General features: G+C 37.7%; 2 protein-coding genes across 3 annotated transcripts in view; one reads left to right on the top strand and one right to left on the bottom strand.

The window, feature by feature from the left end:
- Positions 1–560: 560 nt before the first annotated feature.
- Positions 561–103,514, bottom strand: TTYH1 (tweety family member 1). Of its 2 annotated transcripts, none has more exons than XM_072425608.1 (14): positions 103,194–103,514; positions 59,966–60,138; positions 37,962–38,073; positions 25,994–26,214; positions 23,870–23,965; positions 21,502–21,574; positions 16,750–16,825; positions 15,523–15,578; positions 13,666–13,758; positions 10,152–10,244; positions 9,052–9,194; positions 7,749–7,934; positions 5,608–5,686; positions 561–1,340 (listed from the first exon to the last, which is right to left on the bottom strand). In XM_072425608.1, exons 1-14 carry the CDS (start codon positions 103,317–103,319, stop codon positions 1,257–1,259), a joined length of 1,611 nt encoding a protein of 536 aa, XP_072281709.1. In that variant the 5' UTR covers positions 103,320–103,514; the 3' UTR covers positions 561–1,256. The 2 variants fall into 2 exon arrangements, with proteins under 2 accessions (XP_072281709.1, XP_072281710.1); XM_072425609.1 differs by having other exon boundaries at positions 7,886–7,934; positions 103,194–103,512.
- Positions 103,515–125,148: 21,634 nt separating this feature from the next.
- Positions 125,149–144,179, top strand: part of LOC140341043 (osteoclast-associated immunoglobulin-like receptor) — a 76,872-nt gene continuing 57,841 nt past the window's right edge. Inside the window, exon 1 of the mRNA XM_072426554.1 lies at positions 125,149–125,188. Within this exon, the coding sequence (XP_072282655.1) occupies positions 125,164–125,188 (25 nt within the window). The 5' untranslated portion in view covers positions 125,149–125,163. The remainder of the gene's footprint in view (positions 125,189–144,179) is intronic.

A 144,179-nucleotide genomic window follows, 5' to 3' on the forward strand; every position in this document is an offset into this window, starting at 1 on the left:
ACAGTTATTGTCCCACTTACATTTCTGACCTGGTAAAAAAGTACTCCCCCAGCCGCTCCCTCCGCTCCTCCAATGACCTCCTACTGACTCCCTCACTCATAACCACATCACACGCATGGATACAAGACTTCTCTAGAGCTGCCCCAACTCTCTGGAATGGTCTTCCTCATCCTATTCAATTTGCTCCTACTTTTTGCTCATTTAAAAGAGCACCCAAAACCTATTTTTTCAAACTTGCCTACCCATCTTCTTCTGCCTTTTGAAACCATCACTACTTCCCACCACTACATATCTCCCATCCTATTGTGTGTAAATTTCCCCACCTCCTAGATTGTAAGCTCATTGGGCCAGGGTCCTCTCCTCCTGTATCATTGTCTGTATTAGTCTGTCATTTGCAAGCCCTATTTAATGTAGAGCGCTGCGTAATATGTTGGCGCTATATAAATCCTGTTTAATAAAAATAATAATAAAAAAACTGTCTGGTTTACCTTCCCAAAGTTAGATGAGCCTACAACTAAAAAGAAAAAAAAACATTATATCTGAATCTCACCAGAAGTAAATTATTTTCAGATAGCGTTTTTTCCCTTTTATTTAAAGTCAATGTAAAATATGAGTTAGTGTTAAAACAATCTAATTAAAAACAAATCTATCTGTGAAGGAAAGAGGTTTGCAGCAGCAATGTCCTTTGTTTTCTAGAACACATACCGGTAGTACATCTTCTTCAGTCCATGTCACAAACACATAGAAGATACTCCTTGTGCCATTCAGTACCACTATCACTGGAATCTACATCCACTTGTCCAGTCAGCTGGGTGTTACATTAGCCATGTCCTAGTATTGTTTGCCATATTACCATCTCCAGACATCAGCAGTGAATATCTCCACAGCTAGATCTACTCCTTAAATCTTTCTAAAATGCCTTCTGTTAGACTCCCTGTGGTGCCCCCTTTTGGAAGTCAGTTGGAAGGTCCAAAGCACAATCTTAGGGTAATTATGGAACAAGCCTTATTGGGGGCAAAAAGAACAGGAAAAAATTACAAAAAAATTAGGAAAATGAAAGGCAGTGTACAGTCTGTAGTAAATTACCCTGTCAAACACAGGGGGTCAAGAGGTTTTAATAACAAGGGGAATCTCAATGGTTTGCTGCACCCAAATCTCCTTGCCAGAGAGGTTAAGATCAGAATGGCTCAGTCTTTTTTTCTTTGCTTGTGTTAGTCACCATCATAGGGTGGAGTAAGGAGAGCAGGAGGAGTCATCTAGGATACGAGGTCTGTTCGACAATGTGTATCAGTCTCTTCTTGGAATGCACTGATGAAGGATGTTCGCATGTTAGGAGAGTACTGGTGGACCCCATGCCAAGGAGTGCAGAAGAAAAAGGTAAAAATAGCAATAGATTAAAATTCAGTCCAATCGTAAATACCACATTAGCATATTTACATAAACCTTAAGAACACTGACAAAATGATTGAAAAGGTTTCTATCCTGCCAATAAAGTCTTTACGTTAGGCATGTGCTCTTATGCCTATAAGTGTTCCTTAGCAATATGTTTTCCTTGCCCTAAAGACTGAAGTCTATTCTATAAATGTGTGCTAACACATCTGACTTCTGAAAATGTGCTTCACAACTGCTCCATCCTACTTCTCCACCAGGGAGTGCTTCAGATCCAGAAATCAGGATCTTTAGTGTGCTATCTTTTATGAGTGTGTATTTTCCTAACTGCTTTACACAGGCGCAGAATTATTTGTTGGAATCTGCAGGATTTTGAGAGGCAGCACATGCTTAGGTGCCCACAGCTGGCACTTGAAAGATGTGAATCTCTTTTTTAGATGCACAAAGGATAGTGTAATTTACTTCATTATGCCTACTGGAAGGACTCAAACCAAATCAAGAGCTTTTCATGTACATCAGTCCAAACCAGCAGAGAATGTTTAAGGGGTCACTGTTCAAAGCAAAAAAGGGTACTCTTTGTATGGCATTATTAAGGATATCTCAGCCAGAATAAATAACATTCAGCCACTTGGCTATTTATTATAGCATTGATGATCTGGGAATCAGCCTTAAAGCGTACCTAGACTCAGAAATCTCACTTTAAATAAAAGGGTAGACAACCTTTTTGTGTAAAGTAAAAATTCTGTTTTTTTTTTTTTTTTTTTTACGTGCTACACCCTTTAAAAAAAAAAAGAGTGCAGAACTGCCCCAAATTGTTGATTGACTAGGCAATTGAGAATGAATAGGAGCGAAATGCCTCCCAGGATACCAACGTCATGCATCCCAGGAAGCTCTTGGGTGCTCCTTCTGCACATGCCCGAGCATCTTGGGCATGCGCAGAAGGAGCCTTTTAGTGAAAAAAGGAAAATCCCTGTGGGATTAAAAGTGTCTTTTTTTTTGTTTTATGCAGTTTTTAGTTTAGTTCTTCTTTAAGCCATGTACACGCCAGATGATTTCTTGAGGTGAATGGTAGTGCTTTTCTTGGACAAAAACCTGACACAGCGGTCCTCTAAGGTAGTTTATCAATCCACGAGGGCAGATTGATTAATGACAGGTTGGAAATGATCAGCACAGCTGTTCCTCCCTTCTCTATAGAACAGAACTGTACAGTGTCATTTGTTACTATAAACAATCACAAAATGTTTCCAGGGACAGTAATATGGTGTCTATCCAGGTTAATTTCCATGTCCGGCAGTGTTGACACAAATCTTAGAACTGGATATACAGACATACACATCAAAAAACAGCTCCTTTATGTGTAATAATTCTGTGTGTATATTACAATAAATATACTACTATAAAACTTATCATTATATACTGTAATTTTTTTTACTAATCTTTACCCATAAATTTATCTTTTTGACCCATAAATACAATTTTGTTGTGTTTACATACATAGGTTGAATAAAGTAAATTTCCAATGAGTTCAACTTGAAGAAATACTAAAAATCCTAACCCTGATGTTGATGTTGAAAGCAAACAACAAACAATATAAAACCCAATTTATCTTAATCTATCATATTTATCTCCCGTTTCCACTTACTATACATTTGAGCAGGGTTCATTTGCAAAAATGAAGGTTTGTTGAAACTAATAAAAATAATTCCAGGTGAGATCAAAGTCTCTAAATTATTTGCATTGCATTTTAGCAAAGCACAACAACTCATAGACTGTAAATGTATGTTTGAAGTTTGTACTTTTATTTTCTTAGTGCATGAAATGTAAACATCAACCAAGTAGGAAGTTGAAAATAAAACTGACGTGTCAGTAAATATAATTGTGTTTATGTCCCTGAGTGGATAAACTGTAAAGCTGGTCAAACAGCAAAATATTTATCCCTATGTAGGAAGAGACTTCTGTAAACCCTTTTTACAAAAAAAAAAAAAGTAGATAGAAAGCTCTGAAAATAATGCCATTCTATGAAAAAACTTGTGTATACCTGACTGGACTAAAATCCTCACAGGTTATATTAACTATAGTTCCATATATTAAAATTGCAATCAGGCAGAATTTTTATCACAGGCAATGTCCTCTCTACAATAAAACAATCTTGGTCTGCTAAATTACCCGAAAGTGTTTTGTTATATGTGTTGGAAAAGTGCAAAAAATATCTGTTGGTCTTGTCATCATGTAATTAACCTTTATATAATTCTTAGCTTGAAACCACAAATAGCACACCTTTAGGGTGCTGCCAAGGATTATTGGGATGTGGTAAACATATCAAATTGCCCAAAAGCATAGGTCTGATAACCAAGTGATCCTATGCAAATAGTCACCAAAGCACTAGCAAGAAACTCTCCCTCAAAATGTACTGGAGCAGTACTTTGCAGCTTTATTCTTCAGTGCAGGAAATCCTCTACTTCATCAAAGTCCTAGGTTTACCCTCAAACAAAGCATAGGATATCAGTGGAGGGCATCACCCACTGACCCTTTCCATTTTAGGACATGTCACAGCAGAGGACCTGGGCTGGCCAGGCTCAACTCTAACTCTGGCTCTGACTCAGAAGGAGAGGAAAGCAATCAAATGCTGAGCAAAGGGAGCAAAGGGAGGACCTGCAAAAAGCAAAAAAAAAAAAAAAAAACACCACTTTGACTGGCTAAACAAAGCACAGCCTACCAAAGCAGTAGCTACACATGGATGTGGTACAGTTCCGAATAATAGGGTCCCTATATAATGAATTATTTATCTTTATGTTGTGAAGAGTGGGTGAGTCTGATTACTATAGTCCACAGGAGAACTTTGGAGCGGAGAGCATTTCTGATAGATCAGAAGGTTCCTTTTCTGCACCTGCAGGGTCTTTAAATGGATGAAACATGTTGAAATGTATTGTTATGATGTACCGCTTTTTTATTTCACATTGATGTAGATTTGACCTCCTGAAAAAACCCATGCTTGGATGAATAAACATTAGACAACAAGAATTGCAGGAGTGTAGTTTTTTTTGCACCTTGGTGTGATTTCTCACAAGCAGGTGATAGAACAGAGTCACTGATGTCCTAAAGTTAAATTTGCTTGGTACTCCAGCTTGGCATGATATGTTGATTTGAGATGCTAAAGAGGTGGAAATTACTTGGGGGTAAAAAGGAAAGTTCAGCCTATATGCCTAGAAAGCTGATATCTGTACTTCTGCATAAAATATAATTATAGGTAATGTTTTATTGGTGTTTTGCCTTGTGATTGATGTGTAGGAGTTAAAATTTACACCAAAGTCCAATGATTTTATTTACCTAAAAGGTCAATAAATGCTCAAAAAGAATGGTGAGTGGTTAGCTGAATAATTAAGTTTTTTAAGTTAATTCCATGTACTACTTCCCTCTCTTCCTGGCAACGTCTATTCACAAGACCAAAGTCCATAGTAGTACACTATCCATGTTAACAACTCTTCCACACCTCTCTTGGATTTAGGAATACTTTATTTTATGATCACATGTCACATCTAACACTGCCATGTGGTACAGGGGAATATTATATCACCGTGTATGGTGTTGCCAAACATTGCCTTGGATTTAGCATAATTTTCCACACACAGTTATTTGCTGGGTCTTTAAACAGTGCTCTTTATTTGACCTTGTTGATGCATCCCATCTCACTAGCTCCCATCTGTCACATTCTTGGCTTTGTAACACTCAGCTCTGTTGTACTTATTCTCTGAGCCTTTGCTGCTTAACTGTATACGTAGCCTGTATCAAATATGTGTTTTCTAGCTGATCCCAAAACAAAGAACATAAAAAAATTTAAGGAAAACATAGGATGAAATTACTAAAAAATATTAAAATGATGTGCAGACAGAGATGGGTTGAGAGAAATCTGACTGCTCTTTGCAAGTCATAGGATACTGGTAACAGCAGCTATGCAATATACCCCTGCTTATGTTTGTATTATTTCTAAATACAAGACCAATGCAGCAAGAAGAAACATTTCCTTATGAATTAGTTGGTACACCCAACCTCAAGAGGGCCCAGTTGTGCAGCAATATGATCCATATTTATGAAAAAATGGCACTTTGTACATTTTTGAATATAATATATTAGCTAATTTTACAGATGAAGTGATCTTCAAGTTTTATTTTTATATATCAGTAGCCATGGCTGTTTAATGCAACCATGCCTTTTACTCACCGAAGGGGGTGGGGACTGCCTGTCAATCAATGGGACATTTTCATATCGAGGATTGCCACTGAACAAACCGCTTTGATTCCTAAAAGTAACATGAAAGGAGGAACACAAAAACTCACAACAAGAACAAGAAAAAGAGGTAATAAAGTCTGTACGTTTGTAAATATTAGAGCATCTTGTACCATAATTTTCTATAGCTGGGTTGTATAGCAGGAATTTTTTTCTAAATATTACCATTACATAAAAGTTTTACATTGTCGTTTTTAATGTGAACATTTTCTATTTATCAAGGTTAGAGTCATATCAGGGCAACAGTAGTATTTCATTACTTGTATAGGGGTCTGTCAGTAATAATGTGAAATTATTAAAAGTCTTGAAAATATATACACAGCTGGCCATGTTACCAATGCTAAGATAATGTGAACAAGGCTGTAGAACTGAGCATAGGAGAAAACCCAATGAACTGGTGGTCAATATGTATGTCATTATTTGATCTAAAATAGCTGCTGAATTAGCTTGCACGTTCAGAACTGCTAGAGAAACTGTATGTATGTATGTATGTATATATATATATATATATATATATATATATATATATATATATATATATATATATATATATATATAGTAAATTGTATTTTATTTGTATTTTACTGCTTTTCACACACTTGTTCAAAACTCCTTTTAAATCAATTAATGAAAAAAAAATTAATGTACACATAGGTATAGTTATGCAGTAAAAGATGTTTCAGATCTAAAATAATTTAAGATTATTTACAAAAATAAAACGATTTTAATCTGATCTTTAAAGTTCAGGGCTATGCATTTGGCTGTGAAATAGACCTAGGCCCAGCATAGCTGCTTCTGCTTTAAAACTTTCAATGCATTTAGATGTACTATTAATTTTACTCAAATTTTTTTACGTCCCAGAACCTTTATATAGCAGGAGCACATTGTAAAAACACAGAAAGTGATTATTTTTAATGAAAATTGTCGAACATTTATTATCATGCTATTAGGCATAGCAATACAACCATTAAACGGCCAAAACGGCTAAAATGTACCACCAGGGTCTGAAAGTGAAACTGAGAATTCCAATTATAAGCAGTAGACGTTTTTAAAAACTGGAATTTAGTTTCAAAGCATTATACTGGACTGAGGGAAAACACAGTTTAACTGGGAAAAGGAGATTAGCTGATCACCCAATATGTATTAAAGATTATTATCTGTAATGGATTTCATGAGTTTATTCAGTCACATAGGTACTAAAACCGTGGACCCTTAGACCCTAGAAATACATTTTATCTTTATCATTACTTATGAGTCAACTGTTTATTGTTTTTTTTTCTGGTAAATGTGTGTCAATAATTGATTCACCACCAGAGAATGGTGAATGTCAGATTTACTGCTTTACAAGTAGACCACAAAATTTTTATTCGGACAGCAATGACAAATAAACAGTAACAAATAAAAGGTGGTTTGAATCCAGAATTTCAATGAGAAAGTTGCTGTACTGTTGACAATGAACCGGCCGGTTAGTGCTGCAAAAAATTCAGAACTGAAATAACAATTATGAATTAAACTGACTTGAATTATGAATAAGATAACTTTTTTTGGAGATAATCAGTTCCCTTTTGAGCATATTTGAAATTAAATATATTTTTTTTTGTTTTGTATGTTTTTTATACTCTGTATACCATCAGCTTTTTTCAGTTTTTATGATATAAATATGAGAAGTGTTTAATTCATTTCGTGTGTAGGGTTTTTTTTTTTTACTTTAATATCAAGTATAGAGAGTTACAAAATTCGACCTATTTTACTATATTTATATATATATATATATATATATATATATATATATATACACATAAAACATAAAAAGGGAATTGATGCACATGCACAGGGCATTGTTGTGCCCTGATCATCTGTCTGCAATTATCCATGGATTATTGTTACTGGTGAAGTCCCAGAAATTTGAGCAACTGTGAGCTGGTGTATTTACTGATGTATTTGGTAGCAGTGGCAGTGCAAGTTTCAATGTTTCATTTATTTTATTTTTTGGAAATATTATCAATATTAATATTAAAATTGCAATACATAAAAAGCCCCCATGTGGCTGCCGGCCTGTGTGTGCGGCTACTCACATGTACTGTGAGACGGGGGCGTTGGAAATAGGCGGGGCCGAGACCCGCAGGCTGTTGTGGCTGCCGCAGCTACTGCTGTAACTATAGAAACTGGGCAGGTGAGGCCTGCCTGCCGTGCGGAGCATCTCTCTACGTGCCTGAGGGTTAAACGGGTCATCCTCATCCATGTCATCATAGTCCAGGTCCCTGCAACATAGTGCAAACAAACAATAGAATACTTTAATAGGGACTTCACTATATAAAACATCATAGTAAAGTCAATTCAAAAGTTCTTTTCAATAATATTGTTAAATCTAAAATTTAAAAACTAATTTTACAAAGTTTCACTGTTGAAGCCTTTTTACTTCAAATCACATGTTATTATCCGATTGTGATAAGAGCTGCAGCAAAAACTTTTGTTGAAAACAAAAAATGATATTTTGCCATTTTAGCAAAAGTAACCTTACATTTTGCCCCTTCCCCTCCTCCTAAGTCATTTTTAACTACTATTAGTAGTATTAATAATGTTACAGCAGTTTTGCAGGGGGTCTGAATATGTCTGTGCAGTTCAACAGGCACTATAGTAATACCCAATTCTCTCAGGAACAGACCTAGTAAGGTGGAACACTTATGCTGAGGATGGGACTGTTTACCAGCTCTATAATGACAAGGCACTGCAGAATTAGGGCTGGAACCAACATTTAAAAAAAAAAGTGGTTTAAAAACATTTATATCGATAAATCAAGTCATAAATCGGCACAGGCCAATGAACAGAATAAAAAATGTGAGACTTCAAGTGGACTTTACATAAACACATTTGTGTCTGATTTACACATTTCACTAAAACTGCACTTAAACTGATGAATCAGTTTTATCCCCATTTTAGTGAGAAAGTTATATTTCCAGCTTCTACCACATAACTCATAACCATAAATTAACATTCCCCATTAGACCATTATCTAATTTGAACCCAGTCCCTCAAAAAGGTAAATTTATTTTAAAAAATGTAAAGTTGTTCCTTCTCTGACCTTCATTTGTCTCTCATTATTACTCAACATATGCCTAAAAGTATATTTCCAATCAGCCCTTAATCTAATAATGCAGGTCTGCATTAATAAAGTAATCTGGAAGATGAGTGTATGCACTCTGAATTATTAGATAAAGGATTTCATGTACAGTGGAAATGGAATTCTCTATAAAGACAATAATAATATGGAATTTGACAATAAAAATCAGAAACACCAGCAAACATCAATGTGTAACATTTGCAGTAACCACACATGGGTCACATGAATTTCTGTGTATTTGTCTGGATGGTACTCACCTGTTCTGAAAGCGTTTCCATGCACGAGGCAGACTGCATACGGCAGCTGTGAAGGAGAGAGCCGACAGGAAAGAGAACAGAAGGAGAAACAAGATGCCTTCCATGCCATCATAGCAGAGCCCCTTTAAAGTATCCACATAGTCCTGTAACAAAAAAAAAACACTTTAGATATTAATTTATTAATGTCTAGGAAACTTATTCGCCAATGTGATGGGGATCACTTCAGTACAGTATCTAGAAAACCTATAAAACAACACTTACTATGACACTTAAAACAATTTAGGGGGAGAGATTAAACATTTAAATCCTATTTTATTGGACAATTCAGATTGTTAGGCATTTCCTATGTTAAGTATATTAAATACATTGCTAAATCTCTTCTAGTGTTTTGGATAATAGTATATTCTTAGATGTCTGTTTCATATTGGCAAGTGTCTTCATCAGAAGCTTTACCCTTACCTCTGGTGACAACTAATAAGTTAAAATTTTAGGTTTCCAATCACTGTCTCTGGGAAAATAATCACCAGGACAAATACAGGGTAAATGTTCCGAAAGAGAGACAGACAGCAATACAGACTTTTTCAAACCTGTTACTAGTATGTCCAAAACTAAGAATATTTTTATGTTGCTATAACGTACACATATGGCTTAATTTATGGACAATGAATACATTTCCTTATATTTTCCAATGTAGGCAAATGTTTATGTATATTTGTGTGCTGCAATTTACCTGCTGATAACTAATAAAAAAAAGTCCTGGAGAAACATGGTGTCTTATTAGCTACTCTGTGGCTTTCTTGCACTTCATTTAGCTGAACTGTTGTATTGAATTTAGATTACCTTCGATTTCCTCCCAAAACCCTGCAGGGTGTAGGGTTGTTTTGTATATGCCTTCAGAATTGTAAATATGTTCAACCACACGTAGAGGGCCACAATCCAATCATTCCCTTCAGACATTTAACATGGTCCTTGCTTTAAATAATCCATATAAAGTTAAGGAAATTCTCCTTACAACCTGATGGTGTTTTTTCCTTACCCAAAACTAGAAAAAAAACTTTGGCTGGATTTCCACTTCCAGCAACATCAAACATTTTACCCACCTTATAAAGGCCTCGGCAATTAAGCAAAGCCACCAGGTGATGAAAGTTCCCTTCTGTTGTGTTCAGCATAGACTGCACCACTAATAAGTTTTTCTGTTTAGGAAAAAAAGGATTTAAGAGAAGATCAGACTTATCTTAACATGTAAGAATAATGAAGATCCTTATGAATCGTTATGTGTTTTTTCCCCTTTTCCCCATTTTTTATCTCTCCACACCATTTGGACCCATATACATATAAATAAATAAAAAAAATTAATATATGTTACAATTACAATATCCTTTTTCCATTCAGGTTCATCTGTTTAAATTGACCTTTCTGACCCTTACAACCAGAAAGCACAAGAATACAGAGTGACACATAAGTTGCACTTTCATACTCCCATACTTATTCCTTTGCATACTTTTATAAAATACTAAAACCCTCATTTTTTATACATCTATATATTTCATACCATAACAGTTTCCCCTTTACTGTTATTGTTTCTATTTTTGTTTCTATATCACCTTTAATAATCCTGACTTTTGTCTAGATTTTTAACTATTGAGATATATATACAGGTAGTCCCCGAGTTAAGGACATTCGACATACAGATGCCTCCTAAATACGAACAGGGCTTCCCTGCACGCTGTGTGCAGAACAGAGGCTTGGAGGGGGTGGTTTGCATGGCTTGCAGAAGAAATCTTTTGTTTAACACAGCTGAGGTTGTGGATGATCCTAGGGGGGGGATCTCTTTCTGCAGCCTCTTAACTCTTTAATGACCAAGACAAACTCTGCAGTTGTTTCTTTTTGCATATTAAAGCACAGCTTGCTCCAGAAGGTAATGAATGTCTAGGTTATAGTCTAAACTATTAGGATTACCTTTGAAATGAAAATTCAAATGAAAAATTACACATTTTAAAAATAATACTTTAAAAGAAATACTGCCTACCTGTAGTTGTTCAGCTATGTGACCTCTCATGTGTTTAATTTTTCTGTTAACAGAGTGAAGTCTTACAAATGATTACCACCTACTTCCTATGCCTACAGATTATATCCCCCTACGTAGATATATTGTTTGTAAAGTTTGTGCAGGTACATTTGGTCCATAAAACAGGTATTCTGTTTTATCACTTTGCTGTATACATTGTTTTTATTAACACGATTGTTATTAGAATTTGCCTTTAGTTTGTGATTTGTTGGGCTATAATAACACTGATGCCAGAAAGCACAACACCTGAGAATGCTTATTCACAATCATATGTAGACTATTATTGAATTTTCCAATATTAGCTTTAAGTTAGATGAGCTCAGTGATTGTGGGAACTTTGATTTTGTCAAAAAATTACTAATTTCATCTTTTTTTGAAAAATTATGCCTTCTTGCAAGTTTTGCTTAAAATTAATGATAAAGTTGTAGTTGTTATAATACACAGATAACAAAAAGAGACTTTTTTTTAACAGTACACGGGCAAAAAATAGACATCAGGTATAATACATATTGTTCCTCACAGTATATAATGTCAGGTTTCTAGTTATGCAAAGTTAACTATTTTAATGTTGTGTACTTGTTTTTTATTTGACTATACTACCTGAATATCGTAGCTATCAATGGGTATACACAACTGTAAATTCACACACAGAATACTCAAACATATTTATATCGATATCTGTAAAGTACTAGAGATGAGCTTTGGCTTATCTATGATCTTGGTTTTTATTCAGTTTGTCCTGAAGCTTAAGCATATTTCTCCTTTTGCTCTTGCACTGGTTTGATAATATTCTTGTAGCTTTAACCCAAGGAAGCTCTTTACAGACGCCAATTGAGATTTTTAAATAATCATATAATAATATATTATACAACAACACCTCACCATGAAAAGATGTTACCAGAACTGCTATTTCTATTTAATAACTCAATCTCTTGGATCAAAAATAGGAGGTTTTCCCAAACTTGTTTAACACACACTTCCCTGATGCTTGCGCCTGAAGTGACTTTGGCTCAATAACTGGGACCTTCCAGTTAAAAAAAGGGCATTGAGAAGGCAATTCATACTGAGTCATTCCCTACAGAGAATCACAATTCCAGTCCCAAATCTCCTGTCTAAACAGAAGATTGTTTATCAAAGCTATCCCTTCCACTTATCACTTTCCTAACAGGAAGATTATGGCTTCCATTATTGTGGCTTTAGGTATGTAGTACTCTCCCTCTAATGTAGTTTTTATAATATTGGTCATTGGTAAATTAGTGTACAGAAGACAAACTGTTGCCTGCCCATTAACAATGACCATGGGGGTGTTAGTCTACATTCCACCACTCACGTATTGGCTGAGGCCTACCTAGTATTGTTGACACTTGTGTTGGTAAGGTAATTTTTACCCCACTAAAAGCTAAGAGATACATGCAAAACAGTTTACCTTAAGTTGCTATTCCATATTACAGTGGATACCAGACTTCATAAATGTTAATAATGACAGTTTTAGAGAAGAAAGAACATGCTACTGAAATCTCCCATGGAAGTCAACTAAAGCAAAATATCTAAGGTTTGTACTTCCATATCTGGTGCCCATTTAGTGGTTTAACACAAACATGACACTACCACGCTAAGTTCAGGCAGAGTGGTGTGAATAGTGGTGGTGTTGGAGGGAAGTATCTTCAAGCAATATTACAGCCCAGCTTAACATTCAGTAAAAAACTCCTTATTGTCCATATAGTTATCCTACCTGATTTTATCCTAAACTAATGTGTAAAAACACTATTTTCCCTGTTTTGCAGTACATTAGTTGTGATTGCATACATTATGCATGGTTAGACCTAATCCTAACCAAAAGGGGAGTTGTGTGAGTGAGAAAAAAGCATTTTGTTGCCTATTGTTCGGCAGACAGGGTCTTCCTGATTTGTTTATTGAGCAATCAGAAGCTAATCTCCTTCTCAAAATCACATGAAATGTATTTTTATAGCAGGTAACTAATTTCAGCACACACCCATTTGGTGCAGACTCCAAGAAAAATTGAAAACAAAGATGGTTTAGTCATTTTAAATACTTAAAAAATCTGTCCTTTTGGAATGAAGTGTTCATCTTGACTTGAACCAACTGTTAAAGTAATTATACCTTTAGGACAGCGATTAAGTAATGTTTATTATCTAAACCTCTTGGGCTTTGAGCACTAAAGTGTTTGAGGGAACTGTTATGTAAATGTAGGTATTGCTTTTTCATACTTAATACATTAAAAAACAAACAAAACTAAAAAAAAAGTTCAAGGATGAGATTTTTAGAAAGGGTGTGAGAAATCTGCAAATTCAATTACAAGATATCCTCACTGGAAATCCCAGTACCCCCACTACGGAAAGGGTGTTACATTAATACATTAATATTGTAAAACAAATAGTTAATAAAAAGGTATATGAAAGATTTATTGTTTTATAGCTTTGTGGAAGAGATGGGGTAACACACTACTGCATACAAACTTTGATCTCAAAGCCTTCAAGGAAAATAATTTACACACATAAGAAAATAAGTAAATTTCATTAACTTACTTCTGCTGCTGGAAATTGTGGTACCGCTTCTTTTTCCAAACCATGAAGCTGAGGATGAATGTTGGACAAAGATCTCTGTGACATGGTCAGTTTCTGTGTAAAAAAACAAAATACATCTGACTAAATATTTACTATACATACTTTCTGTAGCACTACTTGCACCAGTTCAATAAAGTAAAACTTGTTTTCAACTAAACTACAGATAGACATGAAAATTCACCAATGCATTCTTTACTAATTCACCATTTAATTCTGTTGATTAAAAAAAATGTAATGAAATCTAGAAACTACTAGCGTAGGCTTCTAAATTTGACTTGATATTATCCTCCCTGTAATCCCCTGTGCAGCAGATCTGGGCTGTGGAAGTGATCCAGCTGTATTTCTTAAATGCAGAAATGTCAGTTTATAAGCATTGATCTCCTTTATGGTGGGTTGTGTAAAAATTGTGATTTTCAAGTTATTTGCAGATAGAAAATAAATACTATACAAGTATTTCATTTTGAATTCTAGCCAATAATTTATCTTTATATTTTATTTTCCTGCACTGAGAATCTGAAACAATGAACTAACACTGAATCAGATATATACTAATAATGCTTACCTACACAAGTGTAAAATGTTACTGGTATTATTCCCGAATATTGCTTTGTACAACAGTACATCTAGCACATGTAGGGTGCTTCCCTTCACACCCCAAAATTAAAATGGCAATAGTATATAAACGTGTTTTAGCACACCAATACACACAACAATTTAATGTATCTATATGGAAAACCCAAATAAAATAGTCTCTAAGTGATACACTACAAAACTCAAGATATAAGGTTTGAGCGCATATATCAGTGTACATTGTACATTGTAATACAATATAGAGCATAAACACCCAAAGATATGAACAGTATTACCAAAATTATACAGACAAGTACTGGAATAAGATCCGAAAAGACTGAAGTTTCAGGGTGCTTAGTACTGGTTTATCAAGAAGGACAAGAGGGGTTAGCTGTCTTGTACTCAGACTGTCCCACTTCTTGATTGGCACTGTTCAAAACTAAAAGTGTTTGGAGAAATCCTGTCGGAATTGATTTCAGCATGGATTTCTCCTTTTCTGAGCTTGGATTGGAACTCAAAATTCTACTAATCCAAGTTCCAATCCAACATTGCTATAGCTGTTAAAGGTAAATATTATATTTTTGTTGCGTAATGTCATTTCGAGGTTTGATTAAACTCATTCTGGAAATGGACAGGTAGTACTTTGTATCCCAGTACTCATTCCCGAGAGTAAGGTTGCAGACATCTAGTGGCATGCTTATGAAAGGGGGGTTCCAGATTCCCATAACCCCCCCACCCACAGACCACAACACTGGGGTCACCTTGCATGGACAAGGTCCTCCCCTCTACCAATGGCCCTTCGCACAGGCTGGGGTCTCGTTTTTGTCAAATCTAAAGGGGTTACATAGATTGGGGAGGCACAAACGCTTGTTACCTTCATTTCCCATCTAAGGTCCCAAGCATAAAGGGTCTAATTTTAAATATTTTGGAGAACCCTATGCTGTTTTTTTAATTAAAAAACTGATAACCACTACATCCTTTACATGTCAATAACAGTCTAGTAAAATATGAATTATTATTTTTTTTTGTTTAGTTTTGTTTATATGAAAAAAAAATGGTGACAGAGCTGTGTCTTTGTTCTGTGATTAATGTACAAAGACTAGTTAAAACACCATGGTAACAATCCTCTTAAAAGCTTTTTTTCCCATTTTCTTCCTGCCTCATACTTTTGAGTGTAAATACAGTCATAAATAACTTATATTGATGTTTAAAAGTGTTTAGCAATAAATTAGAATAATTTAACAGTACCTGCCGGAAGGGGTTTGTTACATCCTGGCTACATGTAATGTAATACTCCAAAATATCTAGAACAAAAAAAAAAGAGTTTAAACAACGGGAACAATTATTGCATTTGTCAGAACTATTACAGAATAAAATGCACATATGTATATAATCAAACAAATAGAAAATATAGGGTATACAAAGCAAATTAGGGCAAAATACAAGAAGGGATACAAAGAAATATAAAAACAATAAATTAGAGACTAGCGTAGTTGTCTCTGGGACTGTGTCCCACTGAGCACTTTTCCTGCACCTGTTTCATGGACAACTGTAAATAATAAAACCCATAGAAGAACTTGTAAAATTTGATAGAATGCCCCCCAAAAAAAGTTTTTACTCCTACTTTATTGCCTAAATTTCAAGATTTGACTGGGTGATCTGCCCCCCGTCACTTTGTTTCCTTTTGGGGGACCACATTTTTTGACTGCAAAAAAAGACAGCAAAACATCTCCTCCACCATAGGAAAGTCCTATATGTTCAAGACTGAATTTTTTTTTTTACTAACAAAAGAAATGTAGCAATCTGTCAAAGATAACAAATACGAGTGTAAAGAAAATTACATACTCCCACTCTGCAATAACTGCTATTAGAAAGCAGTGACATCAGTAGCTCTGCCCCCAAGCTGCCAAACACAAGGCTATATATGAATGTAAGTAAAATGAGTGTGAGAGACCTACCAAAAACAATAACATATCAAGTAACATTTTAAAAGATGTAATATAGAATTGTGTTTTTACTTATTGAATGCAGTTTCCCTGGGAACTACAGTATATAATTCCACTAATGTGTCATTACTGCATATATAAACTGGGTCTGTTTTAGTCACATGAGCAGGAGTTCTATGTTTCTTTCCTCTAAATTAATTGCCATAATTTGTGCAAGGTGACTTACACAGACTACATTGAAGAACCTAGCAGCCTTTTCTAGGGTTTGACATATGGGAACACATTACACATGAGCAGCATAATTGCCCAGGGAACTGAGGCTGTACTGTACTGTAGTTAGGTGTATATCCCAACATTAGTGAATTCTCTGTCTCTACTTAGATCATCCAAAGATGTGTTGTAATCTATTTAATTATGCATATTTGTGTTTGAAAATGTAAATGAAACAGCTGCCAGAATTCAAAACAAAATTAATGTATAGATCTCCCCAATAAAGAGTATAACGTCTTTAATTTAAACAATTTCATACCTGGACTAATGTTTGTAATGACCTGAGTCTGATTCATCATATATGCATCCGGATCTGAACAGAAATCACCTAATCCCTGCAGAAGTTATAAAAAAAAACATAATAAAAAGGTAAATTTGTTAGTGGACTGCTATTACTATCCAGGAAATATTACAGTTTTTGGGACAGAAAGCCTACTTTATGTACTACTACCAGGTTCAAGGATCAGGTAGCTAGGATATAGATCAGGAAACAAAAGCGAACCCCAAGACTAAAATAAAAAACACTCAAGGGCTCTATTTAAAAAAAAAAAGGGAGTCTGAGATTCCCTCAGATATTACCCAGTGGGAATCAATTACTGCTTTTGAAAAACATGGACCAGGAGAATAGATTGAGTTCAGCTAATCTCACCTCATAGCTGAGCTCCTCCATTCCTTTTATTAGTTTAGTTGCCTTTCTCTGCACTCTCTCCAATTCCACAATGTCCAATCAATATGTACCTTTTTGATGACTTATCCATGTTGAAAGCATCAGAATATATTGTTTAAACAAGGCTATCTATCCATTGATTGTGTTTATTGGTATTAGGGTTTATGTGTAAATTTAAATGTCAATGAGATGTTTTAATGTTTTGTAAAAAAAATAATTAGCTTTTTTTCAATCATGATTTAGGTTCCTTGAAAATCCATTTTTATATTATATGTATGTCCTGATTTGCATCTCTTCTAAACAGGACTAACAAATATTTTACCCTTTACCAATTTATCTGGGGTGTGGTACCTTTGATTCAGTTTGATATATAAGTGGGTTAAGAAATCTTTTGTGACTATTACTTAAAATATTGTTTTCTAGCAGAAGCTCCTCTATATGGTTCTTTATCAAACTCTCTAGTATCGTTTCAACTACAGAGGGTAAACCTACTGATCTGTAGCTACTTGGTAATGACTTTTTAAAGGCATGTACTACATTGGCCTTAATAAATTAATAAATTGGTACCATGCCAGCTAATAAAGACTAAAAATTATAAACAATAGCTTAGAAATAACATGCTTGCAGAATTACAATAATGGTAAGGTGGTGATTGGTTCTGTCCCCACTGATACAAAATCTTTTTTTTTAAGAAATAGGCACATACACACATAAACATGTACCCAGATGTATGAATTTCCACAGTGCGTAGGTCTGGTCTAAAGCCTATTAATCAAATATTTTATTAATATTTTTATTACCTTTATCAGTAATATGTTGGTGCTTTAAAAAATAAAGGTTATTTATAATAATATTAATGTATTATTATAGCATGAAAAATTAGAAAGAGAGAAAACGGAACTGATTAGGCCATCTCTGTCTCCATCGCTATGAGATCTTTGCATGACGGTGAGCAGCTCATGCCATTGTTTTCCCAGTCGACTGAGCAGATGAACACTTTCACATTTCAGTTTACACTGAATGAACACACCTTCATTCTACTATTCCCAAATTAGTAATACACTTGAACTTCGGACCTATAGAGAGTTAAATGTGGCCTGGGGGGAGGAGGAAGAAGTGGTTGTGAATTGGGCAAGTAATTCAGGTTCAGTACAACTGCATTAATACATCACTTTGGAAACTAATTACAGCTGACAGATGCGACAGAGGGTGAGGGGTGGGGGAAATCACTGACCCAGCACATAAAAGAGACCAATTAAATGATCTCGCTTCATGAGACTTGATAGGCATACAGGCAGGACAGAGAATAGAACAGAGGCAGGAGGACCCTCCAGCAGAGAGCAAATAAAAGACACAGCGCAGTTGCTTACAAATGATTTATGAAAAATTAAGGATTATACCTATACTCCCATTTTGGGTAATACTAAATAGGGCTTTCTATAAGGTGAAACTTTCCAAAAGTCTATAAGTTTTTATTGCCAATGACACGAAAGTCTCAGACATGTGAGAAGTGTTCTGGTGTAAACCTTTTACGGGCCAGCACAAACGAGTAATCCTTACATTCCAGTTGCTACATTTAAAGAAAAAACAATATGCAAAAATTAAAACAAATGGTTTGGAACCTTGCAGATTCCCCCTTAATGTTTAAACAGTAAAGTATTGTGCTGATCTTCCAATCCCTTCAGAAGCTACTTCCTCCATCTTTCTAAATACAATTACTTTCAATTTTAACTATGTAAAGTGCTTTTTTATATATTATTATTAACATTAAAAACTGTTTTTTATTAGGTAATTATGAAATATTGAATATATATTATATTGAATATTAATCAAAGAAAAGAGAAGAACAAGAGAGGGGCTTTTTTGGCTACTTATATTTAAAACAAAAAAACTGTACACAATAACAGACTCTTGCGAAGATAGTTTACAACATAATCAATGTAATTTATTAGCAGCCCACTTCGCATTTACAGCATGCAATCTTGTGGGCTGACATATCTCAAACTAGACAGGCGTTTTTAGACAAGCGAATAGATCTGAACGTACATATAATGTCCAGGCCTTGAATTAGTGGAAACCTTAATGCTGTAGTCTTAGGGTCTCTTTGTCCCGACGCGTTTTGCCTACACAGCTTCCTCAGGGGAAAATGAGACATTTTCTTTTAAATGGTGAGGGAAAGTAGATCCGTAGAAGATATGTGCTTATCAGATAGTGCCTGGGTCAGGGCAGGAGCTTATATTATAAACCACACTGGTTGATAAGAATCGTGTCAGCTTAAGGGGAATGATTTAGGCTGGTAGCTATGCTTGTGTGAGAGGCGTTGGTAAGTATGAATACTGCTGAGATAATCTGCTTCTCATCTATTAGCCCTTATAATAATGTCCACTTGACTCATATATAACCTTCAATAGTATTTTGCGTCAAGCTATTGATGTTCAGGTAGTGCCGTGTTTCTTAACTGCGAGGTTGCTTTAAGAAGTGACATTCAGCGTTGACCATGTGGGACGCAACCAGGTTAAGATGTTGATGGTGGTGAAGAAGCTAAGGGAGGTGAGTTTAGTTCAGCTTTAAGTATTATTGTGGAATGGGGGTACAACCAATACTTTTCAATTAACAGCACTTGTTCAGAAAAACATTAAACATGTTAAAAAATGTTTCTGTTTGTTAAGAAACCTATTGTTTGTCAGTAATACATTGGACAATCCTAATTTACTGATAATGCCAGTAACTTGTTGAACAAACGTCCTTTGTTTAGTCACAGCATCAACCCCTGCCCCGTAGCCATGATTCAATGGTCTTTAATGCAGAACATGACAAATGGCAAGTCATGGCATTTCCTATTTTCAGCTGCTCTCCTGTTGCCTAAAATACCATAGTTCAGGGGTAGTTGTCCTTTTACTCTGCTGCCCCAGACAAGGTTTTCAATGTGCCTTACCATCCCAGTCACGAATTTAAATAATTTTTATAACTTTTCTGTTAAGGTCAATATGTACATGTCATGGAAATTGTTGATTTTTTTAACACATTAGAAGAAATAAACCTTCATTCAATCAGTGACTACAGATAAAATATGTTTGCACAAGTCACAAATACAATCTTAATTTTTTAATGACCTAGTCAACAAAAATCAGCTCTGAGAATTTTGTGTTTTGTGTTTCCTTCAGTAGCACGATGTTAGTGGGTTATTTTGCATGCATTGCTATATTCCTCTACGACATTTCAATGGAATTAAAATCAGGACTTTGACAAGGCTAGCATATAACCCCCAAATCTCTAATTTTAGGTAATTTCTTCATGGATTTTTTGAACATTATCACTTTAGTTTTCAGAAAGATGGCATCATATTTTAATCAAGTACAATTTTGTATGACACAAAATTTATAGCTGACGTAATTGAGTTTATTTACTAAGAGAGAATAGGCTGTTGGCTTAACAAGACCAATGACTAATAATTAATATTATAATATATTATGACCAATAATTAGCCTAATAAATAATGATTGTTCAGGTTTTGGATTCCACATGATTTGATGGTAAAGTCAGCAGAGCTTCTTTTAATTTGCCAAGCTAACTGAAATATCTACTGAAAGGGAATAATAAACTTTGCTATACCAACAGGCAATGTTTTTTAATAAATCAACCCCAATGAGTGCAATCTACTCATGCTCTGAAGCCAGAGGGCAACCTTTATACCATTATATTTCAATCACCATGCTTCACAGTTGATTTGAGGCTTTCTCCTGAAGTTATGCCCTTGGTTTTTGCCAAAAACATATATTACTCTGATCCAAGAACTCTACATTTCATTAATTAGCCCAATTTTTCCAGAAAGCCTGATCATTGCATATACACTCAATGGAAAACTGAAGCCTTGCTCTAATGTTCCTTTTGAGTGGCCAATGTTTTTTTTCTTTCCCACCTTCCTTAAATTATGACATTTACATGTTTGTAAATATATATCTTAATTGAAAATGAATGCACTTCGGTGAAGTATAATATTTTACTTACAGTGGAATCATTTATTTTAATTAGATATATTTTCAAATAGCTTTCCAGATGCAAAGGCAATAATAACCTTCATTTTGAGGGCCTTAGATAACTCCTATGAAATTGGCATGATAACAACAGACCCTCAACATTATAAGTTCCACCTGCATACATCTACAAATATTTCATGTGTTCAATCTAAATTTTTATTGATTTAGATTATGGCAATGAATATACAATTATTTAAGTCAATTTTGTTTGTCATTTGTAATGTGTATTACCTTTGTCCACAGGCACTATTTAAGTGAAGATCTGAAAAAAAAACATTTCCTAATGATTTAGGACATTTAAACTTACCACAGCTGTAGCCATCTCGAGCCCCATTGATCCCCAACTGAGCAACAACACAAATAAGCTCACTATGGTCATTCTGGAAATAGAGACAGCAAGCACAGAAAGTCATGCCTACAGCCTTAATTCTATAGCAAGTACATTTATTTATAATTATCGCAGTCACAATTTTGTAGTACTAATTTTCTAAAGGTAGCATCATAATCTTTAAAAGTCTTTATTTTATCCATTTTTCTCCACTGAGAAGAATTTCCTATCCTCCTATTCTGCTTCTACCCATCACCTGGAAAACAATTGAGTAAAAGTCGCCCCACTGATAACACAAGGCAGAAATGGCAATAATGTACTCCGATCTCTGCATGTGCGGCCCTGTGTACTGTAATAGAAAAAAAGCTGACAGGCTGTAAGAATCATCTTTGACAGAAGATGTTTTTCAGTCTCTTGTGCCAGATATACCCACCTGACAGCACTTTTAGAAAGTGCTAAACCCTGGCTGCTATATTCAGCTGACACTCCATGTAGTCCACTGTGGACTCATCTAGCGATGTAGTGCCACTCTTTTCTGGCTCCAAATAGCATTAGTAATCCCTTTTTCAGTTGTTCCTTGCTTTAGGGGCAATGGAAAATGCTGTAGACTACTATCTGCTCACTGCTAGAGAAAGTAGAGTGCAAAGATGGCTCATGAACTCTTTAAACCCTTTAAAGTCCAGGACACCCGTAAAAAAGTAACTATATATACGTTTTTCTAAAAGGCGCCAGCTCCTATGGTGGAGAGATGAGCATAGACTAGCGAAGATTTGATACATGACATTGGGCAATAAGTATTAAACTGTGTGTCAGAATGCTCAGGAACTGTTTTCTCACAAAGGTTTATTCTTTTTTGCATTAAATAATAATTTAATAATTGAAGTTCTGAATACTATAATAGAAATAAATGCTGACAGGCTGTAGAAAATATCTTTGTTAGAAACTGTACCAAATTATTTTTCTGTATTGAACTATGTATTGAGTTGTACAGTCACAGTAAGTGAATTTTTATTACATTAAGCGCATTGTTATTGTATACAGTGTTTATCTTTGCTCCATTCAGTTAAAATGTAGAGGCCCCAAAAAGGGTAAATGTCTATTACAATATTGAGAGTTACAATGGTCACCTTGCTCCTTAAAGATTTTATCAAATTTAAGAATCCCATGGACTGAACAATTCTTTGGCAGGGTCTACTTGCAGTACCACAGTAACGTTCACTTCTATAACTAGAGCACATTAAGTGGTATTGTTTCATGAAACATTTATTCATATATATAATTGCTCAATGCACACCTACCCCTTGCATCATATACTACATGTCTGAATCTTGAAGCAAAACTAAACCTAAATGTGAGGAGGCAGGTTTTTGATTTCTGAATGGACAAGCTATGTCTATTTTGTAATAAAACAAACATACCTGCTTCTTTGCAATCTTTTCTATTTTGTACTCTGAGCTGCACATACACTGCCATGTATGAATTCCTGTGTACATGTGCAGGAGTCAGATCATTCTGGCACGGTTAGTCAGGGTGGCTGAAGATCCTAAATCTTAAGGAGCGGTGAGTTTAATTATTGAGAACAGGTAGGTAAGTTTTTAATTGCAGAAAAGAGATAGAATGTACTTTCTGCAAAGAAAAAAACTGTCTGCTCACAATTTTTATTTAATTTTAATTTAAATGTTTAGGTTTAGTTCTGTTTGAAGATTCAGATAGGTAATATAGAGAACAGAGAATAGATGTGGATTGGGCAACTATAGGTAATATACAATTAGTTATTTATAGAACAATACCTGGACATGTCGATCAGAACTTGTCCACTTATGAATAAACCAAAAATCAAGCATTTTTTGAGGGAGAAAACAATAGCACCTACATATTGCTCTCTGTACATTTCCAATAAAGTGAACAAACTAAGATCTTTAAAGTGAATCAACTAAAACCATTGGACTGTAAGTTTCAGTGGGTTGAGCTGAGAATACCATGCCTGCAGAAATAGATTTACCGGTACATGCTCCCAAATTACTTGCAGGTAACCTGCTGTAATTAAGCTTTGCTCGGATGGAAATAAAATACCATAGGCAGGTATTCTGTAACACATAATTTTTTCCATTCTATGTTTTTGAAAATTTGAAAAACTAAAAACCATTGTAAGAAATTTAGTTGGTACAGATTAAAAAATTGCATTTTTTGTGCTTATGGCCACTTGCTCTGTACTATGGGAAATCGCAATATGAGAACTTTGGAGCAACAAAAGTTTGTGTTCCCTGCAGAATTATATGCTTTAGCAATGTCTGTATCGACTGTCTTGACTGCTGTGCACCAAGTCAACAGATGAGGGAGTACTCACACAATTACAAGCCACTTGATCTGCTTGGCCAGGCCAAGTAAGGTGAAAAGACAGATGATGAGATCCAAGAGGAGCAAAAGAATATAAGCCAACCACCTGCAGATAGAAAAAAGACAAACGTAAAGCTGAAATCTATCTAAAAGGGACACAAAAATCGGTCTCATTGTAATCTTTGTGGCCTTTATCTGTTAAAAAAAACAGCATACACCTTTAGTGAAATTAGACTGGCCCTTATTCATTTCTATTGGATTATTTTTATTTGCATTTTGAAAATAAATTACTGCAGATTTTTTCTTGTTTTAATATACCTGGGACCTTGGAGCCCTCTTTTCTTTCCCTAACTCTCTAAACTGGCTAGCTTTAGTATTACACTAATGTTGACCCCATGGCCACCTAAGGTGCACTGAGGCTAGAGATGGAGAGCCTGAAATAGACTTTCTGGGGCTGATCTAATAAGGTTCTCCAAGACTGGAGAAGACAACTATCATGGGAGAATCTGGGTGGTACAGCAAATCTGGAATGGATTTATTAACAATCATTTGCTATCAGTTGGCAAATGTTTTCAATCCTGGAACTAATCTGATCCAGATTTGCTGGATCACCTAGGTTCACCCATGATAGTCTATCTTCTTCAGTTTTAGAGAGCTTTAATAAATCAGGCTCTCTGTGTCAATCTAGCTTTTAGAATGATTAGGATAAATTGTCTAGCAGTTTGGTTATATGTGCATGAGGTCCAAAATGAGGTAAAACATTTGCTATTCTCACTATAGAAACACACAAACTGTATAGGGACAGCATAAATTCTAACAGCCTATATTTGAAGGCAGGACATAAATCCTGGAATTTTTGGCATTCATGGAAATGTGTTACAGTATTAATATGATTTTTAAAACTTGAATGCAGCAAATTTGGATGTTCCTGCTTACCGAAATTCTAAGCAAAAATGGCCAGTGTAAATTTGTCGATCAAGTTCGAATTAAAAAAAGAAAAAAAAGATTGCGGACTGTGATGACCAATGAATTCTGCGCCCGCTGCATTCATTGATCAGTCCAGTGTGCGATCCCAGGCACTAGAGGTTAAAGAGGGACAAGTCTCCCCATTCAAAACCTCTATTGCTCTGATTGGTTGAGGAAAGCTTTCCTCAGCCAATCAGGGAGCACTACATGTTTTGAGTTTCCCCATTGAGAGTTCATCTGCAGTTCTGTTCCATGGTCACTGGGCTGATAAGTAAAACCTGGTGACCGTGGGAACTTTGCAGTCACAGCTGATTGGAGAAGGCACGCGAGTGCCTCCAATCAGCTGTGACTGCAGGCGAACTCTTAATGGAGTTTCTACATTGAGAGTTCATCTGCAATTCAGTCCCCACAGTCACCCGGCTGTACTTATCAGCCCAGTTACCGTGGGAACTGAACTGCAGATAAACTCTCAATAGAGAAACGTTATTGAGAGTTCATCTGCAGTTCCACTGCGATCCACAGGCACTAGAGGATAATTACCTCTAGTGCCAGGGATCGCAAGCAGGAGGATTCCCAAGGTTGCATGAACGATTGCAGTCCTGAGAATCCACTGCGATCCCGGGGCACTAGAGGTTAATTAACCTCTAGCACCGGGGATCGTAATGATTTCCTTGATCTTCCGATGGTTTCGTGAAATCGGTTCGCTGAAATTTCGCGGACCCATCGGAAGTTCGAGGAAATTTTTGCGAGAATGGCAGAGGCATTCTGGCTCAATCCTAATAGATACATACAAAAGCATACAAAGCAAAAAGTGCATTTTAGGATGCATTTTCATGATGTATACAGACACCCCCAAGGTATACATTTGCCATTACAAGTCCCGAAGCTGAGCAATGATGTCATGTTAAAGTGCACCTGTGCCCAGACTAAGGACATTAAATTACTTACAACATCTTAATAAGAAGTAAAATAGCTTTTAAATGTGCCAATAACAATACTAATGTTGGCTTAATAAAGTATGGGGAGTAGGACAATTTATTATTTTTATACAAACTGCACTTATTTTTTGCAAAGCTACACGGAGTTATAGGAAGTTCGGGTCATATTTTCAACATTTCCCAGAATTGATTAAATAAGTCTACATAAAAAAGCTTAAATAAATTCTCACCTATAATCCTCAATGAAATTTATTTGCTCTGCCACCATGTTTAGATTCAGCTCAACTCCCTTCCAGAAAGACAGATCTGCCAAATTCTGAGCCACCGATTCTACTTCCCGCCTGGTGTTTCGAACAATGACCAGGAAATCTGTGCGCTTCGAAAAGATCTCCTCCAGCTGAGTCAGATCACTCTTCACTACGGAGTTGAGAAGCTGCACTGTGTCTGAGATCTGTAGGGACAAGGATTAACACCTAAAGACAATGTACCACTTATATTATAAAAAATACACATTCACCTCATAAATCAAGAGAAAACCTATGTTAAGTAACCTTTCCATGAATATCTTTTTATTTACTAGATGTACTATAGTATTGACCTACTGGAAGGCAATAACAAGCAGATAGAGGTGATTGCTATCTTACTATTGTGATGTGCTTACCTGCCTGTTTGCATTCTCAAACTACAATGAGCTGCAAAAACGCAGCTCAGTGCAGGGTACCGGGATATGCCAGGTCTCTGAATGCATGAACTCTTGCACACATGAATGGAAGCTATGTTATTCTAGACAATGAAGATGACCAAATACCCGACACACAGAAGAGGAGCAGGTAAAAAAAAAAACTGAGGACAGGCAAGTGCACATAAAAAACTGTGATAAGGTAGAAGTGACCTATTACTTCTGCAATAAAGACCTGCCTGGTCACAATTTTTTATTTTTGGCATTTAGTTTCACTTTAATGGAAGGGCTGCTTCCAGGTATACTCACTATCAGTTTGTGCATTGCTAAAAAGAGGTCCTATTGTTGTGAAACAGAATTCTCAGATAAGACTACAATTTAGGAAGTGGCTTGCCATGGCAATGTAGCTTTTATTGTATATGTGTGGTCTCTGGTAATAAAGGGATATGATTGTTGGCGGACTCTTGAATTAGTTGGATGCATATTTTCAGTCTATAGTCTCTGATAATTGTGGGATGAGTAATGTTGCAAGTTGAATAATGCCCATCACCTACTTCATGTGAGCCTAGGATGTCAATCTCTGCCACCCACCCTGGAATTACAAGAAAATTCTGCAGGAAGCTGAGCCATTTCATTACCTGGCTCTGTTCCCCGCAACATTTAGGATGAAAGGGTGATGAGGGCCTGTGACTTCACAAGACTGGGAATCACAGGATAGATCAGCAGTGGCATTCCTTCATATTTGTCTAAGTGTACAATTTCTTGAAGTCTGGTACCAATAAAACAGGTAACATGGTTCCCCAGTCTGTAGATGTTTTGCTAATAAATTTTACGGCTACCCTTACTTGTTCCTTGAGTGATATATTTTGCTTTAATAGAAAATACATTGTCCATCTGTAGTGTTGCTGACAGCAAGAAGCTAGTGTCAGTCGTAGAACTGACCTCAACCTCTTCTGCAAATAGCCATGACTAGTGATAGCAGAACATTTCTTTTGCCAGGGGCTCCTTATACATAATAAACTAACAGAGTGTTCTGCATGAATGATTTGCTGTTTTAATACACAGTGACAGGTCAGGCGGTCCCTTAGGACAACACAGAAGGCAGGAGCTGTGCAGCAGAAAAGGCTGCTTGCAGTGTTTGTTTTATAGGGTAAAGGCTGCAGATTTGACAAGTTGGTAGACAAATTACAAAATGTTAATATTACAATCAATGGGTAGCTGAGAAAGGAATTACTGGATTAAAGAGCTAAAGATAGTACACATCTGGAAGACCATATTGGGATTACCAAAAACTCTTTAATAAAGCACTAAAAGTCTGTTTGGTATTAAAAGCAGTGTAGAACTTGCTTGTGATTTACTAGGAATCAAATTAATCTGTCAGTTCAAAGGGAATTTTGTAATTTGCTATGAATGAATTTATAGCATGTGATAAAGATTTTGGAATCTGTATGGAATTATTGGATGTTAATAGTATTCGTAAAGGTATACTTTTTTTAATTTTACAGTTTCTATTTCTACACCCACACAGCACAGCCATACTGTGTTTCATGCTAAGTAATAGAAGTCTAATTTACAGTAATGTAGGGGGCCCTGCTGCCCTGTATGTTACATTATCCTGTTGCACACTATATGCTGTGCTATACACTACATTATCTTGTCCACTGCATGCTGAAAGCTGTGATGTTCTCTACATACTGTGGGATAGCCCGTAGCCACAGGGTCAGAGTGTAGCAGTAATCAGACAGCTGCCTTGACAATGCAGTTGAAAGCAGGCTCCCGCCTGATTGTTTATTAGCAAAACAAAACAAAACAAAGCAAATGGCTCAGCTGAGCAACTAAATACATTCACTTTCGGTGGTCCCTCTCTGACTACCACAAAAGTACAGCATTATCCATGAAACAATACAAGGCAGTCTTTTAAGACAAACAAAGCAACACGTTTCACTCACATGAAGTCCTGAGTTGTATCTGGCAGAGCTCTATTCTCTCAGCTCTGGGAAACAACTGAGCTCCCTCCAGCTTCTTGGTGGCCTGCTAAATAGTACACCGGTGCTTCCTTGGACACAGGTGAAATTCTGGACATGAATCCAGTGGTACAAGAAACCCATTCTTCCTTTTCTGACAGGCACTGCAAGACCCTGTCACATATCCCCCCCTCTGTTTGAACCTGTGCGGTCGGACACTACCTGCCCACAAACAGTGAGTTCTAGAGAGGGTGTCTGCATTACCCTGCAATTTTCCTGCCCCGTGCTCTAATGTGAGATTAAAGTTTTGCAGTGACAAGAACCATTGTGTCACCCCAGCATCTCTATTTCGCTTGAGACATCCATTCCCTAATCCCCAAAATCTAAGGCTTAGAAGAAACTACACTAATGATACAGATTTTGTGATACAGAAATGTATGGCAAAGCCCTTAAAGAACGTTTAATCGCAAGAGGATATTATAAGAAACTCCTTAAGAAATATTATTATAAAACAAAATCACAAAATTGTCAAGATCTTATTTCCGAGAAATCCACTCCCACACCAGATGAGACCGTAAGGATAATTACCATATACAATAAAAAACATAGTACACTGTTCAATGTACTAACAAAACATTGGCATATTCTCTTAGGGGACCAGAGCACTAGAACACAGCCAAATTCCTGAATGAATGACCAAATATAACATACAGGAAATCTTCCTTGAAAGACACCCTTGTTTCCAGCCATTTCTATGTAAACAGAGATGCCAGTACCAATAAACACCCACCAGGGATATACAAATGTGGAAAATGCCAACAATGTAACATGGATTAAAGAACAGCAAACCATCCAACACCCTAACAACACAACATAAATTGAGGCAACACATTGACTGTTCTACAGGAGTGATTTACCTAATTTCATGTATATGTGGCAATTTTTATATAGGAAAGACAAAGAGAGCAGTTCGTAAAAGGATCTACGAACACATTTACACTATCAGGACGGGAAAAATTATGATCCCTATTAGTCATCATGTGGGTACATGACACAACTTAAACCCTGAAAGTATCTTCTTTTCTGCATTGGAACAAATATCACCCAACACTGAAGGTGGAGACATGGACAACACTTTGCTTTGTTTAAAAGCAAAATGGATCTTCTGGTTAAATGCAACCACACCACCAGGGTTAAACGATGTACATTCATACAAACCCTTCTTATAACATTATCTCATTATTTTTAATATATATTCCTTACTAGGCACCAGCAGGGACGCATCCAATTTTAAAGGAGGAAAATCTAGAAAAAAAAGATTCTGAAAGACTATTCCCCTTCTGATCACTCATGTGCCATTCATACCGGTATTCCCCTTCTGATCACTCATGTGCCATTCAAATTCCCTTTCTGATCACTCTGTGTAATTCAAATTCCTTTTCTGATCACTCTGTGTCATTCAAATTCCCCTTCTGATCACTCTGTGTCATTCAAATTCCCCTTCTGATCACTCTGTGCTTTTTTTCCACTGTACGGCAGTTAGGACAGGGAACAGCAGGGGTCGCTGTGCCGGCTTCTTTCGCTCTGCACTGAAGCCAGGAGAAGACACGATGCTGCCAGAGAGGAGAGGAGACACACGCTGCATGCAGCCAGCGAGGAGAAGAGACACACGCAGGATCGGGTATCGGGTGAGTATCTTATTTTAATTATTTTATAACACATTTGTCGTATAGGACACACCAACTTTTCCCCCCCAGTTTTGGGGAAGAAAAAGTGCGTCTTATACGGCAAAAAATACGGTATACCACGACCACTCTCTCTTTATCACTTGTTACATCACTTTATATAGGATTTGAATTAACCTGTCTTGAATTATACTGCTTTGAAAACACTATTGCATTTTCCTGCAAGTAGAAATTGTTAATTCAATGACACTTCTTATTTGGCCTATGGATATTATTATGTGTTGTACTCTTTTCCAGGCATTTTATCCTTTGTTGAATTTTCTTACCCAATTTTTTGCACAACTCCCCTTGCACTGCCAACTATCCTACAGAGGACGTAAGCACCCTCTTTCCTAGAGTGTTTTGGTCCCCCGGACCTCAATTATCTGGGAATCCGGAGGACCCCCTTATCCCCCGTTTGGGCATTCAACATTGGCTGCCCAGGACTTGCCAATTCAGAGCTTATCGCTCTGGCGAATGGGCAAGTGAGGATAGATGCTTGTAATGGTTAATATACATTCCCCTGCCTTTATTCTACTTTTTCTCACCATACAATGGAATATTAGCCTAGTTGGTTTATTGGTTAACATTGTTTAAAATACCAACATCATCTTAGGCAAATATTACTACCGGTAGTATACCCTTTTTTCCCACTTTCAACACAATACCACATACTTTAAAGTTTTATTTTTAACAATTCTTCCCTTTATCTCTATACCTATATATACTATATCACACCTATAATATGACATACATTCTCGCACATACTTCTGCCCACAGACCTATGTCCACTCATAAATTTCTCCAATTTATTGCTATAATAGAGTTAAATCTTTCAGAATGACCCATCTTATTTCACAAACATTATCTACCATATCACCAAATCTACCATACCTAACTACCAAATCTAAATTATCACCTATCTCCCCATGGACCTTAACTCCTGATCTGCGCATGCGCTGTTCACAGCGCACATGCTGTATCATCCTAACATATTCTACCATCCTGGCTGTTGCCAGCACGTGTGTGGTGACCACGGTTGGGGTATAAACATTTTTACTACAACGATTAGCATAGCACTGCGCATGCACAGTGACCACAGGAGGGCAGAAGCTGCCCTCTTCCTTTTAGTCATTCCCAAAGCACTCCGCGTGCACGGTTCCCAGCGCATGCGTAGTGCCTCTTATTAATAAACACATTTAAGGACAGTCCACGGGCGGCTCTGTCCCTCTTTTGGACGGCTGCCCACGGTCCGCCACTATACCACCGGTCCACGGGCAGCTCTGTCCCTCTTTTGGACTGCTGCACATGGTCCGCCACTATACCACCCCTATTGAACAAACAACAAGTATTCTTCTCTTAGCAAATACTAACATTATTTTACCCTTTCCTTCCAGTCATTACGATTTCATATTATGTTTCCCCCAACTCTTCAGACATTAGCATCCCCAACTTCTATCCAGTTTCTACCCTTAGGTTAGGTAATTTATTCTATTTTATTTACCCCTACCTTTGCATTACCATATGTCAATATATACAATTATTGCAGAAAGATAATTTATAATAGGTGTAAAAACCTTTTATCTTCACGATGGTTTCTTATACCATATACTTCTTACCATCTTAGTGGCCACACAAGCAACTAAGACAGTATTTGGTTATTATCTACCTTAACTCTTAGCCAATAACCTTAATACTTATTGAACTTTCCCTTGTATCATTCTTTTGTTTAGAATTTCTCTACCAGTTATAAATCTTAAAATCTCCATATTGGCTAATCTGCACAAAAGTTTCAGGTAGACGCTACAATCTTGCCATCTTGTGGTCATTTAAGTAAACACATTAAACTCATCTAATTTGTACTACTTATCACATAAATATATTTTTCTCTTTAGATGGTCAATTATCAACATATCCTCATTTGGTCAAACACACTCGACTCACTTTGACTATTGGGTACTTTCCCTTGAAGGGATCCAGTTTGGCTCCGTGGGTAAATCTATTATTTCCTCTCTGCAATCTGTATCCATGTATTGTTAAAACTTCATTTTATATTTACTTAAACTTAGGTCATGTGAACAATCACCACTTATTATCAGCTTTTCAAGTCAACTTATCACCCCCATCGATAATCACAGTGGCAGCTTCAAGTAAGAACAAATAAATCATTCATTATGGATTTTTAATTTTCCAATGAGCATACATATTCTAATTCACATTCTTTTTTCTATTCCTTTCTTTTTTTCTTATCAGTTCATCCAAAGCATTACTTGATTTTATGATAAGTGTATCTTCAAGTAGTAACTGGCATCAGAATTTCCTTTATCTGGTTAAAAGCTTCACCAAAATCATCACGTAAGCTTTCTATAATTATTGACTTCATTATTTATTGTATACCTCTCTATTATGTCAGTTGGATGATATTGTATAATACTTCAACCCCTAGGGTCCCCCAATCCCCTGAAGAAGCTCTGCAGGGGTGGGACACAAGTTCATTGCTGTAAACGTATATTGGTGTTATATGCTGTAATTGCTCTATTATTATAAGAATAGTATACCTATGTTAGCCTAGGGCTAGCGTAGCAGACCTTTGTTTAGTTTTTAGTACACATATTTAAGGAAATTTTGTTTTTTAAGAAACAAATCTGTGCCCCACTTATCTCTTGCCTCTTTGGGGCCTTAAAACCTCATCCATTAGCCACTGAAATGTAGCCCCCTGGAGGGCCAAAAGGCATCAGTACATATTGCTGCACCTTGGGGAGTGGAGAAGGCCGTTTTCTCTTTTGCCTTGTCCGTTACCTACACCTAGCAGTATCCTCTAGGTAAATCCAATGTGGTAATGTACCTGGCATTGCCTAGCCTCTCTGTAAGCTTATCTATCCGTGTCACCCATTTTTGTAGAGGGGGGGGATGTCCTCCAAAGAAGCGGTACATGGTGACACTCTCTGCGTTCTGGGGAGCCGTGAGCATCTTAGGTTGTAGCCACTTTTTAACCAGGTACACCAAGTCATGCATCTGGGACCTAGGAGACTTCTCATTTGGCGTCCTCTGGGTCCAGGTCAAAATACGCCTTTTGAGAGTCTCCTGTCTGGAATGGCGCCACTATACCCGCCCACTGTGCTTAGGGCCAGCCCTCTCTCTCCGCAGTCCTCCTAAACTTATGGAGGTAGTAATTTTTAACACAAAATGGCTGACTCAGATGGTACTAAGGCTACCTGTGGCTCCAGAGTGTCCCTTCAAAATCTGTGCAGCCAGCTGCTGCACAACCTCGCTCAGCACTTTCTGATCCACCACTACAGCCTGAAAGACCTTCGCCAGTTGTTATGCCAGCAAACAAGTTTGTCTCATACTGCGTTATATAAGTCTCTCTTTGAGCAGCATGAGCAGTCAGTAGCTGCTTCAGAACCTCTTCCATTTTCAGACAGAACGCTTGTCCTTTAAATCTCTCTGTGTACTGAACACTGCTATCTCAACTTCTAGGCTGCCCGCATTCTGCACCATATGTGGGATCCCCCGTAGCAACGGGGTCAGAGTGTAGCAGTGAACAGACAGCTGCCTTGACAATGCAGTTAAAAGCAGGCTCCGCCCTGACTGTTTATTTGCAAAACAAAACAAAACAAAGCAAATGGCTCAGCTGAGCAACTAAATACATTCACTTTTGGTGGTCCCTCTCTGACTACCACAAAAGTAAGGCAAATTCCAGGAAACAATGTCTTTTAGGCCAAACAAAGCACATGTTTCACTCACATGAAGTCCTGGGTTGTATCTGGCAGAGCTCTATTCCCTCAAAGCTACTAAAAAGTACACTTGTGCTTCCTTAGACACAGGTGAAATCCTGGACATGAATCCAACGGTACAAGAAACCCATCCTTTCATTTCTGACAGGCACTGCAAGTTCCTTTCACAAAACCTTGATGATATATATTGATTGATTTATTGATATAGGCCACTGAATTACATATACATCTTAATCTTTCCTGTATAACTAGAGCATAGTCCATCCTCTCTTACCTCTTGAGCCCCCCTACTGGTCAACAAGTTGGCTCCATTTAGTAGTTCCAATTTCCAATAAATGCTAAGATACGGGTCTATTTATAAAGCAGTAAATCTGACATTCCAGGTCCATGTGTTTCAATGGCAATAATTGATTCTCCACCAGGACATGTTTCAGTGAATGTCAGGTTCACTGACTCCTAAATAAACCACTATGTGTTTATAGTGTACACAAGTAAATGTGTGCTAGTTTAGGGCGTAAGAAGAATAAAAGCAATTATGTTGAATAAATAGATAGAATAGAACATAGTACAGTAGGTTGTTGCTTGCGGTTATACCGAAGTACCCCACACGTTTCGCCTAGTGCAGGCTTCCTCAGGGGTAGTGGTACATAAGCGAGGCATTAAATCAATGATTGATATCACCTAGGTACCTTTGAAAACATAGGTTACAAAAATTGCACATCATTACTCTACACAGTACAAAGAAAAGATATAATATATAATGCAGTTAAAAAGGTGTAATATTTGCATCAAAGTCATTTGATATTAGTATGCAGAAATTTCTATCAAAATTAACCTCCTGGGTGTTCACCCCGAGCCTGGTTCGGGGTAAGAAAACTTGCTACAATCGTTTACCCTGAACCAGGTTCGGGGTAGCTAAAAATATAAACAAGCGTTACAGTGCAATCCGATTGTCATACAACATTGTATGACAATCAGCTTACAACTGAAAAAAAAAACACTTACCCCGCAGCTCCTCCGGAGACGTTCGTACTCTTCTCCTAGCGTGTGGAGATCGTCACTGCACATGCTGTCTTCTCCCAGCGTTTGCAGTGACGATCTCCGGGGTCTCCCGGTGACGTCGCTGCAAGCGTCGGTGCGGGGGGGAGGCGGGGCGGGAAATTTAAATAACTTTGTATTGGACTCAATGCAAAAAATCTGTATTGAGTCCAATACAAAGAAATCTTTATATAATATATATATATAATTGTATTATAAATATATTATATAAGCTACTGTACAGTTACATTACATTATACACTGTTTTTTTTTTTTTAATGATTTTTTTTTTTTGTTTTATAAATTTTGGACATATTTCGGTTCTTCAAATTATGCCTAAGAATTATAGCCTACAATCTAAAATAAATTTCCATGCACATATTTATGTGGTTTTTGTCTATAGGTATGTGACTGTGGACTCTGTTTTAAAATTTACCGCACTAGGGAGGTGTTTCAGAAAAATATATTACTATACAGTATACCGAATTATTGCATTTTCAGTATTTTTTATTTATTTATGCATTCTTGTGTAAGCTGATTTTTGTGTTTTTTATTTAATTTTATTATTAAAGTTATTTTTTTTTTTTTACATGATTGTGTATTTCAAACTTTGTTATATTCAGGATATCTACTAGACCCTTGTTCGGACATATTTCTGTAAGTTACAGGTCTACAATTTAAAAAAAAAAATTTCATGAAAAACAGTGTACTGCTTTTGGTACAAAAATCCAGACATCAGTGAAAAACGCCCAGGTGGTTAAAGATAGTAAAAGGTCATTTGAAAGATGCTATTGCAGGGTGTAGAGATGCTATTGGAGGATTATAATGGGAAAGTATAGACTTACATAGACCCTTGGTCCTGACAATCTTGGGGGGACCCCCAAGGGGAGATATGCCCTATATTGAAGGAGGGTTTACAGCAACTGGAAACAGTCTACAGTAGGTAAGTGACAAAGTTAGTAAGGAGAGAATGACTCCTTAATATATGTAAAGTGGAGAATATAGGGCAAGTATTATCACAACCACATATCTAAATTATATTATTTAACATATTGACATATTATAAGGCTTCTTCCTATACTGGCCTCTAATTATGTTAGGGATGTTAAATTGTTCAATGTTAAGAGTTCTTCTGAGCGACAATTAGTGACATGAATATGCAAAGTGCAGCGTTCTTAGCACTAAATTTAGACACAAAAATGTTTGCATTGGGCCCGATTTATCAATGCTCACTAGGACTGGAGACTATAGACCATCATGGAGAACCAGGGTGATTCAGCAAACCTGGAATCCAAGATTCCAAGATTTAAAACATTTGCCAATATTGCCCAATATGTACAGTGCATACAGGGAATAGGGTGGAGAATGTAATGGTGGAATCTAGAGGAAGTTGTTTTTGGGTATGTACTGCTTTCTTAAACCCACTGTATGCCAAGTACAGGGTTTCCCAAAAGTCACTACACACTTTTTTTCTATTTCATTCCAGGTATCATTCGGAGAGACTTGAGGTCATCAGCATGAGACAACTTAGGCTTTGCAGTTTTTGTAAGCGTATCATTCCCTTGGCCATACCATGGCTCACCAGTTGGCATTAGAGCAGCGTTGCAAAATTGCCGGTTGGCAAGGAGTCCCAGACTGCAGCTCAGTGCGAGTTTGAGGAGCTTTATGGCTGTCACACTGCTCCAATGCATAACACAATTTACGCTATCCATGGCAAGTTTCTCAAAACAGGATCTGTTCTTGACAAACCTCGCATTGGAACACTGAAATCCTGAAGCAGGTGTTCTTGCAAAGTCGATCCAGAGGGCTGACCTGGAACTCATCATTAAAAAAAGCTCAATTCAGCAGATGCTTCGAAGAGTGATAAAGTTCTATCCATAACCACTTCATGTTGTTCAAACCTCAAATTATACACTTTCATACCTACGATTACCATACCATACAGTACGTACCCCTTAAGTGTGCAGAAACATGTTGTCTATATTTATTTGCATTAAGTTTATTCTGTATTCTGTTTTATATATTTTGTTTCATTAGGTAATAATTAAGGTGTATTAGCTATAAATACAAATAGGCTGAGTGAAGTATATAATGTACAGCAATGTCATTAAACCTAAAGTCCTGTAAAGTATATAATGTACACTATGGTGTATGCAGTCAAACAACGTTAGGTCTAGTCTCTGTCATTTTAAACCAGGAAGATAAACATGGAGTGAATGCTTAGCAAATGTCATATTCATTGCTTCAAAAATGTACCTTTCTGAACAATCTAAATTGTTAAGTATTTGTTGTACAGTTCAGTATATAAAAAAAAACAGTATGGAGTATATCATAAAACTATCACATTGGTTACAGAGAGGCAGAATAACATAAATGATGTACAGTATAGTTTAAAAGGCAAGCAGAGTGGAGTATAACATACAGTAAAGCATATACATCTCAGCAGTTTAGTATATACACGTATATGTACAACACAGTGTTTGCAAAGGAGCACTTGGGAGTACTTAGCCCAGAGTATACAGACAAACAATGTAGAATATATAATGTAAAGCTGAGTGTATAAAGCTAAATATAGTAGAGTATGTAATGTACAGCTCAGCACAAAGTATTTACCATATAAGCAAGTTTATGTAGAGAAGAATACAATGGTGTATAGAGCATAAAGAGCATAAGTTAAATAGGGTAAACAGTAACATGCATGTAGGTAAATGAAGAACAAAAAATTCGTCAAAAGACCTATGGCTGGTTAGCAGAGTACACAGCCCAGAAGAAAGAGCTATGTGGTTTACAAAGAAAAAAAATTTTTTTTTATTTTGGCTAAGTTTCGTTTTGGGCCATACAACCTTTGATATGGGATCTGATTAGGTGCTATTGGTAACATTTCTATGCCCTTTTTTTTCAGCTGCTACACAAAGTTTTTTTTTCGCCTATGGTATTTATATATGCATTTGAATGGCACGGGATGACCAGTGTAGGTGGTAAATACCTTCTCATACAGTAGAGTATATCAAAACAGAATCCGGGGAAAGGTTTTCAATAACATTCTGAGAACTCACCAGCAAGGCAACAGAGGTCAGTGTGTGGTTGGCATTCATAAGAGAGTAGGTCACTTGATACACACCATCATTTGTTTCACTATTTCCATAGAAACCAATGCCAATGCCAGCACTGAAAGAGAAAACATGAGGAAATATGGAAGTGTTGCTTCTCTGAATCCCAAGAAAACATAAACAGAGAATTAATTTACACTTCTTAACTGTCCCAATTAACTGGCATCTCAAAAAGAATATTTAGGTGTCTCTGCCTGGCATCTCAAAGGAGCTAGTATCTAGGTCTGCCATGCCCATAACTCCTTTCACAGCAAGAAACAAGTTATTCTTTTGATAAGTAAGTTATCTGTGCCAAAACCTTTGATGAACACATTTTGTCTGCTGTGTTAAACAGAACTTTGCATAATGATCTACATATCATATAAAATAGTCATTGTAAAAAAAAATTGTATTTAACCTTAATAAAATATACAGTTGATACTTGTCCTGCATCCCTCCATTGCTGCAATAAATTGTACTCTGGTGCTGTCAAAATATAGCATCTTCAGATTAAGCATATCTGTCATTGGATAACCCCCCCAGTACATCCTTCCAGATCCGCTAGTTTACAACACACATTGTTGGCGGGTAAGGGTAGCAAAGTGATCTCTGACTGACCTCTGAGCTGTATTCAGGAACACATTTAATATTAATCTTCATATTTCCATCACAATCCATACAAAGTAGTAGGTAGATGATTTATAGCCAGATCATTTTGTGAGCATTTTGAGACCAAGAATTAGTCTTCTAGGCCTCAAGAAAGCCTGGAAACCCCATTTTAGCCTGTTCTGGTAAACCATATGTCCCAGGCATGCCTAGTTTGGTCTGGTTGAACTCATAGATGTGTCCACAGAGCATCATAATCTATGGGAACACATTCTCTCAGGCCTTCTACACCTTGTTGAGAGCCCAGTGACTCTGAATACCAACTGAACTTTTTACCAGCAACCTGGACCAAGGCAAACCAAGTATATATCACCGTTCTCTTTTATTTTACACTGTTGTTATTGTTCAGCTATTGTTCTTTGTCTTTATTAGTCTTTTTTTTTTCAGTTCTGTTTATGCACTGTGTTTTTACTTTTTTAACCTCCCAAGCGGTGACCCCGCGTGTGGCTCTGGGTAAAAAATAAGATGCTGAAAGCGGTAATCCCGAGCCGCACTCGTGGTAGCTAAAAAATGAAAAACAATAGCAAATAGAGCCTTACCCGGTCCGCCGGGGTCCTTCTTCGTGATCTTCGTCCTCTCGCATCCTCCAGCCAGCGTCCTCTGCATCTGATGAGTCACCGAGAGTTCCTGGTGACTTTGGGGGTGCTGAGAGAATTTAAAATTATTTTGTATTGCATTCAATACAAAATAACTATATTGAATGCAATACAGTGTATTTTTTTTTTAATTTTCAATTATTTTAATAATATTTTTTTTTATTTATTATTTTGACATGATTTTGTGTTTTTAACTGTAATATACTCATAATATTATAATAAACTGTAAAATAAATTTTCATAAAAAAGAATGTATCGCTTTTAGACATAAAAATCTTGGCAGAAATGAACCGCCCAGGAGGTTAAACACTAAAACAAAGTGTAAGGTAAATCTCTAAATGCTCTAAGTAGAAAAAGTTTATCCTTCTCTCCTGAATGCTACAATAAAATGAGTGAAACATGAAAAATGAATTTTAAACCATCCCTGTCTGGAGTGGCAGTGGGTGAGACAGACAGTACTAAAGAAGCAGAATCCTAACTGCGGTTATCAGGGGTAACATTGCGTGCTTCTGTCTAAGCACGTGGTGGCAGTCTACTTGTAAAATTCTCATTTTAGTTTTTTTGTAGTCTTTTCCAGCTTCATATCTAAATCTATACTGAAAATCTAGTATGGTTTCTGATACAAAAATAGAAGTGCACAGGAAGTTAAGCTACGTACACACTTCCAATTATTATCGTTGGAAAACGAACAACGAACGATCCTGCACGATATCTACGAACGATCGTATAGCACCGATCCTGCACATAGAGATAACGACACGATCGTTCGTAGATATTGTACACACAATAGATACGATCGTTTGAGCGATAGAGGAACTATGTGCATGACAGGAAAGTGAACGAACGTTCGTTCATTACGCATGCTCAGCCCATGGACGATCAACGAACGACCGTACACACGAACGATGTTCAACGATCGTCGTCCAATCCGATCCGCCGGTCCGGTCGTTCGTTTCCAACGAGTTTCCTCGTTCGTCGGCGTCGTTGGTTACTTTTTTACGAACAATTTTTTGCCCAATCGATCGTTCGTCGTTCGATTGGAACGATAAAAATTGGAAGTGTGTACGCACCTTTACACATACCAGATTTGAGAAAGGACAGTCATGGTTACTATGAGTGCTCTCTGGATTACACAGAGATCAGATTATTAGAGTAATCATTTTGGTTTAAGGGCGGTTGCAGAGTTTGTTGATGATTAGCTGATTGTCTGTAATAGGCCTATGCTTTTGCTTTACTAAAATTTTATGGAACAAAGTGAGCAAATTTTGACAAATGTATTAGAGTTAATGGGAAAAAGTAAAATTAAAGCAGGACTTTGCTACTAGGCAGGCTGTTTATTGCAGAAGAAATTTGTCTCTTCTCTGTCTTTATGTCTCTTCAGCAATAAAAGTTTCTTACCTGCTTTCTTGAAGACTTTTAAGAGTGCTAAGCTGTGCTTTAAGCTTGGTGGCAGAATGAATTCACTCCTGTGTGCCTATGCAGGAGTTATTTATTCCTGGGCTGGCCACTCAAGATGGCTGAAGATGCTAAACATGGAAGAAGGCTCTGTAAATTTGCCAACAGCAGTGAGGGAGTTCTTAGACATTGTATTGTTTGGAGGAGTTTAATAGATGTTAGTTCCATTTTAGGCAGCTTTGGTGTTTTTTATGGATGTGATGAGCTTTAAATGACAATACCTTCTGTGAGTTGCACAGGTTACTCTATACTATCCTTGATCTGTTTATGTGCCACAAAGTGCCTCATTAATATGGAACATTGGATATTAGGGAACATAGAGTAAATGAACTTTTCAAGAACGTTATACATTTTTTCATCACTTTTGCTGCCAAATTGTGATTTCAAGAAATAACCCCCCTTTTTCTACATTCCTCGATCATTTATTTAGGAATGGTTCGGGGCCTTTCATATAGTGCCTATTCTCGACCTCGAAAATATATATTGACTACTGGCAGCTGACAAGTAAACAGAAAACTGCCAGGGGGACAGATGTCAGTAGGAGGACAAGCAGTGTCAGTACTTCTAAAAGAACAGGCCAAATGGATAATAAAATATTTTTCCAAAAAATTGTCCACTAGGCATACAGTAAAGTCACTGAGCATAGTAGTTATGTAAATTGAAAAGCCTCCCCATGTATGTACAAATTAATTAAATTAGTAATTTTCAGGAGACACAATGACAGCATTACTAGCAAAATGACCACCTGGCCCCTATACAACTTCAAGCATGTGCAATAAATATCAGCAGACATTAGCAACAGCCCCATAGAAGCAGCCTCCTTCTACAGCTATACCAATACATTGATTAATTTTTTTTCTACAACCTGATGGTTTATTAAGGACAAATACACAAATTATAGTAAGCAGAAAAAATGCACTAGGAAGCAGCATCTAAATTACTACGCCTCACGTTTACAAAATGTAATCCATATAGAAGATAATGACTGCACTAGCAGAATATTCAGACCCTTATAGTGCTAACAGTACTATTTTATGGATATTTCTGTGAAAAGTAGGATGGCAGTGGAATGACCAGGTTCCCACTGCTTTCAAAATATTAATGTTAGATTGTAAGCTCTTCTGGCCAGGGTTCTCTCCTCCTCCTGTGTCAATCGGCCTGATTTAATAAAGCTCTACATGGCTGGAGAGGATACACTTCATCAGTGAAGCTGGGTGATCCAGGAAACCTGGACTGGATTTCTTCCAATGAATGGAAGTCATTTGCTTTTTACTATGTGGTGATGAGACCACAGATAGGGTGTCAGAGTAGGTTTTAAGATGCAGTGGTGAGGAGGGTGGTTTCATTTGCAGTGTTAAGGGTGGTGAGTAGGTGCAAGGTAGGTTTAGGTGAAATGGTATAGGCAAAGCAGGTGCAGTGGCAAGGGAGAATCTGATTCAGTTGGCATGCTAAAGAGGGTATGGTAGGTTCATGGTGAGATGGCGTGTGTCAATTGTAGTAAAATGGGGCTAGAGAACGTACAGTCTTAAGACAACACCCTACAAGGGCTAAATTCTGCAGCACCACTGATAGCTAAACAAGATCTAAGTCTAGATAGAGCCAGCCACGCAATTCTAGAAAATGTAGAATAATGATACCTAAATGGGTCTCTAAACTCCATCCTATTAAGAAAAAATTGTTACTATTTGTTATCAGTTGTCTGACACCCCATTTTAGCAAGGAGCCCTTAGATTTCTCCAGCTTTCTTAGAGAGACAAGAGAGAAAATAATGAGAGCCTTTCTTTGTTTTAATTACCGAGTAGCCTTTTCTCCTTAAGGATGTCTGTATTTTGTTTCTTACTTTCAACTTACCCGATCATTAGGAAAGCCTGAAGGAGATAATTACACAGCTCTGTCTGACAACATACAATCAAACCGAGCTGAAAAAAGCTGACAAAACCCTGTTGCAAATCTAGTAAATAATAAAAGGCCTGAATATGTTTACATAATTTATAAGCTGTAAGGCTGAGTTTTAATGTCATCAATAGTCCTTTTGCTAGTGAGGGGCCTTCTGCGGGATGTCAGTATAAATAAAGCCCTGTAATTCCCCTACATGTACATGTAAACTCATGTGAGTGCTTTAGGAGGTATTGACAAGAGTTACAACTGTCCAAAGTTGCTTCTGCTGATTTCCATGTGAATCCTGGCTAACATTTCCAAAGTGGAATACACCATTATTATTAAACAGCTTTAAGTGCCACAAGCCCCTCTAGACCTAAAATCTTATGGTGCTGTATTTCAAATTTGTGTAAACTAAACTATTAAAGATGTATTAGGGGACTGTCACAAGCTAACTCTAAGAAATAAAATATACAAGAAATCAAAGCATTAGATGCAATTTTCCTTTTCTGGTACATCTTTTTGATACTATGAAATTGGTTAACACAAGTCATGTTTAAATTATTTATGTGAATAGGTGAAAACTATTATATGCTGTCACAAAGTAAATTGGAGAAAAGGAGGTTCTCACTGGGCATGCGTAAGATCAACCTTTTTTTCTACTTTTTTTTCCACTCGACATTTATTTTTTTTTAAATCAAGTGCAGGTGAAATTACAAGCTTTTCACATGGGTGGATAATTGAAAATAATTTTATTATGTGAACTTTTTCAGTTTTTTTTTGTAAAATGTATTTTTTGTGGTTCATAGAATAAAAAAGAGCAATCTGTTCAAACATACTATTGTAAACAAATATACAAGTTTACAATAAAACATTAGAATCATTTAATATGAAATAGTAAGAGACGTCTAACATGTAAAAATATAAAGAAAAACAGTTTCTAATTGTTAGACGTCTAATAAGTGGGAACACAGTAAATCTGACTGATTCCAAAGGAGGATAAAAATGAATAACGTATATCTGCGACAGGTGGCAGCACAGAAAACAACATATGAATGTAAGTGATTTTGTCAAGTGCTCAAAGTCAGGGTACTGAGATTTTAGGTGGGTGGGGGGGGGGGGGGGGGGCTTCCTTCCCTAACATTCTACATGGATGCCAAGTTGTGTGTTTAAAACAATTCTGAAGCTGTTGTCTTGCAGTCAGGTTGTGAGAGTGGAAAAAAAGCATTCCCAGGTTTCGAAGAAGTCCTCTGTTTTTTTAGTGGGAAGGTCTCAATCCACTCCATGTCAAATAGATACTGTAGTTTGGTTAGCAATAGATGTATAGTCAGTGGAGCAGAGGATTGTCTTCCTATGAAGAGCTAAGATGGTTAGGGCTAGTTGTCTAGCACCTTTAGTGTACCGGACCCCATCATTACTAATTATTCCTAATACTGCCCATTCAGGTGAGTATAGAACTGAAGTTAATAGATGAGTGTGGGAGTAGAGAACTATTTGTCTCCAAAAATTCCTAATGATCTGAAAATCCCAGAGATTATGGTAAAGGTTGGCCCCTAAAGCATTGCATTTAAGGCTGCTGTCTGAGGTAGATAAACCCATGTGATAGGCTCCTAAAGGCAACTCAACTTTTTTTGCAAACCGTCTCATTGTCTCTAGGTCTTGCAATATGACACCTCTCTGAAACCGGTAACAAGGCATCAATGGCTGAAATTCTTCTGAAGTAACATTGGTTGTAAACCATGTGGCATGGCTTAATGCTGGTTTATAATCTGGCAATATTTTTTTGCCAGGGCTAGATTTGATTGTAAAATTTAAAAGAGCTCTGTTGGCTGTTACTGAAGCAAGCCCCACCCCGGAACAATGCCTTATAACATCAGTGAGGACATTACGGACAAAGTCACAAGCCATGTTTAGCTTTTGTAGTACAGTCATGATGTGTTTATTTTTAGTGTTGGAGATTTAAGATGTAAATGTAAAGACTTTACAAAATTACTCAATCAGTATTAAAATAAGCCACTCATGGAAAGGAGAAAAAATTGAACAAGGCTTCCTTTAGTGGGAAAGAATTTTTTAGATAACTTGTAGACAGAGATTCCTACTGACTAAATAACTGTGAACCACATATTGTTCACCTTAGACCATCCGTAATGTTTTTCTTCCTATAGTCAAATCAGTGTCAGGTTTAAATTAATAATGTAAATTTATTTTTACAGTGGCCATGAATCATGAGGTGAATACTGTCTACATGAGACTATTCATAAATGGATAGTGAAATTGGTGGCAGATATACAATAATGAAGTAAATGATTTAAACAACAGGGGACTTCATATTTGTTATTTATACGGTGGCACATTTGAAAAGGAAATTCTATCACAAATTGTCTATAGAAGAACTGTAAAAAACAGTTATCAGATCTAAACTTTCCTACTGAATGTACCAGGGTATGCCAGATAAAAAATGTGATCTGTATGTAATAAACTATAAATACCAATACAGATGTTTTGTCTTGAATTGGGTAGGGAATAGTTAAAACTCTTGATTGACCATTTTCTATGTCCAAAAGTTCCACAGAACCTCATTGACCTGGTGGTGTGCCTGTGAGTTTGGGATGAATGCCAATGCAGTAGGAAGCTGTTTTTTAGTCTGGGAAGCGTGCATAGAATGGTATTACTTTTGTTGCCAGCATAATTGTTCTTTCTTCACCCTGCCTTGAATGAGGTGCTATGGGAACTCATGTGAACTAAAAAGCTTTTCAGAGCTTGTTTTGCTGACGTTCATCTATAACTTTGGCTATATCCCTCGCATATTAGTGAGGTAATATGTAAATATCCAATAAACAAGGGAAATCCCTTGTTTATTGGATATTATTGGATATCCGACATGAACATATCTTTATTTACTAAGAAATGAACTTTTAGTCTAATAACTTTGCAAACTGTATGTTAATAAATAAGATAAACCTGTGTTTGAGTAACTAGTCATTGATTTTATTCTGCTTTTTTAACTTTTTATTCTCACAATAGAGGATCAGTTCACTTTCTGATCTTACAGGCTGGACTACAGATATCAGCAGAAAAAAATAGATTTTAGGGTGGCATATTAAACTCAAGCTGTAAACATTATGAACACTTAACTTAACACTTAACACTTATTAGATTAGTGTGACAAAAAACTGTGCAAAAATCCTAAAAGTATGTGTAATAATATTGTGTCTGATTTGCATTAATCTCCATCCATTGAGATTATACAAAACACTAATAGAATACATTGGAATAAATTAGCTCTAAGCAGATTGTAGACTTGACCACACATATTGCAAAATTTTCTTTACTAAAATGTTTTTTTTTTTTTTGGTTCCTCTGTTACTATGTAACTTGTTAGAATGGCATAGTTCTAAAACGTTTACTGCACATTTAGCATTTTAATGCATGTTTGTTTCTAAAAACAATTAATTATCATTAATTATCATTAATTAACAATCAATTATCTAGCACTGCAATTCTTTTAATTCAGTCACTTATCAATAAATTCTTTTAATTCTTTGCAATTCTGGCTTTAAAATAAGCTTGTATCCGTAGTAAAGTTAAACTAATGATGGGAACAGACCTATACCCTGTAGGGGTCCATACACCTCTCCTCCCTCCATATTCCTTTATGAAAGTTCCCTCCCAACTTCTTCTTGTCTCCATGGAGACAAGCTTTACTGCTGTGGCAGAGGAGCCATTATCATGCTAATGGTTTCCTATTCTTGTTCTAGAGGAATTCTTGGTGGGAAAATGATAGTTCTTTAAAAGATAGAAGGGGTAGTAAATACCCCCCGCCCTTTCAACAAACTGTAACTCCTTCAAAAACTACCTTTAAATTGAGACGCTGTGGGAAGCTGAAAACACTTCTATTATAAAAAATGTATTCACTTCATATTGTTTTATGAAGTTATATTACAGTTCAACCCCCCCCCCCCCACTGAGAAAATAGTTTGTATATTCATGGTTGTTTGTTTGACTTCTGGTTTATCAATATCATGCATTCTATAGAAAAAAAAGAACTGATGATATTCTGATTCTGGCCAAAGCTTGAACCTGAGGCACTTGTCCAGCAACCAAGCCATTGTTTTCCCTACAATATATTTGGTATTAGTCTCAATATGCTAATTGCAAATCTATTTGTATTAATATTAAGTAACAATCCACCTGCAAGCATTTAGAGGTCATGAGTGGGTAGTTCCCCTTCCTCTCCAAAAGTGACTGAAAAACTTAGACAGGCTGGCTCACTATCACCATGCAGCTTCACTCCTGTCTTCATTTAGTAGTGGTAACACAACTCTTTTATCCATTTCTCCTGCTTCTGTAAACTATATGTAAACCTTTTCTAAGGTGGTCTAATCTGATAATCAAACCCGTCTGTTTTTACCTTCTCCTTCGGTAGTAGGTGAAGTCTGTATGTTTTAGAGCGTGGTAACAAATTAGGATTTGGCACTGCTCCCTGCAGCTTTTTCTAAAGTCATGTGTCTGGGGCAAAAAGAGGAGCCATGTTGCTTTGGGGACACAAGAAGTTAGTTGAATGGTAGTGGGTATCATTAAACCTGGAAAAGGAACAATGCTATATGTCTGGGTGGGAAAGTTTTTCAGGGATAGCATCAGTCTGAGTTTATCAGTCAGAGCTGAATGAAGATACATTTTTTAGTATTTATCCCGTATTATAAAATATCTTTATATTCAGTACAGAGCACATTCAGACCTTATTTGAAGGTGCATGTTGCCACCTACTTTGTACTTTATGATTTATCTTTGGTATCAACTTTAATATCCATCAGGCTTTTGTCTGCCATTTGTTCAGACGAAACGAAGATTTTTTTTTTCTAACATATGTCTTTGTGGTTTTAGCCCTTTCCATCTTACATGCATGGTGGATGTTTAGAGGGTACAAAGGACACCCAAGACTACTTTCCAACACAGGGGGTGGTCAGCGTCGCCGTTTTGAGGACTGGGGTTTTAAATAAGGCTATTTTATATCAGTGATGGGAACAGCAGTACTAAAATTTGAACATTTTACTGTGGGCATTATTGAACAGTTCACTACTATTCCATATGGGTGGCCATAGGTGGCACATGTAACGTCTCTACTGCAGGAATGGTTTTTGGGTGTGGGGAAGCAGTGGTTGCACTGCAGAAGTCTGCATATCTTCAATCTTCAGTGACAAGCTACATTAGTATTACTTGGAATGGTAAAATATTAAACTGTTACAAAGATCACTCCAGCAATCTGATCTGGCAATCACCGAAACAGAACCTGCTTTGTTCAGTTTCTGTTCACAGATTTGGACTTTACCAATTAATATATTCAGCAGGATCATGCACAAAAATCATACAAAGCAAGGGAAAGGGAATGGGTGTTCCATAAAAGCATTTAAAGATTAGGCTATTTCTTAAAATATCTGTGGTTGTTATGTCTTTGGTAAGAACAGATTACTATGGTTTCAATAGTTTAAATACCCTACAAGACATAGTTGGTCCCGAGGAGGGCAGAAAAAAAAACACTGGTAAAATTTGCTTCAACAGAGGAAAAAATTCCTTCCTGATTCCATAAGGAAATTGGATGTTCCCTGGATCAACACTCTCTGTTATCTTTACTTTAAAGCCCTAATACCCAGTTATATTCTGTGCTTCTAGAAAAGCATCCAACTTTTTCTTAAAGCAATCTATAGTAGTTGCTGAAACTACTTCCTGAGGGAGCCGATTTCACATTTTCACAGACCCTACAGTGAAGAATCCCTTCCTTATCTGGAGCTTAAACTTCTTTTCCTCTAGACACAAAGAGTGCCCTCTTGTTCTTTGTAATGGTCTCTATATGGACAATTTATATATTTACACAGGGTGATCATACCCCCCCTTAAACATCTCTTCTCAAGGAAGACTAGATTCAGTTCATCTCTCCTCATAGCTCAGCTCCTCCATTCCTTTTATTAGTAAGGGCATATGGAATGGTAGAGAATTGTTCAATAATGCCCACAGTAAAATGTTCAAATGTTAGTACTGCTGATCCCACCACTGATAAAAAATAGCCTGATTCTGAGATATGATTATAAATAATCTATAGTACTCTTTTTATTTTTTGTTTTTTCATGTGTTTTATGATTTCATGCTACAAAAACTGAATTTCATACGTAAATCTATTTTAATAAATATGACAACAGCAGGATAATGTACTGTACTTTTTAAGTTTTAGTAACACCAGTTTCTTTAAAATGACCACCTTTACCATGCATGTAAACAGCAATTTGTTTTGCAGAATGATAGAAGGGCCTACTATTGATTTCTGGTGAACATGGAAACCTGTATTTGTGCAAAACGCATTATTATTACACAGTATTTATATAACGCCATCATATTACGCAGCGCTGTACAAAGTCCATAGTCATGTCACTAACTGTCCCTCAAAGGAGCTCACAATCTAATGTCCCTACTATAGTCATATGTCATTATTGTAGTCTAAGATCAATTTAGGGGGAAGCCAATTAACCTAACTGCATGTTTTTGGGATGTGGGAGGAAAGGCCAGAGTGCTAACCCCTGAGCCACCGTGCTGCATTATAAGCAGACTAGCAGGCAGGATGTGTGCATTGACTGTAAAGGGCGTTGTTTATTGATAAGTGACTAAATGTTCCCACACGTATCTTTACATCACTTGTATGTAACATGAATGCTATGAAACATGCGTGCCCCAATGAATATATGTTTTAATGTTTTCTATATCTAAATATATATTTTATTACATTATATTCAAAATCCAATGCTCCCTGATTTTACCTAAATAATTGGTTACTATCTTTAGAGCTGAATTCCAGGTAAAGAAATAAAAAAGCAGATTAAATACATATATATGAAAGCTTTTTTATTTGCCAAAGGATTTGTAGCAGCACACTGACAATATCTTGCTTTGTCAGTCTCCTCCCTTGTCCTAACCATCACTGCAGCACACCTGATGGCTCCTGATCCCTCTCTAGGTTTAGCTGCACAGACTGTAAAGGAGACTGCAAGATTTTTTTACCAGGTCAAATTCAGGTACACTACTTTCACTAAAAATACATGTAATTATTATAACACATTTGTCAGTATCAGATATAGGAGGTAATGGTAAAAGTGGGATCCTAATCGGTCCAGAGGAATAGATGCTCAAAAGTGTGATTGGTCATAAGCTGCATGCACCTTTGTGCATCAATTGTGATAAATTTGGAAAGGCAAACCTGCTGCTCTCCTATGATTTTACAAGGGGATGACTAATCTCACAATTTAATATTAATGCTTGAAAAAAATCATACCAGTGTAGGTTTATTCCCATTTTACCAATGCTCTGGTTCTCTGCAACCTTTGAAAATAATACACTTTTTCAGTGTCTAACCATATGTAGGAATGGAAAAACTATCTCTATTAGAGCCCATACTAGGATTTATACTTTAAGCCTCAAATGTTAAATCTGTAGTCTGAAAATAAATATATTATTATATGAATACAAATATTTGCTTATGGAAATTGGACAAACAAATATTGAAGAGAATAGATAAAATATATATGGTATAATAAAGCATTAATTACTGTTTATACATAAATGTGAAATGCTATACAGAAAATGATTTATGTCAATATTTGTGATGTCCCTAGCCCATTTATCCAAACAAACACAACCCAGATGCATGCCAACTGCAACCTGCTAGTAAAAGAAATTTGACGGGTAATTTGGTGGCTACTTTTACTGACTTATTTTCCAAGCTGCATGCTACAAAATTGTTATCATTATTCTTGCTTATCTGCCTATTTAGCCACTGTCCCAAACACAAATTTTTAGCTAGAGACTTATCAGACCGTAAGATCAAAAGCTGACAACCCTACAACTCAAACTTTCCAAAAGTTAGATCCCTTACTTCTGTCCTAAATTATTAGTATTTTATCTGTCAATACGGTTTTGGATTATTGGATTTGGAAATACTGACTTCCATAGGAGACAAAAGTACTCTGACTGGAGTCTATGGTGACATTGTTTAGCCAGTTATGAAAATTGTCTGTCCATGGGTTGGCACTGACCTGGCAAGTCAGCCTGGTGGGTAATCAAAAGATCAGTTAGGTTAGGTGGTAATACTAGTCAATGGGTACAAACAAAAAGATACAAAATGCAGCTCACCACTAGCTAATTGCAGCCCACTATTACATTTACACTAACAACCAGCTGAACTGGGCTATTAGTGTAAACATGGGAAGTACTCCCATTGACTGGTGGTTGGTGGAGAGAACACATGGGCATATAGGCAAAAAAGTGGACAGTTTAAACATTAATTGAGAATGCTCTATTTTTTCCATTTTTTATGTTTTTAAATAACATTGGATCTATTAAAACATGTCTGATAGTGTATGGCCACCTTTAGAAAACTGGTCCTGATGGCTCTTATTTACCTAATAAGCTGTCACTGCCAGCATCCTCCCAGATCTTTCTCTCTCTATACACAACCATGCACCACTCATTGCAACTTTCAAAGTGCTGACAACTTCAAAAAGGTACCACTAGTGCACTTATTAAAGGTCCCCAAGAAGTTCCTTAAAAAGCCAGTTCTGTCTGGCAGTATTTACCCAATTCGCGATGCTCCTAACTTGTACATTTCAACATCTCTAAAACTTGGCAATGCTTGTATTATACTTCATATGTTAGGAATGGGTAACAACAGAGAGATAATATTTATGCAGAGTATTATTTTGCTGTCCTGCATTGCAGTCCCAAGGTGCCAGAATGGTGAAGTTACACCCTAGATTATCATTGAGTAAGGAACTATATGTATATCAATCTATAACACTATAATTTGCAGTACAATAAATACCAAATAAAGATTTTTTTTTTCTTTATGTCTAATTTAATTTCAATTCAACCACAGCCTGCAACACCCTGCTGGTGTTGAGACAGAGAATGCATTGTCTGAGCTTGTGAATGTTGTGCTGTTATTTGAATGGGGGTCTTGTTCGTATGGGAGGTAGAGCATTCGTTCCCCATCATTCTTTGTGGCACTTGTGGCACAACTTGGTGCAGAGCTCTTTTTGACCCAGTCTGATCTCCTATAACCTCCAATACTTTAAATGTAGATCTAAGAATAAGAAGGGGTACTAAACTATTTCTGAATAATTCAAACCTGAGTCACTTCCCTTTTAGTGCATTAGTACAATGCACACATTGAAAGACACCCTGAAATAAGAAAAGAGAAGCAGCCAAAAGAATGTCAAAACAAAAAAAAAAAATATCTTGCAGCTAACCCTTTAACTAAGATGTGGTTTTTGCATTAGTTTTATTTTTTAGTCTAAGTACACTTCCTGGAAATATAGAAATATAAAAAAATACCTGTTATTGCAATAAAATAAATAATAAAAAATAACTGTTAGTGCAATAATTCCAGCTTCCCTGCAACTAACTGTGCACATAGAATTTTTAAGTTCAAATCCACTTTAAACAAATCAGTTGAGATTGCCCCAGTCAAATCCTAGCCAATAAATAGTTTTAAAGAATAAATGTTTTAGAACACTGCATACAACTGGGTATTGATCCATATACATCCATACAATCGAGTTGCTTGATACATTCCTGGGTATGTATAGGGCCATTTATTCAACATGAAAATATGTTAGGCTATTGCTAAATTCATTTTATTGTTTCAAGATTTTCAGCTATAACTTCTATCTTTGACTAAGACATAGTGCTTGGTTTTCTATATAAATACATAAATTATAATCTCAAATTCTAAGAAATGTGTAGAATGTGTTACATTTTGTTATCAGCATTATAACATAAGTATAAGGCTGGTGCACTCTGTAAAGTGGGACATTGGTGGAGTATTAATGTGGTTACACATATAAACCTTTAAGAATCCCTTAAATTGTCTGGCTTTAAGAAAATTAAATATGACAGATCACTACAGGTTATTGCATTTATAAAACTATCATCCTTGCTCTTCACACTTCTTCACTGAATAATCCAAAATCTTAAGACACAAGACTAGATAAGGAGAAGCAATAGTTCTCTTGTCTGACCCAGAAAGAGGGGGACTGAAAACAAGATAGGTATTGTAATGCAGCTCAGACAAGAGAGGCAGATCAGCACCAGCGCCACCCAGAACCAGTCAACAAGTAAAGCCTTGTGTGGCTTTTATTGGGCTCTGCACAGTGTCAGAATCAGAATGCTAAGAGATGTTCTACCCTGACAGGTCTCTTTTTTACTGATCCTAAACTTTTTATTTATCCCTAAACGGTTTTATTTATTAGGTCATCAATCTACAAAAATACCAGTCAGAAAAGTGATAATTATAAAGCAAGGTAACTGCAACAAACAATTAGAATCTGCTTACTGTTCTGCTACAAATGCATTTTTAACATAGCACTTTTGTTTAATGTGCCAACGTCTTACTTGCTTTAACATTTTTTAAAGACATGCTATATAATGTTTGCACTTTCTACAGTTAACTAATACATACTATGTATTTGTTATTTTAGGTGGACAAATAGAAAAAGATATGTTTTGCAATTATTATGATTCAGTCAGCTTGGAAAATCATGTGATACACATCTAACTTATCCTGGTCATTGTATATCTAGCAGTAGTTAGACACATTCAACTGGACTTGCTTTTGCAGCCTTTCTTTCTAGTTTTTAATTTTAGTTAAATGTGACAAACTACTACTGGATGTGATATATACCCAAAACACCTTAATCCCTTGTATTCCTAAACTCTTTAACCTTCAACTGCATCAACTCTACCCACGGTAGTCACAAAATGCTTCCATTTTAATTTTCAATTTTTTTTCTAAAGATTTCTATTTTGATCTTTTTCAAACCCTAGTTACAACTAATTACCTATTTTCTTATGCTTATCTTTTATTTATTTTTTGAATAATTTACGTTTTTACTTATTTATTTACCTCTTTATTTGTGAACACAAACTATAAAGAAATATTTACTTCATTTGCTTCACTTTTGTCTTTAGTTGAAATCCAAAACAACTAAAAATGCAGATGTGCTTGATCAGTGTAAGCACTTTCCCCTCTCTTATATGAGTGGTGATGGATACTTAGTTCTAATATTCCATCAGGGCTGATAAAAAAGGGTGAGAAATACTAGAACTGAGGATGAGGCTGGGAGGATGGGTATTGAGCATGTTTTCAGCTCATTACTTCATTCTTCAACAATGTAAGTGGATGCTGCAGAATGACATACCCTCATGAAGGAATTAACACAACTGCAGAGAGGGCCAAAGTGTGTTGGGGGCGAAGAGGGGCATGGCTGGGCTGCTTGCTAGACTATGTGACTTGATTCAGCACTTAATTTCCCTCTATACTGATGGAAAAGCGGTAGGAATGAGGAGGGGCAGACTGGAAAAGAAAGCTTGCAGCTGCAAGAGCAGTTTGTTATTATCAGACAGCACTGCCAGCCTGTCACTGAGATGCTGATTATGCAGGGGGTGTACGATGAACAGATCAAAACATTAGGATGCTGATTTATAAAGCAGCAGTATGACCAAACTGTGATCACATCATATATATACACACATACATTATGGCTTATAATGTATTTTCAGTTTTGTTTGCTTCAGAATCCTTCTTCTATCGCAGAATGTTCTCTGCAGCATTATATGGAGAATACGCCACAAGCACACATTGCAGGGTCCACTCCACAATCCACATTACAGGGATTAAAACTAGGTGTAGGTGTAGCATGTAGTAAATTATTTAAAGTCCTGCAAGTAGTGGTTTTACTGCTATTACAAATAAAGTCCTTCATTTTACATTGCATTTACCACTGGGTTTGTTCTTTACTCATTTCATAATAAAACCTTCAAAGATGTCAGTATTGTCTACAAGCTTTCTTTACTACACTTCCATCTTTAACATTCTTTGTGTCTTTGGTATACTTTGCAGTGTTGACTGCTGGAGACTGAGGTTAAGATATTGTGACCATCAGAAAACAGTAAAAGCAAGTTTATAACAAAGTGGTCCTTTTGGGCATTTTACTAATTGCACGAATTACACACATTGCACAATAACACCATATTTCATTGCAACACACACTGTTGCTCACCGACCCCAACAAGTTTCCCAGGTTGACCTATTGGTTTAGCTACAGTGAATAAAGCAGGAGTTAACCTTCTGTTGTCAAATCAAACTGTCTATTAGTAGCCCAGATAAATCCCCTAAACACACATCTTCTATAGACAGGAACATAGACGTTCTGAGGATCACTACATCTCATATGCTACATTTTATGTTTTATGCTGTGGAAGTCCACTATGTTGTTTACTGTAGAGTAGCACAGTGCTATATACTGTACTTGATATGATCCACATTACTCTACTATCCTCTATAACATGTATGATACCAGCTCATGCTGTTTACTGAGCTGTATGTAATATATGATATACAGATATACAATTTTTTCCCCAGAAATTATTTTCAGTCGGGTGGGGGGAAACTGTAGCTGGGTGGTAAAAAAGTGATTTAGAGCTCCTAGTTATTTATGCCATAGGTATCCAGTAACACCTATTATTGTGTCAGTGTTCCACCTGTCTCCTATACTTTGTTCCAACTTTCCAATGCCTGGCTTGTTGGAATGGACAATTTTTCTATTTTTTCAACCAGTGATAACTGCTGGGCACCTGGGATTGGTAACTGGTGATAACTGCTGGGCACCTGGGATTTGGTAACCGGTGATAACTGCTGGGCACCTGGGATTGGTAACCAGTGATAACTGCTGGGCACCTGGGATTGGTAACCAGTGATAACTGCTGGGCACCTGGGATTGGTAACCAGTGATAACTGCTGGGCACCTGAGATTGGTAACCGGTGATAACTGCTGGGCACCTGGGATTGGTAACCGGTGATAACTGCTGGGCACCTGGGATTGGTAACCGGTGATAACTGCTGGGCACCTGGGATTGGTAACTGGTGACAACTGGTCATCACTGGTCACCACCGCCAAAAACAAAAACTTCCTGTGAAATTTATCCACCTGCAGTGTCATAGCTGTGTGTGTAATGTCTGCTTGTCAGATTCTGCAGCCTAACAACTCATTGTGTTTAATCCTTTAGATCTCCTGAATTGTTGGTTGTAATTACCTAAAAATTTTAGGGTACACAGGGGATTCTCATAGCTACTAATACTCAACATTTGTTTTTTAATTTCAAGAATTTCAAAATATGGGGATCACGAGTTTAAAAACCAGTGGAAATTGAGGATTTGGGTTGCTGTTTTATAAGAAAGTGCACCTAGGAGCCCAAAATTGAAAATGCAAAATAGGACCCACGGGGCAACTTACATAGCAAGAAGCATTGGGGTGGCCCCCCTAAATATTTTACCTACCTTTCACCAAACTATAATTATTTATATAATTAATTATATATTATATCATTATAAACTATAATACTATGCTGCCCTTTTTGCTTTCTGCCCTTCTGTTCTTTGAACCCCAATTTATCTGGATTGGGGAGGAGCAGGAAACCGAAAATGTAGGTGAAAGTGGGGAACAGATGTATAAACCCCTAAAATTTCATTAGCATGGCATCATTAGAACATAAAACCTCTGCCCATCAAACTGTCCGCTTCCCTACCTTGAACCTCATTTTCTCCAGAACAGAGAGGTGCAGATAAACTGAATCCTAGGTGCAAGTGGGGGACACTTCTGGCTAACACCCCCAAACTTTAATCTCAATGGAATCATTACATAAAGTCTGCCCATCAAAACACGCTGCCCTGTTACCCATGACTTACCCTACCAGTACCTAAACCCCAATTTCGTTTTGATGGGCAGAGTTTTTTATGTTCTAATGATGCCATTGTGATAAAACATTAGGGGGTGTTATCCACAGATGTTCCCTGCACATTTTCAGTTTCCTACACCTCCGCATTCCAAAGAAGTTGGTGTTCAAGTGTTAAAAGTAGGAAGTAATGTGTAGCAGGGCAATTTGTTTGCCACTGTAATGAAATTTTAGTGTTGTGGGTTATCCAAATACTCCACCATTCTAGGGAAATTGGGGTTCAAAGAAGAGAAGCAGATAGAATAACATGGTATGACAGGTATAGATTTGTGAGAGATAAGTATAAATATAGGGGCCCTTCCCCAATGCTCCTTTCTATGTAAGTAACCCCGGGGGTTCTCAATTTGCATTTTTAATTTAATGTAAGATTTTACAATTCTGATCCCCATATTATAAAATTTGTAAAAGCTGTGGTGCTGAAATTGTGAATGGTGCACCCTGAAAATTTCAAATCATTATGACATACAATTTAGGGGATATGAAGGTTTATACACAGAGAGCTGTAAGGCTGAGGAATGTGCCATGCAGCATTTATACACACACTGCTCTGATGATGCCATTACACACGCCCACTGGGCGGAGACAATATTTGCACAATGTTTTTGGGGTTTTTTTTCAAAAGATTCGGCACAGCTACGAGATAGGGGAGGGACAGCCTGTGTCCCAATCTCCTAATAGCTGTGCTGTGCTCTTCTCACTCTGCTCAGCTCTAATCAGCAATCAGCTCCTATCAGCGGAGAACGGAGCGAGCAGAGCAGCCTCTCCAGTGTCCGTTCAGAGCTGCTGAAAATGTGCCGGGCAGAATATTTACAGAAGGTGGGCAGCCCACCTTCAAAAAAGGGAAAATGGATATATCATATAAAGTTTTGTTTTCAAATAAATACCACAAGCAAAGCGCTGTGGAATGCAGCCTTTAGCAAATAACTAGATTTAGGCTTTTATCAATGTAGAAAGGTCTTTCCACATTAAAGAAAATTAAAAAAGGGGACTGCACATTGCATATTGATTTTCCCTTTCACCTAATTTCCCTAACACTGTAAATATATAGAAACTGAAGTAAATCTGAATCTGTTCCCTACAGCAACCAATTAGATGTTTTTGTTATCCATTGAAAATGAAAGATTTCAGATTGGCAGCTATGAGCAAGAGTACTACCTATGTGCATACCTTCTTTTCTAAGATTATTATTGTTATTATTCATTAACATTATTTTTCTTACAATGGTTACTGTTTGATAAATAGCATCCACATTTTTAGTATAAGCATTCCTGTACTTTTTATTTATTTATTTTTTTTTTAAAACCTGGATACTGTATTCAGTCCTAATTCCTTATATGGTGTTGTGTGTGCCAGTGGGTATGAACTACAAATCTAAGCTATTCATTGTAGACATTGAGCTATTTTTGTTTTAAACCTTTTCTGTTATAAATTTTAGGCTTGGAAAGAGTGTTGCACTATACCCATGAAATGTGTTACCTCCATTTTGTGATGTACTAATTAAAACAAAACATTATTTGTAAAACTGTCATAAGATTACTTACCTGGAACTCCCCACTTGTCGTATTTTACCCTTCAAAGGTTGTGCATCATTTTCATTATTCTTCCCCTATTCACTATGCTCTCTTTTCAATATACATTTGGAACAGCAATAAAATGGTATTTCTTACATGTAGCGTCATCATCTATATGAACCAGTTTTGATACATACATCAGTCTGTAAAATATGTTAAATGGCATAGGTTCTGTCTAATTATTCATGATACAGCTAAAGTTTGAAAATAGGATGACACTCTGGGCCATGTCTGTCAATACTCCTATTTTAAGAGCACATCGTATTCCTGGAAAGTTTGTATGTGTGATTTGTCAAACAAAGTAACATTATTGGTGTGATGAATCACATTCTTTTAAATCATCATTCCCCACTTCCTTCAAAGCACCATGGGATGTAAATGACTTGCAGAGGAATTTAACCTTCAGAGCTGATATACCTAATCTCCTCACTGTGGGGTGGGATTGCAATGAAGTGCTGTGCAGTGTTGTAACCTCTGCTAGGTAGTTCATGAGGAGCTGTTCTTCTAGTCATTGCTGTGATGTCAAGGGAGCAGAAAGCAAACATCATCCACAGGAATCAAAATTTACCTGACAGAACTTTTCATGGTATATGACTAGATCACTGCTTTAATGCAATCATATGCAAATTAACGAGAGAATATGTGAGTCAGGCTCTCTTGTTAATGTGGAAAACATTTCAATATTTATTAATAAGTAAGCTAGATTCTTAGACTTCTAGAATCTAGATTCTAGACTTCTTAGCATCTAGGATTTTCTTTGAAATGAAGAATAGCTGCTTTAACCAGCTGTATTGCTTAAAGAGAATATTGGAAGTGTAAGCTTAATTCCTATCTGTTTATTACATTATACAAATTTCATTATGCATTAAGTGTGTTTACGCTACAGAAAAAGAAGTTTACGCTCCGGATAAGGAAGAGATTCTTTACTGTAAAGCTACTGTAAAGCTTTACTGTAAAATATATACATGATCCATATAGAGAACTCTCTTCCCCATTATTCACTTTGAGATCATTACAAACAACAAGAGCGCACTCTTCACGTCTGGAGAAAAAGAAGTTTACGCTCCGGATAAGGAAGAGATTCTTTACTGTAAAGCTACGTACACACTTCCAATTATTATCGTTGGAAAACGAACGACGAACGATCCTGCACGATATCTACGAACGATCGTATACTTTAGAGTAAAAATAACAGTGACTGTTGATCCAGGGAACATCCCATTGCCTCATGGAATCAGGAAGTAATTTTTTCCCTGTGTTGAAGAGTATTGTATTGTATTTTTTTTTTTTGCCATCCTCTGGACCAACTATGTCTTATAGGGTTTTTTATCTGGGATATGTTTATTTCCCTAGTGGTTGAATTTGATGGACTTTTTTCAACCTAACCTACTATGTAATTATGTACCTTTGTAAGAAAAGACATTTTTTTATGACTATTGGAGGTGTATCCAAAGCTCAAGTAGACAAATCTCTTTTATATTGCCTTTATACTTAACCTGCTGTTTTCTACCAAAAAATGACAACACTTTGTGCATTATTTATTGCATGAATACTTTTTTACACTAATTAAATACAACACACACATATATTTCCAAAAGGGTTTACACCAAACTAGATTTTTGCCATTAGTCCATGGTGCACCCACTATCTTCAGGTAGAAATCTTACTCCTAATATTAACTAAATTATATCTAATCTTTAGCATGTACTGCACAGAACAGTGAAGATAAGAAATGGTTTCGTCTGTTAATAGAGAATGCGATTTATACCTACAACCACTGAATATTAAGTGTGTAGATATACATTTGTTATCGTGAACATCTAGGAAAATATCTAGCACTTCATGAACCCCTTAAAGATACTCTATATTTAAAAAAAATAAAAAACAACAGGAAAAAAAAGTCCTATTTTAGAAAGTCCTCTAAATAAATCAGAAAGAAATACAAATTTTTAATAAAAGCTGACATACTCACCAACATATTATTACGGCAGCAACACAGCTCCAGGTGACACAGCAGACACGGCTGCTCTTGGAGTCTTCCTCTTCCTGAGAACTGCAGCAGCAGAATCGTATTAAATACACACAGATTAAAACAAGGCTAATGGCCAGGCAAAGTCCAGCAATGCCAGCTAGGAAAAGAAGTGCCTAGAGGAAAAAGCAAAGGACAAAAAATGTATTAGGATTCTGTAACAAAAAGGTCAACAACTAAGACCTATCCTGAATGTGCTAATTAATTCATCTTTGCGGTAATATTTTCTATGATCTGAATTCTTTTGAGGCAGAAATGACAGAACCTCTTGGTCAAAGATAGAATAGAGCAGCAAGTGCATCTCACTCTACTCTGGACAAGGAGTACTGAAAGTAAAGTGAATGCAGATAGATAGTAGAGACTGTCCAAATGTGGAAGGAATTTTACTTTTGGTTGTTGCTGGAGAAATAAACTACTTAACAATTTCATATATCTTTTGGGTACTATACTGGTGGGCTTTGTTTTAAATGTAGCTGAGGCACAGCCACTCATTTTTGCATATCTTCTCTGCACCGCCCTGCTAAGTTAATTGACAGCACCTCAGTGACGATTTAAATTTAGTTTTATATCTAAAAACAAGATTGATACCAATGGGCAACAGGGATAGTTAAGTAATTTAAGTTTACCACTATCTAGAACTAGAATTTAGAACAAATACATAATACCCTCATAAAACCCAAAGAAAATAATATTTTTAATCTTCTAATGTATCTCTGATTTAAAATTGGTAAACCAATAAACTAAACTAGGGACACACTTCTCTAGTAAAAACCCAAAAGTCACAGGCCAACTTTAATATTGTATAAAATAGGATGCTACTTTAAAAGATACATAATTTCAGACATTTGGTGAAAGTAATTTTGTAAATCCCCATAACATACTAGTTTTATTGCTACATTAACATATTTGCTGTACGGTTTGTATGTCTCATATTGGTATTTGTTTAATTGGGTACTTGGTGTACTACAGAACAGCAGAGGTCATCCACTAAATCACCCATAACAGTCATATTCATAATTCTGAATGTAAATAGGAGATGTATTTAGAAACTACAGCATACAAAATGGCAATCTGAGATACTGCATCAAAGCTGTCTGCTGCAAAACTAGGTCATCATTGCGTTGTGAAAAGCAGATGATAATCACTGAACCCAAGGGCTCTTTTTTTCCAAGTGATCTCTTCTTGCTAATTATACATGTTCTATGTTTTATCATTAGAGGATGCTGCTACATGACTGCTTTTTATTTTACATACAAAATGCCTTCAAACCAAAAGGATTGTTTTACATTTTGATGGTTTCCGTCATGTCGTATACTCTTAAAATATTTTCTATTATTAATAACCACAATCACTTCCAAGATCTGTTAGCTAAAAATGAATATATGTATGCCATCTTTACCAAGTGGAAATTAAACCGAAATGGGTCATGCCCTGAGAGTTCATGAAAATCAGCTTGAATCTGATCAAACTGCTCAAAAAGTTTTCCAAGCTATGCCTCTGTTAGGACAAGTATGTCAGAGTTTCTTGTGATCATGTGCAAGGATTTTTTGCTTGCATATGATTGGATAAGTAAACTCAGCAAGGCATCACCATATTTACTATGCTAAGTTACAAAGTTACTAAGTTACAAAGGTTGAAGAAAAAATATAAATCTATCAAGTTCCACCACCAGGGAAATAAACATATCCCAGATACATAACCCTTTAGACATAGCTGATTCAGAGGAAGACAAAAATAAACCCTGGTACAATCTGCTTTGACAGCAGAAAAAAAAAAATCTTTCCTGATTCCATGAGGCAATTGGATGTTCATTGGATCAGTTTTTATTATATTTAATTTAAAGCCTTAATACCCAGTTATATTATGTGCTTCTGGAAAAGCATCCAGCTTTTTTTTAAGGCAATATTTAGTAGTTGCTGAAACTACTTCCTGAGGGAGTGTATTCCACATTTTTACAGATCTTACTATGAAGAATCCATTCCTTATCTGGAGATTAAACTTCTTTTCATGCAGAAGCAAAGAGTGCCCTCTTCTCCTTTGTAATGATCTTAAAGTGAATAGTTGAAAAAAGAGTCCTCCATTCATTTTATTAGTTTATTTGCCTTTCTCTGCTTTCTCTCCAAATCCACAGTGTCATTTTTGTGAACTGGTGCCCAAAACTTGACTGCATATTCCAGATGAGGTCTAACCAATGCTTTGCACAGGGGCAGGATTATGTCTCCATCTTTGCAGTCTATTCCTCTTTTATTACAAGAAAGTACTTTGCTAGCTTGGCATTGCTATGCAAGAGAAATTTGGCAGCCTATAGTTTTTTAAGCACCAGGAAGGCATCACTGGGAGCTTTCAGTAAGCATCTACTAATGCTGAAAATGCCCTCCCCTAAGGCCTGATAATTAAAACCTACCTATGTCTTGGAAAAGCAAATCATAATACAGTTTGTTAGGTGATTATTTTTATTAAATTGTTTACATTTACAACTGATAGATCATATTTTCTATTAATATTATCAATTTGTCAATAGCAAAGTGCATTACTGTGTTTAATATTTAAACCATTTATTGTTGTTTGCTATCATTTTTACTTAAATCATAAATAAATTACTATGTGTATGGCCACCCTAAGTAGGATGATAAATCCACAAACAATATGCAAAGACTGTAACAGAGAGTATTGTATTTTTGTTGTGTAAAACATGTTCCAACCCAAATATTAGCTCTCTTGAGAGTTTCTGGATGCCCAATTATGTAAAAACTGTTGCTGCCATCCATATTGTATGTAATTTTTATACCTGACTATACAGATTGCTTTTTCTAAAGCCATGTGTACCCCATATCTATCAATAGCTGCATTTAAATAAATAAAATGACTTTGAATTTAGAAATTGACATCAATTCTTTTCTCCTGTGTTATTCATGTTATTTTCTCAAATGTTATTCTAAGCAGTGCAATGTATTATCTTCTGGCAGTTTTAACACTTCCACACATCTTTAACACATCTTGCTGAATTTATTTTCATTAGAATAAAGATACCACTAGAAAATAAACAAACACAGAGATATTATCTTTTGCTTTTTCGACTATGATGAATGTACCAGACAGATAAAATATTCTGCTCCATAAACAAACAAAACTCAATTCTCAAGGGAGCTATAAATTATTTGTGAATAATCAAGGCATTTTAATTATACTTGGAAGTTTTAGGATCAGAACACACAAGCACTTATAGGGTTGGTAATTATTTACTTCAGTAAAAGATTAAGTGTATGTTTCATATAAATTAAAAAATATGTACAGTATAGCTCCATGTATTAATTATTCTGTCTTGTCTGTGAGAATAGTACAGAAATATCCTTAATAAAAACCTGTTTCACAGTGCTCAGTACCTCAGACTGGGCTGAAGGCTCACGTTCTAAAATGACAATGACACAAAGCACACACCAAAGACTATGCCAGAGGGTCTTAGGAACAACCCTGCAAATGTCCTAGCGTGTCTGAGATCCCTGACTTGAACCCTATCAAACACATCTGGAAAGAGCTGAAAATGCCTGTCTACCAATGGTCTCCATCCAAATTGAGGGGATTCACAATTAGGAATGGCAGAAAATCTCCCAATCCTGGTGTGCATTGTTCCATCATACTCAAAAAGACTCAAGACTATAATTAAAGTGCTTCTATATGTACTAAGTAAAGGGTCTAAATATTAATGTAAATGTGATGTTTCAGTTTTTTCTATTTATTAAGTTTACTACAGTTCTGTTCCTACTTTGTCATATTTGTGTATTTTATTGTCATAAAAGTGAATTTACCACCTGGAATGTTAGCTCGAGCCTGGTTCAGGGTAAGAAAACTTGCTACTATCGGTTACCCCGAACCAGGCGCGGGGTAGCTAAAAAAATAAACACGCGTTACAGTGCAATCCGATTGTCATACAACATCAACAACAACCGAATTGTCAACAACAATCGAATTACAACTGAAAAAAAACACTTACCTTGGACATATTTCGGTGAGTTATGCCTAAGAATTTTAGCCTACAATCTAAAATAAATTTCCATGCAAAAAATGCATTGAATTGAATTTGCATGTTAGTATGGAAAGAATTAGCTGATGATGTCAGTGCATACGTCCATCAACGGGGGTCGTAGCGGGAAATTCAAATATTTTGTATTGGATTCAATACAAAGTCCTGTATCCAATCCAATACAAAATATATTTATGTGGTTTTGTCTATAGGTATGTGACGTTGGACATTTTTAAAATTTACCACACTAGGGAGGTGTTTTAGAAAAAAATATTACTATACAGTAAACCGAATTATTGCATTTTCAGTATTTTTTATTTATTTATGCATTCTTGTTTAAGCTGATTTTTGTGTTTTTTGTTTAATTTTATTATTAAAATTATTATTATTTTTTTTTTTACATGATTGTGTTTCAAACCTTATTTTTTTTCAGGATATCTACTAGACCCTTGTTCGGACATATTTCTGTAAGTTACAGGTTTACAATTTACAAAATCTACAAAAAAAAAAAATTCATGAAAAACAGTGTACCGCTTTTGGTACAGAAATCCAGACATCAGTGAAACGCCCAGGTGGTTAATGAGAAAAAATGTAAACAATTGTAGCATCAGAAGTCACTGTATAATTAAACCTTAACCACCTAGGCGTTAAGCCCGACCTTCGTACGGGCAAAAAAAAAAGGCTAGGATGGTTAACCCCGTATTTTTGTCGCATCCATACTTACCTGGTCCCGCTGTGCTCATCCAGCGTCGTTTTCGTATTCCAGAGTCGTCCTCCGTCCATCGTCGTCCGTCGGTCTCCCTCTCCAGCGTCGGGTGCCAGCGGGACCGGTAAGATACCGGCCGGCATCTTTTGTTCCGCCGCCCGGCATCTTTTGTTCCGCCGCCCGGCGGAACAGAAGATGCCGGCCAGCGGAACACAAGATACCGGCCAGCGGAACACAAGATACCGGCGAGCGGAACATAAGATGCCGGTCGGCTTCTTACCTGGTCCCGCTGATCGCCGATGATCCTTCTTCATCCAGCGCCGGGTGTCTTCTGAAGCGAGAAGCCGTCCGGCTGAGAAAAAAATAGCCGGACGGCTTCCCTGCATGCGTGATGACGTCGGCGCGTGTGCGGGAAATTCAAATTCAAACTCATTCATTCATTTTGTATTGGATTCAATACAAACTCCTGTATTCAATCCAATACAAAATAATTCAAATAAATACAAAGTGTGTAATTGGTAAATTCAAACTGTCATTTTGTATTGGATTGAATACAAACTCCCGTATCCAATCCAATACAAAAAATAAAAAAAAATAAAAGTAAATAACTTGGAAATTCAAATTTATATTTTGTATTTGATTGGATACAAACTTGCGTATCCAATCCAATACAAAATAATATAAAATTAATACAGAGTACATAACTGGTAAATTCAAACGCTCATTTTATATTGGATTGAATACAAACTCCCGTATCCAATCCAATACAAAAAAAATAAAAAAAAAATAAAATAAAAGTAAATAACTTGGAAATTCAAATTTTTTTTTTAAATGATTGTGTGTTTCAAACATTTTTTATATTCATAATATCTACTAGAACCCTTGTTCGGACATATTTCTGTAAGTTACAGGCCTACAATTTAAAAAAAAAAAATTCATGAAAAACAGTGGATCACTTTTGGTACAGAAATCTAGACCTCAGTGTAACGCTCACGTGATTAAACATTTTTAATATATTTCCTTTTTTTTACAAAAATTATCTTTCTGATTGTCTGTGATTTGTTCAGCTTTATCTTACCTATTTATTCCTTATCTTTTCTGTATAAATTATGTTTTCTTGGCCTTTTGACAGTTTTTGATATTTCAAGAAACTTTTTAATGTTTACAATAAAACAAAAAGTTACTAAACTGAACAACAAAAATTTGCAAGCACCATTCCCTAGATGTGTCTGAATTTCCAAGCAATGGGGAGTATGCGGACATCTAAAGGGAAAGAACTATATAGGACTAAAGCCACGTACACACTTCCAATTATTATTGTTTGTAAACGATGAACGATGTGAACGATCCTGCACGATATCTGCGAACGGTCGTATAGCACCGATCCTGTACATACAGATAACGACACGATCGTTCAAAGATATTGTACACACGTATATATACACACAGTATATATGAATATATATATATATATATATATATATATATATATATATATACATACACTCACATACACAATACAGCCTGTATCGATCAAATGTTCGTTCATCGCGCATGCTCAGAACATACACGATCACTGAACGACCGTACACACGATAGATGGTCAACGATCGTTGTCCAATCCGATCCGCCGGTCCGGTCGTTCATTTCCAACCACTATCCTCGTTCGTCTGCGTCGTTGGTTACTTTTTTTACAAATGTATTTTGGCCAATCGGTCGTTCGTCGTTCATTTCCAACGATAAAAATTGGACGTGTGTACGCAGCTTAACACAACTGCTTAGGATTTTGGTTTAGCAAAAAAACAGCATTGTTGACTCAAACTGATCAACAGATATTTTTCTACACTTGAAGCATTTTTAAAGAGATAAACCATGTAACTGAAATAAGAAAACCAAAAATAGGAACAGTTGTACTTATTATATTGTTTAAATATTGTTTTGCCCAAACATACATTTTAACCCTAAAATTAAACTTAATTTCACATACCTTAATCTACACAGGCAGAATCCCTGTGCATAGATCATGAAAGTCCCACAACTGAGATCAAGGTAGCAGAATATATTGATGTATTATAAGCAAAGTTATGTTTTTGATTTTTAAAAATGTCAACTAAAATGATGTCTATATCCCCCCTTCTTGGTGCTAGCAGTTCATAGGGATGAACAGATTCATTCAGGAGATCTTTTAAACTTATAATACACTGCATGCCCTTTGAAATATTACCATCAGATTTGTTGATACTGTAGTTAATAAGGGGGAATTTACAGTAGATGAACTAAAATATATGGAATAAACAAACATTTTATGCACATCTCAAATTATATCACTCACATTTACTGTCCACATAGATAAAAAAAAGTATAGGCTGCTAGGTCTATTACCTCCAAATAAAACTATGACTGTGTTGGTGGCTGCACTGTTCTTGTAGTAAAGCCCCAGCCTGCAATCCTTGTTTTTGGTAAACTGTGGTCTAGCCTTGCTACATACTTCCCAACTTTGTAAGTAGAAAAAAGGGACAACCTGGAACAAAGAAAACCTTCATCCTAAGTGATTGTGGCTAAAATTTGCTTGATATTCTTTGTGGCTTAAAGGATTGTATTTTCATAGCCTTCTCGCAATACACACTACACAGAGTGTACAATCATTGTACCCAGAAAACACTCCTTAACTATGATATACAAGAGTTTTACAAACTGTCTGTCTGGCATAAGTGGTTGGGTGAAAAAAAACAACGTGGCATAGGTGGTCAGTGGGATGAAAAAAAAATGTCAGTGTCAGTGGTCAATGAACCCAGAAATTGGCCAAAAAAGACATGGTGTCCGTTTTCTGAGACAAAGTCGGTATTCTATTGGTGGACTACCTACCTCAGGGCTCTAGTAGCACCGGACAGTATTATGCTAACCTCCTGGACCAGCTGAAGGAGGCAATTAAGACGAAAAACCGTAGAAAATTGACCAAAGGGATCCTTTTTTTGCAGGATCATGCACCTGCGCACAGGTCCAACGTTGTGGCTTCCAAATTGAACACCCTGGGTTTTCAATTGGTCCATCATCCCCCCTACTTACCTGACCTGGCCACTTCGGACTATTACCTGTTCCTGAATTTGAAGAAACACCTGAAGGGGCAATGTTTTGAGGTCGTTAAATATGCTGCTGAGAGCTGGTTTGCGGCCCAACAATTTGAACGGTCTGGAAAAGCTGCAACTACGCTGTACCAAGTGCATCAGTCTCAGGGGGGAATATGTTTCATAAAAGTGTTATTTCATAACTCTGGCTCTCTTCTTTCTGGGCAAAGCCAGGAACTTCTCAGCACCCCCTCGTATACTCCATGTCCCACTGTTTTCCTCTGCCAGAAATATAGTGCTCATATTGGGCATGGCATCACTGCTCCCAACAATTCCACAGATATGTTTGTGCTGCCAGTTCATGCTGTTACTGTGATTGTCTGTAAAAACTGTACTATTTTGTAACATCACATACAGCTTTAATGTATTTCCCAAGCATGTTAATGAAAAGATCTGTGTAATTTTAATGTTGCCAATGCACAAAAAAAATGTTTTGTGCATTGGTTTGTGCATGCTGTATATTTGTGCATTGGTATATGTATGCAGTGCCCAGCTTCCTATGCCTTTTAACAATAGTTTGGCTGTTGGCTGTAAAAAACATAATTTACTTACAGGATTAACCTTTATTGACTGCATTAAGTTTTGCTGCTAAATTCAGGTTTTATACATTTTAAAGAATTGGCCAAACTTTGGAAAACTGAACCCAGGTCAGACTGGTCTATATTTAGTGGTCCTATGGCTAGCTTCAAATATCCATATGACTATAGAATAAGACTTTCAGGGCAAAAGACAAGATGTGGAATTGAGCAGGTAAGTATAAACTGTATTGAGCATGTTTTGGTCCATGTTATATTAAAGTGGTCATTTTGAGCAATTCTAGTTTGGTATCATGGAATTTTTTTAGTATATATAGGAAATCAATTTATATATTCTAAAAAAGAAATTCTACATACTTTAAAATTTAATGGGCCTGATTTAATAAAGCTCTCCAGGACTTGGGAAGATAGAATACCATGGAAGAACCTGAGTGATCTAACAAACCTTGAATGGATTTCTGAAAAATCATTTGCTAATACTTGACAAATGGTTTCAATCCAGGGCAAGATCCATCCCAGGTTTGCTGGATCACCCACATTTTTTTCATGTTAGTCCATCTTCTTCAGTCTTGAGGAGCTTTAATAAACCAGGCCCAATGTATAATGCAAAAAAAAATACATAAAGCCATTGTCAAGTACTCTTGGAGAGCTACAAAATGTTTGGTTGCAATATGAGCATTAAGGTGCATTTTCTGCATAGCCATCTTTCTAACTTCCCAAAAAAACTTGGTTCAGTCAGTGATGAGCAAGGTGAATGATTCAACCAAGATTTGAAGGTCATGGAAGGACAGTATCAGGGTAGATGGGATGTACATATGATGGCTGACTTTTGTTAGAGCATCCAGCAGGATTGTCCTAACACTGAACACTCCTAAAAAAGGTATAAGCGTAAATTTTTACCTTAAAAGCTTACCTGATTATTTTTCAAATGTTTTACTGTAAAAAAAATGTCATAGAGTAACAATAAATCCTTTGTATGAACAAAAGAAATAACCAGTACATTCAAGTTAATATTTCGTTATTTTTTTCATTGTATGTAAAATTTGTATGTTTTTTGACAAAAATAGTGTACCCTGTATCATAAAAACTGGATGTGATAGCAAAAAACTGTAGACATTTTTTAATTCACCACTAAAAAATTAAAAAAACAAGTGTAAGATCTAACTCAATCAAAAATGTGTTCCCCAGTGTAACCTTAGACCATCCAGAGTATGAATCATTAATCACTACTTTCTGGACCTTTTAGCCAGTCCTCTATCCATTTACAGGTTGACTTTTCTAAACCTATTGACCCTAATTTGCATATTACCCGTCAGTGGGGTACTGTGTCAAATGCTTTAGCAAAGTCCAAGTACACTATATCAACTGCTACTCCACTGTCTACCTGTTTACTTTACATCCTCATAAAAAAAGAGCAAATTTGTTTGACAACTTTCGTCTTTCTTGAAGCCATCACCTATAATATTTTTTTCTAGCAGAAACTTTTCTATGTGGTTCTTTATCAAACTCTCTAGGACCTTTCCAACTACAGACATTAAACTAACCGGTCTGTTGTTACCTGGAAATGACTTTGCTCCCTTTTTGAAGATAGGAACCACATTGGCCTTATGCCAATCCATTGGTACCATGCCAGTGACTAAAGAGTCTCTAAAAATTAGAAAATAATGGCTTTGAAATAACTGAGCTCCGCTCTTTGAGGACACGTGGATGTAGTCCATTGGGTCCTGGTGCTTTGTCAACCTTGATTTTGCCCAGCTGTTTCTAAATCATATCATTTTTGAGCCATTGTGACTCTTTTAGGGCAGTGACATTGCTAGTATGAATTTGGACTTGAGCTCTGCCATTTTCCTTTGTGTACACAGAGCTAAATAAAAGTTTAGTGAATCTGCCTTTTCTTTATCCCCAGATACCAACCCAGAGACATCCTTTTAGGGGCCTACATGCTCAGATCTAATCTTTTTGCTATTAATATATTTTAAATAAAATGTATTTAAAAAATGGGGTTTGCCTTACTTTCCTTTGCAATCTGTCTTTCATTTTGAAGTTTTGCACATTTTATCTCTTTTTTACATCTTTTGTTGTATTCTTTATAGTTTTCAAACGATGAAGGTGATCTTCATTTTTATATTTTTCAAATGCCCTTTTCTTGTTCCTTATGGCTCTTTTAACATCAGCTGTGAGCCACATAGGTTTTAATTTTAGCCTCCTAAACCTATTACCCATTGGAATATATTTTTCAGTATGCTTTTGTAGAACAGACTTGATCCGTTCCCATTTCTGTGTTCTTTGAGGACAATAGTGTCTCCCAATCCAAGTCACAGAGAGCCTCCCTTAATAACGGAAAATTTGCTCTTTTAAAATGAAATGTTTTTATCTTGCCTGTTTTTGTTTCCTGTTTACAGCTTACATTAAATGAAATCATATTATGGTCACTGCTACCCAGATTCTCTTTTATATGCACATTTGTTATAAGCTCTGCATTGTTAGAAAGAACTAGGTCCAGCAGAGTATCATTTCTAGTTGGGGCTTCTATAAACTGTACCATAAAATTATCTTGTATTAAACTCATAAATTTCCTCCCTTTTGCTGTTTCTGTAGTGCCATTACTTAATTCAATGTCAGGGTAGTTGAAATCTCCCAGGATTAAAACATTTCCACTTTTGCTGCTTTTTCTAGCCATGATAGTAGTTGATTCTCTATTTCTTCCTTAGCACTGGGGGGCCTATAGCAGACTCCACTAATTAATTGTGTATTGTGCCTTCCCACAATCAACTACACCCATAATGCCTCAACCTCACTGCTTGCTCCATCAAAAATTTCTTTTTTCACATTCACTTTCAGATCACATACGAACAGACACCACCACCCTTTCGTTTATCTGTGTCTTTACGAGAGTATAACCAGAAAAATTGACAGCCCAGTCATGTGAAGAACAAAGCCAGGATTCAGCAATGGCAACTATGTCATAATACTCTTCACTCATAAAGGCTTCCAACTCCCCTATTTTGTTTGACAGACTTCTAACATTGGTGAACAGGCTCTTTAAACCATTGCTGCATTTAGCAGCACTGTTTGACAAATCCTTTTGTTTTTCTAGTATTTATTCATAACCCTTCCCCCAACTATCCCCAATCCACCCTTCACTAGTGGCTGACCTCTGTCTAACCTTTCTGCCACCTATTTAACTGTCCCATCCCTCTCTGTCCTAGTTTAAATATCCCTCCATCATTACCTTAAAACTTTCCCCCAGCACAACAGACCCCTTATATTTAGGTGCAAACCATCTCTGGTATACAGGTTGTACCCCAAAGAAAAGTCAGCCCAGTGCTCTAAGAACTCAAACTCTTCCTTACTGCACCAGGACATAAGCCATGCGTTAAACTGTCTAAGCTCCCTTTGCTTTTCCTGCGTTGCGCATGGCAAAGGAAATACTCCAGAAAATATAACCTTGGAGGTCCTTTCCTTCAACTTGAAACCTAGTTCTTTAAACTGATTTTTAAGGATCATACATCTTCCATCTATCCTGTCATTGGTTCAAACATGGACCAAGACAGCTGGGTCATGCCCAGCCCCTCCCAGTAATTTTATCCACTCAGTCCACCACATGGTGAACCCTGGCACCATGGAGACAGCAAACAATTCAGCTGAAGGGATCCGGGTGACAAACTATTCAATCAGTCCTCCTGATCACAGAATCCCCTATGACAACCGTTTTCGCCTTCCTGCATTTTCCTCCCCACCCCTATTGGATGGGCTGTTCCCCTGTCTGTTAGGGGTAGCTGTAACATCTAGAGTTGCCACCACTGGGTCTACCACCTGCTCATCTTCACATAACTTTCCAAATTTGTTATGGTGCTCAAGGGCTGGCCTTCCTTTTCTGTGTGCTCCTACCACTCCCTCTAACTACAATAACCCAGATGCCTACATGTCCATCCAAATTAACCTCTCCAACCTCCACATCTATGCCATTAACTACCTGCTCAATGACCAGGAGACCCCTCTAAAGGTGATCCAGCAATTTCAGTGTTGCAATGTGCTTCTCCAGTTCTCAAATGTGAGATACAGAAGGGCGACTTGCTCACATGTTGTCACAGCGGTATTCACCTAGGATCTTACAATCACTTGTGAAACCTTCACCACTCCCCCCTAGAGGTCAGCAAGGAAAGAGAAAAAAAGCTATTTATAAAATAACCTGACAGTCAAACAGACAAAACCCAACAGTCAAACAGACACGACCCCCAAATGCACATTATCACAAAACAACGGTGTTTTCTAACTCCACTTGATTCCAAGCCACTTTTTCAGTTACTGTTTCACCAGCCAAGAGTGAGAAAGCTCAAGACGAGTCTTCCCAGAACTTACCATCACCTGTGAAACCTTGACCACACACACATATATATATATATATATATAATATAACCACAAAAAAGATTTTTGTTCTTTTTTTGACTGGAGTTAATCCTTAAGCTTTTTTATACCTAATAATCATAAATTTAAACTTTTTAATAACCTGCTAATGAACAGACGCCTGAGCGTAATAAAATGATAAATAAAACAAACACAGTTGGAGACACTATAAAATAATTGCCTATTTAATCGCTCAGGGAAATTATGAAAATACATTAAAACTATCAGACAAATTTTCTGTATTACCTATTGAAAAAAGCAAAAACACATTTACACCCTTTAATGGCTTATTGGAATTAAGATTATAATTGATATTTTATAAATGTCATTTTTTGAGATAATTTAGGCTTTTCTTGACATCATGCAGACACTTGAGTCTGGGCAGTTCAGACAAATAGTCTTTAAATGCCTAAATAGGCTTTTGCAAACACAAGCAGTTTTTCCTTGAAAACAATCTTGAATGCCTAGCTGTGTATAGTAGTCATTCTAGAGCAGTAAACACTGTGTTTACACTGTGTTTTTTAACTGCAGGTCTGAACATAGCCTTGTTCGCCATATTGATGGTATATACCATTTTGTTACAATAAAGTAAGTAAAGGTATACAAGTCTGTAAACAAGATTTAAATATCAAGAAGTAAAGCACTGTAAACCAATCAAGCTTGGCTGCTGTTGGGACAGAACAGATTGATGACTTCTCTGATGTTTGGGGACAGGTGATTATAACAGGGTATAATTCCAATTTACCTTTATTAATATCCAATCTAAATACTTTTTATAAATACTAATAAAGCAATGCACATGAAAGTAGGCACAGGTCTGATGTAGCACTGTCTGTTGCCACTGTCAGAGGCTGAACCAACATGGAGATACTTGGTTTGATTTACTAAAGCTCTCCAGGAGTGAAGAAGATAGACAATCATGGGAGAATCTGTGCAACCCAGCAAACCTAAAATAGATTTCTTAAAATCATTTGCTATTAGTTGGCAAATGTTTTCAGTCCTGGACCAGATCTTGAAAAAGTCTCTTGAAAAAGCAGACTGTTTAAAGCCATGCAACACGTTGAATACAGTTTTTCAAGTCAAGGAGTTGTAAATTGTGAAACAATTTTATATTGTATATGTACTTATTTATGTATTTTGAAAACATTTATAGTAATTTGGAATATGTGATGATTCAATGCCTAAAAAATCCAATTAAATTCTAAATCTTTTTTTCTGTATAACATAAAAGGATGTGGCTTCCTTCTTTTAAAAGATGTAAAATAGCATAATACACATTTTTTTTCTGGACCAGGGCTATTCCAGGTTCACCCATGATAATCTATCTTCTCCAGTCTTGAAGAGCTTTATTAAATCAGGTCCACTGTTTGTGTATTTGGCATTCTGTTTCTGCAGTATTTCTATTGGGCTAGTAGATGGAAGTCTGTATATTTACTGCTGCCTCAAGGCTGCAGAGTCTCCAGTAAGGGAGCAGCCATTTTAGCTATGCCTGTTTTATTGTATTATCCCCTATCTTGGCTGGCTTGCTGGCTATTTAGGCCAGAGCCCTAAAGAATTCTGGGCCAGTTCCTGTAATGTAGAGGGCACTGTTTGTGCCTGGAGGAAAAGAAGTTTAGGCTCCAGATAAGGAAGGGAATCGGCTCCCTCAGGAAGCAGTTTCAGCAAGTTCTATAGATTGCTTTAGGAAAAAGCTGGATGTTTTTCTAAAAGCACAGAAAATAACTGGGTATTAAGGCTTTAAAGTAAAGATAACAGAGACTGATGATCCAGGGAACATCCAATTGCCTCATGGAATCAGGAAGGAATTTGTTTCCCCTGTTGAAGCAAATTGTACCTGGGTTTTTTTTTTTGCCTTCCTCTGGACCAACTAAGTCTTATAGGGTTTTATATCTGGGATATGTTTATTTCCCTAGTGGTTGAACTTGATGGACTTTTTTTCTTCTTTTTTCAACCCAACCTACTATGTAACTATTGATTGTACCGTTATCGCTTTCCCCCTAAGAACCACAAAAAGCAGCAATTTATCTGGCAATGCTTGTTCTGTGATTTTGCAGAATCAGTTTCGGGGTGATTAACATGATGGGGTATCAGATCTGTAGGGATTAGATAACAAGGGAGTTAGCTGAGTAAACTCGGGGATCAAAACTACAGCCATATAGAAAAAAGGTCAAGTGCCCCGTGTTTAATGGCAACTTTACAAAATTAGATGGCAATAAGGAGGCACCTGGCAGTTTCTCCAACAATTTAATAATTCAGAGTTTGTCATTGCATTAAAAAACACATTTTGCTCCCTGATTATCAAAGATAGTGGCAACTTGGCCCCTTGGTTTCAGTACCCAAAGGCCCCTTGGTTACTGTTCCCTTCGGTCTTTATGGAAAGGGTAAATGTTCTTGACCCTATGGACATTTTCTGTAACTGTTTGTAGATTGTTACTCATGGACATTACCTCTGGTTCCAATGTACCATTTTGTACATTATTTGTATGCTATATCCACTTGTTGTACACATTAACCTTTTTTTAACCATTTTGGTTTGTAAATGTATTTATCCATATCTGCTGCATCTTAAATTCTTTGAGTTTTTAATTTAAAAAAGATACAGGAACACCCCATTTTCTGATAGATTTTCTAGTTTTGGGAAATTTACCTTTAACATCCAAGGCAAAAGGGTCATAGTGTGTGGCATTTTACCACTAATACCCCCTATGAGCTTTAAACTAGCCTTGCAGCAAAGACCCTGACCTTTCTGCACTCCTCCTGCAGTAGAACCAAGGTGACTGTCTCTTCTTCTTACCTCTTCAGCATACCCCTGTATTTTATCATTGTGTCTGTATTTCTATAAATAGAAATATTAACGCCATATCTTGAAAAATGTTCTGCATTTTGGGCTGACCTGTTTCAGATCTGTTGGCTAACATTCTTTGAATGCAGAGATTTTATCAAATAATAGTCTGATAGTAACATCTTAAAGGAATACTTAGTATAGTATATAGTATCGTGTCTCAAAAGCTTAGTCTACACAGACATTTTCCCCAGCGTTTAACCTGAGGCTTTAAAAGCCCATGTTTAAAATTCCTATGCATTCCAATGGGCTAATGTACACCAGGGTGTTTCCCTGAGGCATGTTTTTAAGCAGTATAGAGAACGTTCCTTGCAAAAATTTAAACCCAGGGTAAACGCAGCCAAACGCGAGAAAACACAGAGAAACGATTGAAAACGCTCTCATTGATTTCATAGGAGGCTTTTACAAGTGTTTTAAGCAGGACTTTGGAATCTGGATGCCCCCTCTAATAAGGACACTTCCAGATCTCCACCATCCCACCCTGGGGAATGAGTACAGGGGTACATAAAACTCCTTACTCCCTGAAAGGGTTCAAAATATATGTAAAAATAGGACAAGGCTTTAATGTTAAAATGTTTTATTGAATGTGTGTTTTGTGTAACTTTTTTTTACAGGTTATCCCACAATGAAAGGATGTTTCCCACGACTGCATTCATGACATGAGCACGTCCGTGGGACTCCTGACAACTAGGGATCTCCAGGCACTAGAGGGAAAATGAGGACAAGTATCCCCATTTACCTCTAGTGCTTTGTGATTGGCTGCGGAAGGAGAAACCCCAATGACCCTTAACCCGTCATCAGGGTTTTTTTTCTCAGCCATTTAGCACTAGACTTGAATGGGGAGATTTGTATTTTATTGAATGTGTGTGTTTTGTGTAACTTAAACTGAGCAATCAGGGAAGTCGAGCTTCAGCATAGCAGAGCTCCTCTCTGTGATTGACTGAGGAAAGGGAAATCCTGATGACACTTGAACTGTCATCGGGGTTTCCCTTTTTTCAGCCAATCATGGAGCACTAGAGGTGAAGGGGGAGACTTTTCCTCACTTGCCCTCTAGTGCCCGGGGTCCCACACTGTCAGGAGTCCCACGACTGTGCTCATGTCATGAATTCAGCTGTGCGAATCATACTTTCATTGTGGCATAATCTGTAAAAAAAAAGTTTATGTTACACAAAACACACACATTCTATAAAATACTTTAACATTAAAGCCTTATTTTTTACACATATTTTTAACCCTTTCAGGGAATGATTAAGGAGTTTTATGTACCCTTGTACTCATTCACTGAAAGGGTTAAAAGTAAACCTTTTATGAACGCTTATGTAAAATCGCGGCAAACGTTTCTAGCGCTTTAAAGACAAGCTTTAAAAAGCTTGTAAAAGTGCATAAAAATGCATATAAACATGGTAGGAACGTTTACATGCGTTTTTAAAACTGTCCATGTAGACCCACCCTAAATGTAATGAATACAAACGTTTGCTATGCTCTGTACGTGTAAGAAGATATAAAACCAACACATAAGTATAGTTTGCCTCTAGCTTCTGGATGGCTGCCACCAGCTCGCCCTTACCACTTTACCACAAAGATACAAATTTTAATGATCTACCCATCCTAATCCGCTCATACCACTCTAACACTATACCACAACGATATAATTTCAAAAGATTTACCTATCCTAATCTGTCCATACAACGTAGGACAACCTACATTCAAATAACATCATATGCACACAAGGATTTATTAAATCAAGAACCGATGAACATATGACAGTTAAAATATGTAATAAAAACGAAAACACTAGAGAAATAAGCTAAACACTGCAACTTGTTAGTAAAAAGTACATAAACATACCAAGAACTTTGCAAGTCCAAGGAAAATCATCAGACACCCTAAGTACCAGCAAGGAACTGTGTCACGCTAGCAAACCCACACACACACACACTTAAAGCGTTCAAACTATCCTGTTATCATCTTAATTGGTATGTTTACCCTGGATTAATAGGAAACACATTGTCTCTTCCTATGGCCAAAATATTCATAATTGCACTAAATCTCTCAATCCCGAGGAAGGCCATATGGGCGAAAGAATATGTAAGAAGTCCAATATCTATACCCTATGTACAATTTTGACCGTCCCCTGTAGGGAGATAAGTGTGATTTTGTATCAAATGTGTGTTTTGTATATTACCGTATTTTCCGGCGTATAAAACAACTTTTTAACCCCGAAAAATCTGTGCCAAAGTCGGGGGTCATCTTATAGGCCGGGTACTTACCTGCAGCCTGCTTCCCCTTGCTTCATATGTTCGGCGCATATGGTGGGGGGTGCCGCGGCCGAGTCCCCGCTCTGTGCGGGGAGTATGAAGCAAGGGGAAGCAAGCTGCACACACATCTTCCTGTAGGAGGAGAACGTGAGCCTGGATAGGCTCTCCACCAGAACCCGCCCATTCAACTCGGGGGGCTGCGCCTTAGAGGAGTGTGGAGCGCGCGAGGGGCAGTGTAGGCTGCCACTGTACACGCCTCTTACCTCCTCCTTTATCCCTCCCCCAATTACTGCACTGTTCTTTCTGCGTCTTAGATCTCGCACAATAGCGAGATCTGAGAGGCAGAAGGAACAGTACAGTAATTGGCAGACCACTCAGACACACAGCCTTATGTTTATAAGTGACAGTTTTTCTGCTAAGTGCATGCATGTCATAAGCATTTGAATTAAAATTACCATATTGAAATCAAATCTGATGTTTTTTAATTTTTATTTGGTGTGCGTTGGAAGAGGGGTAGTCTTATACGGCGAGTATATTCCAAACTCTATATTTTAACTGGAAAAGTTGGGGGTCGTCTTATACGCCCAGTCGTCTTATACGCCGGAAAATAAGGTAATTTTTGTTCCTATATTGTTTGGAATAAAGGATTATATATATTTCATTTTTCCCTACTTTGCCTCTAGTTGCTTTTAATTTAGAATTATTAGGAAAAATATGGAATGTTAGCATGTAATATAATTATTAGAATCACTGTATAAAATAGCAAGTAATCATAGTCACTGCTCATTTCACAAAAGTTATCTGAAAAGCTTTGTTTTAGAGCCATTAGATTTCTCATAATTGACAATTTGCTCCATAAATGAATTATGTATTTGTTCTGTAGGCATGGTTTTCAGGGCCAAAACATCTCTGTGGAGTAGACAGTGACTACTTCTATGAGAAGAGTGGGAAGCATACTTAATTCTTGTTTTAACTCCAGAAATTGTACTCTGCATTACCCTGGCACCATAAGTAGAAATGCTCATGTGTTACTTAAAGCAGAAACAATCTGTCATTTTAATTTTCATTTACTTTTGTGTTCAGATTTCATTCACCCACCAAAATGTCTTCAGGAGTTATGGGTAAGAAAAAAAAAAAAAAAACAGCACAAACGCCTAGATGCCTGTTTATATTTTGAAAGCTAGTAGTGCTACCCACTGTCTGTTAGCTGCATAATAACACTGGGGACCGCTTTTTTTGTTGTGTTAGATCTTACACTTTTTATTTTTTACTAATTTTTGGGTGGTGAATCCAGAAATGTTTTTTGCTATCACATCCAGTTTTTAGGATAAAGAGTACCCTCCAATTTTGTCAAAAAAACATACAAACTTTACATACAATGAAAAACTAATGAAATAATAACTTGTACTCTTTAATAAAATTTCTTTTGTTCACAAAGGATTTATTGTTACTCTATGACATTTTTTTTTAAGTAAAACATTTGAAAATTAAGTAAGCGGTTAAGGTAAAAATTTGCGCCTATAGCATTTCCTGGAGTGTTCAGTGTTGGGACAATCCTGCCAGATGCTCCAATAATAGTTAGCCATCATATGTACATCCCATCTACCCGGATACCGTCCTTCCATGACCTTCAAATCTTGGTGGAATCGTTCACCTTGCTCATCACTGACTGCACCAAGGTTTTCTGGGAAGTTAGAAAGATGGCTATGCAGAAAATGCACCTTGATGCTCATATTGCAACCAAGCATTTTGTTGGTCTCCAAGAGTTTCTGGACAATTTCTGTGTAATTATTTGCTCGTGTGTTTCCAAGAAAGTCCTTGACAATGGCTTTGAATGATAACCAAGCATTCTTTTCAACTTCTGACATTGTCCTGATGAAATGTTCATCTTTGGCAGATCTTGGAGGCAAATTCCCTTCCACCCAATGCCTCTCACTAGCTCTGTTGTCCCACTTCTGCTGTCCATTTTAAGGTCAACACAGATGACCCAATTGTGTTGGTGATATTGCAACAACTTAATGACTCTCTAAGGTACTTACCCCGCCAGCGATCTCGCGTCGTTCTCGCCCGCGGCGACCCCAGAGATCGCGGGCAGCGTAGATGAGACCACTGCAGCAGGCAGTGCGCCAGGGGCTGCTGCCGTTCTGGTCACAGCGTTTCTCCTCTCTCTGGTGGAGGGATCGGCCAAACGGCATTCCCACCATCCCTGCAGCCGTGCACAGTGCTGCACGCGCCCTCAGCATTCCTGTGGGCATGCCCAACACGGTCCAGGAGTCCTAGTGTACGAGTACCCCCGGGGAGGAGGCAGCCGGCGGGGCATGAATAGTTTGAATTCCCTGAGGCTAAATAGGCTGCAAGGGATTCATTATTTAGTATGTTTCCTCCAATCAAATAGTGCCAGGTGGTGCAATGTGATTGGGCACTTTGCCCACTTAATGAGACCCTGTTATTAGCACCCTTGCCTGTTATAGCCTCTGTGTTACAGTGTGCTTGGGTGTGTTGTATGTAGGATTACCTTTTTGACCTCTGTTGTCTTGTCATCAGCTCGGACTTATAACCAGCAGCAACCCAGTCTGAATATTGACCTTGCATGAACTCTGCCTGCCCTGACTTCGGATTGTCCCTCATTGTCCCCTAGCGTGGGAGCAGTTCTCTCCCAGAACTCTGGGGGAACTGGAGAGATTTCAACAGTGCCTTCTTCTCCCGGAAGTTCTCGGCAGCTGAGCGTAAACACGACGTGGGCAATAGAGAATTTCTGGGGGTAAAGTGGGCTTTCGAAGAATGGGAGCATTGGCTGGAAGGGGCGGAACATCCCATGACAGTTTATACTGACCAGAAGAACTTGGAGTATATGGGGCCAAACGTCCTAACTCCTGTCAAGCTCGTTGGACCCTGTTCTTCATGAGATTTAATTTTCAAATTACTTATAAGTCAGATTCAAAAAACTTTAAGGCTGATGCCTTGTCCTGTTGTTTCCCAAAGACTGCTTCCCTTCTGGATCCGTGCCCTAGCCCTATTTGCCTCCAAAATGCGTGGTGTCCACCCTGCAGACCCCGCCGTTAATGGAAAATCTGATGAACCTCTTGTCCCCCCTTCAAACGGCCCCTCCCCCTGGAAAACCTGAAGGGCATCTGTATGTCCGCCTCCATCTTTGCCTGAAGGTTATCCAACAGTTACATGACTCCACAACTGCCGGCCACCCAGGAATTAAAAAATCTTGAATTAATAAAACAGCATGTTTGATGGCCCCACATGTCAGTAGATGTTGAATCCTGTTTGCTCCTGTCCAGTTTGTGCTCTGTGTAAATCGTCCCGTTCCGCTTCCTCCCGCACTCTGCTTCCTCTGCCCATTCCTTTGGTTCCATGGTCCCACATATCCATGGATTTTATCACGGACCTTCCACGGTCTTTGGGGTTTTCGGGAGTCTGGGTCGTAGTAGATTGCTTTAGTAAACAAGCTAATTTGGTACCACTACCCAAGTTGCCCTCTATCGGCCAATTTATTTGTTTTCTATGTATGTCGTCTTTATGGGGCTCTGGAGAATATTGTTTCGAACCGGGGAGTTCAGTTCGTGTCACGGTTCTGGAGGGAGTTTTGAGCCCAACTGGGCATCAAGCTCTCCTTTTCATCAGGGTTCCATCCCCCAAGACAAATGGCCAGACCGAACGGACCAACCAGTCGCTGGAGCAATATCTCCAGAGCTTTGTGTCTGGATGGCAGGAGGAATGGGCAGACTATCTCCCCTTTTCGGATGTGGCATATAACAATGCAAAACATTCTCCGTTCATGTGCATTGGGGGTCGGAGTCCCAAAGTTTTCTCTCTGTCGGGTCCACCCTCTGATCTTCCAGCCCCTAATGATTGGGTAGAAAGCTCCCGATCTGTATGGAACCAGTTCCAATGTAATCTCAGAAAAGCAGTAGAGCAGCAGAGGAGGTTTGCGGATCGCCATAGGTCCCCTGAGCCCCTGTTTAAACACGGCGATCTGGTTTGGTTGTCTACCCGCAATATTCCTCTCAGCCAACCCTCAGCCAAGTTAGGACCAAAGTTTCCAATATCAGAAGCAACCCAGTCTGAATACTGACTTTGCATGAACTCTGCCTGCCCTGACTTTGGATTGTCCCTGAGTACGCTTTCTGCTTCATCCTTTTGTACCTCGCTTATCTGATTGATCTTTTGTGTTTTGACCTTTACCTGGATTACGGAATAAAGTTTGTTTAAAGTATAACCCGGAGTTGGTTGTGATTTGTGTTCCCAGGCACATTATAGACTTTCTTTATGTCTGCAAATTCTTCACAAAGGGAAAACTGAATGGCCAATTGGGACTGACTAAAATATACTGCCATTGTGAAGGAGGACACACTTTAAGCTCCGCTTTGAGCTATCGATGAATAGTTGCTATTCAGTTGAGTTATAGATTGGAATTCCCAATTCCTCCATTAAACCAGGTATGTTATGGCAATACACAAAGCCACAAATGTCAGTTCTAAAGTACTGCAGAAATGCAATTTCTCTGGTTTGAAAGTATGATACCTTTGTTCCTTTTTCAAGTAAGATTTTCTCTCACAGTCTTGATGCTAGGAGTTCTGAAGCCCTTCTTCGATAGTCCCATATCACGTGCCAAACCACTCGACTCATGCTGATCAAATTTCTTATGAAGTGAGTCCTTGTTGTCACCTAGTTCATCACCAAAATCATGGTCTCGAAAAAGAGGATGACACAGTGAAGAACACATGCGTAAAGCACATTGTGGTTCTTTTCGTAGTGTGTAATAATGTTTTGTGTAAGTGAATGGGCAGGGGCATCAATTACATGTTTTTTTAAATGTGCTTCTAGTTCTGTGCTTTCTAGAATAAAAATGCCAGCCACTCAAGGTAATTTTTTATAACCTCACTGAAAAATGGCCATCACCAGTAAAGAATATCTAGACACTAAAGCCATATTGCAGCTTACTATTCCTTAGAGCCTATGCCTACATTGTTGTATTTTAAGGATTATTTATTTTATTTATTTTCCTGCCAGTAACAAACTTTTCACATTTATTCTTCCCTTTTATGAAGAGAGCCAGGGCTGCTGCTTGGACTGGAGTTCTTTACCTCCAGAAAGAAAACGAATGCACCCACCACATCTAGGGACTGGTAAACTGCAATATGCTATTTATTTCTGTTTGAGTTTAGGTATTTGGTTTTAATAGGAATCTAAATGTTTTCATGTCCAATGCCCAGCTAACCCCATGTTTTGTCTGGGGGGAATGAATGGATTGAAGGGATGATGTCAGAATGCCTGTGACCATCAGAGAGGTGATAGTAAGGGCTTCAGATCACCAGTCTTGCAACTAGGTGAAAGTCTGCAAGGAAGTTAAGCATTACTATTTTATCCTGTTGACCATATGTATAAAATTTTATTTCTTATCTGGAAATCCTGCCAATAGATTTAAACTTACTTTTGCAAGCAGACAGCCCTAGACCATTGCTATGCAATTTGCAGCTGCATTGTTAGCCTGCCATGCAAGTTCCTTCAATTGGCCAAGAGGTTTGTTGGTCTGATGCTTTCTTTTCCCCCGGTTTCACCCCAAGAAAACAATATGTAAGCTTCATTTCTTTTACTCCTTCAAAGTTTCTACCAACACAGAAATCAAGCAGCACATAAAAGTTACCTTGATTTAAACATCAATCAGCTCCATGGCAACCAGACTGCATACAATAGGAAGTTACTTGTTTATGCAAACTTGGCACAGGTAACTACATCATAGCAAGTGCTTGTTTTGCTTTCACAAGATACTGTTTGCATAATTTGATGTATTTTAGAGAACGCAATTTACCATTACTAACTACATTATAATCCCTGTAGAAGTTTAGTGATGTTGTCATCTGCAGAATACATAGATAAGTTGACATTTTGGATGCAGCCTCTGAGACACCCTCTATTAGGTCAGGTCAACTGAGATACTTTCGCTGTCTGTGTAGTATTTCCTGATTAGTAATGTGTTGATCTGTGCAGAGTATACATTTATATCACTTTGGTTTGTGCGGTGTGGTTCAGATAGATTGATGCCTGGCTGGAAAGTTAGGACCATTTCAGACTTGTGGTTGACCACAGTATTCTACCACAGGTTCAACCATGTTCCCAGATGCTATTGAATGGGATCAATTTAGAACCATGTTGTGCACACATTTGCACAGAGCTGTGGTTACAGTGAATCACAGCGCAGTTCCTGGAAGAACCGCATGGCAACTGCAACCCCATTTCAGACTCGCTGTGAACTGCAGTTTTCTGTTGCAGGCCCAACCATGGTCCCAAGGACAAGTTGCTTTTGAAAGGATTGCAATAGTGTGGTTTGCTATGCACCAGGAAAAAGCCAACCATATGGTTTTCCACAACAGGTATAAACCCTAACCTGTGGTGCGGTTTGCCGCTTTTGGGCATATAACAAAAGTTTGCTGCATGCCATTTTTTTGCCATAAATGTTTAAAAAGAGCCTCAAGAGACCATATAATAAAATGAAAATATTAAAAACTGTTTGTTTGAGTGGACTTAACATCAGTTAATAACACGTAAGTTATTACTTAAGGATTTAGATAAAGTTTTAGGGTTTGGGTTAGAAAGTATTTTAGTGTTAGAGACACCACAACACAAAAAAACCTAAGTGATCTGCAGGGTTTACATTTTCAGCAAAGAGAGAGCTTTATGCCAAAAAACAGCATCAAATGTTAGTGATGAGAACTAATGTGCTGAATGTTCAGGCACTCTGTGTGCAGCTGGAATTTTATCCTGCCTATTGCTGAAGTAATTGTAGCGACAGACGGGAATCAAAAAAGAATCAACAAACATCAGCACATGTACAGTATTAAATTAATGAAAATATTCTGCAGTGAGGGTGTAATCATAGAAAATTTAAATCACATAAGACTTTCAGAAAAACTTTACAAAAAAATGTAAATAAGTACATGCTGAAGACATATACAAGTTTTCAGACAACTCAAAAGCACTAAATGTTAACACTGCATCATAATCCCGCCATATTGTCCACTATGAATAAATGTTCTGTTTTCTTTCTAAGCAATTAGATAGCCTGCCCCAACACTGGGCTAGTGTGGTGTTATATTTACATATCCAAGGGTCACATTGACTGTCACTCTGTGATGATTTGCATGTCAGTCACTAGGGTAAAGACAAGGTTAAGTGTAAGTTGTGCAGTGACAGATGCAGTGGGGGGGATACTACTTCACTTCATTCTTTCTCACAGAAATAAAGTCCCACAGGAACCAGACTAGCCTCCCATTATGTAATTGTGAATCCAGTGTAGCTAGACATACTGTCAACATCATGAGAAACACGGTTGCTGGATGAATGAAAGACGTTTACTGCAAGATTTCTGCATTCGCCTTTATCCTCAAATTTATCTGTCCACCCCTGACCTGTCTCCCTCAGTCCTGGATAAGGTCTCATGCTGCCTGTCAGCCATCTCCCCATGGATGTCTGACCGATTCCTGAAACTCAACCTGGAAAAAACAGAACTCATCATCATCCCCCCCTCAAATTCCAAATCCCCCCCTGACATATATCTAACTGTTAACAACACTGGTATTCGGCCCTCCCCTCAGGCACGTTGTCTTGGTGTCACCTTTGACTCAGCCCTCTCATTTAACCCCCATATTCAGAACATTTCCAGGTCCTGTCACTTTCACCTACGCAACATCTCCAAAATCTGCCCCTACCTGTCCCCTGAGACCACCAAACTCCTTGTACATGCTCTTATCATCTCCCGTCTGGACTACTGTAACATCCTTCTCACTGGTATTCCACTAACCCGACTCTCTCCTCTACAATCTATCATGAATGCTGCAGCCAGACTCATCCATCCTTCCCTCCGCTCCTCTTCCGCTGCATCTCTTTGTAGTTCTCTCCATTGGCTTCCATTTCACCTTAGAATCAAATTTAAGCTCCTGTGCTTTGCCTTCAAATCCCTACACAGTTACTGTCCCACTTACATTTCTGACATGGTTAAAAAATACTCCCTCTCCCGCTCTCTCCGCTCCTCCAATGACCTACTAATGACTTCCTCACTCATAACCTCATCACATGCATGGTTACAAGACTTCTCTAGAGCTGCTCCAACTCTCTGGAATGGTCTTCCTCGTCCTATTCGGCTTGCTCCTGCTTTCTGCTCATTTAAAAGAGCGCTCAAAACCCATTTTTTCAAACTTGCCTACCCGTCTTCTTCTGTCAATTGAAACCACCACTACTTCCCACCACTACATATCTCCAATCCTATTGTGTGTGAAATTCCCCCACCTACTAGATTGTAAGCTCTTCGGGGCAGGGTCCTCTCCTCCTGTATCACTGTCTGTATTAGTCTGTCATTTGCAATCCCTATTTAATGTACAGCGCTGCGTAATATGTTGGCGCTATATAAATCCTGTTTATTATTAATAATAATAATAATAATAATATTACGAATCCTAATGAAGGGCAAGGGTGAGCCATAACAAAATAGAAGATAAATTGTGTGAACTGAGAGTGGATCAATAGGAGGACACAGAATAGTGATATGACTTTTAAGTCCTAACTAAAAATTATAGAGAAATTATGGGATCATGGTAATACCCAAACATTGTAGTGCTGAGTCAAAAGACTTCTTTATCAGAATGGGAACTCAGATAAGATAACTGCATGCACATGAAAGTACAGGAAGAAGGAAGAAAAGAGCGTAGGTTAATTGTTATATTGTATGTGCCCCCTCACATCCTTTTAAACAGAATTTCATGTCCCAAGGCAAATTTCAACATTTTTTTTGCGCAATGAGGTATTGCTTTGGATTCAATGATAATTATAATCTTTAAAGGGTTAGTTCACTCAGAACTGATATTTCCACCTATGATGGTTGCTGGAACGTTAACATATTATGTGAAGCTAAAATACCTAATGGTTTCTGATATCATCGAGATTAGATTTTTGGTGAAATATCTGCACTTGAATTCCTTTATATTTAAATAGCATATGAATAAAATTGATTATGCCACATAGGCTAAGCATATACTATGCAATGTTTTTATTGATGAGATGTTATAAATATTGCATCAAGCAATAAGAAAAGTTTTGATCAAGTTTGATGAAAAAGAGAACAATTTTCAACTTGGACATGTTCATTATTTAATAGTGCAAGGTGGTAAAACAATCAATATTCCCCAATCTAATCACATTTATATAGCATTAGCCCTAACACTGTAAAATTTCAGAAACTAATTTAAGTAAGATGCATATAATCACATTTGAAAGACCAAATCAGGTACAGTAATTTGACAATTGTCACAGATATATCAAGCTTTTTTCGTTTTTGTAGCTATTCCCTATTTAATGTACAGCGCTGCGTAATATGTTGGCGCTATATAAATCCTGTTTAATAATAATAATAATAATAATTCACTTACTATTGCAATCCCTGGCAAAATTGTTGTCCTTTTGTAAATGAGGGAAATATTGTGGGGTTGATAGCAGTTTGGTAGGGAAACTCAGACTACCCCCCAGAAGGAAAATAAAACAAAATCAACTCCTAACTCAGCCTATAGACATTCCTATTGTAAAATTATTTTAATATTAATAAATAGCCTTGAAAAAGGAACTCACTATTAACAGCTTTGCAGATGAATAAGCTAAATATAGAAAATAAAACAGACAATTATAATTTCTAAAAAAATTTCATAGAATACACAACAGTTTAAACTGTGCCAGTGTGAAATATGCTTAGCAATATTGGTACATAAACGTACTGGTACACACACACATGGGTACCATGGTGCTTCAGTGACAGTAGTAAGCTTTTCATGTGCGAGTAATGCTAGAAGAGCTGGATACAACAGAACAGCTAGACAGACAATTGGCATATGAAGAGAAAAAGAGGCTCTCAGACAGCAGGGATCTGACATGGGGCAAACAAGAAAGAATAGATGTGGGAGACAAACTACAAGTGTGGGAAACTGGGGGGAGGGAGGTGAAGGCACACACAAAACAAACATTACCATGGGGCACTGAATAGGAATCAACTGGGGGGCATTAGGAATAGGCTGGGGATCTTGGTGGGAAGAGACCCATACAATTTAGGAGAAGGATATAGAAGGACAGAGCAGATGTGTATACCCATTTTCCCAGGAGCTTGATAGTTGTCCTATGTGAGGGTTGAAAGAAGCAGTTATTTTAATCATTTAAGGAGCATATATTTTAAGTGACATGAGCTAAATGCCTAGGTGAAAATCTGACAATCAAATTACAGAACAAGTATAAAAAACAGGGGTTTGGATTTTACACAAACTTACCTTGCTGCATGTTTTTTACAGGTCAATGCCTGAAAAAATAAAAGGCAATGGCAGCCAAGCAACAAACATTTTTAGAACGTTAAGGGCAGTTTATGTATTTCGCCTAAAGTACATGTATCTTTAGTTCTTTTTAATACATATGACCATACGCTTTCAAACTTGAAAAGAATATACTGAAGCTGTGCAAAAATGTAATTGTATATGAAATGATAAAGATCACCACTGATACATGCCAAAACTAATAATATCTATGGGATATGCGTCTTCATTTAGTCTCTGTAAAGTAAAGCAAACCTATACAAGGAGGGTTACAGAGGCTATTGCTGACTTTTTTTTCTAAAACTGTGAATTGCCTAGAAGTTATACTGATCTTCTGACCTCAGTTTTTTTTACTTGGGCCATGCATGTAGGTAATGCTAGCAGAGTAAGAACAACTTCAGATTAGCATGACAGCCACTAACACTAACAGAACTAACATTTTCACAGAAGTCAGAAATGGCAGAATGCATATTTCTCTTAGCACATGTTTCCTGAAAGTAAACTGGAGCTGCATAATGCAGTATATAGAATGCTCATCATGTATGCTTCAAAATGTGTTTGCCTTTAAAAGAAAAATGCTCCAGAAATGAGGTCGTTCCTGGTGAACCACAAAAGGGTCTTCTATGTGGGATAGATAATATAAGAATGCAAATACATTTTAGGGCTTAAAGTATGAAAATTTACTAATTATTAGATACATACGCTAATTATTTTATATACATTGCTTTTGGTATAAGACACTAAGAGCTTTATTTAAAAAACAGAGAATCTGACATTCCCTTGTAGGAATCAGTCACTACCATTGAAACTCATGGACCTGGAAGATTTCCACAAAGGAATGTTTGGGGGAATGTCAGATTCCCTGTTATAAAAATAAAGCCTTAAAAATGTTTGTATTTGTTACTAGAATACATTTTATTACACATTAGACTATAGTTAGTGTGAGTTAACAATTTAAACACTGGATAGTGTTTTATGTACTGTGACTGAACTGGATCGTCGTAATCAGCTTTTATTTACCCACACTGACCCAGAATATTTTATTGGATTACAATAATACAAAAAATTTCTTGATGGAGAAACCAGGCCCAAACCATTATAACTATTTGTTAACTAGTTGATATATACAGCAGGGTTCTCCCCAGGCCTTTTTAGCTGGGTGCACCACCCGGCACTTTTCAGCTGGGTGCACCACCCGGCACTTTTTGAGTTTGGGCACAATACAGGGGCTGCCACCCACCTACAATTTCTTCCCACCCGGTTAAAAAAAATTTCTGGGTTGAGCACTGTACAGCAATGATTATGTTAGAGGACCTATGCTCTTGGAGGGAGGTAATTGTTCCTACCTCTGTTCTACCCACATAGCAGTCTAGTGGAAGAATTTTGCAGATGGCACACCATAGAATGTCCATCAGGAACTTACAATCCATGTTACAGTCTGGTTGTTAAAGTTATATAATGTTTAATTAGCTGAATGGACATTAGCTGTATAGCTGTGTTAAACTAACTTAAGAACAGCAATGGCAGTCCCAGTTATATTCCACCATTGTGCTGTGTAAGCAAAGCTTAATTTTGAAAACATAAGAACCTTTATGAGGCTAAAACACCTATCCCAGAATCCCTAGAAGTAAGCCTTTCCCAGATCAGCTTCACTATCCCCGGACTTGCATGTGGCTTTTAAAGGAGAGAATGCTGGGGGGGGGGGGGGGGTAATTTACCTTTAAACCAGACATTCCTACTTTTTACAGATGATGTAACTAATTCTACTACAGCTTGTACGTTGGGTTCAAATGTTACATATATATGTACCTGTATAGCTAAACATACCTACATATATAGTAAAGACATAAAGTATACTGTATATACATAAGGGTTAACCCGGCAGCATGCCATCACTCATCTGCTTCCACAGAAAAAAGATTATAGAAAATCCCACAATTTGGTTCAAGCTTAACATGCTAAATCCAAGGCCATGAGCTGCTGGGCTGTCTCAACCAGAGATAAAGCTGCAATTCCTAGAATAGTAAGTAAAGGAGGAGGAAGGAAAAGCACACATACAGCTTTCTATTGTAACAGTTTTACAGAGAAGCGACACTGAACTTTATCAAGAAAGGAAAAGTGTCTGTTGGCCAAAGCCAACAATCAGAATTTATTTTACTGAATACAAATTAATACAAGTTTGTCCCTCTCCAACTGTATATACCTTATTTTTGCTCCCATGCTACACTGTTTTGACACTAAGAACAAAGGAAAGGCAGAGCAGTGTAACCTTCAGGTTATGACTTGGAGCATGCACAGAGTTGAAGACTGTCTGCCCATCCTTGTTTTGTGATGGTGCCTAAGAGGCCAAATTATTTGTGATGTAATGAGGGGGAGAAAAGGCTCATACCTCCCAACCTTAGAATTTCAGAAAAAGGGACATCATTTCAAAGAGGCAAAATGTAGCACCCCTTATTGTGTGAAGAAGCAAGTACTTAGAGATAAATGCTTAGGGCTTTGGTAAAGTGAAATTACATGCATTATACACAGCACACTTTTAGCGCTGTCATGGTAAACTCATCTATACAGGTAAATTAATGATAGAATAATAGGAAACACCTGGTTTAAACTTAACTTAAAGAAGAACTTCATATAATCATTTGGAAACAGAAGCATAGCTACAACCAACACATCCTATGCAACGTGAATGCGGCCCCAAGGGGAAAAAGTGGTCCCACTAAAAAGGAATCAGGCCACTGGAGAAGTTAGTATAATATATCTTATATTGCAGTTGACATGTAACTGACAGGATCACTTACATCTGTTGCTTTAACAAACAATCTATAATTGGTTTTCAGTGTTTAATTGTTTCAGATGATAATATGTATGGGTCTCATATTGTACTCCACTAGATGTAGGTCTGATGGAACTCAGAATGTACTTATGGCTGAAGGATGGACTACTACTCTTAAGAAGTGGTAAAAGACCAGTGTCCACATTTATGATATCACATTTATAAAAATTCATTCAACATTTGTATGGTGGCAGTCAGTGTTTTATCCCTGTACCATATTAGCACTAATTATGTAACCACTAACTTCAGCTTTATAAACTGGTCCACGAATTGTCCATCAAATTATAGGAACACTCTCAGACAGCTCTACTGGTTCCAAAACAGCATGTACTTGCTTTTTAACAATTCTATCATCTCAGGTAAATACACCAAATTTTTTACATTTGAGCCACTTGTGCAAATCACATTGAAAAAAGTGTTATCGTGTAGCAGAGATGTGTTTCACTACCTTGCACATTGAAGGAACAGTGCTCCGTGTGACTGTTACTAATTTGCAGTCTGTTAGTTAAAGCTAAAAGAACAAAAGTTTTTGGGAGAAAATGCAGGCCATTTAGTGTTTAATGTGAAGTTGTCACACCACCCAATGCCATCCAAAGGCATTGGGTGAAGAGGCAGCTACAGTGGAAGAAGGCAATGTGTAACCCTTTAAAGGAGGAGCTCATGTTGGGTTTTGTGGGGAATGCAGACGACTTTGTGCTGGAGAAGGCACTGGCTGACTTCCCACCTTCCTCTCCTATGTTGCTAGGATGACATCCTAAGATCTGTTGGTTCTTACTGGGGGATGGCAACAATCCCACAATGATGTTCCCTAAGAAACAGACCTCTTTTTGAATCAGTTTTAGCAGCAATGTTGGGGTTTGGTGCACATAATTTATACCTCACAGCACCTTTAATTAAGGTGGCAAGGCTTAGTGGTAGAGCTGGAGGGGGAAGGTGTTCAGAACTGAGGCCTTCATCCTCTCGGGGTGCTTGTATATGTCCTGAAATCATACTACTTCCTCCAATGACATTTGTATTTTTTTAGTCAAATGTCATCTGTTGTTGGCCATGGCTTCATGTCATACAGGCCTAATTTAGCAAACGCAACAACAGCTTTAACATTGGTACATAACTCTCATGCAGCTGTACTTGGTCCATCAATCCGTAACTCCAGTACATCTGGGAAACTGTCATGCCATGGTATCTAAATGCTACTCCAATGTTCTTACCTAATTCTTACTGTGTGGGAGTAATGGCTTGTTTTTTTGAGAACAGCTGCTATTGGACATTCCTTAGTGCCAGAGTCCTAATGATATCATTGAAAAACATTTCTATTTCCCAAAGAACAGTGGAAAACCTAATGGCACTAGGAAAATTGAATAACAGTTAGCTCTAAGTCTCCTTGTTAAGCCAACCTTGAAATTAAACTCTCCAATTTCTCTTGCTTTCCCCCACCCACACCAGATCTTTTTTCATTCTCCCACTTGATATTTTGAACGCATTCCTACATTTTCTTCTCCATTACTAAGAGAAAACTCCTAAAATGCTATGGTTTTATTTTAGTTTGGAGATGCAAGTTTGTAAAATGCAGTAACCAGTAGCATACAATCTGCACCCGTATCTAAATTTTCTGACTGCCAAATGCCAATGAAAGAACAAAATCAAATTATTTTTCTTCATTGTTCTTTAAAGTGTATGGGATTTCAGCAGCACAAAAAAAAAGTATTGACACTATTTTCCATCTTTTGTATTAAGAGGAAGCAGACTTTATGTGATTTCTTGTGGCCTCCTAAAAGTTAACTGATGCTGGCTACAAGGCTGGTAATGGTAAAAGACCTACATCAGTGCCTTGTGATATAATGCCAGTCTTTCAAGCTTTGCTACCCATAACAATTACTAATGATGTGTAATTACAGTTGTAATGGTGTGGAACAGGTTAGATATAGATTTCTGATGGGTCTGACTCAATCATATCTGGATAAATCAACAAGTCCAGACAAAGAACATGTAAAGAACTGTAAATGGCAGGTTGGTGACAGAAAACAGAAAGTCATAGTTAAAGCCAATGAATTTCTGCCCACACTGACTAGCCTAACTCAGCTTTACTGCTTCCAATTTTAAGCTTCCTGTTAACTGCCTCTACCCTCTGCACTGCACAGGTAACCAGAATTTACACCTCTATCCAATCAAATGTAAAACATACACAAATTTGTATACAGTATATGCTTTAGGAATTGGTGGATTTGATATTGTGAATATTTAGTACAGGGTGTACAGAGTAGGTGAACTATAAACTGGTCTAAAATAAACAAAAAATCTTTGGCAGGTAAACTTTATAACATTTATCTATTTCTGTTGTACACTTAGCTGCTGCCTGGAGATCCACCCAAATGTTTACAGGTTTTATAGTTAATAAGAAAAAAACAAACATTCTGTCTGTCTACTTTATTGAGAAGTGGGGGTTTTATTGAATATTAGTTTTTACATAAAAATGTTTTTTAAATGGCTGAATTTGACTTAATATCCTCTTGTTGTACAGTAGAACTCAGGGTTGGAGAGGGAGGGCTGCAAACATATGTTAACAAGGAATCTGCTGGGACAGGAGGAGAGTTATCTCAAGTGTTCTGCTGTTCCTCAACTGTCCAATTCCTGAGAGCATGGAAGTTACCTACCTGTATTACATAACTGTAAAGCTACGTACACACTTCCAATAATTATCGTTGGTAAACGAACGACGAACGATCCTGCACGATATCGGCGAACGATCGTATAGCACCGATCCTGTACATGCAGATAACGACACGATCGTTCGCAGATATTGTACACACAATAGATGCGATCGTTTGAACGATACAGGAAGTGACGTGCACCACAGGAAGTGAACGAACGTTCGTTAATCACGCATGCTTAGACCATGGACGATCAATGAACGACCGTACACACGATAGATGGTAAACGATCGTCGTCCAATCCGAACTCCAGTTCGTCGGCGTCGTTGGTTCCTTTTTTTACGAACGATTTTTGCCCAATCGATCGTTCGTCGTTTATTTCCAACGATAAAAATTGGAAGTGTGTACGCAGCTTAATAGAGAAAAGTAGGGTTACCAGCCAAGCTGTAAAAAATCTTAGAATTGAATGGCCAGAAATACAATTTTTTTGTGCCACCCAAAATGCCTTCTGTATATGTAATTAGTATTTTTACTGTGACTGGCTTTAAACCTCATTGTGTTTTTGTTACCTGCATTAGTCTTTACACAGATGCAAATGCCATAATAGACCAAAAAGATTTTTTATTGATTAGAGTATCTATTTGAATAGTGTCATATGTGTAGATCACTGTCATTCAGCATTTGATAGTCTTTTTAAAGTTATGCCTAATTCCTTCCTGTCTAAACTTTCTGGTTTCCTTTTTAAGACATTCAGGTTCTACAGTTGGGTAACACAATGAATATATTGAGTAGATAATCCTTAATCTGTTTAAACTGGACCAATGCAGATTGTAGTTAATGTGGAACACGACCAGAAAGTAATAAAATATGCTGTGTATTCAGTTAATGCATTGAGTGGATAAATGGAGCTGTCTTAAACCGGTAAATGAATTCAGTGAAGTTGGAACTATAAAGTTTCCTGACACTGTGTAGGTTTCTGTAACATTCACTTAGCTGACATGTGTTGGTATATGTATTTTTATATATATATATATATATATATATATATATATATATATATATATATATGTGTGTATATAGGTATTGTTTTTTATCTGCATTTACATAAAAATGGCAGTTAGGAGCCCATAATCAAGAAGTTAAGGGTTAAAATACAGAAAGGTAGGTAGGTTAAAATACAGAAAAGGCAAAAGTAATTAGTGCTCAGCTTACACGTCCCTACTGCAAAAGGACCACACTCCAAGGGCTCCATTTTTTAAAACACGGCATCGTTTGGGAATCAATTACTTCTACTGAAATACATGGATCCAGAAGATTCCTAAAGTGGAATGTTTGTGGGAATGTCTGATTCCCTGTTTTATAGAGCCCTAAGAATAAACATGCCAACTGGAACAATCTCTTAGATTGAAACTCTTTTGGGCAGAGTGCTCTCCTCCTCCTGTGTCATGATTTGTATCTGTTTATGTTCTACCCCTTTTTAATATACAGTGCTGCATTATATGTCGGCGCTATATAAATACTGTTTATTATTATTATTATTATTAATAATAAGAAGAATGATGTTAAAAATAATAATAATAATATTAAGTCTAATATTGTTATTGTTAATAAAAAAATATTACCTTTTTTCACCACAGTGTGGCTTATCTGATTGAAGAGGTGGACCAGATATTGCCCAGTCTAAATGGAGGTATGGAGACCTGCGGAACAACTACTGAATCCTGGGATCCTGTTGCAGCATCCAAAAGCTCAAGGAAAGATGAAATTGCTAAGAAACTGACTGACTGAGCTGACTTGCGCACTTTGGTGATTTGAAATTTATGGAAACAGAGTAATAGAATGGTGACTAAGGAGGACTTTGGGATCCATTTGTAAAGCAGAAATATGGCACTATTACATTTATAACACACAATGGTGTGATGGTTTGCTTGAATTTTGAAACAAATTTCTGGGGACTGGCCACATGAACTGTCAAATGCATGTGGCCAACCTTCACTCCTATTGTTCTGATTCTCTGCACACAGAGCGATTGTAGCTCACTTTCGTGACCTGCACATCATGAATAAAACATATAATGCAGGTGCAGTTGGTGTAAACACCTATCTGTTGTGTGGAGAGAAAATAGTATGCGTTTTTAATGTGTGAAAACAAGTAGGTTATTTTAACACAGAGCACTATTGCATTTGTGCACCTACAATTAATGTATATTTGGTAATGCAATACTTAGTGTAAACAAGCCCATAAAATGGACACAAGTTGTGTATAGAGGCACCAAAATATTGGTGAAAAATAAACTATATAGAAACACCCCATGCATATTGTCTATATAGCATTCTTACAAGCTAAACATTAATCTACATTGTACTCAGTATCACTTTGCAGGCTAATTGACATCTATGAAACATGATGCAGCACAGCATTCACCTCTTTTCATGTGTAGCTTAGAGCAACACAAATAGGTTTCTGTGAGAAAACAGGTATTTAGAACCATCCAGCCTTTTTTTCAAAGGCCCCCAAAAAACAAGATTAGGCTAATGTCACAAGGGCACGTCTGCTGCTGGCTACACATTGCAATATTAGATATGTGTTCTGAGCGTTCCAGTCACTGCAAAATTTGCTGGTGTGACATGGACCTAAATGAGTAACAAGTTATTAGTTTTAGATAAAAAAATACATTTACTGAGTTTACTGAGTGTTTATGTTATTTATTATTAAGAATAGCAGTTGTTTATACACTCCAACAGTATGTTCTGACTTCATATAATAATAGCTGCACATGGAACAATATTATTATTATTATTATTATTAATAAACAGGATTTATATAGCGCCAATATGACTTTAAAGCTAAAATTTAAATGGCTGACTTAGTAAGCCTGAAAGCTTAACTATGTGTGATGCACAGTAAACAACATCATTTAAAGTTATTTTATACTAATTTAATAGTGTTGTAATCTTATAATCTTAATGGTAATCTGAATGGCTACTGTTACTGAATATTACAATCCCTCTCATCTCTAAAAAGCTGCTCTATTCCTAGGGTGTTCAGGGGGACAACCATTCATGAATAACCTTAATATAAAGGTTTATTTTTTCTTGGCATCATCATCAACACCTTATCAACTGTCATTAGTCCACTGTCCCCCACTATAACAGCATGACTCATGCAGCAATCATGAGAGTTTTGCTTATCTTCATATACACCCACATCATTACCACCATTCTACCCTGTGCTTCTAGTCTAGTACTGTATGGTGCATAGTCATTCACACACAGCCACTATAGCAGATTGCTATAGAGCTTGCACAAGTGGTGCAACTGTAAAAAAAGATATCTTATATGATTATTAGAGAGCTTTTATTGAACTGACCATTTCATTTAACAATGGCATTAGCAGTATGTATGTTCAAGGTGTGAAGTTTGCTACTGGAAACTGGTTACCTCCTCAAAATTGTTAACAGAATCTGCTCAAATCCTGTCTTCCTGTTCTGGGTAGGCCAACACAAGAAAAATGCAAATTTAATACCATGCATACAATATTTACCTACTATTTAAAGTAGACATATTCACATTTTTTCCTTCTGTGTCCTGATCTTCAGCCATCTTGATTGTGGATTGCTGATTTGGCAGCTCAGCAAAATTTGACAGCAGGGCGGCAATCAGGCAGGTAAGAATAGTTATTGCAGAAGGGTCATCACCTTCCCCTTCAGCAATACACACTAGCCTGATCTCAAACATTCAAAGTAAGACATTTGTTCCACTTTAGTACTTTTGTTGTTTTTCTTGCTTCAAATGGCTGTAAATTCTTATCTCGTCCCCCCCCCCCTTCCTGATGTGCTGAAATGGCTACCTAATGGAGCTCCAATGTATACTGGGAATGCCTATATAACTCCTCATGTGACGCACACTGCCCATCATTACCCTCCCCATATTTATGGTTGAGTTGGTAGGTACAGGTGGATGACGTCAGCGCTGTAAATTTTTGGCCCACATTACTATGCACATGTACAGCAGTGCAGATAAGCATCAAACCAGAGGACCAGGTCAAGTCTACAAAGCAGCAGCTGAAATAGCAAATCTTGGAGCAAGGAAACAAGTTGATATCTCAATAAATTTGTATACAGAGTGGGCTGTGACACACCAGATATACCAGGTAAATTGCACAAAATATTCAAATTAAATCCCATCTGGACTACAGGTCCACTTTAATTAGGATAATACTTCAAGCAATTTTTTAAAATGACTCCAGAACAAAGCAGTCCACCTTCTATTATTAGTTCTGAAGTTACAGTCCTAGAATAGGTTGGGTTCTGTTTCAATTAGATCAGTTTCCTTTTCTCTAAAATCAATAGAAGTTTTGCATTACCAAGAGTATATATTACTGTTGTCTATGGGTGCAGTGTGACCTGATTTTACTTATTAATTACTCACCCTCTAAACTCCACAGAACAGCTATATCAGGAGGGTTATTTATCACTTATCTTCACTTTACTTAAGCCTGTACATAATCCATCACCTAGTTCTAAATCACATTGAGTGACCTGTGATATGCTTGTAAAGGGAAAGGCGACAGGTTGATATAAAGGGGATATGTGCTGTGGAAGCTGTGCCCACAAAAGCCAAACAAAGAGAACCAGTCACCTGCAACTGAGTTATTATTCCTTGACTTCCACAATCTGTTTCTGGATGAAGGTGGATTCAGGTGGCCCTGGTGACTCACAGGGTAATTATTAGGAAGCAGCAGAGCAGAAGCAAAGTTCCACAGAACAGGTGAAGTAGAAGCAAGAAGACCTTTGTGCTGCAAGTCCTCAAGTACAACATCCTCTCCAGCAAGAAAAAGAGCATAACACTGGTGCCAAGGGCACTTCAGGGCCACACTTTCTGAAATATGCGTGCCTAATGGTATTTCATTATTACATCTATAATTATAATATATATTGCATCCTCTCCTCCTGTGTGACTGTCTGTATTCAACTGTCATTTGCAACCCAAATTTAATGTACAGCGGTGCATAATATGTTGGCGCTATATAATTCCTGTTTATTAATAATATTAATTATTATTATTATTATTACACTATGGCATCTAAGACAAGCAACATGTCAGCACCCAATGAACTTCACTTTTCTAAAGAGTGCTAAGCACTCCTCAATTTATACGGTACTTTTAATTTTAGGTGGTATGATTTTTGGACCAAAAATACCTATATACTATGAATTATATTAGAGTATTCATTGGAGAGTGTAAATATCTAAATTGAATATACGCACAAAATATCCTATGTTATATGTTGTAAAGAATTCCCTAGACAGAACAACAACAAAAAAAAACAAAGAGTGCCAAAGGATGGTAAATATAAACAATGTAGTATGAACCCCTGGAAATATTAAGTTAGTGAATAGCAAGGCACCAATAGGTGGGGCACTTTTACTTCTACATCAATACATCAATAATTCATTAAAATCAAATTTTATTTAACTTCTTTTTCAAAAAACAGTATTTGTTTTATCATTGAAGAATTAGGCTACATGTATATACTAACATAATACATAGCCCTAACATATTTGATGCAAAAATAAAAAGGCCTATAATTCTTGGGCATAACTCACCAAAATATGTCCAATATTTAATACATTTAATTATAAACTTTAAATAAAAAAACACAAAAATCTTTCAAAAAAAAAATAGTGAAACGTAATATAACTGTACAGTAGCTTGTATAATATATATATATATATATATATATATATATATATATATATATATATATATTAATATATATATATATATAATTATAAATAATTATATTATATATTAAGACTTTTTTGTATTGGACTCAAAACAGCCATTTTGTATTGAATCCAATACAAAATTATTTGAATTTCTCGCAGCTCCCCCTGCCCACACCAACACATGCACCAACATCACCAGGGAACCCCGGGGGAACGTCTCTGTAGTGGCCGGGTGAAGATCGAAGAAAGAAGCTGTCCCGAGCAGCTGTAGGGACCAGCAGGACGCCGGGGGACACGATTGAAGGTTTTTTTTTTAATGTTTTTAGCGACCTCGAGTGTGACTCGGGATTACCGCTTTTTGCATGGTAAAAATCTACCCCGAGTGACACTGGGGAATACCGCTAGGGGGGGTTAAAGAGTTACAAGATGTTGCAGAAAAGCTCATCACTTAAGATTACCCACTACCTCAGCTGTGTTTAGCAAAAGATTTCTTCTGCAAGTCATGCAAACAGCCCCCCCTCCCCTATCAAGCCTCCATCCTGCACAGGAGCGAGCAGGGAAGCCCTGTTCGTATCTAGGAGTCGTCTGTATGTCAGATGTCTATAACTCGGGGACTATCTGTACAAACATATATCACATTATAAAAATTTAATTAAAGTACTCAACAGTATCAACATGGATGATGACATGTTTCGCAGAGCAAAGTCTGCCTCATCAGATCAAGGTACTCAAAAGTTGATTGGAAGAGATGAGAAAAAAAGCAGTTTTCATATCGTAGGTTTTGGGATCTCAGTGACACCCCACTGTAGACCATTCCATAAACGAATCTCCTCAATCCTTCAAATAATCCTTCACAACCAGGTTGGTGATCAAGTAGATTAATGTGGCCTGACCAGCGAGTAAAAATTTGAAATTGGAAAACTCCCATTATCCCCCTAAAAAAACAGACTTGTACCGCCAAAAATTTTTGTTAAATACAAAATTAGTTGTCATTTTTCCTTTCCTAGACAGAACTGGAGCTGCTCAGGTGGAACGTCTAAAAGGTCTTTGCTTCACCACCTTATAATAATATGATCTAATGTATAAATACAAGAGGTGCTATGGTTTTGTTTTGTTTGGTTTAATAGATTATACTTTTGTTATTGATTAATGTTCAATAAAAAATGTTGGTACTTTAGAAATAATATGCAACAGTTGACATCTATTTTTGGGGTACGTCTATGTATTAAAATTGTATTTATAGTTTTTGTTTTGGTATTACTTTCATGCAAATAACTTAAAAATAAAGAACAATTATGTCACATATTAGGTACACTAATATTTGACAAACAATTCAATTTTCCAATGTAATAGTTGTACTGAACTTAGACCAGATGGGTAAGAAAGGGTTCTTTGATGACTATAGTTGCATCCTAAATACAAAACTCCCACGTAATAAAACAACATCAAAAGACTTGTGCATTATTACCAAAAATATCAATTCAAAATGATAAGAGGTTTGCAGAAAATGTAAACCTAAGGAAAATATTGTATAACGTGTAATGTGTATTATTGTAATACACATGTGTAATGTGTAATATTGTGTAAATAATGTACCACAGCCTACCAGTGCTTAGATGTTGTGGCTGCATTAGTGTTCTTTTTTATGAAAAATACATATTAACTGAAATCTGTACAAATGAACTGTTAACAATGTTATCTACTTTCTAAACTATGAACTACACCACCCCTTCTCCCTATGTACTGGAGAAGAGAAGAGGGGAAGGTGCCTTCATTTCTAATCCAAAAATCTAAAAACAACAAAGGAAAATCTAAAACAACAAAACTGGCAGTGGTAATTTTTTTAATAAGCAAAGTATAAATGTGGTTAGAACCCTTGTGAGCATTTTATTAACTGTTGTGAAACACTGTTATCACCCTAAAAGACAATCAATCTAATAAAATCTTGCAAATCAGTGAAAAAATTAATTTCTAATGCTCACCTTATACATACCTAAAAAAAATGTTTTGGCTGCATTTTTACTTTAAATTATAATTGGCATAAACTGGAGACATTTTTGGTAACGTATTTACACTAAGAGACATGAGCAGTCCACCATAAATTTACATCATTTATATGAAGCCAGACTTGCCATATAACAGCATTTTGTCCTCCTTTGACTCCCAGTTAATGTCAGAATATATTGGTTTATTCAACATAGCAAATGGCTAAAGAAGTGCAGTAACCTCCAGCAACCAAATTAGTATCAATCTGTGTGATATTTGCGTACAGCAAACTAAAAGCTAGTATAGGCTGTTCATTTTGCACACAATTGTGTTTTTCTACTTTCTTATATGACTGTTTTTTTCTCATCACAGATTTACTTTGCTGATCACCCAAATGTTTGTGGTATGCCAGCAAACTTTTGTGGCCATCAATGCTGACTTGTTTCACAATGCTTATATTGCTTGCTTGTAAACACATACAAAACCAGATTGTTGTGAATGTTAACTGCAGGTTTATTTATTGACAAAAATCAATGTTCTGCCAGTAACACGCTGCTAAAGGTTTCTGTGCTCTGTAGATCCTTTTTTTTTTTTGCTTTTTGAACATTGTATTTTAATGAATTACCCCCATTTTAATTAAAATTAATATGGCCATATTTAACATTTCAATGAGTTCCAAATATTTGGTATATGCCATGGAATGGAATATGCCTGTATGTTCATATTATCTTTTACTACTTTAGTGAATTTGTATGCTGTTGTAGTGTAGTGCAGTGTTTTAAATTGCTGTTTATGTTAACAGTCTAGAAGTGATCTACATAAAATAATGATAGCTAAACATGTTGAGAATCGTATACAACTCAGTCATCTTTTTTTTTTTTTGCATTTGTGATTGTGATTGTTTCATTATTTATATGTTTATGATCCCTAGCATACTATTGAATTAGATTTACTACTGAATAAATAAAAAATATTGTTCCATGAAAAACACACAGTAATTCACAACAGTGCAATTAAAGCGCTCAAAATTGATTTAATTGGATACAATCATCAAAGCAGCACATAAACCCTAGACACACAGCAATGACCTGAAAAATTTAAAAGTTTTAATGTTTTAATGTATGATTGAACGTTAAAGGAACCTACAAGTATAAAAATTTGATGCCATTTACTAATTTGATTTTTAAGGATGCAGGCTCCAGAGTATTGCAAATTATGTTCTAGGATCAAGCATTCACAATAAAGATTCAGAATATTCTTGTTTGAATCTTGGCTACATTTTTGTTTGAGCTCAGTTATTCACAAGGTGCTATGAACATACACCAACTGCAGCTCATCTGTTGCCCCAGGTCCTCCAATACCCTAACAACTCTCTTTTGTGTAACTACAAAAAAATACTTCCTACACTGACACAATGATCTTCATTTAACTTCAAAAACCCATCATATGCTGAAAAAGGTAATAAGCATCTTACTAAACTATACATGGGACATATATATATATATATATATATATATATATATATATAATGATGTATATATATAATTTGTGATCGCCCATATATTTTTGTATCTGTATTAAAACACCAGTCCCTAGACACTGTCCGCAAAATAAATTAGGAAATAAATTTAGATATTGTCAGCAATGATGGCTTTAACAATTTAAACAATTTCTCTATATGCACCTGCCACCCCTATTTTAGATGCCACCTTCATAATCATCTTACCTGCTGATAGTTCCAGTCTTGGGGTGCAAAGTTGCTGTCCACCACCTCAAATTGGAAATTGGTGTGTGGCACCTGGTGCAGAATATATGTCCACCAAGACGCTCGGTATCCATGACTTAAGCTCATGGCGTTTTCACAATCACAAATAAATTAAACCACAAAAAAAAATAAAAAAAGCAAAACTAAAAAAAAAAGTCGAACGTAGTGTATAGCAGGTCTCAGTTTTCTGTTCTGCTCATCCTGTTAACAGCGACTCCAGCCAGTAGACATGGTGGGAAATTATGCATCTGGAGTATAAAAGCTTATAGCAAAAGCAGAGAGAGAAGAAACAGAGGGGAGGAGAAAACATGTAGGTCTATCCCTATCCTTTGAGAGAGAATAGAGTGGGATGAAGGGTTTGAGGATTGGAGCAGCAGCACCTCCCAGTGGTTTAATAACACATCCTCTATTAATTTGTTCAGCTCTGTGGTCTTTTCTACTGAGTTGCAAAAGCCATTTAGCAAGATATCTGACCTCCCCCACGAGTCGGTTCACTAAAGTCACAGTTTGAATTTTATGCTGAAGCTCTGAACAAAACCTGGCATTGCTCAGATGCAGTACAATTCATACTGCATAGGGTGCTTCTCAGGACAAAAAGATTTCACATACAGCAAAGCCTGAAATGAAATGCATAATCTAGACAAAAAAAATATCCATGAACATTGCACATTTAAATCTTTTTACCAATACATTTTGAAAACTATGAGGTATACCATATATCATTTGAGTGCTAGAAAAGTATATAGTTAGAAGCGTTTGTGTTGCCTGAAACTACTCGAAGTCAGATTATAAAAAGTAACTAAGATGATATTGTATCAGTGCAATCATATTTCGGTGTTCTACCTTCAAGTGGAGGAAAAACAGCCTGCTAATTTATTGCAGCAAACCAAAAACTGTCTTAAGTATAAATTTTATTCTTTGAGGATTTTTTGACAAATAAAAGAAATTTGATGTAAACAAGATAACAAGAACATGTAACATTCTAGTAATTTGTACCTAAGAATAATATTTAAGTAAAAAGAAATACAACATATATAATCATTTAGGGGTCTATAAATCAGTGAATCTTAAACTGTTATCTGGTGGAGAATCAATTACTGCCATTTAAATTAATGGACCTGGAAGATTCTTTACGAGGGAATCTTTCAGTGAATGGCAAAATGGCAGATGCTTTATTAATAGAATCCATAGTGTATACAGGTTGACAATCGAAAATCCAGCCATCGATAATCCGGTTCCTTCAGTTTCCCAGCATAAATTTTGGATCGCATTTTCAATACAGGGACTGCAGTACACTGTTTGGCCACTGATATTTTGCTGGGGCTGTTCTGCAGAAACAGCTGTTAGGTCTTGCTTACTACACTGAATACACATTGGGATGTCCCTGCTGCCTGCTTTCCGAAACTGTGCCAGATGTCCGCGGGTGATGCGAGAGCAAGGCTGGCCTGTGTGTGGAGGTGAGTATAAAAAAAAATCCAGAAATTTTTGATTGTCCACCTGTACTACATTTTTATAAAAATTTTTATCAATCCCATTAGGGATACAAATAGTAAAAGTAACATTTTGGAAGTACTGAAATAGTGATGGGTGTATCTGCCCATCCACTGGTACAACAAGAATGCATGTTCAAAGAGGAGAGTGGATAAGGCCAATACACCACTGTTTATTTGCTATCTTCTTGTTGGCATTCCTAAGTATAGAGTCGAAATTCTGACCTGGAATTTTATAGTGTCAAAAATGGATTTGAGAAATGTGTATCTATTTAACATGACAGGGAAAAATATTGGTAGACAAAAGTAATTTAGGCAACAGGAGGCACAGGTGACACGTGAATAACCACAGATAGAGAGGAACAATGAAACAGCACAAAGGAAATTGACTGGGAAACAACAGGCTGACCAACAAGGGGTTAACACAGGAGCTGGATAGAGGAAGCACTGAATTACCCTACAGGTGTACAGGAACTGCTCAGCAGAGCTAGGGGGCTCGGAACTAGTGGAGACACGATGCACGAATGCTGAGTGCTGTGTTTGAGCTAGCTAAACAGCCAGGGATGATTAGGAGGCTATTTCTTGATTGGGATAGTGAAACTGATAAAACTTGGGAGCGCAGGCACGGCCAGAGTCAGAACTGCCTGCATGTGCAAGAGAGAGGCGCCTGCGCTTTAGCGAGGAAGAGGTAAGTGCGACAGTCATGGTATAAACTGTAAACTGAAAACACAACTATTTTTTGATTAATATCCTCTTTGTCAATGCCATGTTTGTCTTGTTTAGAATAAAAATGATATTGTAGAAGTGTTAAGCTAAAGTAAAGAGTATGGTACATCATCCAGGGAGAAAGAACCACATGTGCAGTCTTTTATGATAGCCCTGGGTTGTGTCTTATAGCTTAACAGTCTTATAGCTAGGATCTTTATCAGAAGTGCTGTATCTGGCTTTTGCTGAAGTGAAAGAAAAAAAAAAGTCACTTCGACTTAGGGATGAGCGAGCGAGTAAATTCGGTCTTGCGACGAATCGGGTCTTTCTTGCTTACTGAACATGTAAGCGAGAACAGCCATGTGAACGAACAAGCGAAAAAGCAGGGGACGGTAACGCCGAGAAATTCTGTCGGGAATCACGGCTGGGAGCCAATCAGGAGAAATCTGAGAACAGGCATATATATATAGGGAAGGAGGGAGGGGTTAGTCACTCCATCTTGTGTTCTGTGTATGGTATAGACGCAGGGAGAGACGTGTGACAGGGACGGTGTAAGTTAATTGTTAGCTGCATAGTTCTGTGTTTTATAGAGCATATATCCTGTACTACTGTTTAGTATAGGATATTGTGTATGTAGAATAGGTTAGGCAGACATCTTTACTTTTACATGAGCTACTAGCTAGTCAGTTTTCCTAAATTGTCAGCAGTAAGCACATTTAGTGCAAGTTATATTGTGTGTATTACACTTTTAGGTACTGTTCACTGACTCCACATGCATTGAAGGTACAATTGTGGTTGCTGCTACTTGTAGTGCCATGAATAGCTAATCAGTTTTGTTAAATTGTCAGCAGTCAGCATATTTAGTGTAATCTATATTGTGTATTAGTGAAGACACTGTTAGTCATCTTGTTTTCATACTGTACATTCACTAAAGCTAAATAAAATCAATTACAATTTCTATTTACGAAAAAAGACCATTTGGTACAGTGAAACTTCTGTCCTACTAAGAAATAAATACAGATATTTCAGTATTTGATACCTGTTCCTATTTACCAAAGAAGACCATTTGGTACAGGTGCATTTTTGCCCGAATAAGTAAAAGATGAGAGGTAGACCCAAGGGAAGGCGTGGCGTTGGGTGACCTGCCACATCTGGCAGGGGGCATACTCCCTGGGAGTCTGCCACTGTAGGACTGCAGCAGCAAACATTTGGAGGCAGCAGCACAAGTTGTCAAACAGGTCTGAGATGTGTGCGAAGCACCAGTACGCTGGTAGATGTATTGAGATAGCAGAATACAATCATACAGCCACGTCATGTGGAGAGTATTGTGGACTGGGTCTCAGGGGCCTCGAGTGTAGCAGGCTCTTCTTCTGCAGCAGCAACAGGAACCAGCACAGCCATGACAGGAGCAAACACAGGAGCGTGGCTAATGTGCCTGTACCTCTCATTGCCTCTCCCATGTTGTTTGACGAACAGCCTGAGGATCTGTCAGTGTGAAGTTCAGAGCAGGAGGCAGACCTTGAGACCCTTGGAGAGTGTGGTCAGGACTTGCTGGGCGAGGGTTCTGGATCAGTGGCTGTATTTGCATAGGTTGGCTTAGATGAAGATGAGGATGATGAGGAAATGTGATCCACAGAACACAGGCTGGATCAAATTTGGGTACAACATCCCTGCTTTCCCACATGCGCAAGAATCACAAACCAAAGTGGGAGCAGTACTTGCATTCTCTTGAAGGAGATGCAACCATGTCATCGTCTCTTCTTCCACCTCCATTGACTCCTTCTCCACCTCCAACTGTCTTTCCTAATACGTCTCAGGAGGTTGGTGCCAGCCAGACTTCCAGCGGCGAGGAAGTATCAGCTTCTGCTCGCAGGTTTCGTGGCGTGAGACGTTTGTCGCCACAAGATGGGTACTCCAGTGACCCCTTCAGCTCCCCTAGCTCCCAGTCCCTTCAGCTCACTCTACCAGAGTTCTGCTCAAGGCTTTAGACAATGGGGTCAACCAACAAAAGAGTAATTGAACTCAATTCAAGTCTAGCCAAACTATTGGCCTTGCAGCTACTGCCAAATATCCTTGTGGACTCGGCTTCTTCTGTGACCTGATGACCTGTGCCAAGCGGCGTACCCAGCTGTACCCAGTTTACGTGGACATGTAATGGATAACATCTCCCGAGCATTGGCATTTTCGGTGTCTAGCCAAATCCACGTCACAATGGACAGCTGGACAACCAGGCTCGGAGTGGAATGCTACCTGTCCTTCACCGCTCACTGGGTGGCCTTGCATAGCCTAGTGGGCGGTAGTCTGCAAGAGGCATTGCGGCACTTGGTACCCCTGCCGGGGGGTGTGGTGGGAAACCATGGGTCAACCCCTCTCTTTTCGACACTCCTCCTGAAAGGCCAGTAGCGGAGGACACTGTGGTTAAGCGGGCACACAACTACGGCTCCCTCAAGTACACGCGTTGCCAGTCACACCGCCACAGAACACTTGTCCACTTTGCACAGAGAGGTTGAGGCTTGGCTGATGCCCTCCCGGCTCACAATAGGCAACGTAGTGTATGACAACAGGGCAAATCTTGTGGCCGCGCTGCACATCGGCTGCATAACACATGTGCCCAGCTTTGCGCACGTACTGAACCTGGTGGTGCAAAAGTTCCTCTGCACGTACCCAGGAATAAAGGACTTACTGAAACAGGCTTGCTCCATCTGCAGCTATGTACGCCGATCCGCTACTGCCGTGGCCACGCTTAGCAAGATCCAGCGCCAACAGAGGCTGCCACCGCATGGACTGATTTGTGACACTGTGACTAGGTATTGGTCCCCTATGAGCAGGACACAAACTTTGTGAGTTGGGAGCGGTCAGGCTGGAACAATGTCATACCCATCATCTTTCTGCTTGATAATGTGGCCTGATAGAAAGTGGCGTTGGGAGAGGAGGGGAAGAAAGGGGAAGAAGGATGAGGGTGACATTACACTCCATACCGCACACCCAGTATCAGGAGGAGCAAGAAGGGACACTGGCCAGCATTAGGAGTTCCAAAAGGAGGAGGAGAAGGAGGAGGAAGATGAATATGACGATAATGATAAGGGAGACCATGTTGGGGCTGCTGGACCCGTTCAACCCGCATTTGTGCTGTCATGGCCCAGGCATTGTGCGGGCGATGGAACAACAGGAACCGCTGCAGCTTGAAGAGGAGGAGGTGGGTGATGAGGAAGAACATGTTTTGATGCCTACTGAAGGACAGGGGGAGGATGAGCCCAGGATGTGGACATGTGTCCACATGTTGCGATGCCTACGGAGCTACCCCCGCATTCGCAGCATCAAAAACCAGGATGATTACTGGCTGGCCACCCCTCTGGATTATCGTCACAAAGACAAAATGTCACAGTTTCCACTCAACCCGATGCAAGAGAAATAAAAGGTGACCCGTCTGAGCAGACTACTATGCGACTGGCTGTGTGTGAGTTCCGCGGACCACATTCCACACAGGGAGCTCAGGTGGACACTGTCTCCACCGTATCCTCCTGTAGCGGCGGCAGCATCACCAGGAGGGGCAGCAGGCCGCACACATCCAAAAGTCCAGGCCAAGGCTGGGGGGATTTTCTGGATGCTTGGCGAAACCTGATGCGGCTACCTCAAACAAGTAAAGTGCGGGGGCATACCCATCGAGGACGCATGAAGCGCATGGTGCACGATTACATGGCGCTTTTCTGGCTGGTGGTGGTGGTGTTTATGACAGCAGTTATGAGAAGGATGCCTATCCTGACAGTAGTGACACCCTTATTTTTGGGTCAACAGGCTTGAAATCTGCCCGCAGTTGGCACAGTATGCCATCAAGCTTCTTTCGTGCCCGGCATTCAGTGTTCTGTCCGAAAGAACCTTCAGTGCCACTGGCGGAGTGGTCATGGACAACCGATCACGACTGTTGCCAGAAAATGTCAATCGCCTTACCTTTTTGAAAATGAACGAAAGGTGGGTTACTAACAACTTTCATACCTTTTGCCTAATGCCACCGCGCTACTTCTCCACAACTTTATGGGTGCCATTCCTAACACGTCATCCACGTCATGATGCCAGCTAGCAATGCGGTCTCCTGCTTTTTTGACGACAGAGACTGCTGCTAGTGGGTTGAGTTTACACAAAGCGCCACCCTTTCTCAATGTCCTAATGTTTCCTGGTGACAAGAAAAGTCTTCCTAGTATTTACATTTTGGGCTATTAAAACCCTATTACTATCCCATTACTATCTATTCAACCTATCACAGAGCCATAGACCACCAAAATTTTCTCAGTTGCTTATTTATTTACCTAGAAAAAAATTCAAACAATTGTTTTTTTTTAGCCTTGTTTTGGTCATGTTTTAGGAGTAGTAAATTCAAGGTGTAAGTAGACTAGGTAGCTATACAGGTATACCATTATTAGGCGCATCCCTTCATTAATTTTGCACTCCCAGAGAGACATACAGGTATGCTTAGAAGAGAATGCCCTTGACCAACTACCATGGGCAGTGTCCCTCCGCAGAAGTGTGTGCCTAGATGTTTGCCTCCGGCAACGGTGCTTACAGCAGCAGAGAAGTTCCAGGAATTACTGCTCTGCTAGTGCTGTGCTGCAGCTGATAAACAGAATGATTCCTGATTAATCCCATGCTGTCATTTGCTGCTGGGTCTTTATAGCTTTATAGTCCTTGTAGCGTTTAGCTGGGCTGTCTGTGCTGGTGAGTATCTTGTGTTATTTACTGTTGCTTACCATTGCCTGTTCCTGACACATCGAATATACGCAGCGTGAACGCCAGTGTAAGATTTTGGGTTTGTACTCTGGATTTGTCTTGCAGTTCTTGTTCTGATTCAGCGGACCCCAGGTCTGCCAGCCCATCCCCAGACACCATCCTCCTGGGGGCAACTGTGTGCTGGGAGACACAACCAGTCCCCCGAGACTAAGCAGGGGTTTTCTAAAGGTGAAGACTGCGGCGTTAGATTGGGGGACAGGTGTCAGGTGAGTTCTGATGCTGACCAGGGCCTTACAACCCTTTTTTATGTTACATAGTTACATAGTAGGTTAGGTTGAAAAAAGACATAAGTCCATCAAGTTCAACCACTTGGGAAATAAACATATCCCAGATAAAAAACCCTATAAGACATAGTTGGTCCAGAGAAGGGCAAAAAAAACCTACAAATTGCTTCAACAGGGGAAAAAAAAATTCTTCCAAAATCCATGAGGCAATGGGATGTTCCCTGGATCAACAGTCTTTGTTATCTTTACTTTAAATCCTTAATACCCAGTTATATTCTGTGCTTCTAGAAAAGCTTCCAGATTTTTCTTAAAACAATCTATAGTAGTTGCTGAAAATACTTTCTGAGGGAGTTGATTCCACATTTTCACAGACCTTACAGTGAAGAATCCCTTCCTTATCTAGAGCTTAAACTTCTTTTCCTCCAGACGCAAAAAGTTCCCCTCTTGTGCTTTGTAATGATCTCAAAGTGAATAATTGGGAAGAGAGTTCTCTATATGGACCATTTATATATTTATACAGGGTGATCATATCCCCCCTTAAACGTCTCCTCTCAAGGGAGAATAGAATCAGTTCAGCTAATCTCTCCTCATAGCTGAGCTCCTCCATTCATTTTTTATTTAGTTTAGTTAGTTTAGTTTAGTTGCCCTTCTCTGCACTCTCTCCAATTCCACAATGTTCTTTTTGTGAACTAGTGCCCAAAACTGGATTGCATATTCCAGATGTGGTCTGACCAATGCTTTGTACAGGGCCAGGATTATGTCTCCATCTCTGCAGTCTATTCCTCTTTTAAAACAAGAAAGTACTTTACTAGCTTTAGATATTGCAGCTTGGCATTGCATGTTGTTATTAGGTCTATGATCCCCCCAAGTCCTTTTCCATTTCTGACTCCCCCAAATGTATTCCCCCTAGACAGTATGAAGCATGCATGTTGTTGGCCCCCAAGTGCATAACTTTACACTTATGTATATTAAATGTCATTTGCCACTTGATTGCCCAATCAAACAGTACACCCGGGTTTGCTTGCAGATTATAGACATCCTGTATGAATTTAATTCCATTACATAGTTTGGTGTCATCTGCAAATACAGATATTATACTTTTAATCCCAAACTCTATATATTTATAAGGATGTTAAACAGTAAAGGTCCTAACACTGAGCCCTGGGGTACACCACCTATACCCTTGGACCATTCAGAGTATGAATAAATAATACCAATTCTCTGGATGTAGTCCTAGCCAGTACTGTATCCATTTACAGATTGACTTTTCTAAACCGATTGACTCTAACTTGCATATTAACTGTCTGTGGGGTACGGTGTCAAATGCTTTAGCAAAGTCCATGTACACCATATAAACTGCTATTCCACTGTCTACCTGTTTACTTATTTCCTCATAAAAAAGAGAGTAAATTTGTTTGACAACTTCCGTCTTTTTCAAAGCCATGCTCACTATCACTTATAATATTATTTTCTAGCAAAACCTCTATATGGTTCTTTTTCAAACTCTCTAGGACCTTTCCAACTATGGACCTGAAACTAACCGGTCTGTAGTTACCTCAAAAAATTAGAAATAATGGCATTGAAAAAACTGAGCTCAGCTCTCTGAGGACACATGGATGTAATCTATCAGGTCCTGGTGCTTTGTCAACCTTAATTTTGCCCAACTGTTTCTCAATCATATCGATTTTGACCCATTGTGACTCATTTAAGGCAGTGACATTGCTATTATGAATCTGGACTTGAGCTCTGCCATTTTCCATTGTTTACACAGAGCTAAAAAAGTGTTTAGTAAATCCGCCTTTTCTTTATTCCCAGTTACCAACCCCGAGACATCCTTTAAGGGGCCTACATGCTCAGATCTGATCTTTTTGCAATTAATATATTTAACATTTTTTGGGGGTTTGCTTTACTTTCCTTTTCAATCTGTCTTTCATTTTAAAGTTTTGCATATTTTATCTCCTTTTTACATCTTTTGTTATATTCTTTATAGTTTTCAAGTGATGAAAGTGATCCTTCATTTTTTTATTTTTATGCTCTTTTCTTTTCCTTATGGCTTTTTTAACATCAGCTGTGAGCCACATAGGTTTTAATTTTAGCCTCTTAAACGTATTACCTATTAGAATATATTTTTCAGTGTGCTTTTGTAGAACTGACTTGAAACATTCCCATTTCTGTGTTCCTTCAGAACAATATTGTCTCCCAGTCCATGTCACAGAGAGCTGCCCTTAATAATGCAAAATTTGCTCTCTTAAAATTCAATGTTTTTATCTTTCCTGTTTTTGCTTCCTGTTTACAGCTTACATTAAATTAAATCATATTATGGTCACTGCCACCCAGACTCTCTTTTATATGCACATGTGTTATACGCTCTGCATTGTTAGAAAGAAATAGGTCCAGTAGAGTATCATTTCTAGTTGGGGCTTCTATAGACTGTACCATAAAATTGTCTTGTATTAAATTCACAAATTTTCTCCCTTTTGCTGTTCCTGTAGTGCCATTGCTCCAGTCAATGTCAAGGTAGTTGAAATCTCCCATGATTTAAACACTTCCACTTTTTGCTGCTTTTTCTTTCTGTGCTAGTAGTTGATTCTCTATTTCTTCCTTTGCACTGGGGGGCCTATAGCAAGCTCCAATAGTTATTTGTGTATTGTGCATCCCCACATTCAACTCCACCCATAATGCCTCAACCTCATGGCTTATTCCATCAGCAATTTCTTCTTTCACATTCACTTTCAGATCACTTCTCACTCATAGACAGACACCACCACCCTTTTGTTTGACTCTGTCTTTACTAAAGGGAGTATAACCAGGAATATTGACAGCCCAGTCATGTGAAGAACAAAGCCAGGGGGTTATGACGAATATACCTATCTATATGCTTACAGGTGTATACCTTTTAATGATACAAAAGGAAACCTTCTTAATTACATAAGTAATGAAGAAAAAAGTAGGGAATTCCCGGCATACGCACTTAATTAAAAAAGTTTTCAGATTTTATTCAGATTTTTATAAACACAAAATCTCCTTCCCTCATCAATCAAGAAAATGGGGCAGATTGACCAATACATGTCAAAACTAACTCTTCCCAATCTTTCTTAGATGTGATTAACCTCTCAAGTCATAGTTTTTCTCTGGAGGAAATTGAGATTCTTAAGTTGAGCCTTTTCTTTTTGCCCAACACAAAACCAGATCAATTGGAATTAATAAAATATTTTAATTTGTTTGGCAGGAACCTCCTCTTAAAAGTCATGTTTGAAGACATTCTCATTGGGACCATACTTCCCTTGAACTGATAAGTTTTGACATACAAGATTTTTACAATCTGTGAGATCTAACTTTTATATGAGAATGAAGCTGAACACGACCCCCTAGATCTTATTACTGCCACACAATCCTTACTGTCAGGCCTTGATTCAATTACTATTCCGAATGTTCATCCCAAATCTACATTTTTTACACCTCTAATCAAGAATCCACACATTTTTACTTTCGTCAACATGTTTACCAAAGAAATTAAAAAGAGAAATTGGAACACTATCTTCAAACTTTCTATGCTTTCTAAAATTCTAAATCAAGCTATAGGGAATTTACAAAAAAAATAAAAAAAATATTCTGATAAACCATCTGATAAAAGGTGGAAATGTTGTAATAATGTATATTAGTAGTTATGTAGAAATGTGTCTTAGAATATTAGAGAACAAATAATGGTATGGCACAATTCTTGTGCAAACATAAATTTTTTTGAAGAGTTCACGTCCCTCCTCAATAGTCTTTTGATCAAAGGTATGAAAGTGAATGTGTTACAAGTAAGAATGTACTGTAAGAGGGAAAGAATAAGTTGGTTATAGGCTTGGATTGGTGGGTCGCTACCAAGTAGTGTTGGTTGGTTATGGTATTTAAGCCCTTAGTATGGGAAATACTGATGTAGAAGCTTTATACAGCAGTATACCCCATACTAAGGGCTTAAATACCAGAAAAGGTAATGTGTGAATAGTGAAAGGTGAATGTGTTATGCGTGACAATGTACTGTAAGAGGCTACAGTACATTCTCACGCGTAACACATTCACTTTCAATAATGTCACATACCTTCAAACCCAAGGAGTCACGATGGGGACGAAATGTGCCCCAGTGTAGTCAAGTTTGTACCTAGGTATTGGGAAAAAAACTGTTTTCGGACAGCAAGTTCTCCCTTTTTCTTCCATGCATCAAACCATGGACCAGGTACATAGATGATATCCTTATAATCTGGACGGGCCCACATCACCTAATAAATGACCATTACGATTCCATTCAGCTAAATAGCTACAACCTCAGGTGCACATTCTGCTCACACCCGACTCAGATCTCATTCTTAGACATCAAAATTATTATCTCTGAGGACCTTTTCATTAGAAAATCTCTATTCGGAAAGAAAACGTCAGTAAACACCATCTTACATGCCAAAAGCGCATACTATAGATCCCTAGTAAACAGCATGCTACGGATTAAACGAAACTGTACATCTGAACAGGACTTTAGGTCAGAAGCACAAGCACTCACCCAGAGACTAATACTAAGGGGTTATAATAAAAAACATCTCAAAAAGACACACCCTATATTCCAATCATAACACGCTTCAACCAACATCATTGTGATGTCCCAAAATCATTTCTAAACATTGGAACATTTTTACCTCCGACCCAAACATTTCTACTCACCTGGGCCCCAGACCCAGCATTACATACAGAAAAACAGGTTCTCTAAAAGATTCTTTGGTTCATAGCAATTATACTCTATACCTCAACACTGAACAAGACACCAGACTCCACAGTACATACCCCTGTGGGGAATGTGGACAATGCAATTGGATTCGTACCAATTCAATACTTATATTACCCAATGGCCATTGTTGAAACATTGTTGAAACACGGGATTATGATACTGTATACTGTATTTCATTGTATTATATTTCACTGTATCTGATATTTCAGTGTATTACAGTTTTTCTTTTCTTTCATTAGAGAATATTTTGATGACACCATGGTATATTTGTAATATATTCTAAACTATTTTTCTTGAACACAAGACCCTACTCAGTTATGATCAGTATGTCACTTGTTTGCAATCAATGGTATTACAGTACACTTTTATTGTGATATTTCAATGTTATATTCAGAGTTCATTGGTATGCAAATACTTCATTGACTAGTGTCTTGTTCTCAAACACCTCACCAAACATCCCCCACCCTCCCCTTTCAATTAATATCCCTGCAGGCTACCCGACTTGCGGGGATGGGGGCATTGGTTTTCCCGATTCCTCTTAAGCAGGTAAACATGGGGGCTTCTCCCTGTCCGCCTATCCCGTCCCCTCATGAGCCTGTCCTATTAGACGGACTCGCTTTGCCCCGAGTACGCATTCTTTGACTGTCCCCCCCCGGACAATGAGCCGGCACGCCTGTGGAGATACACCCCCCTCACGCGTCACTTGAGTAGGCGGATCATTGAGGGGATCCCTTTGCTCGGCTGACTGAGGAGTAAGTGCCCAGACGCATGAAGTCACGGGCGTCCACCTAAATCAGTATCACTAAGTGCTTACATCCTGTACTCATTTACTTTTACTTGATACTGCACCTACTTTACAACTATACTGCACCTATAAACTTATTTTACATAATACCCTATATACAACCTAGTATCTATTTAATCTAATACCATTAATCTCTCCTCCAAAGTAACATACATATACATACTATAATAATAATAATCTCTCTCTTAAATTCAAATACATATACTTTTGTCCATTTATATATTATATATTTTAACTTACTGTATATACTTACCTTACTATAGGTTCTCCCCAGGTTCATTACCTCCCAATCTCCCCGTGCATAGGGGAGGCTCCTCTTGCCTCTTTAAAGTTGTTTGGGACATGGTTTCCCTCCTTCTCATACTGCTTATCTGCTATATTTGACTTATCTTTGTTACTTTATCAATACTATATGTGCTTGATTGTTAGAATTAATTCAACAATGTAATTACTGCACTACTCAATTTATTTATGTTTATTTTTTTTTGTCTTTGTATTATTACATCTCTATAGAGATACTAATACTATATCATATGTTTTTATGTTTACATATATCTTTGCATGTATTCTAAAACGAATAATTGAACCTATTTTTGACTGATTATATACATTTGATATGTAGTACAATTGATGAAAGGCCAGTACTCTAAGTAAGCTAAATATATGTTACTGAAGTAACTGTGCCGAGCCTTTATATTGAAAAATGAACAAGGAAAGGGTAGAAAAATGAGTGGCTCTTTATGGAAAGCTTGATTAAAACTAGATAAAATCTTTTATTTAGGTCGTAAAAAATAATCCTACAAACATACCAGTATACATGAATCATGCAAACACAATAAGAGAGAACCTTGTGTGTTTACTATGCATAATACAAAATCTCCTAGCAATGTATAGTGTTGATGTGTTTTAAGAAAGGATATTCATCCAACACTAGATTCAAAGGTCAGAAAAATTAGTGCTGTTATTAGGGTCTCTTCCGACGCATTTCACCCTAATGGGCTTCCTCAGGGGACAACAGGACTCTACAATTCAATAGATCATGGTAAGTACACAAACTATAAACCATCAATAGAAATACATAATGTTAGATTCCTATTCACAAGCAGTAACTCTCTTGATATATTGACCCAGATAGGTTGAAGGATCACAAGCTGAACTCACATCAAGGGCCAGAGTTTTAGATAGCAGGTAAGTAGGTTGGATAAGCACTATAATGGATAGAATCTCAGTTAGAAACCACTAAAATTTATATTATGGACTGCAATTGTCAAATTCAAAACAGTTAAACTTACTTGGACGGTATAATGGTTATTGTAACTTATTGAGTATTCTTTTCCTAGGTCAAAACCATAGGAATTGGGGGTGTTCTATAAGAAAGCAAATATTTCAATGATGGAAATAAAGTATTTATTATCAGAAAAATTGTAGGATAATGCAATATATTAGTTGTCCACGAGATGGCACACCTGGGACGTGTTCCATATGGAGCCTAATAGAACTATTTGTGAAAGCTATCTGTGTCCTTGGTAGGGTTAACTCTATAAATAAATGAAAAGCAGTTGATAAGTACAAAGATACGTGTAGCTTTACACAGATGTACTCCTTGGGGTACATAAACGTACCTTAGTAGGATATGAAGCTTGTATACAATGCTTTGAATTCACTTTGAATTTTGGGTGAAAAAACAATAGGTATAGTTTATGGTGTATGGGTGAAATTTCTTCATGGGTCTACCAAATGAAATTTGTAAGTGGCTTGGAAATTCTCTGGACATCCAAAAGCTTGGATGTTGTTTTCCAAAAGTTGCTTTATTCATTTTTACATGTTACGATTGATAAAAAAACAGAAGAGCACAGAGCAGCCATTTTCCCATTTCACGAAAATCATAGGAGTCATTTAGGGCACTGTACTTTAAATATGATTGCTAGCTCTTTTGTCAACTCTTTGACTTTTTTGCCTTTTTTTTTGTTATTAAAGTTATTTGACTTTTATTTTTTGGGGGGTCAGTCACTTTGTCTGCCTTTACCAAATATACAGTATATATATTTGCTTATTGAAATATTCTGATGATTGTATACTACATATACAAACCCTGAAGAAGTGGTTTAAGGTAAAGTACGTATTGACTGCTATCAGTTCTACTTTTAAATTATTAAAATGTGCATTTAGTGAGAAAATCAGATCAGGCTACTTTGAGGTTGGCTTGCTAACACTTTTTCATGTATAAATGTGACAATGTGTTATCTAGTGGACAAATTACTTATAACCTGGTCAACCATAAAATGCATCTGCCCGATCTTAAAAACTGACCTTCCACCGATGAATTATGTAAACTAACTATAACTGACATTTCTGAGCTGATTATAAATTATACCAGTTGTCTTGATATAAAGCTGATTTTGGTTTAAAAATCTGTCACACACCAGAAACAAGCATGCAGACACCTGCATGCTAATTATAATGGAAAAGTAATAATACAAACAACAAGACCAAGTGTATGGATTGAAATGGCTATGAACTTTGTTATTGGCTAAATAATCTTCAAACTTAATACTCAACATTTAACAATGACTCCAGTTCAAATACAGTGTATATATTTGTTTGCTGAATTATTCTGATGATTGTATACTACATATAACCATGAATATATATGGCATATAACCCTAAAGAAGAGGTTTTAAGGTAAACCCTGAAATGCTCCCAAAGTAGGTATTGAGCGCTATCAGTTCTAGAGTTAAATTATTAAAATGTGCATTAGTGAGAAAATCAGATCAGGCTACTTTGAGGTTGGCTTGCTAACACTTTTTCATGTATATACTGTATTTGCAGTGCTAGGTCCCAGGTTCAAACCTCAACCAGGAAACTATCTGCATGGAGTTTGCAGATTCTCCCCATGTCTGCGTGGGTTTCCTCCCTGTACTCTGGTTTCCTCCCACATCCCAAAAACATGCAGTGAGGTTAATTGGCTTTCCCCCAAAATTGACCTCAGAGTGTGTAAATGACATATGACCATGATAGGGACGTTAGATTGTGAGCCCCTCTGAGGGACAGTTAGTGACACGACTACGGACTTTGTACAGCGCTGCATAATATGATGGTGCTTTATAAATACTGTGTATTAAAAATAATAATAATAATAAATTGAAACTGTGAAAGACTTTCTTTCCAAACACCAAGAAGCTTAACCATCAAAGTGTAAATTGCACAGACTCAATATAACATCCACCTTCATTTTTTAGTTCCAAAATGTTTTGATTCAAAAATAAATGCTTTAGATTATTACATGTTTTACCTTAATCTGCCTTAAATTCCCATAGTTATCATTGGTTAATGTGTGTGTCTTAAAAAACAGTCCTTTTTATTACTGGGCATAAAGGCATAGCCCTTTGTGGCAGCAAGAAAGTGAGCCATATGCCCACATTCTTCACCCCCCACTTTGGGGGAAAGATATAAAAGCTTTAAATGATATTAATGTGCTGAAATATTCTAACACTATTCACCAGACAACTATAACACAGCATAAATGCAAAAAACATGTAACCCATTATTAAAAGACATTGCCCCTGATTCATCAAGCAGAATCGGATTATCGGTCGCGCATTCGTATTAGCGATCCGGAATCGTGCGCGATCGCGCTATTCAACTTAATCGCGCAGCTGAAATCTAATCGCCTTAATTGGCAGATTCGCGCTCCCTATTGTGAAGGCTGGAATCCGGCTGGTAGTGAGGCAGGTGTACGCGCATACTCGAGTCCAGACCGCGGTAATTTCATTGATGAATCAGGGGCATTGCTGCAGCCAACCTCTTTTCTTATCTGTGTATTGTAAAGATTCTTTAGCAGCAAGGAAGCAAAGGCAATATATCTATAGCTTCACCTTTTCCTACTTTTTAAATTTACAGTAAGAGAAAGGTAATAGTCTGAAGGAAAGAGCTTGTACACTATAGCTTCTCTCAAATGACATTCTGACATGTCAGTCTAAAATAATAAGTCAGACTATTCTTACTTCAGCACATAAATTCTTGTCCTCTAAACTTTGACCCAGCCCAAGCTGCAGCTAAATCAATCCCTTTACTGTGAGACTGCAATGAGGCTATACTCTCAACTAAACTGAACAGAGAAAAAGGGAAAAAATTGTAAGCTCGTTGAGAGGGCCTGATGTACTCCATTTTGTATTTTAGCTTCAAGGCATACAGATGAACATATTTTTGCTTATTTAGAATGTATGTGTATAGGCCTGATGTTTTACCAAATGAATGTCCTTGCTAACATCTGCCAGATTTTGATAACAGGATGTTTTGTACTTGTCCGAAAACATGTAGCTAAGCAGTTTATTCTAGAAAAGCATACTAGTATTTTTCCACTATAGTAAATCGGCATATTTTTGTTATGATATATAAACCAGATGATTGCTACAAGAAAGTTGAAGATTGCTTGATTCCATGCGTGTGTGTATGTCTTTGAGTAGTCTTCCCGGCCACCCGTTCTGATGCCAAAGGAGACACTGGGATGCATTAGGAAAAACGAAGAAAAGAGTCGAGAACCTTTCACTCATCTGGAAAGGGTCCTCTCCTCCTCACTGTCGTCACTGACAGTGTCACTGTCTATATCTGTCTGTCATTTGCAACCCCTATTTAATGTACAACACTGAATAATTTGTTGGTGCTATATTAATCCTGTATAATCATAATAATTCAAAAATTTATTACCCGGTCACTGACCTTCAGAGCTTTCATCTATGCAATATAGTTACATAGTTATGTTGAAAAAACACATAAGTCCATCAAGTTCAACCACTAGGAAAGTAAACATATCCCAAATAAAAACCCTATAGTTGATCCAAAGAAAGGCAAAAGAAAACCCTTATGAATCCTGGTTCAATTTACTCCAACAGGAGAAAAAAGTCCTTCCTGATAACGTGAGGCATTCGCATGTCTCCTGGATCAACAGATTAAGTTGCCTTTAATTTAAAATTCTAATACCCCGTTATATTTTTCTTAGCTAATTTTTTTTTTTCTTACCCAGATTTTTCTTAAAGCAATCGATAGTATTGCTAAAACTATTTTCTTAGGGAACCTATTCCACATTTTCACAGACCTTATTGTGAAGAATCGCTTCCTTATGCGAAGATTACATTTTCTTTTCCTCAAGGTGCAAAGAATGACCCCTTGTCCTTTGTAATAACCTTAAAGTGAGAAATTGAGCAGAATATGAATTACTGATCTCCATGTCTGAACTCTGCAGCCTGCACTGCTTGACTACAATGGAAGATACACTAAAGATTTTGCAGACTGAACTCCAGAAAGCAAATGCTGATAGTACAGATCTGCTGTCACCAGCACGAATTACTGCCAGCAAATGAAAACCTGTTCTTTTTTATTTCTTTTGTGCAATTCTTCTATTGGCATGACATGACGATGCTCTATTTCTATGAGTCTCAAAAACTAACTACTTGTGGGTATCATATTTCTACAGAGGAGCAGACCTTGTCTATTTACAGACAGAATACCAGATAAATTCAATAACCTAGAAACTTGCAACCACAGGAAAACTAAAAAAACACATTAGCTTAAGACCAAAAAGGTTTAGTCATCCTACAGCAATAATTACAAAATACAACTACATCAATGACAAAAAAAAGCAATCCCTACAGACTACAATATATATTTATATATTCATAACACACATACTTAACTTAACAAATTGTATCACTGACTATGTAGCAGGAATTGTGTGCAGGTTAGGTCTGGGTAAAATATCTTAAATTCCTGGGGCCTAGGTGGCCAATCAAACATTCCTTAGTTTTCCATCTACTGCAGCTTTATTGCCCAGCTATCTCTTTTTTAGATCATATTAGGAAATCCATTTACTCATCTGCTGGGTTTACCTTCACAGGTCTCCCCAAACTCACATCTAGGCTCATTAAAACATATTTTGGCTCACACCTTGATCTCCACTAAGTGGAAATCCGTCTTACCTCCATCTTTAAAAGATCTATATGCCCGTATTCAGGATGTTCGTTTGTAACAATGTAACTGAATTTGCACAGATTTAGGAACCATGGGATGTTTATTATTAATATTTATTGTAATGGGTTCCTTTGATCCTCCCCATTTCCTACTACCAATCGCCTCAGAGACCCCTTCTCCTCCCCTCCCCCCTTTTTCTTTTCTTTCTTTTTTTTTAATTACTTTATTGTCATGTTTTCAGTTCAGTTTTATTTTCTTTGTCCTTTGGTCTAGGTAATATGGTATGTTTTGTATACGGGATCCCCCTGGTTTGTCATGTTTATTATCTAGGACTGCATTGTTTAAGTCATACTCCACCATTGTTTTCTTTTTTTAGCTCTTTTATATGTATGTATACGGTATATACACACATATTTATATGTTATTATATGGCTTTCCTATTGTATTGATATTTCTCTTGTATACTATGTTAATAACTATGTTCTTTTTTGTTTTGTTTCTTTTGTTGTATATGAAAATTTTTAATAAAAACTCAGTTTCACAAAAAGAAATCCATTTACTGCTGGACAACACTTACCTACCCTGCAGTCTGGATTGGCTGCTCCTTCCAATCTGTATATTTATCATATGCTAGGGGAGTAGACCTTTTACTTCATCATTCATCATTACATAACATGTAATTTCTTTATTTAAGCATTTAAGCTTGTACAAAACACACACATCACAATGTTAATAATATTTTATTATTATTAATATTATTATTATTAATATTCCTAATAATAATAATAATATTATTAACCACCTGGGCGTTTACTCCGAGCCTGGTTTGGGGTAAGAAAACTTGCTACAATCGTTTACTCCGAACCAGGTGCGGGGTAGCTAAAAATAGAAACACGCGTTACAGTGCAATCCGATTGTCATACAACATTGTATGACAATCGTATTACAACTGAAAAAAAATACTTACTTTGTCTCCGCAGCTCCTCCGGAGACGTCTTCTCTCTTTAGCCTTTACCCGACGTGTGCAGTGATGATCTCCGGGGTTTCCCGGTGACGTCGCTGCAAGCGTCGGTGGGGGCGGGAGGCGGGGCGGGAAATTCAAATCATTTTGTATTGGATTCAACACAAAAAAGCTGTATTGAGTCCAATACAAAGAAATCTTTATATAATATATATATATGTGTTATTACATTATACACAATTTTTTTTTTTAAAGATTTTTTTTTATAATGTTTTATAAATTTTTTTTTAAAGTTTATTATTAAGTTTAATAAATTTTGGACATATTTCGGTCAGTTATGCCTAAGAATTATCGCCTTTTTTTTTTTTTCCTTTTTGCATGGAAGTACGGAAAGAATTAGAACACCCGGCGTTCGTGTACACATTCCTTTGACGATTCCTGATGATGTCAGTACATACGCCCATCGACAGGGGTCGTAGCGGGAAATTCAAATATTTTGTATTGGATTCAATACAAAGTCCTGTATCCAATCCAATACAAAATATATTTATCCGGTTTTGTCTATAGGTATGTGACGTTTGACTCTGTTTTAAAATTTACCATACTAGGGAGGTGTTTTAGAAAAATATATTACTATATAGTATACCAAATTATTGTATTTTCAGTATTTTTTATTTATTTATGCATTCTTGTTTAGGCTGATTTTTGTGTTTTTTATTTAATTTTATTATTAAAGATAATTTGTTTTTTTTACATGATTGTGTGTTTCAAACTTTATTATATTCAGAATATCGACTAGACCCTTGTTCGGACATATTTCAGGTCTAGTTACAGGTCTACAATTTAAAAAACAAATTTCATGAAAAACAGTGTAGTGCTTTTGGTTCAGAAATCCAGACATCAGTGAAACGCCCAGGAGGTTAATAATAATAATATTAATAATAATAAAAAACAGGGTTTATTTAGTGCCAATATATTACGCAGCACTGTACATTAAATAGGGGTTGCAAAATGACAGACAAATACAGTGTTGTATTGTTCAAATATTTATAATATTGTACAAGTGATGAACAACCAAGTATTGTTGTCCTTTGAGTTTTTTTTTCGTATCCTGTATACTATACCTATCATTCCAGGGCCTATCTTTGATATTCTCTGAAAGGTTTGACTATAAAAATTTGGATCACACACCAATAATCTCTGAAATGATTTCTAATTTGCTTTGTACCTCTTTGGTTCTCATTACTCCTAATGTAGGATTGAAGACTAATTGTTTATTTGTTCTTTTTTTTCAGCTACCCAATAAAGCAGTTTAATAAAAAAGTGCAAAACTGCAGTCAAAACCTTTTCATTTTATTCAGTAAATAGGGTTTAGAACCTCTTTTAGGTTACTGTTATGACTTGTGACTCTACTAAAAAGATTTTTTCTCATGTTTTATTTTTTTGACACCAGGAAGAAATATCAATGCTATGGGGAGTCACCAGCAGGGATGTAGTTGGGTGGACAGGCGGAATGTCAGGAAGGAGGAATGTCAGGAGGCGTTTACATAACAATGATGCCCATGGGCGCTCACCATGGATAGTACCATGCCATGTCTACTTTTTTTTACGACTATACCCCTGGTAAGCAGGACAAGGAACAAACAGCAATAAAAACTTTCCTGCAGCTGTAACTGTCTCTATGTGGCTATTTTGCTGTCTGTGTCGTTTTGGAGAAATTCACCATCGTTTCTTGTCCCTAAGATAGGAACTGAAGTAAAAATATCCTAATGTTGACAACAAAAACAGACTTGGTTTTAACTATACTTCCAACAAACCATGATGGAAAAAAAAATAGGACACACTTTCCCTTAGCCTAAAAAAGACCTATCTCAAAGATAAATACATTTCTCATTCTGAATATTTTTTACCCTTCAGCAAAAAATGTTCCCTAGACTTTTAGACTGACCTTTCCTTTTATTAAAAAATACACCAACTATCATCAGGCCATCAAGTGAAAATCCTCAGCTGGTTACTAACACACACACAGTTCATTTAACAGTTTCAATTTTCTATAGAGCTGCAAGGTTAAAATTATGTATGCCTGAAAGATGGTTTCTGTAGTTGCTGATTAAAGGGAGGAGTTTTAAATCAGTTAAGCAATACAGTCTTTTCAGTTTTATCACGTAGCTTAAGTTGTGTGTTTCTTCTTAGGAATCCCACACTGTAATAAGTGTAAGGACCATTCACCTCACAATGATCTTCTTGAGCACCATAATTAGTAAGTATATGATATATTTTGCTTCTTAATGCTCTTATTTCTATGTTAGAGGTCTGTATTCTGCAAATAACCATACGTATTTGCTATTTAGTTTGAAATTTAAAGAATGCTGTTAAATTCTACCAAACACTCTCCATCATTCATTCCACCACACAAAAGAATGAACTAAAAACAAACATGCAGCACATCTTTTACAATGCTGCATACCAAGACTCATCAGTAATTATAAAATGATTACATAGTTACATAGTAGGTAAAGTTGAAAAAAGACATAAGTCCATCAAGTTCAACCACTAGGGAAATAAACATATCCCAGATATAAAACCCTATGGACATAGTTGGTCCAGAGGAAGGCAAAAAAACCCTGGTACAATTTGCTCCAACAGGGGAAAAAAATCCTTTCTGATTTCATGAGGCAATCGGATATTACCTAGATCAACGGTCATTGTTATTTTTACTTTAAAGCCTTAATACCCAGTTAAATTATGTGCTTCTAGAAATACATCCAGCTTTTATTTTTAAAGCAATATATAGAAGTTGCTAAAACTACTTCCTGAAGGAACCGATTCCACATTTTCACAGACCTTACAGTAAATAAATCCTTTGGATCAGTCCTTGTGTTCAATCCTTTAGATCTCCTAAATTGTTGGTTGTAATTACCTACAATTTTTAGGGTACACAAGGGACTCTCATTGTTACTAATAACCAACATTTCTTTTTTTAATTTCAAAATATGGGGATCACAAGTTTAAAAACTTGTGGAAATTGAACATTTGGGTTGCTGTTTTATAAGAAAGTGCACCTAGGAGCCCAAAATTGAAAATGCAAATAAAAGACCCCTGGGGCCACTTACATAGCAAGGAGTATTGGGGTGGGGCACCCTAAATATTTTACCCACCTTTCACCAATCTATAATTGTAATGCTAAGCTGCTCCTTCTGCTTCTGTTCTTTGAACCCCAATATATCTGGATTAGGAAGGTGCAGGAAACTAAAAATGTAGGTGCAAGTGGGGGACAGATGTATAAACCCCTAAAATTTAATTCGCATGGCATCATTAGAACCTTAAAAACCTCTGCCTATCAAACTGTTTGGTTCCCTACCTTGAACCCTAATTTCTCTAGAACAGAGAGGTGCAGATAAACAGAATCATAAGTGCAGGTGGGGGACACTTGTGGCTAACACCCCCCAAACTTTCATCACAATGGCATCATTACATAAATTCTGCCCATCAAAACACGCTGCCCTGTTACACATGACTTACCCTACCAGCACCTAAACCCCAATTTTGTTTTGATGAGCAGAGTGTTTTATGTTCTAATGATGCCGTTGTGATAAAACTTTCGGGGGTGTTATCCACAGGTGTTCCCCACACATTTTCATTTTCCTACATCCCCCACTTCTAGAGAAATTGGTGTTCAAGTGTTAGAAATGGGCAGTAATGTGTAACAGGGCAGTGCATTTGCCATAGTACTGAAATTGTGGAGGGGGGGGGGTTTCAAAGGTGTCCCCTCACTGCACCTACATTTTCGGCTCTGTACACCCCACCATTCTAGGGAAATTGGGGTTCAAAGAAGAGAAGCAGACGGGGTAACCAATGTTGTATTTTAACAAGATTTTACAATTCTGATCCCTAACTATAACTGTTCCCTGTGCACCCTGAAAATTACAAGTCATTATGACATACAGTTTAGGGGATATGAAGGTTTATACACAGAGAGCTGTAAGGCTGAGGAATGTGTCATGCAGCATTTATACACACACTGTTCTGATGACGTCATTACACACGCCCACTGGGCGGAGATTTTGTTTACACAATGTGGGGTTTTTTTGTTTTGATGGACAGCCTGTGTCTAGATCTCCTCATAGCTGTGCTGTGCTCTTCTCACTCCGCCCGACTCTAATCAGCTGTCAGTGAGCAGAGCAGCCTCTCTGAAGTCCGTTCAGGACTGCTGGAAATGTGCCAGACGGAATAATCACAGAAGGTGATGGGGAAAACTATGCATTGAAAAAAAATAAACAATTTAAAAAAAACAATTCCAGGATTGCTGAATCACACAGTCATGATAGTATATCTTCAGTTTTGGTGAGCTTTATTTATAAAGGCCCATTGTATTAGTCCATTATCAGCACCTGCCAGTGTACCCTACATGAACCCTCTATTGGGCTGCCAGAATACCTAGGTGTAAACCCCCTGAATATTTTACTTTTCCATTAAGAAGTGGAAAGGAAGGTCATCTTTTCACAATCTACTCTCACAGTCTCCTCTTTCTACCTTCCCCACAATCCTATCTTAAGTCCTCCACAGACAAGCAATCCTTGCTGCCCAAAAAGTGACTAATTTGGGTGTGTTTTAGTGACATTTGTACCCAGGACAAATGGAAAAAGATAACTACCTTATAAAAAAATACTCAGCTTGGTATGTTTCAGTTATACTTACAGTTTAAAAAGTACCTGTGGCTAGGATAAAAAAATAATAAAGTATTCACATATTTAGTTTTAACATGTAAATGCTAATGCTATCTAGTCTTTAAATAAGAATTTAAAAACATAGCTAAAATGTCAGAAATACACATTTCAATCTGCAGTCATGTGTGACACATCAGGTTCCGAGTCTTCTAGTGGCATGCACATTTTCCACCAGCTGTCTATTGGCTGGGTTCATAAACTGTCACAGCTTCATGATGGCACAGCACTAAATGGACTAAGTCACTGCTTCCCTAAGTGGAAAAGGTGATGTAGAGGGTCATATGAAGGTAGATACAATGCATGCCCGCCCCACTACACCCTTGATGTCAGAAGACGAACAAAAGAGAGGATAGCGCAGTGGGGTGCCACTCACCCATTGGTTCTGATTTATTAAAGCACTCCAAGGCTGGAGAGGATACACTTTCATCAGTGGAGCTGGGTGATCCAGCAAACCAGGAATGTATACAGCAAACCAGTATCTGATGTATCTGATCCTTAATTGAAAACATTTTCTAGCAAGTTGCTAATGACTTTTAGGAAATCCATTACAAGTTTGCTGGATCACCCAGCTTCACCGATGAAAGTGTATCCTCTCCAGTCTTGGAGTGCTTTAATAAATCAGGACCATTGCCCCCCCTCCCCTCTACATAGAACAGAAGTTTGAAAGATTGTTTCCAATGAAAAAAAAAAATCTAACGTATGTACGCAAGTTTAGGGGGGCATATTTTGTAAACAAAAATACAAAAAAAATTTGCACAGATAAAAGCTTTAAAAGCTGAACTCCAGCTTTGTATTTAGTTTTGTAGGGGCTCCTATTCCAGTTCCAAATATGTACCAAATTTGCTTACTCTAACTTCACTGTACATTGTAAGCTTCTCTCAGTTTGCATTAGAAGCTGTCAGATAGTCAGATAGAAGAAGTCAGATAGTACACCTTATTTTCTGACTGTTGGACAGCCAGTATTATCTAGCCCTTTCCTTCCCAGCCCTTCTCCTCACCACATTTGAACTTGCTTTTGGGAAGCTATGTACTGTACCCTGTCAGTACCTCCACCATACACCATCTAAAAAGTTATGCAACAGAAATAGGAAGGGTTTGTACAAATTAGCATGTTGATGAGGAGGAAAACCTCAGTGTTATTGATATTGGTCCTGTCACTTTCACCTACGCAACATCTCCAAAATCCGCCCCTACCTGTCCCCTGAGACCACCAAACTCCTTGTACATGCTCTTATCATCTGTATTAGTCTGTCATTTGCAATCCCTATTTAATGTACAGCGCTGCGTAATATGTTGGCGCTATATAAATCCTGTTTAATAATATTAATATTCCAAAAGTTGTTTTCAGTCTTTTTAAATCTGCATTTTTTCATGAAATCAATATATGGGGTACTATTTATGCATTTCCTGTATTAGGTCTCGCAATTGCAAAAATGCCAATGAAAATATTTTCACTGTTAGGAAGCCAGTTTAGTTGAATACATATAAACATTTGGACATGAAGTAAGAATGAAAAAGGCTAAAACAGCAATTTTGTTTATGCATAATGCTTGCAAGGGGTGGGGGACGGGAAAGAAAAAATTTTAGCAGATCAAACTTTAGATTTTAAGTACCAGTAAAAAGATTTGGGTGGTGGTTAGGTTTATATTTAATGGTTTACAGGAACATCAAAACTTGTTTATAATTTGGCTGCTCATATCTCCGGATCTACTGATCTTGATCTCTGCTGGCTTGATATGCAATGTTCACTGAATATGCATTTTATCACTTGCTGCTTATTATGAATTGCCAGTGTATGTGACTATGTCTAATTTCCCAATATAAAGAGAGTCATGTACTTTCATAGAATTTGCTATATGAACATGAGTTAATAATACATGAAAGTATGGCTAACTAAAAGAAAGAAAGATGAAAAAGAAAGAAAAGAAAGAGAAGGAAAGAGAAAATAAAAGGGAAAGGAAATGAAAGGTTCAACTTTCCGAATTTAAAGAAAGAAAATGAGATAGCCAGGCTATTTGCACACCAGCACAGCATCCCCGCTAAACTCTGCAGCCAACAGGCATTTCATTCCAAAACCTTCAGTGTCTACCGTAGATGCCTTGTGGTGTCATTCTTTTACATCTTTTCTAAGACATCCCTCATACCATGAATTGCATTCATCCCAATTGTTGAACAAATGTTCTCTATCAAGTCCCCTGAGGAAGCCCTAAGAGGCAAAACGCATCTAGGCAAAAGCCATACATTTGTTATCATATTAAGGGATTTATTGTCTAGCTTATTGGTCCACCTCCCCACGTTCTACAACAGGAGTGACCAGTATTATTTATTATATTTAAATGATGTTGTATGCACAATTGTATTTATTTAAATATATTGCCACACTTAAAATATCCTGGCTATCTCCTTTTCTTTCGTTGATATTTCGCGCACATCAGGGTAGGCGGCCCAACATACAAGAGGGGCAGTGGATTAGCACTCTTTTTGTATATTCTGTATCCAAATTTAAACTTAGTTATGTCGTTGCCCTGGATATTATTCAGTGTTGTTTTAGAACAGGTTCAGCCCTGTAGCTGGAGCAAGCAATCCCACACGATTACTGTGTGGGACCAGCGTTTGCAAATTTGACAGCCGAGAACAATGAGTAGTATTGAACCACTCACTGTCATTCACTGGTGTGAGGAAGTAGTAACCAAAACACAACATCACTGCCAGTCTGAGCATAGCCTTAAAGAAAACCTGGGAAGATGGAGATATGGGAAGGGAGATCACTCATTTTTGAAAGGTGTAGACCGAGCTATCATCATTATCCTTGCTACACTATATGCTGAGTCACTAACCTCGAACAAGCATGAAGAATACAGACCTTTTACTTACTTTTTATTACTCAGGTTTTACATCAGAGTGCACATTTACCATTTAAAACAATATTTCCAATTTTACACACATGCTAAAATGAAATATTAACCATGAACCCACAAACCACAAAAGATCATATTACATAAAACTGTAAATAGGGTACATTAATAAAAGCTTTTACATCTCATTTTTTTGCAATTTAAAATCGATTCCTTATTACATATGTAAAAGAAAAAAAAATGTTTATATTTGTGTAGAGTTGTCAGGATTGTTATCAGCAATGAAATAAACGGAAGACCCAAAAAATATGAAGTTGTAACAAAAGTTCCAGTAATTAATGTCTAAAATGTGAATTTTCCTCCCATCTTTGGGAAAAGAAGTGAAGGGTAATCTTTCAAATAGAACATAGATGTTATTAAATGGCCTAACAGGGATTTTCCCTCCCAAAAAAATAATGCCTACATTTATACTTTCACCTCTACTGTGTGGGAATACCTAATATATGTTCTGTAATAGGCACATATGTATGTACATGCTGCATATGGGAACTCTGGGAGTTTATTATATCTAAAAGCTTTTTAAGCTGTAAAAAAGTAAAATAGAGGAGAGGGCAATACAAGAAGTGTAACCTAAAAAATGAAAACAAAAAAGAAGAACAAAAGTTAAAACCTTATATTGTCTTACATGGGCTTCAATATGCAGGTTATCTGAACTGAAAGCAGAAGTTAGGTTAGTCTGAGTGCACTGTAAACCATACAGACAAATTATATGCAAGATAAAACATAGAAGCCAACTATTATGACAATCTAAGTATATGAGATGATAGCTGAAGTTTTTCATAAGTGAAGAGAAATCCCCTTTTAGACAGTTGGCACTGGAACAGGTGTACCCACTTTCTACTTTCACTCATGTTTCAGTGGTAGGTAAGAATTGTATCTGGGGCAGAGGTGGACAGTAAGGTTGCAGATAATAATATATTTTCCTTTTGGAAGGGAGGTTTGCCAACCTTTGAATATCATATAAGGAGACAAATTTGAGTAAACAGACAGTGTTTTTTTTGGCAAAGAAATTATATTAAACGTGAATTTTCAAATACAAATCTGAGTCAATATACAGTTAGTATTTACAGTATATATATATGGTACTACCTCATTCTTGGTGGTACTATACCTGATTGACCAGACAGAGATCACCTAATTGGTGAAAAAGTCCTTTTTTATCATATAGATGAGCGTTCAGATGAGCAGTATATGCAGAGAATACATGAGATGTAATTGTTTTTACGGAGCCTTGTTAGCCGACACGTTTCGCCTGCCTTGGGCTTTCTCAGGTTTGGTGCTACGCTTGCTCAATGTAAATATTTGTGACTATTCTAGGTGTTGCAATAGATATTTAGTATTAGCACCTCAGTTCGAAATTGCAAAATGTTCTACATATATTTATAGTTTCTTTAAACATGGTAAAGAGTAGTATATATTTAGTATAAAGACACAATTGGTCAGAGATCAAATGTCCGATGTATATATAATATATGTACATATGTATATACGTATGTATATACGATGTGTATATAGGTCAAAAAATCATATATCTAGTATAGCTTTTTACAACTTAATAGTAAAGAATAAGTCTATATACTGTACATGCAAATTATAGTGAGGAATATAAATTTGGTATGACATATAAGGTAAGCAAAAGCATTTCTATTGTTATTATGATTGATCATAATAACAATTGTAATCTATATCTGGTTTTTGGTGATGATTATGATTGATCATTGTAATCTATATCTGGTTTTTGGTGATAGTAAAGACAGCCATAATAGTTAGTAACTTGTGTCATATTCAAAACAATAATATACATTTTTCATACCCTTTTAAATCACAGCAAAAGATATTACACTAATACATATTGAAAATGATATATTCCCATAGAAAATTTTACTAAAGTGATAGTAACCATTTTTAGGATCCTTAGTTTTTTTGCTGATGTTGGCTAAATATATATGTCACATATAGATCAAAAGAGAAGACAGATTTACATGTTTCTTCAAAGAAGAGAAGTATGCTCTTAGGCGCAAAAAGGGAGGGAAAAAGGATGTTGTCCCAGGGTTTTTAAAGAAAATATAAGATGCCTCCAAAGCACAGGAAACTCTTTCAATGTTGCCTCATAAAGGGAGGACCTCTAAAAGGTAGGTATAGGAAAAGAATATACTAGGAAAGCCTTGTTAGAAATACCATATTTCTAGTGTGTTAGGTATATACAAAAGTATTTCTTACCCTTTGCTGTGCAGTTGTGTTCGTTTTTACACTGACGTGAGGAAAAGTCAGGATGCAGGCAGGGGATCCTCATCCATTTATGTGATAATAATAGGGATGCACTCCTTGGGTTTTTTTTTGGACAAAATAGAACATATACGCCAGAATAATAGTTGCTTATACAAATTCCAATAGTAGGGTATTTTGCTATGTGATAACTCACATTGTTTTGTGGATCATATTATACAATTGTGGCTAGCATTTATGGGTAATTCAAACAGTGCAAAACCAAGATATTTTTTTGTATGAATGCAGACAAAAAAGTGTCAATACAGAGAAGATCACAGAAATAGAAGAGATGAAATAAAAATCTGCTACATACATGGAAAACAATACATTGAGATTGATATGAATCTAAATTATACAGTAAGGAAATAATTTCAGGTTTAATTCTATTGGTTAGGCCACATAGGTCTTATATTTAGGGTGTTATCAGTGGTCCTAGTCTAACTATACCAAAGGGTTTAAAACTAAATGCTTCATTTAGGCTTGGTGGATAGTTTGCTTTTAAAGTGAAAATCAATTTGGTTTTACACTGAAGCAGAATTTTATCTATGTTACCTCCTCTGGGTTTTTGCGGAATGTGTTCAAGAGCAGCAAACTGTATAAAGTTAGTGTCAAAGTTGTGTGATGTGCCTACATGCACACTGATAGGTGTTAACATTTTTCCATTTCCTATTCCATAAATGTGCTCATAGATACGTTGTTTGAACTTTCCTTTAGCTTTCCCTACATAATATCTACAACATCTGCATGTGATGAGGTAGATGATTCCCATTGATTCACAAATAATGTGTTCGTTTAGCCTGTGTATTGATCCGTTGGGTAGTATTAACGCTTGATTTTCATGTATCCAGTAACATTTCTTACAATGTCCACATTTGAAGGTACCCATGGGTTTGCTTATTGTATCAGTTGTACTGTTAGGGGGTTTATAGTGACTGTGAACCAGGGAGTTCTTTAAGGAGCCTAATTTTCTGTAAGTAAGTCGTGGTTTGGTATCAATGTGTGTTTTAGAGTTGCAAGTAGAACTTCCAGGACGCCGTCCTTATAGAGGCGGCTCCGGGATTCTCCTCTGCCATGCTCTTTTCCTCAGGTCAGTGTAAAAAGACTGCGGCTGTGGTCTCCACTGCTCCGCCTGCACACCAAGGGGTAAGAAAAACTTTTGTATATACCTAACAAACTAGAAATATGGTATTTCTAACAAGGCTTTCCCAGTTTATTCATTTACTATACCTAACATTTTATAAGTCCTCCCATTATGAGACAACATTGAAAGAGTTTCCTCCGCTTTTGTGACATATATATTTAGCCAAAATCAGCAAACAAACCAAGGATCCTAAAAATGGTTACTCTCACTTTAGTAACATTTTCTATGTGAATATATAATTTTCAATATGTACAATCAGAATGAATGTGGTCCAAAGACAGGGATGTATGGCAACAACTTTTTGTGTATTCAACAAAAATCATTAGTACATTCTCATGGGTATAAAACAGCAAACAAAATAACAACAATACAGACTTGTAAGGTACTTCCTCATCCTTTGAGGTTAATTACCTAAATCTATATATGAACATCCACCATAGAATTGGAGGGGTATTTCCTCCTTTGGAGAGGTATATACCGTATTTTTCGCCGTATAAGACGCTCCGGAATATAAGACGCACCCAATTTTAAAGGAGGAAAATCTAGAAAAAAAAGATTCTGAACCAAATACTGTACTATTCTTCTTCTGATCACTCATGTGCCATTCATACCGTATTCCCCTTCTGATCACTCTGTGCCAATTTAAATTCCCCTTCTGATCACCCTGTGCCATTCAAATTCCCCTTCTGATCACTCTGTGCCAATTTAAATTCCCCTTCTGATCACTTACTGGTACCTTTTTTTCCGCCGGGGAACTCCGTTAGGGCAGGGATCAGCTTGCTTCCAGCGTGCTTCCGGGTTCAGAATCGCGGGGGCCCGTGTGCCGCCTTCTTCTCGCTCTGCTCTGCAGGAAGGAGGAGACACATGCTGCAGCCAGCATCGAGGAGAGGAGAGGAGATGCACGCAGGATCGGGGTATCGGAGTATGTTATTTTAATTATTTTTTAACACGGTGTTTGTCGTATAAGTTGCACCAACTTTTCCCTCCCAGTTTTGGGGAAGAAAAAGTGCGTCTTATACGGCAAAAAATACGGTACCTCCTATGCTAGACACAGATCAACTACTTAAAGTGCATAGTAACTTATAACAGGTAAGTATTTCTTATGTTGCAGCTTCATTAACCCGCCGTGTTAAGCCCAATCTAGGCTTCCTCAGGGGTAATGCTACGTATGTTGATGTTTAAAGCACTGTTTCTTGAAAACATCTGAATGGTAATGGTAAATAAACATATGTTACAATAGTATATTGGTATTTAGATAATTATTTTATTTCCTGTTTTAAGTAGTACTTAAATTACTTTCATTGGGATATGTTATCTAAGAATATAATAGTCAGTATCATGTTGGTCTTAGTATTTAGTGTTATATGGTAAATCAAGGGTCAAAGAGAATATCCCGATATATATATTGAATATACATCTTGATATATATTGAATTCAGACAGTCCCATTACTTCAAAAGTGACTTAACTAGTTTTCCACATTTTTCTCTATATTTCAATATTGTTTTTACCTTATAAGGATTTTCATATTTACTCAAACCATCAATGAGTGAATAAATATGATGTCATAAAAAAGTAATAACACACTTACATTATCCTTACTTGTGGACACTTGTCATTTTGTGGAATAAAATTAAATACTTTTCTTCAGACTGCATATGAGAATGTTTCCTCTTACTATACAGGGGATTCTTGTACGTTTTCCTAATGAAAGGTCTATAAAGAAAAGATATCATAATAGTGGGTATATATTTAGAATTATAGAGATAAAATACTGTTGTTATGTTAGGTGATAAAAATAATTTTAGTTATTTCTTACCCTTCTAGATATGGAGGATACCTCCACTATAAAGATGAGTAGGTATAGGATGTACGTCTAAATAAGAATCCCCTATTGAACGTATAGTGGATAAAGCATTGCAATTAAGGTTTGTTCAATGCCCCTGTCCCCGCAAATCAAGGGGCGTACCCAGGGGTCCCATCGCTTGATCAATTATTATGATGATTTATATGAACTGAGGGGGTATAGAAGAGCGGTGGAGCTGTGTCCAAAACAAATAATATATACATAAATATTAATCTAATCTTTTTTTGGAAAAATACATTACATGAGGTTTCCTAAATATCATAATACAGTAAAAATACATTAAATAAATATGAACATTTTTGCAAAAAATTTATAATATACCAAATCTTCTGCACAAAGGAGGGGATTTATTTGACATAGCCATACAAAAATATTAATAACAACTTATATCGCTAAAGATTTCACTTAATACATTACATCACAAAGAAGAAGCAAACAATGTCTGATCTTAATATTTTCCTACATAAGCAGTGTAAATTTAATATTTGGGTTATTTCCATCTATATACCCTTCATAGTGTATTATGACAGTGTAAAATACATTTGATATTTTTGATAACAGTAATCTAGACAATATCTTTTAATGGGGGGTGGGGGTAAGGGGCTTTTCCCTCATATCTACAAAAAGGGTTTGAAACTAAACGCCTCATTCAGCCCTGGTGGATAGTTGGCTTTTTAAGGTGAAAATCCATTTTGCTTCATGCTGAAGCAGGATTTTGTCCATGTTACCTCCCCTTTGTTTGTAGGGTATTTGTTCTAAAGCTGAAAATTGTAGCCCGACTGGCCTTGTAGTAGGATTTTTTCAAAAGTTTTTTGTATAGATTTTTTGTAAGAGCCTTGTAGTGAGAGCTTTGGCCTCACATTTGAAGTCTATTTCTGATGTACAATTCCTTCTTAGTCTTAGCATCTGACTAAATTGGATACTTTTTAAAAGGGGTTTTGGATGTGAGCTTAGGAAAAGTAAGATTGCATTGCCCGCTGTTTCTTTTCTAAAAAGGGTAGTTGTAATTTTATGGTCTTCAGTGATCATCAAATATACATCTAGAGAGGGTACTTTGTTTTTGTGTGAATACATTGTAAATTTGATATTGAATCTATTTGTCTCAACGCAATAGAAAGATCTGAGTTGTATAAATGGCGAAATTAGGGTCTAGAAATAATTCTCTTTCCCACTCCCCCAGGTATTGATTGTTGTACGATGGGGCACCTTTAGTCCTCATTGCCACTCCTTGAACCTGGAGGTAGTATTTTTGATTGTATGTGAAAACGTTTCTAGTTAGAATATTTTTCAAAAGATCGATGATCATTTTATTGTATTCTAGATGTTTCAGGTTTTTTGTATTGGTTATTGACCTAATTGTTTCCAGACCTTTAAGGTGTGGGATACAATTGTATAATGGCGCCACATCAATAGTTACTACTGTGGAGTTAGGTGGAATTTTCATATTCTGAAGGATTTGAAGAAGCTGTATTGTCTCCCTTAAGTATGATGGTAGACTGTGGACAAATGGTCTCAAAAAGGTGTCCACTAAATCACTAGCGTTAGATGAGATTGAGTCAATCCCAGACACAATAGAACGTCCAGTGGGATCTTTTGCATTTTTGTGAATTTTAGGTAGTGTAGGCAACCAGCAGGAAAGGTACTAGAGATTCCAGGGATTGCAGTGTGGCTGTTCTAGCAGGCCATCCCGGGTTTTCCCCACTGCTGGAGAAGACTCCAGGTGCAGCTCCCAGAGGGGGAGAAAACGGAAATGGCTGCCAGAGAGCAAGAGTGGAAAAAGACTCTACTGAAGAGGGCTTGAGGACCTTCCTCTACACAGTGTTCCTGAGAAAGAGGGAGAGAAAGAGGGACACGACTCTACAGACAAGGTGACCCTAGTTGATTTTCTGCCTTTTTGTTGGAAATGGACTGTTATAGCACCCAGGACAGCTGGAGATAAGTGTTTGTCTTTGATCTTTAACTGTCTGAAATTAAGCCATCCTGTTGGGACAATTTTTTGTTGTTGTTTTTTTTTGCAATAAACCCTGATTTGGCATCCAGTCCTGCTAGTTGCCTACCATTTTTCCAGCTAATTCCCACAGTAGACAATAAAATGTGGGTAGTATTGGGTGTTGGTTCCAGAGGTATTCTTGAGTTTTAGTATCAATGATGCCTTCATTTGCTCCTGCTCTTGTTATCGAATAGTACTCTTCATAGAAGTTATTAATTCTTTCAAGATCAATTATTTATTACCATTCCTTGTTGTCTAAGATTTTTTAACACATTTTTTTCATATTGTAGATTATTCATTATAACTAGAGATGAGCGAATCGAAGCTGATGAAGTGGAATTCGATCCGAATTTCCTTGCCATTCGTGGTAACGAATCAAAATTGTTTCTAAAATGGCAGCTACACATGTGAGGACATGGGGCAAGGAACTCTGGGAAGGCGGGATGACCCATAATGCCATGCATGCAGCCAATCAGCAGCCAGCCAGCCCTGTGATGTCACACCCCTTTAAATAGCCTCAGCCATCTTGGATTAAGACATTTTACAGCATTCTGAGTGCAGGGAAAGATGTGTGCTGGCGCTAGGGAGAGTGTTAGGAGAAACCTCATTGTGATAAAAAAACTGAAAAAACGATTTATAAGTGCAGGGAAAAGATAGGGAGAAATAATTTCACAGCATCTTAGTACAGGGAGAGACGTCAGAACGCCCTAGGGACAGTGCTAGAAAAGAGATTTACAAGTGCAGGGAAAGGATAGGAAGGAATCATTTCACAGCATCTTAATGCAGGGAGAGACGTCAGAAGGCACTAGGGACAGTGCTAGAAACTAGGGACAGTGCTAGAAAATGGATTTACAAGTGCAGGGAAAGGATAGGAAGGAATCATTTCACAGCATCTTAGTGCAGGGAGAGACATCAAAAGGCACTGGGGACAGTGCTAGAAAATGGATTTACAAGTGCAGGGAAAGGATAGGAAGGAATCATTTCACAGCATCTTAGTGCAGGGAGGGACGTCAGAAGGCGCTAGGGACAGTGCTAGAAAAGCAATTTACAAGTGCAGGGAAAGATTATTTGGGGATCCAAATAGTCATTATACAGCTCTGTCATTCCATCAATTTATATATCCAGAAAAATTTAAAGGCGCTTCACTGTTGCAGGTATTTGTGGTCAAAGCGTTTAGTGACGTATTTCAGTACAAAAATACAAATATATTCTCAGTTCACTATTGCAGTTATGCGTGGTGAAAGCATTTAGTGACGTATTTGAGTACAAAAAGAAAAATATATACACAGTTCACTGTTGCAGTTATTTGTGGTAAAAGCATTTGGTGGCCTATTTCTGTACAAAAATAAAAATAAATTCGTAGCTTTTAGGTGTGTTTTAATTTGCTTTTAATTTATTTAGTTCAAGTAAAAGTATGTCAGACAGAGAAGTGGCAGGCCATGCACAGAGGAGTGGCAGAGGCCTAAATGTTTCAGGCGCAGGCAGAGGTCGCAGCAGAGTAAGGGGGCGTGTCAGCAGGAGTCGCAGCGAGAGGCCTGAGCTCCCGGTGTCATCTAGCGGTCGTGTCTTGACCAGCAACCCAGCGGTTCTTGATTGGTTAACTCGCTCATCCACTTCATCCCAAGTGACGTCAGACACCCCCAGCCAACAGTTGGTGGGTTTGTCAGACACAATGTCACAGTCCCTTCCGTGACTGAAGTTAGAAGATCTGTGAGACAAGCTGCATGTGAGGTTATCTGACTGTCTCTTTGTTTTTACTTGTTTCTGTGTTGTTGTTTGTAATGACCACACTCCTTGTATCAGCTGCAGCTGGTGGTCATTACTGCTCCTCCATTTAGTCTGGCCTCACACTTCATGCTATGGGGTTGATATTCACTTCTGGGATGTGAAGAGCTGGTGTGTCATCCTCTCCAGAGTTCCTGCTTCCCTATTTGCTAATAAGATAAGTTGTACTACTTTTGGTGTTTTGTTGTTCTTTAGTTGTCACTAGGCCTCAGGGAGACACTGGTTCTTTCATCAGGGAAGGAACCCGTAGTAGTCTCAAGCCCAGTCACTACTCCTAGGTCTATGCAGGGCTACTAGAGCCTAGGTTCCAGTGTATGAGTATTCCCACCATCAGGGAATATTCATACTGCCAGGAGTTAGGGCTAGGTTAGGGTGTCCGGAAGGGGTGACCATTCTGTTTTCCCTAGCCATTGGAGGCCTAGTCCCTTGTATTTACCTTTCTGTTTCCCTCCCCTCCCTGTTATCAGTGACACACAAGTTGGCATGGCCTGGGAGCAGGCCCTGTGCCCTCACCTGTCCTTAACTTGCCTCTGTTCTTTGCTCTTCCCTCAGCCACAGAAGTATTGTATGCTGTGGGCTCAGCTCCACTATACAGCGAGGACGAGCTAGTAGAGGACAGTCAGCAGCTACTGCCCAGCCAAGATCTGGAGGAGACATCCGCCGCTTTCTCCGCTAGGCGGGCAAGTAGTGATGAGGAGAGTGGCGTGGGAGGTGGTGTTGGGAGCGCTCCTGACCCAGAGACTGTTGAGGAGCACATCAGTGATGTGCATACACTACTCGATGATAATGAAGCCGATCGCACTTGGGAGCTGGGTGAAGAAGGGGCGTCATCATCAGGAGAAGAGGGTGGCAGCTTGCCCCTGAAGCAGCGGCTGAGCCAGCAAGGTGGTAGCATGGCTGGTAGTCAGCAGGGTGGCAGCAGTGGGAGGTTGGGATCCAAACGTGCCCGTGGTAGACCACATGCTTCGCAGCAGCCTACCTGCCCGGGAAAGAGTGGTGCAGGGGTTCACGGAGGCAGTGGCGGTAGCAGTCAGTCAATGCGGAGTGTTGGGGGGGATCATCACCTACTCGGCGGTGTGGCAGTTTTTTGTTAAGCCGCCAGAGGAGGTTAACATAGCCATAGGTAGAATATGTGGGCAGAAGGTGAAGCGTGGCCAGGGTGCCAATGTTGGCACCATGGCCCTGCATCAAGATATGCAGCGTCACCATAAAGTGCCCTGAGAGAACCGTGGCTCCGATGTGGTGGTCCAGCCTGCCGCAGCAACCGATGCTTCACCCAGAGACACGCACCGGCTTTCAGGCAGTCAAGGCTCCACCAACTCAGCCGAAGGGAGCTGTATGTCATTTCCATCTTCTGCTGGTCCAGATGCTCCTGCTCCTCCTATTCCTCGTCAGTCATTCCGTCAGCAATCGATCACCGAAGTGATTGCCAAGAGACAACAGTAGGGGTGCACACATCCAACGGCGCAGAAGCTGAATGTGCTCCTGTCCAAGTTGTTGGTGCTGCAGTCCCTCCCTTTCCAAGTGGTGGACTCTGAACCTTTTAGAGAATTGATGGCTTGTGCTGAGCCGAGGTGGAGAGTCCCAAGCCGTCATTTCTTTGCGAAAAAGGCAGTACCAGCCCTGCACAAATATGTAGAACAGAAGGTGGGCCAGTCCTTGAGCCTGTCGGTACACGGCAGCGCCGACGTGTAGAGCTGTAACTACTGTCAGGGACAATGCATGTCCTTTAGGGCCCACTGGGTGAATGTGATTCCTGCACAGCCACACCAGCAACTTGGCCAGGTGACACCGCTTCCGCCTCCACGTTCTCACGCCGCTGGTCCTGCAACAACGTTCGCCTCTGCCTCCTAATCTTCCACCGTGTCCTCAGCCTCCACTGCAGGGACAATTCACAGTGCCCTTCCAGCATACCACATGTGCAGGGCACAGCGGTGTCACGCTGTTCTGCACCTGGTTTGCCTGGGGGAACGGAGTCACACAGGGGAGGAACTGCTCCGTGTGATTCATCAAGAGATCGAATTATGGCTTTCTCCCTGACAACTCAAAATTGGAACCATGGTGACTGACAACGGGAAGAACATTGTCTCTGCACTGCGTCAAGGAAGGCTGAGCCATGTACCCTGAATGGCACACGTCTTCAATCTGGTTGTCAAGCGGTTCCTGAGGTCTTCCACCCATCTGCAAGACATCAAAAAAATGGCCAGAAGACTTTGCATGCACTTCAGCCACTCGTACACCGCAAAGCACACCCTCCTTGAGCTGCAGAACGGCATCCCCCAACTCAGGCTGATATGTAACATTTCCACCCGTTAAAATTCCACCCTCCATATGTTGGACCGACTATACAAACAGAGAAAGGCCATCAATGAATTCTTTATGATCCAAGCGGATAGGAGTACTCCCATGTGTAACTTTGATGTCAGCCAGTGGCAGCTCATGAGTGACACCTGCAGTTTGCTCAGGCCCTTTGAGGAGGCCATGTTATTTGTCCGTCGCCAGGACTACGGGATGAACAACGTCATTCCACTGCTTCATGTCCTGGAACAGATGCTGGTAAATCTGGCTGGTCAGGGGACTGGAGACGTGGCGCCTAGATCTCACGGCCACATGAGCCCTGTGGGGGCTATTGTGCCACTCTGTGGCCTACTCATGCTGCCACCACCTCCAGACTCTGTCCTTGTGCCACTCTGTGGCCGACTCATGCTGCTGCCACCTCCACACTCTGTTGTTGTGCCACTCTGTAGCCTCCTGATGCTGTCGCCAACTCCAGACTCTGTCATTGTGCCACTCTGTGGCCCACTCATTCTGCTGCCACCTCCACACTCTGTCATTGTGCCACTCTGTAGCCTCCTGATGCTGTCACCACCTCCAGACTCTGCCATTGTGCCACTCTGTGGCCAGTTATCCCTGTGGTAAATTTTCTGGCACCTCCTGCTCCTAACCCAAAAGTAGTAAGGATCAAGAGGCCCCACTTTCACGGTCTGTATTCATTCTTAAAATCCTGATGCTGCTGCCACCTCCAGTCTCTGTCATTGTGCCACTCTGTGGCCGACTCATGCTGCTGCCACCTCCACACTCTGTTGTTGCGCCACTCTGTAGCCTCCTGATGCTGTCGCCAACACCAGACTCTGTCATTGTGCCACTCTGTGGTCTCCGTCTGATGCTGCTGCTGACGCCAACTCCACACTCTGTCATTGTGTCACTCTGTGGCCTCCTGATGCTGCCGCCACCTCCACACTCTGTCATTGTGCCACTCTATGGTCTCCTGATGCTGTCACCACCTCCGGACTCTTTCATTGTGCCCTCATGTGGCCTACTCATTCTGCCACTACCTCCAGACTCTGTCATTGTGCCACTCTGTGGCCGACTCATGCTGCTGCCACCTCCACACTCTGTTGTTGTGCCACTCTGTAGCCTCCTGATGCTGTCGCCAACTGAATATTCTGTCATTGTGCCACTCTGTGGTCTCTGCTTGATGCTGCTGCTGACGCCAACTCCACACTCTGTCAATGTGCCACTCTGTAGCCTCCTGTTGCTGCCGCCACCTCCACACTATGTCCTTGTGCCACTTTGTGGCCTCCTGATGTTGTCGCCACCTCCAGACTCTGCCATTGTGCCACTCTGTAGCCTCTTGATGCTGCCACCACCTCCAGACTCTGCCATTGTGCCATTCTGTAGCCTCCTGATGCTGCCGCCACCTCCAGACTCTGTCATTGTGCCGCTCTGTGGCCAGTTATCCCTGTAGTAAATTTTCTGACACCTCCTGCTCCTAACCCAATAGAAGCAAAGATCAAGAGGCCACATTTTCACGGTCTGTATTCATACTGAAAATTAAGTTTGGGGGAGCTTTTGCCCTTCTGCTTTACTGGAGGTTTCTGTCCTCCCTGAGCATGCCTCAGGACACCTGCGTTACCGTTTACCACGTGTACCGCCCCAGTCAAACTCCCTACCTGTCACTATCCTCGAAGTGAGTTGCACCCGGCGCGTGTCCAGTGCTTGGAGCCAGAATCGAGAGCCCCTCGGAGTCAAGTCCCCGCCTGATGCCACACATCAGATGCCAAGTGCTCCTTCTTTCACCCACCTTCGTACTGGTATTGCCACCGGGTCACTTTGTGATCTCCTGATGCTGCTGCTGCCATCTCCACACTATGTCCACACCTCTCATCATCTCCGTCTACTACATGTCCACTTGACCCAATCCCCTCTGATCTACTCTGTGCCCATTCCTCCACCCTGGCCCCTGCCCTAACTGAGCTATTCAACCTCTCCCTTTCTACTGGTAAATACCCCTCAGCTTTTAAACATGCCATAATTCTCCCTATCCTAAAGAAACCCTCACTGGACTCCTACCTACCCTCCAACTACCATCCTATCTCTCTCCTCCTGTATCACTGTCTGTATTAGTCTGTCATTTGCAATCCCTATTTAATGTACAGCGCTGCGTAATATGTTGGCGTTATATAAATCCTGGTAAATAATAATAATAATAATAATAATATGTCACCTTGCCACTCTGTGGTCTTCTGATGTTGCTGCTGCTGCTGCCACCTCCACAC

The sequence above is a fragment of the Pyxicephalus adspersus genome, chromosome 11, assembly GCF_032062135.1.
Source record: "Pyxicephalus adspersus chromosome 11, UCB_Pads_2.0, whole genome shotgun sequence".
NCBI lineage: Eukaryota > Metazoa > Chordata > Amphibia > Anura > Pyxicephalidae > Pyxicephalus > Pyxicephalus adspersus.

What these genes read in the sequence shown, in the direction of transcription:
- TTYH1 (XM_072425608.1), bottom strand. Translation starts at nt 103,319, where the DNA reads ATGAGCTTAAGTCATGGATACCGAGCGTCTTGGTGGACATATATTCTG. An exon ending in TAACAAACCCCTTCCGGCAG is followed by an intron (nt 13,759 to 15,522) that starts GTACTGTTAAAT and finishes TTTTTTACACAG; the next exon opens with AAACTGACCATGTCACAGAG. An exon ending in CACAATTTCCAGCAGCAGAA is followed by an intron (nt 10,245 to 13,665) that starts GTAAGTTAATGA and finishes TTTCCTAAACAG; the next exon opens with AAAAACTTATTAGTGGTGCA.